Here is a 113105-nt window from a genome sequence, read left to right on the forward strand (position 1 = left end):
AGTAGTTGTAGAAGAGACCAAGATGGCTCAAAAGCCAAGAGATGAGGTGGCCAGGGAGAGAAGGAGACGATGAAAGCATGCAGGATGAAGGAATGTCAGAGAGCAGAGATGGGGAGAGGAGGAAGGACAGGCAAAGGAAATGGAGAGAGAAGCCAAAGTGGTGAGAGGCAAACAGAGAGAAGCTGGTGTTATAAATAAAGGAGGGGAAACATAAAAGAAGGAGGCAGTGAAGGTTTAGGTGAGATGATGCGGAGATGATGTAAGATAGGAACGGGTGTCTGCTGCATTGAGAAGCACAGCAAATCCTGGGGAAGGACTCAATGTCTACAACCAGTAATTTGACAGAGCCACGCTGAACCCCTTAATGAAATATAACCACTAAAATCAGTAATGAAAGGGAGCATAACTATCCCCCCTCCTTAACGGTGGACTATACATAGACTTCCCTCCAAGAGAAAGGGGAGAAGACTGACTTTACAGTGGCGATACCTGACCAACACTGCTGTAGCCAGCTAATCAAGGTCAACATCCACAGCCATAAATCATGTTGATTGCATGTACTTTTTTTTTTTTTGTCTTTTTGCCATTTTCTTGGACCGCTCCCGCGGCACACGGAGGTTCCCAGGCTAGGGGTCAAATCAGAGCTGTAGCCGCCAGCCTATGCCAGAGCCACAGCAACACGGGATCTGAGGTGCGTCTGCAACCTACACCACAGTTCACGGTAACGCCGGATCCTTAACCCACTGAGCAAGGCCAGGGATCGAACCCACAACCTCATGGTTCCTAGTCAGATTTGTTAACCACTGAGCCACGAAGAGAATTCCTGATTGTATGTACTTTAGTTATGATATAATGAAAATGGCACTTAACCTTTCTAATCTTCTGCCCCCAAACCCATAATCCCCTTCCAATCATGATAAAAACACTGGACAAATTCTAATGGTGACACATCCTACAAAGGACCTGAACAGTACTCTCGAAGACTGCCAAAGTCATTAAAAACAAGGCAAGTATGAGAAACTGTCACAGCCAAGAGGAGCCTAAGGAAGCAGGACAACGTGTATCCTGGATGGGATTCTGGAAGAGAAGAAGGAAATTAGGTAGAAACTAAGGAACTCTGAATAAATTCTGGACTTTAGTTAACAATAGAGCATCAATGTTGGTTCATTAAGTTTAGCAAACAGATATTAATAATAGAGAAAAATGTATGTAGTATTATAGGGAACTCTCTGTACTGTCTTCTCAATTTTTCCTTAAAGTCTAAAACAGCTGTGAAAAAATGAAGCCTAACTTTTCAAAATTAGTCATTCAGCAAATACTGAATTCAGAAGAGAGAAGGAGAAATGTTTTAGTGCCAGAAGCAAAGATAAAGCTTAGAGCTTGAAGGATAGACTCTTAGATGACATCATAGGGCTGGGAGGGGAAGGGATGGGGGAGTTACTGGACCACAAGTAGGTCCCAGCAGCTAAAGGCAAGAGTTTTAACATGCTGTGAAAGGAACCTTGGCCCTGGGCAGGTTCAAGGCAGGACCGTGGCATCCAACCAGGAAGGGCTGCAAGAAAGAAACCAGAAAAACTGCCCATGGGCCAAGCAAGCAATGTGGAAAATTTTTTCCCTAGAATTCAGGGTTGGGAAAACAATGGTCTCTGCAGAAAAATCAAAGCCCCAGGCCTGCACCTGCTTGAAGACCTGTCTCAATTTACATCAAACCTGTAGTATTGGGTTGGCCAACCTAAGAAATTAGTTGAGGGAGGAATCATATCTAGCACATAATTTCTACAAAAGGCAAATGAAACAGGATCTGGAATACGGTGCCTGGAATCTGGTAATCATGCAGAAGATGTTAACTATTTCTCTTTATATTACTCTGTCTAGAGTGATAGAGGCAGGAATACCAATAATAACCTATGATTTTGTATATTCTTGAGCCTAATGGATGTGGATAGGGTAGTTGCAGTGTTAGGGAACATAGCCTTAGGAGCAGAAATACTTGGTGCCAGCCATGAGTCCCATTTTCCCAGGTGAGAGGAAGAATTTTAAATCACATCACGAGAGTTCCTATTGTGGCTCAGCGACACATAGTTGCTAAGAACCCAACATAGTCTCTGTGAGGATAAGGGTTCGATCCCTGGCTTTGATCAGTCCATTAAGGTGAGGCATAGCTCACAGATTCAGCTTGGATCTGGCATTGCTGAGGCAGTGCTGTAGGCCTGCAGCTGCAGCTCTGATTCAGCCCCTAAATTCAATCCCTGGCCTGGGAATTTCCATGTGCCACAGGTGCAGCCATAGACATAAATAAATTGCATCAGGAGAGTTTCTTTCTTCCTTCTGGGAAAATAAATAAAATCATAGGTGTAATTCCAAAAAAAGAAATTTGGAGTTCCTGTTGTGGCTCAGCAGAAATGAATCTGACAAGTATCCCTGAGGACGGAGATTCGATCCCTGGCCTCACTCAATGTGCTGTGAGCCGTGGTGTAGGTCATAGATATGGCACGGATCTGGCATTGCTGTGTCTGTGGTGGAGGCCAGCAGGTACAGCTCCAATTCAATCCCTAGCCTAGGAACCTCTATATGCCACCAGCATGGCCCTACAAATTAAAAAAAAAAAAAAAAAAAAAAAGCCAAAAAAAGAAATGAATCCTCTCAACCCACACTGATCACTTTTAAAATCCTTTTTAACATAAAATTGGCAGGATGTGTCCCAATGTTCGAGATGGCGGTGCTCAGAATATAACTAATGAAAAATAGCACTGCTGCTCCAGTGCCCTAAGATTAAGGAAAGGTCATGTGCAGTATAAGGATGTGAAAGGCCTTTGAGGAGCAACAGTCATTGTCTTCTGCTTCCACAGTCATCTTCACAACTGTGCTGACTGAGGATGAGGGAAAGAAGGCGATCTAAACTAGACTGCAAGCTTCCTGAGAGCAGACTCTTATTTGAGCAAAGAAATATATTCCAGACACTGTTCTGAGCACTTTGCGTATGTTAACCCATTCAGCCTCACAAGCGTCCCTATGCTATAGGGAGGTTCCATGCCTACTTTACACACATGAAAACGGAGGCAAAAGGAAATACGGTAATGTGGCCCGAGGTCACACAATTAGGAAATAGGAGAACCAGGATTTGAGCCTAAACATTGGTTCCTCACCCCACAATCTTACACTATGCTCTGCAATACACACACACACACACACATTATGTGTGTGTGTGTGTATATATATATATATATATATTTTTTTTTTTTTTCTTTTTAGAGCTGCACCTGCAGCATATGGAGGTTCCCAGGCTAGGGGTTGAATCGCAGCTACATCTACCAGCCTACACCACAGCTCATGGCAACACCAAATCCTCTTGGATACTAGTCGCCTTCATTTCCACTGAGCCACAAAGGGAACTCCCTGCAATCTTAAACACTCGACAGAGATATATTCAGATTACTTATATCTTCCCAACACCTACAACAGAGCCTAGTACATAGTGCTTTAAAAATATTAAACCGGAGTTCCTGTTGTGGCTCAGTGGAAATGCATCTGACTAGTATCCATGAGGATTTGGGTTCTATCCCTGGCCTCGCTCAGTGGGTTAAGGATCCAGTGTTGCCATGAGTAGTGGTGTAGGTCACAGACACGGCTTGGATTCCAAGTTGCTGTGACTGTGGTGTAGGCCGGCAGCTGCAGCTCTGATTCAACCCCTAGCCTGGGAACCTCCATATGCCTCGGATGCAGCCCTAAAAACCAAAAAAAACAAAAATAAAAATAAAAAATAAACAATGACTACACATATGAAAACATTGTTTTCATTTCTCTTTTGATCATCTCACACTGTAAGTACATATTTAACTCAATGTTTATCTCCAAATATTTTATAATAAATCTGTAAAATCCATATGAATTCTCTTAGATTACCCTAGAATAATATCTACAGTTGCTTATCTGATTTAAACCAATGCTGTAAATACAACAAAAAGTTGTTTCTGTGTTTCCCTCACTGCCATCTGTTAAATTCGCAAATGTCTGGAGACTACCCCTAAAATCACAGGCCCATAAAACCAGAATGAAGCCCAGAAGGCATTTTGTCTACACTGGCCACCAAAGTCATGCTCCAATCTAAATCATGTGCTTCCTCCTTCTCTATGTGAACATTTTCAATAATTATATTAATTATCTGTAGCATACTGAGCATGTGGATGTTCCCAGGCTAGGGGTTGAATCGGAGCTATAGTTGCTGCCCTGCTCCACAGCCACAGCAACACCAGATCTGAGCCTCATCTATGATCTATACCATAGCTCATGGCAATGCCAGATCCTGAGTGAGGGCAGGGATTGAACCCATGTCCTCATGGATACTAGTCGGGTTTGTAACCCATTGAGCCACAACAGGAACTCCCTTCCCCAGTTCTTAATGGCTGAATTTTTTAAGTCTAGGACTGGAGCTATTTTTTTTTTATTCCAAGCCCTTTAATATTGCCAGGAATTCAAGAGTCATCGCTGTATCTTCCTCTGTTAATTCTCTCTGCAGTCTCTGGGGAGCCATACATTCAGTTTATGCTTTCTTCTATGTGACAGTCCTTCAAATAGGTAGATATCTCCACCCAAAATCTTTGTTCTTTGAGCTAAACATGCCCATTTACCTCATTGATTTTTCCTCCAAGAAGGTAGTTTCAAGTTCCTGACTCTTCAGAGATTGTATCTGATTTATCAACTTTGTCGGGTCAATAGCCATGTAATTATTTAGGGCTCAGAACCAGACACAGTGTGATTTGACCAGTGTGACAGCCAGCCTCTATCTAAGATGATCCTTAATGAGCCCCATCCTTGGGTGTCCATGCCCTTCTGAAGTCCCCTCCCACAGAACAGAGAGGACCTGTGTGACCAATAGGATTTGTGAAAGTGACAGTATGTGATCTCTGAGGCTGGGTTTTTTTTGTTGTTGTTGTTCGTTTGTCATTTTAGGGCCGCACCTGCAGCATATGGAAGTTCCCAGGTTAGGGGTTGAACTGGAGCTGCAGCTGCCTGTCTACACCACAGCCACAGCAACACAGGATCCAAGCCTTGGCAATGCCAGATCCTTAACCCACTGAATGAGGCCAGGGATCGAACCTGAGTCCTCATGGACACTAGTTGAGTTCATTGCTGCTGAGCCACTAAGGAAACTTCCTGAGGCTAGGTTATAAGAGGCAGGACAGCATCCATCTTATTCTCTTAAGTCACTTGCTCTGGGGGAAGCCAGCTGCCTTGTCATGAGGATGCCCACACAACTCTGCAGGGAGACCCACATAGAGAGAAAAGGAGGCCTCCCACCGCTCATGTGAGTGGGCATCCTAAAAGCAGCCCCAATCAGGCCTTCAGTTGACTGCAGCCCCAGATAACAGGTTGACTGAAACATTATGAGAGAGCCTAGTGCCAGACCACCGACTCCTAACCCACAGAAATGGTCAGAAGTAACAAATGTCTATTGCTGTTTTAAGCCACTAAGTTTTGGGTAATATGTTACGTTGCAATAGATGATTATTACAGCCAAGTCCAAAGATAAAGGGACTAACACTTCTTTCTTGACCCTAATAGGAACAGTAGAAAGACAAAAAAAAAAAAAAAATAGATTCAATAGTTTGTTTTTGTTTTGTTTTGTTTTTGTCTTTTTAGGTCCCCGCCCACAGCATATGGAGGTTCCCAGGCTAGAGGTCTAATCGGAGCTATAGCTGCCAGCCTACACCACAGCCACAGCAACACTGGATCCGAGCCACGTCTGAGACCTACACCACAGCTCACAGCAATGCCGAATCCTTAACACGCTGATCGAGGCCAGGGATCAAACTCACGTTCTCATGGATCCTTGTTGGGATCGTTAACCCCTGAGCCATGAAGGGAACATCTAGATTCAATAGCTTGGTTAAACTATTCGTTTTTAAAATTTAGGGGAGATTTGTTTGTGTGTGTATATGCGCCTGTGTGTTCACGTCCATGTGTAAAAGTTTGGTATTTTTTTTCTAGCGGTTTTATGCCTCTGTATATTGCCATAGTGCCATACTCAACTTGTAGAGACACTCAATATACAACTTTTGAACTATTGAGTTTCATCTTTAAGATGTGAGGGGCACAACCAGTCTTTGCTCCTGAATTAGATGTGGTGAAATCTATTCTTACCCTTCTGGAACTCTCGCTGGGAGCCAATGGCCTTCCTACTCACCAATGTTGAGATGTTTCTACACTTGTTTGAACATGGTACAGGGAAGAGTTGGATTTAATAGTTCTAGTCCTGCCAGACTTCTCAGTGATTGAGTTAAGCAGCACCCGGCTTCACATGGGAACTTAGGAGAGAACTTGCTTCTGTATGCTGTCTCTGTTTCTGTCTCTGTCTCTGTCTCTGTCTCTCTCTGTCTCTCTCTCTCACACACACACACACACACACATAGCTCACCCCAACCCCCAGCACATATACAATGGCCTCGCACTGCCAGTAGATAACTCATATCTACTTTTTTCTTATAGTATTTTCCCATATTATTTTCTTTTCAAATGTCTGCTTTTTACATTCATACATTTTTTCCCCTTTTTTGGCCACCCCCACGGTATATGGAATTCCCAGGCCAGGGATCAGATCCAGTGCCACAGTTGTGGCAACGGCAACACTGGATCCTTAACCTGCTGTGCTGGGCCAGGGTACCAACCTTCGCCCCAGCGCTTCAGAGACACCACTGATCCCGTTGTGCCATAGCGGGAACTCCTGATATTTCTTTCTTTTCCTACTTTTATTGGCTAGTGTGATTCAACCTCTTCTTAAAACCTGAGTTACGTTTATAAAGAACTAAAATGGGAAATCCCATTGTGGCTCAGCAGAAACAAATCTGACTAGGACCCATGAGGTTTTGGGTTCGATCCCTGGCCTCGCTCAGTGGGTTAAGGATCCGGTGTTGCTGTGAGCTCTGGTGGAGTTTGCAGACGCGGCTCGGATTTGGCATTGTCGTGGCTGTGGCATAGGCTGGTGGGCACAGCTCCGATTTGATCTCTAGCCCGGGAACCTCCATATGCTGTGGTTGTGGCCCTAAAAAGCATAAAGAAGAAAAGAACTAAAATGGTAAAGAACACATTCTCTCAAGTAAGTTATCTTTAGGACTTTAATACCCAAGACGTTATGTTGCTCCTGGTGATGTTAAACATTTAAGGGGGTTCATAAATAATTTTAGGCTTTGGGAAGTTATCTAGTAACTCTGCACTTGATATATTTAAAGATACCCATGTGTCCTTTGAAGATGTAATGCACTGTGAGGCAACCTGGAAGTTCTAAAAATTTAAAAGACACGTTATTTCCATTAGAATAACTTAGACGTGGGAGAACAAAATAGTTCTAAGTGCACGTCTTCAGAAGTCTTGCTATTGTCTTTTATGTTGTAGTTAACTGCACCATTTGGAAGTCATTTGGATATGAACATGTAAAAGAATGCAATGTCTTCAGAACAATAAGGGGAAAAACAAGGAAGAAAAAAGATCATCTGTAAGTAGAAACAATATTTATATCAGTGTTTACATGGTACTTATCACTTTATAAACATTTTCCTTTAGAATGTCTCATCTGACCCTAGGAACACTCCAATGAAATAAACAGAGGAATATTATTTCCATTCTATAAATTTCAGTGGAAACTGAGTGAGTTTCCTCTGAAATAAACCCAGTTAAATGAGTTACTCAAGTTCAACTGGCTCCAAAAGGCAGAGATAAATGAAGACCTAAGGCTCCTTTTGTTTCTGTGGGTAAGTTTCCACCACAAGGAAGGGAAGATAAATAAGAAGGAATCAAACAAAGACAATGAGAAGACAAGGCTCACCATTTTTACGCAACATAGGGAGGAATTGCTGAGTGGTTATTAAAAAGCTCTTTAGCTCTTCATACACTTAACAATTCCAGGACAATATTTAAGAACCAGGAAACTGGGTTGACTCAATACCTGTTAGCCTTATTTGTGCAGCAGAGCTAATTATAGTATTGACTGCACAGCATTGTTGGGAGGGTTAAATGAGATAATACATGTTAAGAATAGTAAGTACTCAGTAAGCATTAGTTGTTATGATTAATGATGATGTTATTGTAATCAGGGTGGAGGGAATACTAAAGAATAGTAGATATGCATTTACATGCTGCATTGCAATCAACCTACTCTAAATTACCTTCCTTCAATCCTCTTATCTAGAGAATGAAGACAACATTTCTTCCTAGCTGCCTCTACAGAAACAATTTACCATGCTGGATCATATTCTGGGCACCTGTAAAGCCTTGTAGAAATACAAGAAATACTGAAAACCATTTCTCTCTTCCAGTCTTTCCCTCTTTGCCATTCTGGGTAAAGCCACACTGTGGGACAGTGGAGGGTTTTCTGAGTACTTATCTGTTCAGACCTACATGGTTGCCTGGCAACTTAAGATTCAATGGCTGAACTGGAAAGAACAGTCACCTTGACTTTATTATTTTCTGAGGTTTAGAGAACAGCTCCCATTATCTGTAAGAGGCTCACCGAGGAGTTCCTGTTGTGGCTCAGTGGAAACGAATCTGACTAGTACCCATGAAGATGCAGGTTCAATTCCCTGGCCCTGCTCAATTGGTTAAGGATCCGGCATTGCCATGAGCTGGGATGTAGGTCACAGATGCGGCTCATATCTGGCATTGCTGTGATATGAGGCTCATTGAGGTGGCAATGCAAAGAGCACCTAAGGAATGGACAAATTATTTCACTGTGGATTAGCATAGTGATTAGCCTGTGAGAGGTTTGTCCACAAGGACATGCTTCCTCCAAATGTCCTTGCAGAGATGGGGTGACTGCTGCTCATCTTACAAGTAGTTTCACTCTGCCCTCCATCTGTCAGGTCCCATAAAGTTTGTTCTTGCAGCAGCCTTCCTGCCACCCACTGCCAACCATGAGGACCTTTTGTTTAAGAGCGTGTCACATGAGGAGATGATCATTCTTGTTAGTATCACAGAGCAGCTGATCACTCATGATTAGAGCATAACTGTTGACTAAATCAGACCCCTTCAGACTCATTTATACTCTATGGCATCAGCATGGGGTGTTATCCTGTCCTGCCTGATTTCAGATGCTTTATGAATGATGTAACTTGGCAAATGAATCCAAAATCAAAAGCTCTTGTAGTTCCCATCGTGGCGCATCGGAAACAAATCCGACTAGGAACCATGAGGTTGTGGGTTCGATCCCTGGCCTTGCTCAGTGGGTTAAGGATCCAGTATTGCCATGAGCGGTGGTGTAGGTCACAGATGCAGCTCGGATCTGGTGTTGCTGTGTGGCTCTGGCCTAGGCCGGCGGCAACAGCTCTGATTGGACCCCTAGCCTGGGAACCTCCATATGCCCCAGGTGCAGGCCGAAAAAGACAAAAGACAAAAAAAAAAAAGCTCTTTTTTTTTTTTTTGTCTGCCACAGCCACAGCAATGCCAGATCTGAGCCACTTCTGCGATCTACATCACAGCTCATGGCAACACTGGATCCTTAACCCACTGAGTGAGGCCAGGGATTGAACCTGAAACCTCATGGCTCCTAGTCAGATTCGTTTCTGCTGCGCCACAATGGGAACTCTCAAAAGCTCTTTAGATGATAATCTCAGATCAACAATGAATGACACCAGTCAACACAGTGGTCTCTAATACATGTTGATTGTATAATTAATACTAACTAATATAGGTTTTTTCAGGTTACTGACTGAGTTTGCAAACTTTAGGTAGCCTAGGACCTACCATCACATATGCATTGAATGCAATTTTGATAAATGTCATTGGCAATGGGTCAGATACTATTTTCGGTTCTCTCATTCCTTTCTTTCTTTCTTTTTTTTTTTTTTTTTGGCTTTTTAGGACTGCACCTGGGGCATATGGAGGTTCCCAGGCCAGCTCAAATCCGAGCTACACCACAGCCACAGCACAGCCACCCATGCCACATGGAAGTCCCCAGGCTAGGGGTCAAATTGGAACAGTAGCTGCCACAGCCACAGCAATGTCAGATCTGAGCCACATCTGCGACCTACACCACAGCTCATGGCAACACTGGATCCTTAACCCACTGAGTGAGGTCAGGGATGGAACCTGCAACCTCATGGTTCCTAGTCGGACTTGTTTCTGCTGCGTCACGACGGGAACTCCTATTCTCATTTCTATTTTTTTTTTTCTGTCTTTTTTTAGCTATTTCTTGGGCCGCTCCCGAGGCATATGGAGGTTCCAAGGCTAGGGGTCAAATCAGAGCTGCAGCCACCGGCCTACGCCAGAGTCACAGCAATGCGGGATCCGAGCTGCGTCTGCAACCTACACCACAGCTCACGGCAACGCCGGATCGTCAACCCACTGAGCAAGGGCAGGGACCGAACCCGCAACCTCATGGTTCTTAGTCGGATTCATTAACCACTGTGCCACGACAGGAACTCCTGTTCTCATTTCTAAAATGATCGAAAACAGCATTTTAAGGGTTATGTTGAAAAGAGCTGTTCAGTCTGATTTAATTGAGTCAGATTAGGTTCATACCATTAAGGAATAGTCCTACATGAGTTTCCGTTGTGGCTCAGTGGGTTAAGGACTCAACAGTTTTCTCTGTGAGGATACAAGTTCAATCCCTGGCCACACTCTGTGGATTAAGGATCTGGCATTGCCGCAAGCTTTGGCATAAGTCACAGATGTGGCTTGGATCTGGTGTTGCTGTGGCTGTGGCATAGACTGGCAGCTGTAGTTCCAACTGGACTCCTGGGAACTTCTATATGCCACAGGTGTGGCCATAAAAAGAAAAAAGAGAAAAAACTCCAGTAAGTGTTTTTTCTTTCTTTCCTTTCCTTTCCTTCTTTCCTTTTTGTCATCATTATTGTTTAGCTATGCTTTAGTTGCAATTAACAAAACTGAATTCAAAAGGTAGACATTTGTAGATGTCACTGATGATTAAAGTCTAGAGATGGGGCAGGCAAAGTACAATTTGATCAGGCCTCCAGCTCCATTTCTGGACTCTATTTATATCTGTATATTAGATTCTTCCTCTTCTCTGCAAAATGACTGCAGCAGATCCAGCCCTCATAGCCACTCCTCACACTCTCCAGAGCACAAGAGAGGATTAGTGTTCTTAAACTCCACCCCCACCAAAAGTTCTGAGATTTGCTTTTATTGGATCCTCTTGGGTCACAGGCTGTGTACCAACCAGTCATTATAGGAGGGATAACATATACTGAATAGCTTAACCTACATCACATTTTTCTATTTGGAGCCATAGCTGGTATCAGCTTCCCTGAAATTCCAAGGCTGAAACAAAACATCATGAGTGCTGTAGAAATAACTAACTGGTGTCCACTGTAGGTAAATTTGGGAAATATTGACTTATACCTATTTCTTTTTTTTTTTTTTTTTTTTTTTTTTGCTTTTTAGGGCTGCACCCGAAGCATATGGAGGTTCCCAGGCTAGGGGTTGAATCAGAGCTGTAACTGCCAGCCTACACCATAGCCACAGCAATGCCAGATCCTTAACCCACTGTGCGAGGCCAGGGATCGAACCCACAACCTCATGGTTCCTAGTCAGATGCGTTTCTGCTGTTCTACAATGGGAACTCCATACCTATTTCTTAATTCAAGTACAGTCTTGAAAATCAAGAAGACTTCAAACCTGGAGAATAAGCATTAAGAAACCAGCTTTGGAGTACCCGTTGTGGCGCATCAGAAACAAATCCAACTAGGAACCATGAGGTTTCAGGTTCGATCCCTGGCCTTGCTCAGCTGGTTAAGGATCTGGCATTTTCATGAGCTGTGGTGTAGGTCACAGATGCGGCCCTAAAAAGCAAAAAAATAAAAAATAAAAACAAAAAACAAAAAAGAGGAGACCAGCCCCATGAGATTTATTGCACATCCCTAAAACTTAATATAAGTAACAGTTAGACTATAAGCCCCATTAAGAGAAAACTTGACCTGTTCTTTTCCCTAGTGTCATGAAGACTGTTTTGACAGAAAAGCACCAATAACTATTTGTTGAATTAATGAAAGAACAAATTTCTAATGAAGGGCCTTTTATATGACCATGACCAAACTTGATTGTCAGAGGGAGGAAGATCCATAAATCTCTAAGTAAGCCCCTTCTGAGGAAGTGAGTATAAGGAAGAGAGATTTTTCCAATTCTCCAGGAGGTCTGGTTTGTGGTTGCTGAGACATATCTTACTTTCCTTTACTTCCAGGTCTATTTTTACCAAAAACACTCAACCTGTTGAGGGAGATCAAGCATCCAGGAGCTCCCTGGTAGCTCAGCGGGTTAAGGATCCAGCATTGTCACCACTGTGATTCAGGTTGTTGCTGTGGTGTGGCTTTGCTCCCTGGCCCAGGAATTTTCACATGCTATGGGCACAGCCAAAAAAACCTGAAAAACAAGAAAAAGAACCAAGCATCCATGTGTTCCTGCAACCTGAAAGAAGCCCATGTAATTACGGCATTCAGGACACAGCCCTGTATGAAGAGGAATGGAAAGTGATAAAGAAAATTATCGGAAACTATTTTTGTCCTTTAAAAAAACAAACACTTGGGAGTTCCCATCATGGCTCAATGGTTAACAAACCAGACTAGTATTCATGAGGACTTGGGTTCAATCCCTGGCCTCCCTCACTGGGATAAGGATTCGGCGTTGCCATGAGCTGTGGTGTAGGTCGCAGACAAGGCTCAGATCCAGCCGGTGGCTACAGCTCCAATTAGACCCCTAGCCTGGGAACCTCCGAATGCCTTGGGTGTGGCCCTAAAAAGAGTAAAAAAACAAAAACAAAAACAAAAAAAACCCGAATACTTGGAGTCCTCATTGTGACTCATCGGATAAAGACACCGACAAGTATCCAAGAGGATGTGGGTTTGATCCCTGGGCTCATTCAGTGGGTTAAGAATCCAGCATTGCCACAAGCTGCAGCACAGGTCTCAGATGTGGCTTGAATCTGGCCTTGCTGGGCCTGTGGGGTAGGCCAGCAGCCGTAGCTCTGATTCAGCCCTTAGCCTGGGAACTCCTATATGCTGCAGGAATAGCCATTAAAAAAAAAAAAAAAGCACTAAAATATGATGCTTTGGCAAGATTATGAACTCAAAGACATGAGTTTGAATCCAGGTTCTGCTTTTTACTAATCACGTGATCTCAGGCAAATAAACTTCTCTGAACTTCAGTTTCCTCATCTGTAAAATGAGGATGATATCCTCCTTACTCTTGACTTTGATGATCAAATGTAATAATGTAGAAAAATGCTTAATCTGGCATAGTAGACATTACTAATATAATTATTCTCATTGGCTACTTGACTTGAATAGTTAGTTCATTTAACTCAACCATCTCACTAGGTGTTGCTGAGGGCTAGTCTATAAGATATTGCTCTTTTGTGTGTATGTGTGTGTGTGTGTTTTCTAGGACCAAACCCTCGGCATGTGGAGGTTCCCAGGCTAGGGGTCTAATTGGAGCTGTAACCGCTGGCCTACACCACAGCCACAGCCACAGCAATGTGGGATCCAAACCTCGTCTGTGACCTACACCACAGCTCACAGCAACGCCAGATCCTTAACCCACTAATCAAGGCCAGGGATCGAACCCACAACCTCATGGTTCCTAGTCGGATTCGTTAACCACTGAGCCATGACAGGAACTCCCAAGATATTGCTCTTGAAAGACTGTGTCTGCATAAAAAGATCCTGAGAAACTATGCCCCATGATACACTATGTAGAGATAAACTTATAGTTACCATATATAAACTTATAGTTACCATATATGTAAACACTGAGGATTTTTAGATGGTTTGAGTTTTCACCATTAGGAAGGGAAAAAGCTCTATGAAAAAGCTACAGTTTTGGAGTTTCCTGGTGGCTCAGTAGGTTAAGGAGCTAGGGTTGTCACTACTGTGGCACAGTTTCGATTCCTGGCCTGGGAACTTCTGCATGCCATGAGTATGATGGAAAAAAAAAAAAGATGTCAGTAGGAAGGTTTGTGTGCTATAGACCACAAACAGGCCTACCCGGTTAAAGCAGAAAGGTTGGTCCAGGGAGTTCCCTTTGTGGCTCAGAAGTTAATGAACCCAACTAACATCCATGAGGATGCAGGTTCTTCGATCCCTGGCCTTATCAGTGGGTTAAGGATCTGGTGTTGCCATGAGCTGTGGTATAGACTCAGTCTCGAGTGGCTGTGGCTGTAGCGTGGCATAGGCTGGCAGCTGTAGCTCTGATTCCACCCCTAGCCTGGGAACTTCCATATGCCACAGGTTTGGCCCTAAAAATAAATGAATAAATAAATAAATAAATAAAGGTTGGTTCAGAAAGTATTAAGATGAGGGCAGTTAGATAGGAAACGAGGTGACTGATGGAAAATAAATAGAAAGTTACAGTAGCTGATGATAAATGATAATGTATATGATTTCATGCACTGATGTGCCATTTCTCCTTGTTTTTTCCATCTACCTAGGATCTCAACGATAAGCAGCCTTTTCTGGAAGTGGATATGACAGATCATTTTGCAATCACTGTAAGTCCTTTGAGAAACACAAATATCTTGTGACCTGGAGCAGTCACTTAGGATTCTGACTCACACTGGGAAACTGGGCAATGCTGTTGTTCAGGACGAGGCTATAAACATCTGGCTGCCCTACTTGATGGGTCCTTGGCACGCTAAATTGTCAATAGGTCCTATGGAGATTAAACATGTCAATCAGAAAACATCTAAGGTCTGCGTGGAAAAGGAAGTCTTTTGGAAAGAAAAAAAAAGGCGGGGTATTTGAATACTACCTTAGGATTTCCCTACTCCACTCTGTTTCCATTACATGGGTTGGGATGAGAAAAGAGCATGCAGGCCAAATTTCTAAGACCCCTAATAGGTTAAAGGAGGCTTTTTTTTTTTTTTTTAATGTCCAAGGAGTTTATAAAATATTTCACAGTAAATATAAGGGTGTCTGACATGGAAGCTGATTCTCCTCTGGACATTTTAATAAGCTATTCTCAGCCAAAGAACCTTATCTGAGTCTCTCCTGTATAGTTGGTTATCTCAGGATAAAGGAGGCTATTTTGAACTCCAATCCCGTATTCCCACCAGGCCACCATAAAACCTTGGTTGGTTTCCAAATCTACCATATTCTAGTCCCATTGTCAAGTGGCAAGGACTTGATTACCCTTAGACAGAATGTCCAAGAGATTAGACAGTTCCTGAAAGCAAGGAAGTGAAACTCTGGAACAAAGCCAACTTGCAACAATTATGTCAAATACTATGTGCCAATTAGTCTGATGGGTACTATGTCAAAACAATGACCTTGAAACCTTTCGTCACCACCATCCTAACCATCACCTCAACCCCCAGTAATTTCATCTTAATGCTGCAACTCTTATACAAATACAGTTTAGGAGTTCCTGTCGTGGCACAGCGGAAACGAATCCAGCTAGGAACCATGAGGTTGTGGGTTCGATCCCTGGCCTCACTCAGTGGCTTAAGGATCTGGCGTTGCCATGAGCTGTGATCACAGACATGGCTCGGATCTGGCCTTGCTGTGGCTGTGGTGTAGGTCGGCAGCAACAGCTCCGATTAGACCCCTAGCCTGGGAGCCTCCATATGCCGTGGGTGTGGCCCTAAAAAGACAAAAAAAAAAAAAAAATACAGTTTAAATGTTACAGAGTGATGCCCAGTTTCTCAGATCAGATCCATATTTCCAATAACTACGATACATATGATACATATGACATTTCTCCTTGGCTGTTCTGGCCATACTTACAACTTGAAATGTTTAAAACTGAATACTTTTTCTTCTTCCTCTTCCGCCCACTCTATCCACAAGCCCATCTGAAGTAATGGAAAACTGCTTATCTTCCATCTCTAACCACTCTGTTGGTTAACACCGTCATCACCAACACAGACACCTGAGCTCAAAATCCAAATTTCCCGCTGACTCATTTCTCTTGCTCTGCCCGCATCCCATCTAGTTAGTAGCCAAGGACTGCGGGTGCTCCCTTCCAAATGACTCTTGAATTTATCCACTCCTCTCTTTTCCTGCCACCACGGATTAACATGATCTTCATCATCTCAGGACTGCCCCTTGACTTTAACTGCCTTTGGTTTCTCTCTCTCCCAGCCCATCTTTTACAATGACCACCATATAATCATTTCAGTTTTCTGCTTAGCACCCTTCCAAGACTGCCCATCTGATATAAAGCCATCTCATAGTACTTCACCTGCCACCCAGACCCTTCCATTTCTTTCTTCTTCTTCTTTTTTTTTTTTTTTTTAACGCAGAAGTTCCCAGGCCAGGGATTGAACCCATGCCGCAGCAGTGACAAGGCTGGCTCCTTAACCTGCTGAGCCACCAGGGAATTCCCAGACCCTTCGCTTCCTGCTGGTAAGCAGCCCTGCTGTTTCTCCCTGCTGCATGCAGCTATTCCACTCCAGGTAATGCACAGCCATCTTCTAGGCAGACCTCCAGCCTAGAAGTCCTTTCTTTCACTGTTATGGTGATGTTGTTAGCGCTGTGTTGTTTTGGAGGTGAGCATATTCTAGAAACACTTCAAGGCCCAATCCCAGAGTATCTGATGCCAGCTAGAAGAAGGGATGACTCTCTTCTCCATGAGTTCATAGGTTACATTCTATTACAATTCATCCAGGGCTGTGGTTAGGTTCTAGCCATCTTTCTAACCCGAGCACCAAGCAAGCACGAGAAGGCATTCAGCAAATGATCGTGAATTAAACTGAAATGAATTTCAATAGCAACTATAGCTCTGTTTCCAGAAGTTCCTCTAGCAATATGGCCCAGACCTTTTTTTTTTTTTTTTTTACTTTTTAGTGCTGCACCTGAGGCATATGGAGGTCCCCAGGCTAGGGGTCCAAGTGGATCTACAGCTGCTGGCCTACACCACAGTCACAGCAATGCAGGATCGAGCTGTATCTGCGACCTACACCACAGCTCACGGCAACACCAGATCCTTAACCCACTGCGTGAGGCCAGGGATTGAACCGGAAACCTCATGGTTCCTAGTCAGATTCGTTTCTGCTGCACCACAATGAGAACTCCAAGACCTTATTTTATTTTATTTTGTTTTGTTTTGTTTTGTTTTATTTTTTGTCTTTTTGCCTTTTCTAGGGCCGCTCCCGTGGCATATGGAGGTTCCCAGGCTAGGGGTCCAAGGGGATCTACAGCTGCCAGCCTACACCAGAGCCACAGCAACTCGAGATCCGAGCCGTGTCTGCAACCCACACTACGGCTCACAGCAACGCCAGATCCTTAAACCACTGAGCAAGCCAAGGATTGAACCCTCAACCTCATGGTTCCTAGTCGGACTCGTTTCCGCTGCACCACAACAGGAACTCCAAGACCTCATATTTTAAATTGGCCATTATTCTGATAGGTTGTGTCTTGTGTTTCCAACTAAATACACCAAGAGTCCTGTCTGGACAGGGGTCATTCTCCGGCAACATAAATAGTATTGTGACCATTATTAGGTCCATTGTTTGGAACTCCATGAACTTGCCTGATCTCAGAAAAAAGCACAGGTGAAAAGCCCCCTTTAGAATGGCACCGATGCAGTTAACTTTGGCTGCCATTGTTCCTTTCTGAACTATGCCTTCTGCATTCATAATTAACATCTCTGTTGCTTTAGAGCACCTGGAACTGAAAAATAGTGTATAACTGAGACAGGGATTAACTTCTAAATGGAGATGGCATGGAGATAACTGTGAATAACCAAACATTGAATTAATATTTCAATAAACAATTAAATTGTTCTTTTCCTTTTCTTGTCTCGAAATGTTTAAATTTTCCCCATTCAGATAAAAAAGTAACAATTTATGCCATTCGAGGGATAACAAAGAAGCAACTGTCATTTATTTTATTACATGCGAACATCTTTGAGGAAAAAGTATTATCTTGAAAAATTTGTTCAGAATTGGTAATTTTATATTTACATCTATTTTCTGAATCACATTACATTTTTTTTACTACTTCTGTAGTTCAATACAAGACACTGTTGCTCTAACAACAGTTATTGATGAATGACCATTGAGAGATCCATGTTCTTGAAAGATGTCAATTATTACTAGTATCTGTGGAAGATAATGGTGCTGTGTATGCCCAGAGAATGAGGGACATTGTCTTGCTAAATCAGTTTGTAGTCAATGAGCTCATCAGCTAAATCTGATGGACTGACAGAAAACCCAAACATGAGGAAGGAACTGTAACTCACTAAGAGAGTATGGTGGTTTGCCCAGAGCAGTCAGACAAGGCAGGGCATCCAGCCAAGTCCAGAGATTCAGGGCAGACTCCAAATGAGCCTGAGCTAACAAGACAATATCTCTTGTTTTCAACCCTGTGCAAATTATAAACACAAGAGGATGTGGCCATTATGTTATGTTCCCCCAAACCCCGCTCATTTAGCTGGGGCTTGAGCTGCTACATAATACTAAGGGCAGACAGTGGAGGGAGAACCTCAGCCTTCATTCTGGGGCCAAGATTTAAAAGGATCCACAGTGAACCCAGTAACCTACTAGTTATCCTTATTGAGCCAAGTGTCTCTCACCCCAAAAGACACTGATTTAGATCCTAGTCCTAGATCTGATGTGGGCAAATCCTTTAACCTCTGAATACATCCTTGTGGAAATAACAGTTATGGGGCGGGGGGTGGGGGGAGTCCTATCTAGCTTCTAAAACTGTGCAGATCCAATATCACAACGTATTTAAGAGTCTTTGTAAACTCTAAAGTGCTGCGCAGAGGTAAGAAAGAGGTGCTGTTAGGCATCTACCTAGAACACTGGCATTCTTCTTTCAATTGTGTGTCTTGTATTGACTGAGCATCTACCATGCCAAGCACTGTTCTCAGTGATGCCAATGGACATAAATATCTTCTAGGAGCTTTCATTCTAGCAGGGAGATTCAGACAATAGACACGGTACAGTATACAGTATGTTGGAAAGTGATAAGTACCAATAGAGAACAAAATAGAGTGTGGCAAAGGGGGTGAAAGTATAGAGGACACAACAGGAGCTTTGGTATTTTTTTCTTTTTTTTTTTTTTAGGAGTGCACCTGCATCATATGGAGGTTCCCAGGCTAGAGGTGGAATCAGAGCTGTAGCTGCCAGCCTACACCACAGCCACGGCAACACCAGATCCGAGCTGTGTCTGGACCAACACCACTGCTCATGGCAACACTGGATCCTTAACCCACTGATCAAGGCTGGGGATCGAACCCTCAACCTCATGGTTCCTAGTTGGATTCATTTCCCTTGTGCCATTATGGGAACTCCCCTGGTATTTTTTAAATAGTGAGAAATGACATTAGAGGGAAGACTGGAAGGGGAGGAAGTGAGCTTGCGGGGAAGAACTCTCAGCAGAGGTGAAGGCCAGGGCAAGAAATGGCCAGACAAGCAAGGAAAGTGGAGGAAGCAAGGAGACCAATAGCAGATCAAAGAAAAAGACAGGGTTAGATGGGGGGCTCTTGGCCATTGTAACATCTTTGGTTCTTTCTCTGACCTGATTTGACTACTATTTTTAGAGGCTCATCTGGTTGCTGGGTTGAGAACAGACTGTAGAGGCAAACCCTGGTCAGGAGGCTAGAGTGTGATATAGACCAGTGGAGGGGAAGGTTGAGAGCGGTCAGGTCCTGGATACCTTGAAAGGTAGAGCCCTTGAAATTTCCCAACGGATTAGGTGTACAGAGAGAAAGAACGGAGTCAAGAAAGAGTCCAAGAGTTTGGATCTGACCCTCCAGAAAATAGAGGTGCAAGCAATAGAGACGTGCTTTTGTGGAAGGAAGCTGGAAGTCCTCCCCCTTTTTTTCCTCGGAGTTGCAGGGCGTCTTCCTGCAAATGTAAAACTGGAAAGAGGAACAAAAGTAAGATGGTCTACTTGGTGACTGCTAGAGGGGCTGACCATTCACACTACTTCATTTCTCTGGATGGCAGTTTCTCTTGTAAGGTGAGAAGGGTCAGCTCGGTAATGGCAAATTTCCCTTTCATCTGCTAAATGCAAGAACCTAGATGTGGGAGTTCCCTTGTGATGCAGCAGTTTGCAGCAGTTTAAGTATTTGGCATTGTCACTGCAGCGGCTCCAGTCACGGCTGTGGTGCAGGTTCGGTCCCTGGCCTGGAACTGTCCACGTGCCACAGGCACAGCCAGAAAGAGAGAAAAGCAAAACAAAACATAGATGCAGCAACCAGCTATCACACTTTTCAAGATTTATTTCGTCCTTGCTTCCTTCCTTTCCCTCCTTCCTTTCTTTTTTTGTCTTTTTAGGGCCACACCTTTGTTACATGGAAGTTCCCAGGCTAGGGGTCCAATCAGAGCTGCAGCTGGCCTGCACCACAGCCACACCTACGCCAGATACAAGCTGCATCTGCAACCTATGCCACAGCTCACGGCAATGCCAGATCCTTAACCCACTGACAGAGGCCAGGGATCGAACCCACATCCTCATGGATACTAGTCAGGTTTGTTACTGCTGAGACCCAACAGGAACTCCCAAGCTTTCTTTGATTTATTTGTTCTTAAAAAAAAAAGATCTCAATAAGGAAATTCAATCTTTGAACATGTCCTTTTCGGTTGAAAATAAAATTATTTTGTGATCCTAGTTAGAACTTCAAAAGAAGAAACTTAATGAAACAGCCTTCTTAAAAAAAAAAAAATTATGTCCTGCAGGTGTTTATACAGTATCTTGTTCCAGGGAGGTACATGGCTAATCAGGAAACATATTTCCTGTCTTATTAAGCCCTCCATACCCCTCTGCTTGAGGGCAGAAACCAAAATTTATATTTGTATCATCAGCATTTGGCAGAGCAGTTACACACAAACAGAAAGCCCTGTGGAAACTCCACTTTGAGTGAGACAGGCTATCTTGTTCTCCTGGTTTGCCCAGCACCTAAGGCAGAGCCTGTCACACTGCAGGCACTCCATAAAGGCTCATTGAGTAAATGGATGGAGAGATGATCCAGAAGGGAGTGAAGAAAAGAGGGGATCCCCAGGAGGCAGTGCTCCCAGAGACCCTCCCACTTAGCACGCCCGGGCTTCAAAATGAGGTTCCCGTCCCCGCCCCCCTCCTCCTCTGGCTGGGCAGTTTCCAAGAGGGCCTGGCAGTGAGAGATGATGCCCAGGCTGTGGAGCTGCCCAAAAGGTGGGAGGGAGTGAGCAGTCGAGAGGCGGGTAGAATGAGCCGCGCGTCCCGCCCCCCACCCTCCAAACATTCTCTTCCACATCCACAAACTCAAACACTCACCACTCCTACTCTTCACATATACTCTGGAGCGCTCACACACGTGCTTCCACGAACGCACACACCCTGGCACATACTCATGGGACCCTACACTTTTCTCACACTCACATGCCCACTCATACACCCTCGCCAGCACATACATTCTCACACCCTCAGTCTAACCCTCACATTCTTATAGCCACACACTCCTATATTCACAGGCACACTTAGGCTTACAACCTCTCCACCCAAGCTCCTAAAACACCTACACTCTTCACTTTTACACTTACACCCACGCTGCTCATATTCACACTCCACAGCTCTTCACACACTTGCTGACATGCACATTCACTTGACACACACCCTCCCGCACACACCCATTCTCACGCTCATGCACGCTCACCCCGTCACCTTCTCACCCACGCCTCACTCGCGCGTGCGCAAACACGGAATCGCACTCCGGGCTAGCTCAGCCGCTCGCGCATGCGCAATTGCACCAGCTAGGAGGCGAGGCTGTTGTGTGGAGCTTGGAAGCTAGTGTGCTTGGAGTTTGGGGGCTGTTGCTCACGGAAGTGTTTTCAGGCAGTGGGTTCAATGTAATCTCTTAGAATCGCTTCGTTTTTCACAGAGAAATAAGTTAGCCAGGGAGAGGGGGAGACAGACACCGGAGAGTAGGTTGTGGTTCTCCCGTGGTGGCAGCCGGAGAGCTGGGGAGGAGCGGACGCACCCGCACCGTCTCAGAGCCTATTTACCCCAAACTGGGGAGCTGCCTTGAGGGCCTTGTACACACTCTGCCTCCCTCGGCTTCGCCCAGACCTGGAGAGCGGAGGGACTGAGCTCGGACTTCGGACAGACCCTGGCCGCGCAGATTGGTTCCCAGGCTCCGCCGTCCCTGTCACCCCGAGGACACAGCGCGAGAAGTTGTGGGCTAAGGTGAAAAGGGGGAGGGTCTTAGAAAGTCCTCAGTTTAAATCCTTCTGCCATTTCTGAGCTGTGTGGTCTTGGACAAGTTGCATAGCCTCTCTGAACCTCATTTTTCATATCTGTAAAATGAGGGATTAATTGCTCAACAAATATTTATTCCACTTCTAATATATACTGAACGTTTTATATCACTAGCGAATGAACAGACCCTTCTTGCAGGGGAAGTAATCAACGAGGGGAGGTAATCAACCAGGACTGAAATAAGCCTGCAGACATTTGTATTGACTATGATGAAGGCCTTTGAAGTAAATGAGTAAGATGTTGCTTTTGCTTGTTCAAATGTCTTTCAGCACTTTCTATGTTCTGGGAGAAAGTGAATAAAAATAATCACATTCCCTCTCATCCCAATTCCAGACTGTGCCCCTTCTGTCACATAAGCCACATTAGACTAGCCATTGTAACATTAACCCAGGAGTGGACAATAAACAAATGAGAAATAATAAAAATGCCTACCTCACAGGGTCATGAAAAATGAAATAATGCATTAAAGGCTTAACTCATAGCTGGGCATATAGTAGGTGCTCAATAACTGCTAGATATTAGGAAATAGTATTGCCGAGTGCCTACAATTCCAGGCTTCTACATTCTGCAGACAGTCGGAATCCTGTCTGTGTCATCTTTAGCTGTATTATCTTGGATAAGCCTTTGAACTTTAATAAGACTCAGGATTCTCATTGGAGAAACAACCATAAAAATGGAGCTTTATCCAGCAGGGCAGTTTCACAAGTTAAATGAGGTCTTGTGGGCAAGGCTCTTGATTTAGGGCAAGGCACACAGTGAGAGCTGGAGATGTGATGGCTACAGAGATTGCCATACCCTCTAATGGCAGCTGTTTACTGTAAAATAAGTCAGCAGAGCTGGAAGTTTCTTCAGGCCAAAGGAGCCTTGAAATTTGGGTCGGTCGTGATCCAAAATAGGGGCTGCCAGGACAGGCCTTTGACTGGGGATGAGGAATGGGACGTGGCGTGGCAAGGTTCTCCTGGCAGGGCCAGGTTGACAGGATGGTTAAATGGTATCCCTGGAAACCGAGGGCTAGAGAAACTCCGGGCTGGACGCCTTTAGGGCGCAGACACTAGGCTGCAGAGGCACCTTAGCAGGCAAAGCACAGCCTGGAAAAGGCGTGCTGGGGCCGGGAGGCGATTGGGCGTAGGCTTCTGCTTCCTGGCTTCTCACTACCTCATTCCCAAGCCTTAGGACCCATGGAGCTGCAGGTTGCTGATAATAACAAAAACTAGTTACGCTGCAAGTTCTTACCTATCACCAGGGCCGGTGCTAGGCTGTCCTTAGTTCCTAACAAAGACTAGAAAGCGGCGTGCATTTTTCTTATTTCACAGAGGTCGAAACAGATTCTTCTATCAATCTCCCTGGCCTCCTTTCCGTTCCTGCAATTAGTCAAAAGAAACTCTTCCCGCCTTTTGTGTGCACCCTTCGGCAGCCCGACACCACCCACCCCTCCTCCCACCACCCCCTGGTCCCAGGCTGATACCCACTTGTCCAGTAGGTCACTTCAGACTTGGGGTTTATCCACTCCCCAAAGCTGTGAGGGCTTTACTTTCATATTCACGCGGCCTTTTGTAATTCACCAACTCTGAGATGATTTGTCGATTTGACATACTGGAAACTCCCGGGGACCCACCTTGTGCAAAGGAATCCCGGAGCACCAAGCCTGGTGGATAGTAGGCACTCAAGACACACTTTCAACAACTACTAATTGCTGAATGAGGCTCAAAGTGGTTGCTATTATCGCGGATAACTGAGGGTATGTTTTACTTGCTCATTATTTCTCAACCCTCACCTGCCTCAGAACCATGTAGAAAGTTGGCTATGGTTTGTTTGTTTTTAATTTCAGCCTTCTGGCCACATCTTTAAATCAAAATCTCTAGAGCATTTGTAGTCTCCGGTTGATTTTTGTAGATGACCAAGATGGAACACCAGATAGGCCAGATTGCTGAAAAGTTATAAAGGTTCATTCTATTTTTGGTAACATTAAAAAACAAAACAACTGTCTCAAATCCCATCACTAAGCAGCTATTTAGGCCTAGCGCTTTCAGCAGCTTTAGGCCAAGGGAAGTGGAGAACTGACGCTAACTCAGCCCTCCCCTTACGCTCCCATCTCCTAGCTTCCAACCAAAAGAAAAAAAAAAAAAAAGCCAACTTTGCAAAACGTAGTTTAAAAAAAAAAAAAAAAATGGCAAGCGCCAAGAGAACTGGAGAGGGAAGGAGGGAGGTGCAGCATTTGCTTCAATTATCCGGATAATTGTTCCCCACCTCAAACCATTGTTACTAAAATGAAACAATATTCTATTGGATGCAGTCTCGGCCTTTTCAGGCTTGCTCCCCGCGGCGTCTAGCACACGCTGGGCACGGAGTTGGCGCTCAATAAATTTTTTTCCGATGACAGAGGAGCGCTTTAAGGATGGGGGAGGGATGCCTCGTTGGGCTTCTGGATTTGGGGTGGACGAATATTAATTAAGGTGCAGCGGGAAGCAGAGAGGCTATGGAGCAGAGGGGATTGGGCACCGTCAAAACTCTGTTCTGTTCGGAAGGCTGTTCCTGAAATTCTCAGCCAAACTCCTCACTTCTTTCCCAGAACCTCCCCCACCCCCTTCTCCAAGGGCCGAATTGAACTCTTTCGCCTGCGGTGAGCACAAAGGCGAATTCAGGTTTCTCAAAGGCCCATCCGTTCTGAATAAACACTGGGGAAAGGCAAGATCATTTTTTGGTGCTGGGTGAGCAGCACAAGGCCCTCTCCAGGGACCGGCCTCTCCTGGCGGTGCATTCAAAGTAACAGTATTGGGGCAGCCCGAAGGGGCAGCTGAGCCCCTCGCCACTCAGCCAGCGCGGGAATGTGGGGGCTGACTCCCAAAAGCCCTTTTTCATCCGACTCTCGGCTTTTCAAGAGGAGCTTGGGTTCTCTGAGAGTGTGTATTTGCTAATTGCAGCCTCGACTTTAATGAGATTCTTTTAACTCCCCCAAGCCTGTATGCAGGTTACAGCCTTATCTGGGGACCTTCGTTTTCCACCCTGGCTACACATCCTGTGAACAATCGCCTCTCCGGCTCCTGAAAAGAGAGCGAGCGCCCCATTTCTGCTGAATGCACGTCTCGGTTCATCCAAAGCTGGCGGGCTTTTGATGGCCACAATGCAAGTTACGCCCAAAGAGTGTCTCTTTGGTCAGATCGACAACGCTTGGCTTCACGTTTGCAAGTTAAACGGGCAGAAACCCGGCTGAAACTCCCACGCCAGACGCCGCCGGGGACAGTTCCCTCCGCCCCGCTCGGGGCAGAACTGGCTAGTTGGTCCAGGCAGGGGGAGGAAAGAAGAAGGGGGAGTTGTTGGAAGGGGGAGCAGGGAAAGGGTCCTGATTCTCAGCCACCATCTAGAAGAATGAGGAGGGTCATTTTCTCTGGCATTTTCCTCATATATGTACATATTTTTCCCCATTTTGCTTTGTTGGCAGCTTTGCCCAAACAATAACAACAACAAAAAATCAAAAGAGAGCTTTTCCTCGTCTTCACCTAGGTAGCTGCTTTCCTCCAGCCCCTGAAAATGTGACTCTTTCAAAAAAAAAAAAATCAAAATTTATGATTATTCAAATGTTGGGGACTGTGAAAAGAGAGGAAGAAAGAGAGAAAATTAATATTGCAGCTGTTCTTCTGATTAATGAGAGATAATTGCTCATGAAAAGTCACCCCTGTGGCATTTTGTTGTCTCCTGGATCTTTGTTCTTTTCCACTATTATTGAGGACTTTCTTGAAGACTAAGCGGTTCTTTTCAATTTTTGGGTATTCAGAAAGGGTTGCCTGGTTACAGAGAATGGGGAAATCTCGGGCTATATCGGGTAAGATGTGCCACAGACAGCAATATCACAATGCCACTCGGAGAAAAGGATGGATACAAGTTAACGATGCGCTTTCAATAAAACATTCATAGACTTGTTCACGCTTTGATAATGACCTCATTAAAGGGAGCTGGGGGCAAGTAAGTCCTGTCTCCTGTTTGTGTTCGGCTAACAAAACCCAGCTTTGAGATCATTCATCGCTTTGGAAACTAATATGAAATCAATGTAAGAGGAGCAAATAAATCGAGGCAGCCCCGCTAACTCCTGGCTGTCCTGCCCTGCTCTCGGGCCGTTTGGTGCAGGAGAACCATGTAGCCAAATGCTGAGAGTGAGAGAAAAAAAGGACTGGGGTGAGGGCACAGGGCGGGTGTGTGTGTGGGGCACTTTGTCCAAAAAGTGGGAGTTACGGCAGGAAAAAAAAACACAAAACTGTAGGTCCATCAATGCATCAATGGGTCAGAACTCTAGGGCTAGTTGACTAAGTAATGCTAAGTCCATGCCCTTTACTTTCCCTGACTTTGCCTGGGAAAGGAAACTGGAAGGGAATGAAGGAAGAGGAACATGTGGGGTTCAGGTCTGATGTCCTCCCAGACAGGGGGGAAAGTAGTGGAAGACTTTCTAAAAGCTATATCCAAGAATTCAGATCTCAAGGTTGAGCTGCCAGGAAACTGCTCATCCAGACTCAAGTTGGAGAGTCCAGAGGCAAGAAGGTGGCACCTCTTAACTAGCTTTGACTTATTTTTTTTCTCAGTTGGGAGCAAGGGTGGGATGTCCTGACTGGGCAGGGATGGGGGATGGTGAGCGACAATTTTGTTACCTTCAAATCTGTGACGTCTTCTTGCACTTAAGGAAGACAAAGCCATCCTCTGTCATCTCCAACAAGGGGGGGGGGAATCAAAGGAGTTCCCCCCCCTTAAAAGAACTAATTTTCTCCTTGAATTATGAAAGTAATGGCTTAGGTAACAGCCTGTACTCTGTACCCGACTGCTTAATACCGAATAAATCCTTCCACGTGGCTCCCTGAGTCGTGGCAATTAGAGCTCATTATAGGCTCATAAGAGCTCTCATTTCAAGGATTACTTAATGGACGATGAAATTTTATCGGACAGGATCACTGAGAAATAAAATTGGGTGGCAGCAGGGGCACCATGAGGGCACGCCAACGGTCTGCCCAGGGTCCCTTTCTGTTCCGAATGTATCTGAGGTGCTGCTCTTCTGGGGAAGGGTAGGGCTGGGCAGGGGCAGCTGAAAAGCTGCCCAGTGCCATAGGAAGGGGGATGGTGGCAAGGCACAAGGCGGGAGGTGGGGGGCTGGCTTAAGAAGAAGGGGCTGGAGTGGAGGAAAGAGGGGTGAGAGAGGCAGAGGGAGGGAGGGGGAGAGAGAGAGAGGCTGAGAAAGCCAAGGAAAATGAAAGAGTGAGAAGAGAGACGCCAATGTGGAATATGACCCCAAAATATTTGCCCTTGGTGGGTCAAGCAATTAACTGAGTACCCTAATAGACAAATTTCTCAGACATGGTCTCCTTCCAGTCTCAGTATGACCCTAAGCCGCTGCTCCCCTTGCAGACCTAAGCAACCCCGTGGGCCTCTCACTTTTCTCAAAATTCCTCCGCACAGCAACGGGATGCTTCTGTAGTCAGACATAAATTGAGTTGAATGTTCAAGCATCATAATTAGGAGTCTCTAAAATAAAATGGTCCTCACATAAGCACAACTCCCAGAACACTAACACAGAAGTTTCCCCTGTGAGCAGAACTAGACCCACCACGGAGGAGATAGCATATTATAAAGTGAATTAGGAAATCAGGTCACCTTTCTGGACAATTTAGGCCCGTAAAAACATCCTGCCATTAAGCGCCTCCCAAGGGTTGAGCTGCTTCTTTGAGGCTGGTGTGATTCTGAGGAGACTGCTGGGATTCTCCTGTTGTGAGTGAGGGTGGGCTGGGCCAGGCCGGCTGGGTTGAGGCTGAGCCCCTGCGATGGCTGCAGCAAACCTTGTGGTGCAAAAGTAGTTACAGCTGAGCTGCCCTGAGTTAAGCCCTGAGACTCCTTAATTGTTGTCACAAGATGTTGGATTAGCACATTTCTGGAATAGCTGTCTGTTTACACTCTGGAGACCCACCGTCCACTAACCGCTTTCTAATTGAATTCTAATCACATTCAAATAGCTCAATAACCAGCCTCAGCTGCAATTCATAAAACTTTAATTGCCATCCATAAATCCTGGGCTCCCCAGAGCGGGCGTCCCTACAACTCAATTACACTTCTCTAGCAGGCAAGAGAGACGATGGTCACAGAGATGGAAAGGGGAAAGGAGAGGACAGAGTGAGAGCCGTGCCTCTGCGAAGCTGATGCTCCCCTAGGATTTGGGCCCTTGGTTCTCCCAGGTGGCGAGAGACCGTCCCCAAGTTTCTTAGCACCACTGTGATCTCAGGCCTGAAGGCAGCTATTTGGGGGAAAGGACTGAACTTGTATGTGCTGCTTTGCCCTCCCTACTCCAGCCAGATGTCACTAGGGCAGCCTTGCCATCCCTGAAAGATCAACAACGCCTATCTGGGCAGTCACCTTCTCCCATATAGCCACTGATACACCCATCCTCCACTGGACCCTATACCACTCAGAGGCTTCCTCTATCAAGCCATTGCTCCCATCCTGAGGTAGGATTCATTGACTGGCTCAATTCCCTTCAGCCGTTTTGGGCTTTAAAAGGGGTGCATAGGGGAGAGTGCTCCCTGGTTAGCCTGATAGCTACTTGAGATCTGTAAACTGCAAAAGGGCAGAAGTTGGGAAAACCCAAAGTGAAGGCTTCCCTCAGCCCATGCCCAGGCTCCAGAAGGGCTGGGGTTTGGTCCTCTCTCCAAAGTCCTTGTGATGGAGTTTGTTATGGTTGGCCTGGAAATGCAGCTGTGGACCCACTTGGAGAAAGAAAAGAGTGGCCTTTCAGTGTCTCTCTTGGTAAGTTTAAGGTTAGGAAGAGGCACAAAGAAGGGTCATTGATCTGAGTGGCCCCAGGAAAGCCTCAAGTGCAAAGGCAGTTTAGAGCTTCTCAAACATCAGAATGAAAATCTCGGTGGCTTCTTAGCTGGGAGGCCTTACTTTATAACCCAGGATCCCTCACCAGTTAACCACCTGAATGACCTTGGCCAAGTCCAAAAGCTGAGAGACTGTGTGTGTGTGTGTGTGTGTGTGTGTGTCTCTACCCCAAGCTGCACTCTGGGACTGGGCAGCTGCCAGTCCACCTCCTGCACAATCCGGCTCTAAACCTCAGGCCGTCACTCTATGGTGTCTTATCCACGACCGACACAGAGCAGGGAGTACGGGGCCTTCCTACTAGAAAGGCTTCAAGGTCCCCACCAGGTGCGCTTTGCGGCCGAGCTCTAGGAGGAGCTGGGCTGGGGCCCAGGCTAGGGAGAGGGCCAGGAGGGAGGATGCAGCTCTGTGATTTCTCTGGAAAGCGTGGAGAAGAGGGGGAGGAGGCCGGCCTCCCCGCGAAATTAACAAAACCTACACTTTGCAAAGTCTCCCCCATCCCCCTCCTCCAAGTCCTTCCCTGCCGCGCGCCCGCCCCTCCTCGCCGTTTCTGTTGTGACTCTGGCAGCCTATCCCGAGGGTGGGGAGCTGCCGAGGAGCCTGAGCCGAACCGTACTCGGCAGCATCACGTGTCGGGGTGGGGGCTATAAAATCCCGGAGCTGGGGCGTCGGGCGGGGGACGTGAGGACCAGACCTCTCCAGGGACCCCTTTGTTCACAGCCCAGACTCCGACACCTCCGCGTCCCCAAGGGCTTGACCGCCTGCGTCCGCGCCGCGCCCGGGGCAGAGGCTCAGGACAGGAGAGGGGAGGGGGCGCCACGGCCGACCAGGCCCTCCAGCCACGAACCCCTCCCGACATGTCGCGCTCCTTCTATGTCGACTCGCTCATCATCAAGGACTCCTCACGGCCCGCGCCCTCGCTTCCTGAGCCGCACCCCGGGCCAGATTTTTTCATCCCGCTGGGCATGCCATCCCCGTTGGTGATGTCCGTGTCTGGGCCCGGCTGCCAGTCCCGCAAGAGCGGCGCGTTCTGCGTTTGCCCGCTCTGCGTCACTTCGCACCTGCACTCCTCTCGGGGACCCGCGGGCTCCGGAGGCGGGGGCGCAGGGACCGGGAGTGCAGGGACCGGGGGTGGCGGGGCGGCGGGAGCCGCTGGGGCCCTGCCCCTGCTCAAGAGTCAGTTTTCTTCGAGTCCTGGGGACGCACAGTTTTGCCCGCGCGTGAGCCACGCGCACCATCACCACCATCCGCCGCAGCACCACCATCACCACCACCAGCCCCAGCAGCCCGGCTCGGCTGCCGCCGCGGCGGCAGCGGCGGCGGCGGCGGCGGCAGCGGCGGCCTTGGGGCACCCGCAGCACCACGCACCTGTCTGTACCGCCACTACCTACAACGTGGCGGACCCGCGGAGATTCCACTGCCTCACTATGGGTAGGGCGGGGTCTCTGGGCACCTGCGCCGGGAGCAAACTTTCCGCCTTCGGTGGAGGAAGTGGGCGCTGGCGGGGGTGGGGGGCGGGTGGAGGGAGGAGGGGCTTTTAGTGTAGCTGTTGAGTCGTCCCCAGAAGTTCCACGAAGGTGAAAGTTAGCCTTGCCAGCCTCTTCTTGCAGCCGGGTGCGCTTCACGCTCGGCACCTGGTGCTCAAGTCTTACATAATATCGGGGCCTTTGGGACTTCGAACTTGAGGGCTGAGAAACCGGATGGTTAACTGACTGAGATCCGGGGTGAGTGTATTTGAACTTAAGTGTGGCATTCCGGCGTCGGCGCTGGTTAAAAGCATTTCGATGCTTTTGGCTAAGCCTGTCCGTCTGCCTTTCCGGTGGGTTTGAGGGGAGCCGACCGGACAACGCAACCCCACCCCCACTAACTTCAATCCTCTGACTTTACCTCCCATCAAAGTCTTTCACTCGCTCTAGGAGTCACTATTCTTCCCGACTAAGTTCTCTCTAGGCGCCTCTGTCCTTCCCGGCTAAGTAACGATGTGTCTTGAAATGAGAAAGTTCGAGGGATGGATACAGGTGTTTGGTTGAGCTTCGCGGGTGGGTCCTTGAGAAGCATCCTTTCTAAGGGATGGCACGTGGGGTGGGCCGCCACACCCGAGAATTACCTCTTTGCCCTTTCTTGGCCCATTTTGCAGGGGGCTCGGACGCCAACCAGGTACCCAATGGCAAGAGGATGAGGACCGCATTCACTAGCACGCAGCTCCTGGAGCTCGAGCGGGAATTCTCTTCCAACATGTACCTGTCTAGACTCCGGAGGATCGAAATCGCCACGTACCTGAACCTGTCGGAGAAGCAGGTGAAAATCTGGTTTCAGAACCGCCGGGTGAAGCATAAGAAGGAAGGGAAGGGCACGCAGAGGAACAGTCACGCGGGCTGCAAGTGCGTCGGCAGCCAGGCGCACTACGCGCGCTCGGAGGATGAGGACTCCTTGTCGCCGGCCTCGGCCAACGATGACAAGGAGATTTCCCCGTTATAAGGGAGGGCGCTTTCGCCACACGCCCGCAGCAGCCCTCACAATGCCTACAAGGCAGGCACCCAGGAGCCCAAATCCTCGCCCTTCCGCTGGTCTCACCTGGGGAAGGTGGAGCCAAGCGTTCCCCGGGGGTGTAAGTGCCGGGACTGACCCTTCACGTTTTCTCCTTCGCCTGTTTGTTTGGGGCTCCACTCGCAGTTATAGGTCTTTTTTAAAAAAAATGTAAATAATCTAGATTCAACTCAGTCTTATGTAACAGAAAAAACCCGGACTGGTTTAAGTTTAAAACTATATGTGGGTTTTTGAAAACGCATATTATTTTCCTTTCCCTGTCTTTCAGAACGTGGTGAGAACACGAGGTTTCGTGATAATTTTTTGTTTTTGTTGTTTTCATGAAAGTATTGAACTGCAAATAACGTAGAAAATTAAACCCTGTAGGTCTTGCTTCCTGAAAACTTGCTTGGGGAGAGTTTAAAATCCAAGTTGCTGGAAGTCTCCTTGTGAATAGTTTTATATAAAATTTATATTTATATTTATTTAAATAAATGGCACAAAATCAAGGTTTTAAATCCATGATGTTTGCTCTCACCTTCTTCCCTTGTCTTCTCTCCCCCCCACATGGACAGGATTAAAAAGTGAGAATTTAAGTGTTCCTGTTGTGGCTCAGCGGTTAACGAATCTGACTAGCATCCATGAGATTTTGGGTTTGATCCCTGGCCTCGATCAGTGGGTTAAGGACCTGGTGTTACCATGAGCTGTGGTGTAGGTCGAAGATGCTGCTCCGATCCTGCATTGCTGTGGCTGTGGTATAGACCAGCAGCTGCAACTCTGATTTGACCCCTTGCCTGGGAACTTCCATATGCTGCAGGTGTAGCCTAAAAGGAAAAAAAAAAAAAAAAAGAATTTAGAGCAAACTGGTGGCTAGAACTTGGAAATGTGGGTCTCTTGGTTGAGAGAGTTTATGGTTCTATAGACTCTCTGTGTCACAGAAACTTCTGCCAAGAAGACACCTTGGTGATGCCACCTACCAGACAGTACTCCCCATTCTTTTTTTTTCTTTTTTTAAAGGTATAGTTAATTTACAATGTTATGTTAGTTTCAAGTGTAGAGCAAAGCAATATATATCAATAGGTAGATATATATATATAGAGAGAGATTCTTTTTTTCAGGTTCTTTCCCATTATAGGTTATTACAAGATATTGAGTATAAATACTTCCTGTTCTTAAAATAGCTCACTTCCTCACAATTGACAGGATAAATCACTCCATTTAGAGTGACACTGACAATTCATGACAGACTATCCTTTCGATTTATTTAGCAGGTAAAGGCAAAAATCCCTTACCTAGAATTTATTTTCTGTGTCAGTCCTACTCCCCTTTTTTCCCCTCTCCATCTCTCTCAGTCCTAAAACCTGAGTTGTGTGAAGGAATCTGGACGGTAAGAATTGTTTTAGGAAGAGCAACAATCCATCAAGCAGGTTGGAAACAAATACATGGAAACTTACAAATGATGCTACAAGTGACCAGAAACAATACCATTTTTGCCTGTTTGTCTGGCTGAGAAATTAACGCGCTCCCACCACTGCGGAGACAATTACAGTTCAGGGATAGCTCATTATTTTGTCCAAAGACTTACATTCTCACTTTTCCAAAATAGCTCAGAGATGCCTTTGAACTTTCAATTGGTTTAGTTTTTTTCTGGTCTCCCTGACTTTAACCTAGATTGGTTCCATTGTATTCCCTTTCTTCCCAACACTCTGTGGAGTTAATTCCTGCAAGCCTGGCCCTGGAGATTTACTCTGGCTCTCTCAGCCCAGCTAGGTTCTGTCCTTTAAGGGGAGTGTGAAACTGGAAACATGGAAACTAGGAGATCTCATTCCCTGCCAGCTGAGTCCCACAGACACCTACTGGTGTTATTTCTGATTATTTTCTGTAAAGCTGCCACCCAAGAGATCCAAGCCATAGAAACTGTTTACAACACACATACACACACTTCTTTAGGTCTGTAGGAACTGAAACCTCGCCAGGTGGGGTTGGGGCTCTTACAGGGTAGTGAGGAGGAGGGAGGACGTGACACATTTCCCTGCCCAGAGACTCTCTCTGACACTCTATTTCCCTCTCTCTCTAACACACACACACACACACACACACACCCCGCTCCAGAGGCTCAGGAGAAGGCAAGTCCCCTTCTAGAGAGCCTGTTGTCAACCCTCTTTCTGGTGCTGGCCAGGGCAGGGGCGGTGGCGGGAGAGGCTGGATGGTGTATTCTGAATGGGGAGCTGCCACTGCTTTGTACAGTGACCTGGGCCTAGTCCTGGTGCAGTGGTTGCTGCAGGAAGTGATCGCAGGAGCCTGGGAAGCTCAGGCTCTGGATTGATTTCTCTCTCCCCCAAGCAGAGCCCTGGGCCTGCCTGCCTCAGAGAAGGGGAAAAGGCACTTGCCCACTGCTTTTCCCTAAGATCCCACCTCTGTCCTTCCCAGAAGACAGGCCACTCCAGGCAGCAGTACAGGGGTGGGAGGAAGGGAGTTTAGAAGCACAAAGAACGAGCTTCTAAGGGAGAATTCCTTTGCAGGAAATAACAGGAAGGCCAAAGAGCCCTGGCTGCACCTCCCCAAGCTCCTGCTCAAAGCGAGCCTCATCTGGGCAGTGGACATACAACCCCCACCCCCTCCCATCACCAAACAACCTGGCCTCTCTGTGGCCCCCGCTCTCAGCCCTGGCCCTTCCCAAGTCCCTACCCAGTTGGGACCTGAGCCTCTACACCTTGCCCAACTGCACCCACCCCCACCTCAGGCCCTGCTCACCCAGAGCACAGAGCCACCCAGTTGCAACCCCTGATCCTGCACCACACCCAGATCCACTGCTGGCGCAGAAGACGCAATGCCAGCCCTCCTTGCCTGCTCTTGGTCTGCTTGGATGGTCTCAGTTCTTCTCCTTCCTGTCTTCGGGGAAACTCTTTAGGGTAGAGATAATAAATAGTGGATCCCGCACCAGAAGGCAAAAAGATTCAGGCAAAGATGTTGGACATTCTCCAAAGAAAGGTTCTCCAGTGATCTCAGGGACATCCTTGTTCTAGGACATTCAGAGCCTGGTGAATCTTCTTGCCACTTTCAGAATGGATCATGAGGTCTCCGTATCTACTATCTTACACCTCTCTACCCCCCATCCCCTAAATCAATGGGATGTTTTTTAAGTTTGACATAAGGCCTTGGGAATCTGATGTTAAGGCTTAGTTTCACCTTAGGTTCAGAACATCTAGGCCAACACTCAGATGCACAAATACTCTGCTAAGCAATCTTGATATCAAGCACTCTAAGAGTGTGTGGGGTCACCTATTTTTCTACCCGAGAAGCACTAGATGCTAGCTGTTCAATATACTCCACTCAAAACACAGAATTCTGTTCTTCCAAAACATAGCCTTTTAAGGAGCCTATAACTACATGATGGAAAGAGAGAAAGAGAATGAAAATGAGAGTTAGAAATTAGGACCTTTTCGCTAAGAGGAAAGAAGGGAGCAGCAGGGACTATTCATGTGGACGCGTCCGCTCCTTTAAATAGGAAAAGAGCTGGGGTTTGGGGAGGATGGACAGCAGGAAGAATGACCTCCTGCCATTGTGTCTTGACCCAGTCCAGACATTCCCAGCAAAGAGAGGAGCAGAAACCTTTCCCCCTCACACCCACCCACTCAGTGACTAACACCAGCCCAAGGCCAAGGGCCTAACAATGATAGTGACACTAGGCAAGCCTTCTTGATTATAAACTAGGCTCCAGGCAGAAGGGACCATTCCAGGTGTTCATGGGCCCAGGTAATAGAGACACTGGTGTTATTAGACCTCACCCCTCTTCTTATTTTGAAGTAGCCATTGTAGTTTACTCCCCCCTTCCTGTGTGCCCCTGCCCCCAGCATATTCTCCCAAGGATATCTGAAGATAATTTAGGAGAAACAAAAGCTTTGAGATGCAAAATCTTTGATTTCTGTCTTCCTCCTTCCCCCCATCACTCCTGCTCCTCATCAATGCTGCCCAGTTATATCCAATGGGGTCAGAAACGCAGTTTGCTTAGCCCACTCTGACTATAGTGAGAGAATTGCCAGAAAGGTGATTGTTCAAACTAAATGTAGTCACAGAGGGCAACAGGATCTGTGCGTGTATGTGTGTTTGTGCATGTATGCATATGTGTGTGTTGGGTGGGGGGACTCTATTGGTAGTGGTTGTATATGTGGAAAGAAAAGGGTTTTTTTTTTTTTTTTTTACCAAAATCGTTTTCTTTTCTTTCCTCTTCCTTCCTTCCTTCCTTTCCTCCCTTGCTCTTTTTTTCTTCCTAGTTCTATCTCTCCTGCAGTTTCCACTTTTTTTTTTTTTTTGGTCTCTCTTTTTTTAGGGCCACACCTGTGGTATATAGAGGTTCCCAGGCTAGGGGTCTAATCAGAATTGCAGCCACCAGCCTACGCCACAGCTCATGGCAACGCCAGATCCTTAACCTACTGAACGAGGCCAGGGATCGAACCCGCAACCTCATGGTTCCTAGTCAGATTTGTTTCCACTGCGTCACAACGGGAACTCCACTCATTTTTGATGTCACTACTTAAGAGATTTCTTTGAGGGAGGTGGGAAAATGCCTAGAGTTGGGCTAGCCAAGGGGGAAAAAGGCTGAACAACAAGGCAAGACAGAGAGCCCTGGGTAAGATCTCAAGGGTGTAAGGAGGCGGTAAGAATGACACTTCCAATAGAACCTATTTGCTAGAGGAAATTGGGTTTAAAGGAGCAATCACTGCTTTAAAAGGAGCTCCTCCCATCCTCTCCAAACACAGCCTAAAGCTGTCCTAGACATGAATGCAGCTCAGTGCATCAAAGCAATTGTTCCTATTTTCATTATTCACAGGGAATCTTTGAATGTACCTGTTAAGGTGACAGACCTCTTAAAAGGGAACATTTTTTCCTTGCAATTAAATGGTGCATTTACTAGGCTTCTATTAACATAATTTAATATAAATCTATTTTATAAATCTTTAGGCTCACATTACTGAAAATTGAGCTTCTCTGAAAAAAAGTGCCCACGTCTCTTCCCTAAATCAGATGGAATAGAATCCAAAAACTTGCTATTCTAAGCCAGCTGGAAATATGAAAAGTAGAGGAATCTTTTGTATTGTCTTTTGTTAACGGTGGAGGTAGGAAGAAAAGAGTCAGCTTGTCTCACAGAAGATAAGAGATTCCAGAGGAGCACAGGGCTCCTCACCCAAGGCCCTGGAACTTGAAGTGGGTAACACAAGCTAGAACTGGGAGGGAGCATCAAGAACAGGAACTTAAGAGATCCCAGAACAGAGGTGAATCAGAGCTCACACGGGAAAAATCACAACCAACCCTGACTCAGATTTGGAAGCAAGCTGCTTCTGTTCGGGGAGGGAAAAAATGCAAAGCCTGTGAGTCCTCACAGTCCCTACTCCACGTGGAAGTAGATGTCCTTGTCTGTTCCCATAGCTGGACCCCTTGTTCTCAAGTACACCCTCCAAAAGCTTGGGCACGCCATAGTCTCTGAAAATGGTGTTTTGTGTGCGCTTATAATGATGTCAATGCCTGCCCTTCTGCACTGGGCATTGCTTTTCTTCAAGCAGAGCCCTATGTTTTCCTGAACCCTTGTCCTACCTTTGTTGAGTCTTCCAAATCCCAAACCCAGGAAGGCCCCAGGGGCTCCTCTGAGTGAATCCCGACAGATCGGAAGTGTGTGCTGTGTGCTTAGGAAAGTAACTAGTTTCAGATTAATGAAGCAGTGACAATTTCAATCTGCTTAAAGGCGGAGGTTGGCACTGCCCAGGCCTGAGCGTGGGGAGCTCGCCAGGCTGGGCTTTATATTGTCCGCTTTTCTGAAGAGCAGACAAAGATGGATAGAGAGACATTGAAAAGCAGGGGGCGTATTTCAAACAGCCCCATAAAGAGGGCTGTCACTTTAAGACAAGAACCATAGTGCTTTGATGACTTTGTATTAGCTGCCCCATTTCAAATAAGGAACTCAAGTCTCTAGGGAGAGGGAGGAAAAAGGAGACGGAGGGAGAGGGAGAGGAAGAGGGAGAGAGAGGGAGAGAAACAGAGATGTAGCGATATTTAGCCTTTGTGAGCGTTGCAGCGGGACTAATTCTTAGGCAACTATTTGGTTTCTGAAGTTCAGGAAGAAACAGCCCACAGCAGGTGCAGAAAAAAAAGGCAGGTGGAAGCTGCTCCTTATGGGAAAGCTCCCTGCCCATGGGCGGCAGCGCGCTCGGAGGAGTCGAAGCCAGCTTGGCCTCGGTTTGCTGGGAAGGGGCTCGAGAGCGTCGCGCAGCTCTGCCGGCCCCAGGCCGCTGAGGATTATAATGGAAATTTTTGAGAGCGTGAAAGAGAAATAATAGGAAGGAGGGGGAGGGCAGGCTTTTGGAGTCCACCTTCACAAAGCCTAATTTAAATTGTTTGGGGTCAAGCAGCAGCAAGCCACCTCCCCCTTTTCCTCCTTAATTAATTAATGACCACGATTAATTATTAGGGCTTGCATCTCAAGACTTCAAAACACCTTCCCTCAGGGGCTGATGAGTTGCTTGAGCCAGGCACGTGGTTCTAACTTGGGAGAAGAAAGCTGAAAGTTGGCAGCGTTGTCTGTCCCTGTATCTGCTTCCCTCTCATTCTCTGCTTCTGCTGTTTTTTTTGGTTTTGTTTTGTTTTCTCTCTCTTGTTCTCGTTCTGCCTTGTGTGTCTCTGTCTCTTCAATATCTCTGCCTTTTGTTCACCAAGCCAATCTCCCCATCCTCCTCCAATCTCCTTTGCCCCTGGCTCAACTCTCCCAACTCCAGGGTTCCAGCGAGAGGGGAGGGTGCCCAAGCGGCCCTTACCTAGGGCACCTGCAGCTCTGAATCTCACTGGGTCCTAGTGGCAGGAAGTGAGCGGGTAGCACTAAGACTGGATCACAAGTTATTGACAGCCTTTTTTTTTTTTTTTTTTTTCTTCTCATACCAAAGAAACCCTTTTTTCTTTCTTTTTTTTTTTTTTTTAAGGACCCGAGAACCGGGAGTTGGAGATCACTCAGGCTTTGCAGGCCGACGAAAGGGCTCCCCCGATGGTGGTGCTGGAGGGAGAAGCGTTTAGTCACTGTTTCATTAGGCACTATTTGAACCTTGCAACATGTGGTAATTTCTGGGGCAAGCTGAAAAGGGGGGATTATGTAGGAGGGACACAAGGAAATTAGCCAACGGTTAATTTAACTCGTTTTCTGCTAGACTTTTCGATACATTCCTAATTGACTGAGGGGCAGGTGAAGCTCCTGCCCCATGCAGGCTCATTCACGGTGGGAATAAATGGTTCTTTTTCAACTCACACTGCTCACAATATATCATCAGGGAAAAGACATGCAATGAATATGTTGATTTTTTTTATTAATGGAATTACACCCTGCCACGCAGGTGTGAGGGTAAAAACCTATACTGCAATGAAATAAGATTAACAATGAAATTAGAATTTTATTAGCTTTATATGTCACATAGACCTGGATTTGAACTGTCAAAACAAGCAACACGAAAAGATATTCTCAAGGCAGCCCTGCCAATCAACTGGGAGAAATGGAACAACTTCTACCCACATCACAAGCAGCTTCAGTTCCTTCAGTACCTCCCTTGGGCCTTACGTGGGAGGCAAGTGGGCGGAGGGCCTCCCTTGGGTAACCGCCTGGTTTCTGGACTCGCAGGTAACCGCTGAAAACATTACTTGGGCTCAAGAGGCTCTGCCTAGAGCAGACCTCACTCAGCCTAGAGTAGAAGGGCGGGGCTCTCCCAGGGCCTCCCATAGGCCAGCTGGAGGAGCCAGACCACCTTGGCCTGCAAGACTCAGGCTTGGCATCCTCTGGTGCCTGGTCTGTGGTGACCCGAGGAAATGGAGAGAAAAGTCGGAATTTGGAGCTGGAGGCGGAGTGGGGGCCCCTTGGAAACCCCACTGAGTTTTGTTGCCCGGGGGGCCCCTGGAGCTACGGCACTGCTACCTGGGTCTGGCAGGCGCAGAGGTGCCCTATGCAAATGGTTCACTATTAGGCGGAGAAAGAAATACTTCAAATGGCCCTTTGTAACCTTCTATAGAAAATCGAGGTACTCTGCATGACAAAGCACAATTAAGCTTTCTATTCAGGAGTTTTGCAGCTGGTAGGCCATTGGGAAAGTGGGAGGAAACGCGAATATATTAATAGCGTGGCAAAAGTTTTTTGTGTGCGTGTCCTTTTCTGGTTGGGGAGTAGGGAGGGGCGGTAGGTGGACCCGGAGGGGAAGAAGGCTCTGCCTTGGATCCTTGCCACCTGAACAACCTCGCCTCTGCCCACGTGGAGAACCCTACTTGTCTAGCACCCTGGGCATTCTGAATGGCTGCGGTAACCCCCACGCGCAGAACAGGGCTGGGCGGACCCTGCGGACACCAGCGCTTGCGCAGAGCGGGACACCTGCCCCAGCCTAGCCTCCTCCGCCTGGGAAAGCTGAGCCGAGACCCCCGCGCCCGGCTCTTCTCGGTCTCCCGCGCAGGAGGGAGGCTCCCCAGCCCTGGTGCTTCGCCCAGGCTCCAGGGCAGGTGGTGCTCACTGGAGTGCAGGGGTTGGGGGGTGGAGGGGTGCTGCGGTGGGAAAGAGACTTGGGAAGAGCAGAACTGGATTTTCCGTTCAGCTCTAATTTTCTCCCATAGTTGAGGTTCACTTCCTGATCGTTCACTTTTACAGATCTCAGGGAGAATTTTTTGCTTCTTAGTAAAGAAGGGCCTTTAGCCAAGTGTGCTGATTGTTCTCCATTTGTTGGTCTAGATCCATGTCCACCCTCCTTCCCCTCTGGTGCTCTGGCCCGCTGGCCACTGTAGATTGTATTACATCCCTTAATGGCATCACCCTGCAGCCTAGCCTCTGGCTTCCATTTGGGTTTGGTGACTGAGTGACAGTGCAAATAACAGAACTACCTGACCTGAGAGAAACTGAGATATACTGATTGTTTCTGTGGGTGTTGTATTGTCTCAGTTCTGGCAGTTGCTATACTTTCCAGAAATTCCCTGTCTCTCTGAGAGGCTCTTTCCCAAGGCTCCATCTCTTAATCAGGCTCCTCTGGCATCTTCATGGAGAAGGGCGGAAACGCCTTCCAGCTTCTGCTAGTCCCTGGATGCATCAAAATTCTTGTCTGTTCCCTCGGTCCTGCACACTTTTCTGCAAGTAGTAGAAATTTTGTTGAAATTTTTCTTTAAAAATCCCAGCTCAGGAGTTCCCTTGTGGCACAGCAGTTTAAGGATCTGACATTGTTGCTATTGTGGCTCTGGTCACTGCTGTGACTTGAGTTCCATCTCTGACCCTGGAACTTCCACATGCTTTGGGCAAGGCAAAAAAACAAAAAACAAAAAACAAAACCCATATCAGAGCAATTGCCTGGTGGCTAACCAGCCATGTTATGCTTGACTCAGTGTCTTCTATAACAGTCAGGACAATTATCTCCTCACTTTTGCTGGGGAAACCTCCTATGAGAAAAGCTGTTTCAGCCCATTCCATTTTCAGACAGCTTCAACCATTAGGAACACTTGTGTTGTATCAGAATCTTTCTTTGTAATTTCTATGCACGAGTTCTACCCAGTTCTTTCCTCATGGGACTTCTAGGTATCTGCCTTCTGCCCTATTCCCAACTGTGATGTCCTCAATGACAGCAACTGCATCTTTCACCTCTACATCTTGAGCATTCATCACAATGCCTAGCACATAGCAGATGCTCAGTAAATACTAACTGGATCAATGCATCATTCTACTTCCAAGTCTCCACCAGTTGCTTAAAATATGGAGGTTAGAAAGTTTTATTTCATTGTAGCTTTATATGCATATATAATAAATGATAAATATATATACATATATAGGCTGAATATCCTATATATAGGTTAAAGATAGGATATAGAGGAGGTTCTGGAATCAGTCTTCGTGCTCTACAATTTACTAGCAGTGTGACCTTGAACAATTCACTTACCATCTCTAACTTCTATATTCCTTATTGTAAAATGGGGATAATTAATAGTACCTCCCTCATAGGGTGATGAGGACTAAATAAGAAAATACAGGAGTTCCCGTTGTGGCATAGCAGAAACAAATCCGACCAGTATCCATGACGATGAGGGTTCAATCCCTGACTTTGCTCAGTGGGCCAGGGATCTGGCATTGCCATAAGCTGTGGTGTAGGTCACAGATGCATCTCGGATCCGCGTTGTTTGGCTGTGGCTCTGATTTGACCCCTAGTCTGAGAACCTCTATATGCCGAAAGTGTAGCCCTAAAAAGAAAAAAAAAAAAAGAAAGAAAAGAAAATACAAGCAAAGATATACAGATATTTAGTTAAGTTAGAGAAGGTCTCAATGAAAAAGTAACTTTTAAATAAACATCTGAAGAGAATGTGGAACTGATCATGTGGTTTGTTGGGACAAGAGAATTCCAAACAGAGGTAAAGAATTCCCAGCAAAGGCCTAGGTGGGAAGATTCCTGAAATAGTTGAGAAACAGTGATGAGGCAGAGTGACTAGAGTGAGTGTGTGTGTGTGTATATGGAGGGGCAGTGGGCAGAGTGATGATGGAATGAGACTGGCAGGTTAGAGTAAGGACTTGGGCTTTTATTTTTATTTAATTGGGAAGATTTTGTCGAATTTTGAACAGAGGAACAATATGCTATAACTAATGAGTAATCTGGATGAAACTGGCTGCTACATTGAAAGAAGCAGGGAAGTTAAGATGCTGTTTAATAGAGCCAGGTAAGAGATGATGCTGGCATGGACCAGGGTGGACATAATGGGAGAGGAGAGGAACATTGAATTCTTGGGTTTGATCTGGTAAAGTGGCCAGGATGTAATAACAAGCTGAATCTGAGGAGTAAGAGAAAGAAAAGGGTCAAGGATGACACTAAGGTCTTTGCCCCAAACATTTAGAAGAAAAATGTTGCCATTAAGAAGACTATAGGAGGAGTTTCCATTGTGGCTCGGGGGAAATAAACCCAACTAGGATCCATGAGGATGCAGGTTCAATCCCTGGCCTCGATTCTCAGTGGGTTAAGGATCCGGTATTGCAGTGAGCTGTGTTGTAGGTTGCAGACACAGCTCAGATCCTGAGTTGCTGCGGTTGTGATGCAGGCCAGCAGCTGAAGCTCTGATTTGACTCCTAGCCTGGGAACTTTGATATGACTCAGGTGTGGCCCTAAAAACAAACAAAAGACTGTAAGAGAGAGAAAAAGAGAAGACCAATGAGAAGCAAATTTTAGGATACATTAAGTTGGAGAGGACAATTACATATCAAAGTTAGGATATCATGAAGACAACTGAGAAAATAATTCTGAAATTCTGAAGTGAGATCCAGCCTGGAGAAGTGAATAGAGGAGTCCCAAATGTAACGATGGTATTAAAGCCATGTGAGAAGGTGAGCTCCTAAGAGAGCGGTATAGAGTAAAAAGGGAAGGAACCCAAGGACTGAGCCCTGGAGAACTCTAAGATTTAAAAGCACTGGAAACATGTCATGCAAGAGTTCCCTTGTGGTATAGCTGGTTAAGGATCCTGTGTTGTCACTGCCACGGTTTGGTTCACTGCTGTTAACTGCAGGTTTGATCTCTAGCTCGGGAAGTTTAAAAAAAAAAAGAAAAAGAAAAAGAAAAGAAATAAAGAAAACAAGTCATAGAGATGAAAAAGAATGAACAGAGAGGGAAAAGATGAGGTGAATAGTATGAGGGACTCAGCCTACTGCATGGAGAGAATTTTCTGCACTCAGAGAGGGTAACCCAAACAAAGCACAGCAATGTCCCTTAAGAAGTAGAGGAAACTAAGGTGGTTACAATTCACAGGACACAGGATGTATGCAGTAGCAAAGCCTCTCAGAAAGAAAGCTCTAGAAATCTACAGAAGTTTCCCCACTATTTTTTTTTTTTTAATGGCCACACCCAGGTCAAATGAATCCAAGCTGCGGCCGTGACCTATGCCACAAGCTACAGCAATGCCAGATCCTTTAACCCACTGCACTGGGCTGGGGATTGAACTCACGCCTCCACAGCGACCCAAGCTGCTGCAGTCAGGTTCTTAACCCACTGTGCCATGGTGGGAACTCCTCCTCTCTACCTTTTAGCTGAGTATTCATCAGTACTTGCACATAAAGAACCTACCAGAGTCTAGAACATCTCAAAGAAGCAGGGTGAAAATTTACCACCTCACACATGCCTGTGTTCCCTCTGGCCAGAACCAAAAGCCCTCCTAATATACAAGGGCCTTGTCATTCAAGTAGAGTACTCAGAAAGGCGTTGCTTCAGTAGTAGGGCAAAATTAGCCCTTGACTAAAGGCTACTTAGGTTGCATCTAACAAAGTGTAAAAGCAAGCCTCAAAAGGATCAAACTGGGGAATCCCCATTGTGGCTCATTGGGATAAGAATCCAACTAATAAGAAGGTTTCTGGTTCAATCCCTGGCCTCGCTCAGTGGTTTAAGGATCCTCTGTTGCTGTGAGCTGTGGTGTAGGTCAAAGATGTGGCTCGGATCTCACATTGCTTTGGCTGTGGCGTAGGTCAGCAGCTACTTCAATTCGACCCCTAGCCTGGGAACTTCCATATGCCATGGGTGCAGCCTTAAAAAAAAAAAAAAAAAAAAAAAAAGGATCAAACTGGGAGTTCCCTGGTGGCCTAATGATTAAGGATTTGGCATTGTCACTGCTATGGTTCAGTTCAGTCCCTGGCCTGGGAACTTCTGCATACTGCAGCATGTCCGAAAAAGAAAAAGAAAGAAAGGAGTTCCCGTAGTGGCTCAGTGGTTAACGAATCTGACTAGGAACGATGAGGTTGTGGGTTTGATCCCTGGCCTTGCTCAGTGGGTTAGGGATCCAGTGTTGCCATGAGCTGTGCGGTGTAGGCTGCAGACACGGCTCAGATCCCTGCGTTGCTGTGGCTCTGGCATAGGCCGGTGGCTACAGCTCTGATTCGACCCCTAGCCTGGGAACCTCCATATGCCACGGGATTGGCCCAAGAAATGGCAAAAAGACAAAAAAAAAAAAAAAGAAAAAGAAAAAAGGATCAAATTGTTTCCAAGTAACCTCACTGCATCCAAAAAAGTAAAAAATATTTGAAGGAATTAAAAAAAAATCTAGCATTAGAAGGTATAATTCATAATAATAAATTATGAGATATGTAATCAAAACATACCAGGCATATAATTTAAAAGAATAAGGTAAAAAAAAAATACCAGGTATAAAAGGAAGCAGCAAATATAATGAGAAGAAAAACCAATCCATAGAAAGACACAGAAATGACAGGTATGGTAGAATTCTGACAAAGACATTCAAACAACTATAATTTTAAACCCCCTCCATCTATTCATGAAGGTAAAGTATGAGCATGATAAAGAGAGATCTGAAATTTATTTATTTATTTATTTATTTTGTCTTTTTGCCTTTTCTAGGGCTGCTCGCGAGGCATATGGAGGTTCCCAGGCTGGGGGTCGAATCAGAGCTGTAGCCGCCGGCCTACGCCAGAGCCACGGCAACTCGGGATCCGAGCTGCCTCTGCGACCTACACCACACAGCTCACGGCAACACCAGATTGGTTACCCACTGAGCAAGGTCAGGGATCGAACCTGCAACCTCATGGTTCCTAGTCGGATTCGTTAACCACTGCACCACGACAGGAACTCCTGAAAGTTATTTTTAAAAAAGATCTGAATCAAAATTAGGCAGTTAAGAAATATTATGTGTGAGATGAAATATACCAGTTGTACAGATTCGCAGACTTTGAAAAACTTAACGGTTTCCAAATGAGACAGGTTGGGGGTGGGGGGGCTGTGCTGGGGGCTTGGGATGGAAACGCAATAAAACTGGGTTGTGATGATTGTTGTACAAATATAAATGTAATAAAATTCACTGAGTAATTTTAAAAAAAGAAAAATACCAGATGTGATTAAGGATAGTTAGACACTGCAGATAAAAGATTAGTGACCTTAAAGACATAGCCATAGAAACTATCCAATACAAAATACAGGGAGACAGGAGACTGAAAAGAAAAGAATAGAACATCAGTATGCTGTGACATAACACCAAGTGGCCTTTACACACATGTTCCTGGAGTTCCAGAAGAAGAAAGAGAGAGGAAGGGACAGAGACATTGCTGCCAACATTTTTTCAAATTAAGTATAAACCTCAGATCCATGTTGTTTAACAAACTCCAAGCAGCAGAAACATGAAGAAAACTGCCCCAAGGCATGCTGTAATTCTAATTATAAGAAGAAAAATCTTAAAAAGAGCTAATGAAAGCTAAAGACGCTATGTACCAAGAAACAAAACCTGAAGATGATAGTAGATTTGTCATCAGAAAGAATGTAAGTCTTATAACAGTGGCTTGTCTTTAAACTACTGAAAGAATCAGTCAACCAGGATTCTAAACTCAGCAAAAATATTTTTCAAAAACAAATGGTAAATAATGTCCTCAACTCATAGATTTCGAAAACAAACTTACGGTTAGCTAAGGGGACCTGTGGCAGGGAGGGATAAATTAGGAGTTTGCAATTAACATATACATGCCACTTACTATATATAAGATAGATAATCCACAAGGACTTACTGTATAGCACAAGGAACTCTACTCAGTATTCTGTAATAACATAAATGAGAAATGAATATGAAAAAGAATGGATATGTGTATATGTATAACTGAATCCCTTTGTTATATACCCAAAACTAACCTAACAATGGACATCAACTATACTCCAATAAAATAAAATAAAAACCCCAAATCTTTCTTTAGACATAAGATGCCGAGAGAATTCATTGTCAGCACACCCTTACTTCAAAAAATAGGAACTCTTTGGGACAGCAGGAAAATGATATCAGATAGAAATCTGCATCTACCAGAAAGAAATGAAGAGGCCTAGAAGTGGTAAACATGTGACAAGTATAAAATGTCTTAAAAAAAACTCTTAAAAGATAATTGACCATTTAAAGCAAAAATATGTATTGTGGAGTTTATTTATATATTTTTTAAATTAAATTTTTTTGTGTGTGTCTTTTTAGGGCCACACCTGCAGCATATGGAGGTTCCCAGGCTAGGGGTCCAATGGGAGCTGTAGCTTCTGGCCACAGCCACAGCAATGCCAGATCCAAGCCACATCTTTGACCTACACCACAGCATACAATGCTCATACCACCTACACAACACCAGATCCTTAACCCACTGAGTGAGGCCAGGGATCGAACCTGTGTCCTCATGGATGTTAGTCAGATTCCTTTCTGCTGAGCCATGACAGAATTCCAATGAACTGTGGAGTTTAAAACATCCAGTTGATTCTCATTATTCACAGTAATTATTCTATTAAGTCATCACAAACAATGAATTTCTGAACACTAAGCAGTGCTCACAAGAGAAATACAAAGTTAGGATCCTATGAGCCTCTGATCACAATATTTTCATCAACCAATCAGTAAATAGCCATGTATGTTTCTGTTTAAAGACACTTCATGTAACGTATGTTGTTGATATACAGCACATTAAACTTGGCTCATAGCCAAAGTACTATATAAATTAAAAATGTCTTAGTCCCTTTAGGCTGCTGTAGCAAAACATCATACACTGGGTGGCTCTTATAAACAATAAAAATTTATTTCTCACAGTTTTGGAGGCTGGAAAGTCCAAGATCAAGGCTTTGGCAGATTTTGAGAGCCCAACTTTCTGGTTTGTAGATGACTGTGTTCTTGCTGTGGCTTATAATGGTAACAACATGAACCAAGGGAAGGGGAACCAAGGGTGCCTGTCTTTTTGGTTTGGTAGATTAGGTTTTTGTTTGTTTGTATGGGGGTTGTTTTTTGGCCATGCCTGCAGCATGTGGAAGTTCCCTAGGCCAGGGATCAAACACACACCAGAGCAGTGATCCCAGGCACTGCAGTGACAATGCTGGATCCTTAACCTGCTGTGCCACCAAGGAACTCCTGGAGTGTCTTTTTTTTTTTTTTTTTTTTGGTCTTTTTGTCTTTTTAGGGCTGCACCCACGGCACTTGGAGGTTACCAGGCTAGAGGTCTAATTGGAACTACAGCTGCCAGCCTACGCCAGAGCCACATCAACGCCATATCCGAGCCCCATCTTCGACCTTCGCCACAGCTCACGGCAACGTCAGATCCTTAACCCACTGAGCGAGGCTAGGGATCGAACCGGCAACCTCATGGTTCCTAGTCGGATTCGTCTCTGCTGTGCCACAATGGGAACTCCCTGAAGTGTCTTTTAGAAGGGTACTAAGCCATTCACGAGGGCTCTGCCATCATAACCTGATCATTTTCCAAAGACCTCCACCTCCTAATATCATCATATTGGGTATTAGGATTTTTTTTTCTTTTTCTTTTTCTTTTTTTTTTTTTTTTTTTAGGGTTGCACCCACGGCTGGCATATGGAGGTTCCCAGGCTAGGGGTCAAATCCCAGCTGTAACCTCTGACCTACATCACAGCCACAGCAATGCCAGATCTGAGCCGCGTCTGTGACACAACACCGGATCCTTAATCCACAGAGCAATGCCAGGGATCGAACCCATGTCCTCATGGATACTTGTTGGCTTCATTTCCTCTGAGCCATGATGGGAACTCCAGGTATTTGGATTTCAAAATATGAAGTAGGGGGGAATGCAAACATTCAGGATCATGCCTGAATGAAGTTCATCTCACACACACAAGGCACATCACAACCTTCTTACACAAGATAGCACTTTAGCACTATGGGATTATTTTTTAAATTGTGGTAAAATACACATGACATAGAATTTAGGATTTTAATTATTTTTAAGTGTACAGTTCAGGGGCATTAGGTACTTTTACATTCTTGTGCCACCATCACAACCAGCACTACAACCACCATATCTCTCCGGACAGAACTTTTTCATCCTCCCAAACTGAAACTCCATGCCCATTAAACAATAATTTCCCAATCTCCTGCCCCTTGGGCGTAGCAACTACCATTCTATTTTCTGTCTCAATGAATGTGACTACTCCTGTTATTTCATATAAGTAAAATCATACAATATGTGTTCTTTTGTTACTGACTTCTGTCAGTGTAATATTTCCACATTTCACCCAGGCTGTAGTTTATGTCAGAATTTCTTTCCTTTTTAGGCCTCATGATATTCCATAGTACATATACACCACATTTTGTTTATCCGTTCATTTCCCGATGAACATTTGCATTGCTTCCACTTCTTTTTTTGTCTTTTTAGGGCTGCAGCTGCGGCATATGGAAGTTCCTAGGCTAGGGGTCGAATCAGAGCTGTAGCCACCAGCCAACACCACAGCCACAGCAACGCCGGATCCGAGCCGAATCTGTGACCCACACCACAGCTCACAACAACGCCAGATCCTTAACCCACTGAGCGAGGCCAGGGATGGAGTCTGCATCCTCATGGATGCTAGTCAGATTCATTTCCGCTGTACCACGACGGGAACTCCTGCTTCCACTTCTGACTGTTGTGTATTGTGCTGCTATGAATGCAGCTGTACAAATATCTGAGTTCCTGCTTTTGGTATATACCCAGAAGTGGAATTGCTATATTATATGGTAGCTTTATGCCTAGTTGTTTTCAGAATTGCCATACTATTTTCAACAGCAGCTACACCATTTTACATTCCCACCAGCAATACACAAGGGTTTCAATTTCTCCAAACCCTTGACCATTCTTGGGCTTTGTTTTTGTTTTTTGGTAATAGCCATCCTAAAGGGTGTGAAGTGATATCTCACTGTGGTTTTGATTCACATTTTTCTGATGATTACTGATTTTGAGCATCAGTATATCATTTGTATATTGGCCACTTACATATTTTCTTTGGAGAAATGTCAAAATTTCATGCCTATTAGTTTTTATCTTTTTCTTTTTATGGCCACACCTGCAGCATATGGAAGTTCCCAGACCAGGAGCTGAATCAGAGTTACAGCTGCCAGCCTACACCACAATTATGGCAACAATGGATCTGAGCAGCACAGGAGATCTACACTGCCCCTTGCAGCAACTGCCAGATTCTTCACCCACTGATCCAGGCCAGGGATTGACCTGCACCCTCACAGAGAAAACATCAGGTCCTTAACTTGCTAAGGCATAATGGGAACTCCCACCTATTTATTAATCAGATTATTGTGTTGTGGAGTTTTAAGGTTTCTCTCTATATTTTGGATATTATTCTATCAGATATGATTTGCAAAGGTTTTCTCTCATCCCATGAGTTACATTTTCACTTTGTTGATAGTGTCCTTCTATGCACAAAAGTTTGTTTTTTTCTTTTTACTGCCGCACCTGTGGCATAGGGAAGTTCCTGGGCCAGGGGCTGAATTGGAGCTGCAGCTGAGGCCTATGCCACAGCCACGGCAGTGTGGGATCTGAGCCATACCTGTGACCTATGCCACAGCTTGCCTGGGATTGAACCCACATCCTCACGGACACTGGTGTCAGGTTCTTAACCCACTGAGTCACAATGGGAACTCCAAAAGACAAAATTTTTATATTATCCGTTTTATGTAATGAACAAGAAGATGGCCAGGATAGTGAAGGATATCAAGACCATTGTCATTAGAGGTGTGGTAGAAGGAACTAAAGCTGTTAATATACTCGGAGTGTAGGGAGGAGGTACCAGTATTTATGGTCTGACTCATGGAAGTCCTGCTGTAGTATTGGCCTTTCAATAGAATCAGTTTTTTTTTTTTTTTAATCTTTTTGTCTTTTTAGGGCTGCACCTGCAGCATATCGAGGTTCCCAGGCTGGGGGTCTAATCGGAGCTACAGCTGCAGGCCTACATCACAGCCATAGCAATGTGGAATCTGAGCCATGTCTGCGACCTATACCATAGCTCATGGCAACACCAGATCCTTAACCCACTGAACCTGCAACCACATGGTTCACAGTCGGATTTGTTTCCACTGCGCCACGACGGGAACGCCAAGAATTAGATTTTTAAAAATATTAGTTTGATCAAGACATGAGTTATCACCTCCCCTCACCCATTTTCCTCTCATCATAACATTCCTTTAATTTAAAAATCAAAAAGAGCAAAGGCTCATGTCTTCAGATGAGCTCTTATATGACTTTTTTGTGCTTACAGGATCCTTTTTCTCTTTTTTTTTTCTTTTTTAGGTCGGCACCTGCATCACATGGAAGTTCCCAGGATAGGGGCTGAATTGGAGCTGCAGCTGCTGACTTATACCACAGCCACCACAACACAGGATCCGAGCCACATCTGTGACCTACACCACAGCTTGCAGTGACAAAGGATCCTTAACCCATGGAGCGAGGCCAGGGATGGAACCCACATTCTCATGGATACTAATCTGGTTCTTAACCCAATGAGCCACAACAGAAACTCCCTTACAGCATCCTTTCAATCCAGAACAGGGGTAGGTAGCATTTGGAGGTAGCCTCAAAACAAAAGCCAACATGTATATCATGGGGAAATCTTAGGAAAATGGAACAGGAAGACGACAGATAGAAATGTAACCTTTGAGGCACATATGGGCTGGAAGGTACTGAGTGGCAGGTCTGGACACCCTTGGGAATTCTTGCCACAAGAGATATGGGAAGCTGATGTCTAGTTAAAAGTTTGCTCAGGGATGCACAAATTAAGATTGATGTTTGGAGCTCCTATTTCCACACTTTCTATTGTTTCTCTTTTTCTCATAATAACCAGTCTATCTTTCCACTTCTTTTATTCAATCAAGTAAGGCATAGTGAGTTTAATGAGTTTTGATTTTTCCCAGGCAGGAAGACCTGTCAATATTTTATAGGTAAGCAGAAAGAGGCAGTCAAAGAGCCCTATTAAAATATGCTCACTCTTGAAGATCCAAAGACAGGTTCTATTTTGCAAAGAATTATTCTCTTTTTATGAATTCCTCTCTTTGCTGATGTGTCTTTTGTGATTACTTAAAGATCAAGCAGCTTCTACAAGGTGTATGAGTCAGTTTTATGGAGCCAGCAGGGGTAGCCTGTTGGCTTGTCCTCATAGCTGTCAAGCTGTAATTAAATTGTCAACATTTTTCAGCTGACAACCTATTTACAGCATAGACAAGTGGTTGCTGGTATTGAACTATTTGTGAATATAGGATTTTTGCACATCCTTTGGCTAAAACAGCATCATTAGCAAAGGAAACCTATATGGAGTTTGTGCCGTGGCTCAGTGGGTTAAGTGACTGTAGTGGCTTGGGTTGCTAAGGAGTGCTGAGGAGGTGAAGGTTTCTTTTTTTCTGTTTCTTTTTAGGGCCATTCCCAGAGCATATGGAGTTTCTCAAGCTAGCAGTCTAACTGGAGCTGCAGCTGCTCACCTGCACCACAGCCACAGTAATGTGGGATCTGAGCAACATCTGAGATCTGCACCACAGCTCACAGCAGTGCTGGATCCCCAACCCACTGAGCAATGCCGGGGATTGAACATGCATCCTCATAGACACTAGTCAGATTCATTTCCACTATGCCACAACGGCAACTTCTGAGGTGCAGCTTTGATCCTCAGCCCTGTGCAATGGGTTAAAGGATCTCTGTTGCTGCAGCTGTGGCTCGCCTTCAGTCCCTGGCTTGGGAACTTCCATGTGCCATGGGTGTGGCCATAAAATGAAAACAAACAAACAAAACCAAGAAACCTACAAAATAGCTGAGATTTTATCAAAAACAGGAAGATCTCAGTTGTGATTTTTTTTTTTTGGCATAATAAAGAGAGAAACAAAGTTTTTGAGAGCTCTGAGCTAGTTCATTGTGATATGGTTATAGTAACGTTACCATGTGCATGAATGTGGCTTTACCAAACAGAAAATATTTTATTTATTTATTTATTTAAAAAAAATTTTTTTTTTTTTTTGTCTTTTTGTTGTTGTTGGCTATTTCTTGGGCCACTCCCGCGGCATATGGAGGTTCCCAGGCTAGGGGTCGAATCGGAGCTGTAGCCACCGGCCTACGCCAGAGCCACAGCAACACGGGATCCGAGCCGCGTCTGCAACCTACACCACAGCTCACAGCAACGCCGGATCGTTAACCCACTGAGCAAGGGCAGGGACCGAACCCGAAACCTCCTGGTTCCTAGTCGGATTCGTTAACCACTGCGCCACGACAGGAACTCCCAAACAGAAAATATTATATTTACTTTATATAATCAGGAGTTTGCTACTCTGAGTGCTCCTTTTTAAAAATAAATTAATTTTTTCAGAGAGAAGACTCAAATCAAAATTAGAAATGAGAAATAATAATGGACATCACAGAAATACAGAGGATCATAAGAGACTATTATATGCAACTATATGCCAATATAGCAGAAAACCTAGAAGAAATGGACAAATTCTTAGAAAGGTACAATCTTCCAAGACTAAACCAAGATGAAATAGGAAAGATGAACAGACCAATCACAAGAACTGAAATTGAAACTGTGATTAAAAAACTTCCAACAGTTCCCATTGTGGCACAGTGGTTAAGGAATCTGATTAGGAACCATGAGGTTGTGGGTTCGGTCCCTGGCCTTGCTCAGTGGGTTAAGGATCCGGCGTTACTGTGAACTGTGGTGTAGGTTGCAGACACGGCTCGGATCCCGCATTGCTGTGGCTCTGGCCTAGGCCGGGGGGGGAGGGGATACAGCTCCGATTGGACCCCTAGCCTGGGGACCTCCATATGCCGTGGGAGTGGCCCAAAGAAATAGCAAAAAGACAAAAAAAAAAACAAAAAAACAAAAAACAAAAAACTTCCAACAAACAAAAGTCCAGGACCAGATGGCTTCACAGGAGAATTCTACTGAACAAAAAAAAAAAGAAAAGAGCTAATACCTATCCTTCTGAAACTATTCCAAAAAATTGCAGAGGAAGGGATACTCATTCTATACTCCCTTCTATACTCCCTTCTATACTCATTCTATGAGGCCACCATCACCCTGATACCAAAACCAGACAAAGATACCACAAAAAAAGAAAACTACAGGCCAATTTCAATGACGAACATAGATGCAAAAATCCTCAACAAAATACTAGCAAACCGCATCCAACATTGCATTAAAAAGATTGTACATCATGATCAAGTGGGATTTATCCCAGGGATGCAAGGGTTCTGCAATATCCACAAATCAGTGTAATGCTCCACATTAACAAACTGAAGAATAAAAACCATATGATCCTCTCAATAGATGAAGAAAAAGCCTTTGACAAAATCCAACACCCATTTCTGATAAAAACCCTTCCGAAAGTGGGCACAGAGGGAAACTACCTCAACATAATAAAGGCCACAGATGACAAACCCACAGCTAGCATCATTCTCAATGGTGAAAAGCTGAAAGAATTCCCGCTGAGCTCAGGAACAAGACAAGGACGTCCGGGCTCTCGCCACTACTCTTGAACATAGTTTTGGAAGTCCTAGACACAGCAATCAGAGAAGTAAAAGACATAAAAGGAATCCAAACTGGAAAGGAAGAAGTAAAACTATCCCTATTTGCAGATGACAGGATACTATACCTAGAGAATCCTAAAGACGCTACCAGAAAACTGTTAGAGCTCATCCATGAATTTGGCAAAGTCGCAGGATACAAAACTAATACACAGAAATCAATGGCATTTCTATAGACTAACAATGAAAGAGCAGAAAGAGAAATTAGGGAAGCAATCCCGTTTACCATCGCATCCAAAAGAATAAAATACCTACGAGTAAACCTACCTAAAGAGGCAAAAGACCTGTACTCTGAAAACTATAAGCCACTGACAAAAGACGTCAAAGATGACACAAATAGGTGGAAAGATATGCCATGCTCTTGGATTGGAAGAGTCAAAGTATCAAAATGACTATGTTACCTAAGGCAATCTACAGATTCAATGCAATCCCTATCAAATGACCAAGGACATTTTTCACACAACTCGAACAAAATATTTTAAAGTTGGTTTGGAAGCACAAAAGACCCAGAAGAGCCAAAGACATCCTGAAAAAGAAAAATGGAGCTGGAGGAATCAGGCTCCTGGACTTCAGACTATACTACAAAGCAACAACCATCAAAACCATGTGGTACTGGCACAAAGACAGACATATATATATCAGTGGAACAGGAGAGAAAGCCCAGAATTAAACCCACGCACCTACAGCTAACTAATCTATGACAAAGGAGGCAAGAATACACAACGGAGAAAAGACAGCCTGTTCAATAAGTGGTGCTGGGAAAACTGGATGGCCACATGGAAAAGAATGAAATTAGAACACTCCCTAACACCTTACACAAAAATAAACTCCAAATGGATTAAAGACCTAGATATAAGACTAGATACTATAAAACTCTTAGAGGAAAACATAGGCCAAACACTTTCCAACATAAACCACAGCAACATCTTCTCAGATCTCCCTCTTAGAGTAATGACAGTAAAAACAGGGACATAATTAAACTTAAAAGTTTCTGCACAGCAAAGGAAACCCTAAACAAAACGAAAAGACAACCACAGAATGGGAGAAAAATCCCTGCAAACGAATTGACTGACAAGGGATTAATCTCCAAAATTTATAAGCACCTCCTACAGCTCAATACCGAAAAACAAACAACCCCATCAAAAAATGGGCAGAATATCTAAAAAGACAGTTCTCCAAAGAAGACATACAGATGGCCAAAAAACACATGAAAACATGTTCAACATCACTCATTATTAGAGAAATGCAAATCAAAACCACAATGTGGTAACACCTTACACCAGCCAGAAGGGCCATCATCAAAAAATCTACAAACAAGAAGTGCTGCAGAGGGTGTGGAACAAAAGGAACCCTAGTACACTGTTGGTGGGATTGTAAATTGGTGCAACCTCTGTGGAAAACACTATGGAGATTCCTCAGAAAACCAAAGATGGAACTACCATTTGATCCAGCAATCCCACTCCTGGGCATCTACCCAGAGAAAACTGTGACCCGAAAAGACACATGTATCCCAATGTTCATTGCAGCACTAGATACAACAGCCAAGACATGGAAACAACCTAAATGTCCATCGACAGGAGTGGATCAAGAAGATGTGGTACATACACACAATGGAATATTACTCAGCCATCAAAAGGAACAAAATACCAGCATTTTTAGCAACATGGATGGACCTAGAAATTATGCTAAGTGAAGTCAGTCAGACAATGAGACACCAACATCAAATGCTTTCACTGACATGTGGAATCTAAAAAAAGGACAGACTGAACTTCTTTACAAAACAGATACTGACTCACAGACTTTGAAAAACTAATAGTTTCCGAAGGAGACAGTTTGGGGGGTGGGGGGATGCACTGGGGTTGTGGGATTGAAATCCTATAATATTGGATTGTGATGATCATTGTACAATTATAAATGTAAAAAATTCATTGAGTAAAATAAATAAAAATTAATTTGTTCACCTTTATTAAGGTATAATTGACAGAAGTGTGTATATTTAAAGTGAACAACATGATGATTTTTCTCCCTTTTCATCTGTTTACATGACAGTTATATTAGGGAAAGGCTTTGCTCTGAATGCAGTGGGTAGACATGAACAAATGGATGTACGAATTGTTACCTTAACTGTTTGTTCAAAGTCGAATAACTATGGTTCCTAGTCCTCCCAGCCAGGTGGTGGGAAAGTCAGTCTCAGTTACATATTGGGGAGTTTCCCCCTCTTATTTGGGTCCTCTAAAAAGGCAGGTTGGGTGGGGTTTTGTGTTGTCGAGCAGATGGGGAGCAGCCAAAGCTTTAGTTGGAAGTGTTGGACTTCAAGGGTACAGCTGGTTTTTGTTGTTGTTGTTTGTTTGTTTGTTTTTGTCTTTTTAAGCCCGCACCCAAGGCATATGGAAGTTCCCAGGCCAGGGGTGAATTGTAGCTGCCGGCCTACACCATAGCCACAGAAACTCGGGATCTGAGCCGAGTGTGTGATCTACACCACAGCTAGGCAACGCCAGATCCTTAACCCACTGAGCAAGGCCAGGGATTGAATCTGCATCCTCATGGATATTAGTCAGGTTCGTCTCCCCCTGAGGCACAACAGGAAGTCCCAAGGCTACAGCTCTTCTCTTTCTCCATGTTTTTGCTAATCCAGACCAGTTTCTCCTGTCAGACACCTTGCTTTGGGTAGGCTCAGACTACATCCTTCCTGTGGGCCTCCGCCCTGAACACTGCCTCAGCCACAGTGACCCTCACTGCTGTTCCCAAGGTTGGGATATGGGCAGGGAACACTTTACTGAGATGTCACTGGAACATGGCCTGAGGGAGGTCTACGAGAAAAGCATTCTGGGCAGGGTAGAGCCAGGTGCTCTGAGGCAGAAGTGTTTGAGGAGCAGCAAGGAAGCCAGGGGTCATACAGTAGACAAGCCCTGGGGTGGGGGGAGTAATAAAGGTGAGATCAGAGCAGTGTAGGGGCCTGAATGACACTGTAAGGACTTCAGTGTTGATTCAGAGTAAAATGGGGGACCACAGAAGTGTTTTGAGGATCAGTCTGGCTATATGGAGAACAGCTTGTCCAGCTTCCTATGGTCCATTTCCAGTCTTGCCTCTGCATTCATTTGGCAACTACGTCACAAGTATTGTGCACAGGGGACTGTTTCAGTTGGATCCTGCTTCGGTTACAGTTCTTGTACTTCTAACTATGCCTCAAATAATGTATCATTTGGAAAGTGAATGAAGATGGCACTACTGATTCACCTAGCATCAGTCAAATAAATATAGAGTTATGGAGTTCCTGTCTCAGTGCTTAATGAACCCGACTAGCATCCATGAGGATGCAGGTTCGATCCCTGGCCTTGCTCATTGGGTTAAGGACCCGGTGTTGCCATGAGCTGTGGTGTGGATTACAGACTTGGCTCAGATCCCACATTGCTGTGGCTGTGATGTAGGCCAATGGCTATAGCTCCAATTAGGCCCCTAGCCTGGGAACTTCCACATGCCATGGGTGTGGCCCTAAAAAGACAAAAAAAAAAAAAAACACCTTTTTTTAAATTTTAAAAATACAAAAAATAGAGTTACAAATTTTGAAAAGTGCTATCAAGAAAAAGCACATGACCAAGAGCTCAGAATTGCCAGCAACCATCAGGCCATCAGGAGCTGGAAGGGGCAACAAGGATACCTCCCTTGAGACCTCAGGGGGCTCGAGGTTGTGCCAACACCTTGCTTTTATTTTAGACTTCTGGCCTCCAGAGTGTGGTTGTCTCACACATGCACACACACAAAGTACATGAAGCTTAGACAATATGTGATGGGAAAAGGGACTTTGGGTAAACCCTGTGAGGAGATGCCTTTGAACGAGATCTGAAAGATGTGTAGGGGTTAAAACATGTGTGAATGGGGGCAGGGGAGGATGTTTTTGCAGATAGAATGGTATACACAAAGGCTCTAGAGAGGGGGAAACATGCCGTAACCCATTAAATGAAGGAAGGTCAGTGTGAGGAGTGCCAGGGTGGGGCAGGACTGGAGCTGAGTATAGAGAAGTACCCCATGCAAGTTTTGGTTTTAGAATTTGGCCTCAACTCACAAAACTTAGTCCATCCAAATTTCTATAACACAAATATGACATACTGGCTTATAAACAACAGAAATTTATTTCTCACAGTTCTGGAGGCTAGAAGTCTGGGATCAGGGTGCTAACATGCTTGAGTGAGGGTCCCCTTCTGGGTTGTAGACTTCTTGTTTCCTCACAGGAAGCAGCCAGGGAGCTCTCTTGGGGCCTCTTTTATAAGAGCATCGATTCCATTTATAAGGGTTTCACTCTCATGACCTAACCACTTCCCAGAGGCCCTACCTCCTCCTTACCATCACCTTGGGAATTAGAATTTTAATACATGAATTTGGGGGCCAGGGGAGACACAAACATTCAGACCATAACAGTCATTAAATCTGTGAGCATGTTTCTGGATCAACTGACACAAGCAAAGAAAGAGATTCTCAATCAAACCATGTTGTTGGGGGCATCCCGTGTTTGGCTTCTTAGCATCTATTTGGCTTCTTTTCATTTTTGGACATGCCCACAGGAGGCGGAAGTTCCCGGGCCAGGGATCAAACCCACACCACAAGAGCAACCCAAGCCACAGCAGTGACAACGCCAGATCCTTAACCCACTGAGCCACCAGGGAAGTCCTGTGTTTTTTATCCTGGCAGCATCTAGGCTTTCCTTAGGAGAATCCACTCTTTCTCATAGGAGTATTCAGCACATTGGGAAGTGGGACCCTACTTCTAGCTCTAAGGATAGGCTTCAATTGCCATAAGTCAATCAGTGTTTTTTTTTTTTTTTTTTTTGAGACCTCAAGGAGGTCCCTGGTAAGTGTCATCTTTTTCCTGCTTTGGTTGTGAACAACTTGAAAAATAAAGCAAAGAGTAAATATGCTCCCAAATTTCACATTTATTGTTATAGAAGCACATGGCTCAGGTTTGCTAACCTAGTAGACTTACTACTAACCAAATAGTATTAGTAAGTCTACTTGGTTAGCAAACCTGAGCCATATGCCTCTATGACAATAGTGGCCTCTATAATAGCTGAGGCTATGATGGACTTTGACAGGTCCAGCTACAAATAATAATAAAAGAGAAGGGAGGAGCTGAGAGAGTGTTCTCAGTCCTTACAGAATTACCATATCAGATGAGTGGATCCATCTTCCCAGGAGAAGAAAGAGGCTGGAGTTACATTAATTTTGTTTTTCTTTTTAGGGCCACACCCATTATATAGGGAAATTCTCAGGCTAGGGGTTGAATCACAGCTACAGCTGCCGGCCTACACCACAGCCACAGCAACAAGGGATCTGAGCCATATCCTATACCACAGCTCACGGCAGTGACAGATCCTCTACCCACTAATTGAGGCTGAATCCTCATGGATACTAGTTGGATTTGTTTCTGCTATGCCACAACGGGAACTCCCTGGAGAAACAATATTGGGAGTGGAAAAGAAGCATTCTCCACAACCAGCACCATGTCATCCCTCATCCCACAATGATTATTTCGGGGAAGGGCAGTCACCCAGGCCAAAGCCAATTAGCACATAGAAGCATAGAAGTTCCACAGCTTCCAAGAGCATTTTTTACAGAAATAGGATGATGTTAACATTTGTATGGAACTACAAAGACACTGAATATTGAGAATGAACAAAGTCGGAGGCATCACTGATTTCAAACTACATTACAAAGCTATAGTAATCAAAACAGCATGGAATCAGTACAAAAACAGACACATAGATCAATGGAACAGAATAGGGAGCCTCAGAGTTTCCCTTGTGGCTCAGCCAGTTAAGAATCTGACTAGTATCCATGAGGATGCAGGTTCAATCCCTGACCTCACTCAGTGGGCTAAGGATCCAGCGCTGCTGCAGGCTGCAGTGTAAGTTGCAGATGTGGCTCTGATGCTGTACTGCTGTGGTGTGGTATATGCCAGCAGCTGTAACTCTGATTTGACCCCTCACCTGGAAACTTCCATATGTCACAGGTACCACTCTAAAAAGAAAAAAAAAAGGCAAAATATATAAAGAATCCATATAGCACAATAGCATAAAACCAAACAATCCAATTAAAAAATGGGTAGAGTATCTGAATAGACATTTTTCCAAAGACGACATACAGATGACCAACAACACACTGTAAAAGGTACACTGAAATTGTATCTTTAGAATTGCACCAACAGATACATTAAGGTACTCAATATCACTAGAGAAATGCAAATCAAAACTACAATGAGATATCACCTCACATCTTTAGAATGGTTATTATCAAAAACAGAAGAAATAACCAACATTGGACAGTATGTGGGAAAAGGAAATCTTTGTGCACTGTTGGTGGGAATGTAACTAACTGGTGCAGCCACTATGGAAAAAGTATGGGAATTCCTCAAAAAATTAAAAATAGGAGTTCCCGTCGTGGCGCAGTGGTTAACGAATCCGACTAGGAACCAGGAGGTTGCGGGTTCGGTCTCTGCCCTTGCTCAGTGGGTTAACGATCCGGCGTTGCCGTGAGCTGTGGTGTAGGTTGCAGACGCGGCTCGGATCCCACGTTGCAGTGGCTCTGGTGTAGGCCGGTGGCTACAGCTCCGATTCAACCCCTAGCCTGGGAACCTCCATATGCCGCGGGAGCGGCCCAAGAAGTAGCAACAACAACAACAAAAGACAAAAAAAAAAAAAGACAAAAAAAAAATTAAAAATAGAACCACCATACGATCTGGTGGTTCCACTCCTGGATATTTCTCTAAAGAAAAATGAAAACATTAACTTGAAAAGATACTTGCACCCCCATGTTCATTGTTGCGTTACTTACCTGAGCCAAGATATAGAAACAACACCTAAGTGTCTATCAATGGATAAGTTCTTACAGAAGATCTCTCTCACTCTCTCTCTCATACACATACACACACACACACACACACTGGAATATTATTCAGCCATGAATAAAGATGGAAATCTAGCCATTTAGGACAACATGGATGAACCTTGAAGGCTTTATGCTAAGTGAAGTAAGTCAGAGAAAGACAAATACCTAAGACCTCACTTACATGTAGAATCTAAAACAAAACAACCAAAACACAACAACAACAGCAACTAAACTCAAAGATAAAAAGAGTACATTGGTGGTTGCCAGAGGTGGGGAATGGGATGGTGAGTGAAATGAGTAAAGGGAGTCAAAATGTACAAACCTCCAATTATAAAATATGAACTTGGGGATGCAATGGCCAGCATGGTGACTATAGTTAATAATATTGCTAATAATATTTGAAAGTTTTAAGAGAGTAAATCTTTAAAAAGTTCTCATCACAAGAAAAACATATTTTGTAACCATATATGGTGACAGCTTTTAAACTAGACTTATTATGGTGATGATTTTGCAAAATATACAAATACCAAATCATGTTGTATACCTGTAACTAATATAATAAGTCAATTATACTACATGCCAATAAAGAACAAAGAAGTTCTTTAGCCTCAGAGATTGGTCAGGATTGCCCCAGAGTGAAGTGCAAGGGTTTGCTACTGAAAAGGAACCTTAGAGACAAGATTTCTTGTAATTACTTTGCTTCCATGAGGGAAGTCAACCTGAGAATGAAGCTAATGTGGAGACCCAAGTTGTGAAAATTAGGGAAATGCAGAGTTGGAACCGTGATCAAAATTAGCCTGAAAATGTTCCCTAAGCATTTTCAGTTAAATGAGTCAATAAAATATCATTTAAGCCAGTTTGAATTAGATTTTCTGTTACTATAACCCAAATTATCCTAATGAATACACATATATCTCATCTCTTTGAAAACTAGACTCAAATCTCATCACCTCAAAAAGGTTTTCTATCATTAACTCTCTGTATCTGTAGATTACACTTATTTTCTGGCAGTTGTACATTACCTAGTATATACTATAATTTTTGCACTTAATTAGCATTATTAGTGTTTCCATTCTTTTTCCTTCCAATCTACCTGTCTGTCTGTTTATCTTTAGTTTGGATAATTTCTTTTCATTTATTATTTATTATTTTTTTATTTTTTTGCTTTTTAGGGCTGCGCCCATGGCATATGGAAGTTCCCAGGCTAGAGGTTGAATCGGAGCTGTAGCCAATGGCCTATACCACAGCCACAGCAACGCTGAATCTGAGCCACGTCTGCGAGCTACACCACAGCTCATGGCAATGCTGGATCCTTAACCCACTGAGTGAGGCCAGGGATCAAACCCGCAACCTCAAGGTTCCTAGTCAGGTTCGTTGACTGCTGAGCCACAATGGGAACTTCGTATTTAAATTTTTTTTTTTAATTTTAAAATGGCTGCACCCTCGGCATATGGAAGTTCCCAGGCCAAGGACTGAATCTGAGCCACAGCTGTGACTTATGCCACAGCTGTGGCAATGCCAGATCCTTTAACGCAATGTGCCAGGCTGGGGATCAAACATGTACCTTCTCGGCGACCTGAGCTGCTGCAATCAGATTCTTAACCCACTGTGCTGCAAGTGGAACTCCAAGTTTGGATAATTTCTATTGACCTAACTTGGGATTTAATACTTCTTTTTCCTATAATATATGTCTGCTATTAAGCTCATCCAGTTGAATTCTTTTCTTCTTCTTCTTTTTTTTTTTTTTGGATGTGCCTGTGGCATGTGGAAGTTCCTGGGCCCAGGATCAAACCTGTGCCACAGTAGTGACCTGAGCCACAGCAGTGACATGGCTGGATCCTTACCCCACTGAAGCAGCAGGGAACTTCTCAAATGGACTTTTAAAAAACTCTCTTGCTAGCAAAGACTTACTTGCTGTTTGGAGACCTATTTGTTTCAGATGCTTGCCTGAAAAGAAAGGACAATCAGTATTTCTCCCTCCAAACCATATTCCTGTTTCTCCAGACAAAGTTTCCCTAAGTAAACATGATTATGGGTGCTGGGGTGCTATATTTTGTAATTAAAACCTAAAAATCACTCCTTATTACTATATTCCTCTCCACACCCAAGCACAGGCACACACATACACATTCATCTCATCCCACATCCTACATGCACAGAACCACAATTCTGCAACTGACCAAAATGAATATATCTTATGATGGATGTATTTACTTCTCTCTCCAAGCTCTGAGAAAAAACTTGGCTAGAAGCCAATGACCATTAAGAACTCACTTTTTTTGCCAAGCAGCTACTGGTATTTTTCAAAACATATTCACAAAGTTGCCAGTGAAACAACTTGGAAAGTGAATCAAAATCACTACCATCCTTTTCCACCCCCAGCAATGTCACGTTTCATGGTCTTCACCGAACACTTCAGGAATAATCCACAGGACTCAGACTTTTCAAATTTGACTTGCAGGCTAGAAGGCTCTTGAAGGTATGACTAAACGCCTTTTCCTTCTGCCCTTAAGTGTAGGCATTCCTTAAGATTCTGTCCTTTTCTTTTTTTTTTTTTTCGTGTCTTTTTTGCCATTTCTTGGGCCGCTCCTGTGACATATGGAGGTTCCCAGACTAGGGGTCGAATCAGAGGCATAGCCGATTGCCTATGCCACAGCCACAGCAATGCAGGATCTGAGCCACGTCTGCAACCTACACCACAGGTCACGGCAACACCAGACCCTTAACCCACTGAGCAAGGCCAGGGATCGAACCTGCAACCTAATGGTTCCTAGTCGGATTCATTAACAACTGTGCCACGACGGGAAGTCCAAGATTCTGTCCTTTTCTTGTTCTTCACTCTTCCTCAGAGCTCACACTTCTCCCATAGGATCAATGACCTCTTCTAATAGGACAATTTGCAGATCAAGCATCTTTTTTTTTTTTTTTTTTGGTGTGGTAAAATATACACAACATAAAATATACTATCTTAACCATTTTTTCAATGTTTTGTTCAGTAGTATTACATACATCTAAATTGTTGTGCAACCATCACCACCATCAGTCTCTAGAATTTTTTTTTTTTTTGGTCTGTTTTAGGGCCACACCCACAATATATATAAAGGTTTCTAGAAGAAATGTTAGAATAGATAGTTATACACCCATGTTCACAATAGACAAAAGGTGGAAACAACCCAAATGTACAGCCCTAAAAAGACAAAAAAAAATATAAAAAGATATGGGATGGATGATCAATGAGGGCCTACTGTATAGCACAAGGAACTCTACCCAATATTCTAAGTAATCTATTTGGGAAAAGAATATGAAAAAGAACGGAGAAGTTCCCATTGCGGCTCAGTGGTAACGAACCTGACAGTATCCATGAGAATGAGAATGAGAGTTTGATCTCTGGCCTCGCTCAGTAGACTAAGAATCCAACATTGCTGTGAGCTGTGGTGTAGGTCACAGATGTGGCTCAGATCTGACATTGCTGAGCACAATGTCTTCAAGGTGTATTCATGTTTTAGCATGTGTCAAAATTTTATTCCTTTTTTTTTTTTGGCTGTGCTGGTGCATACCAAAACCCCTCAGCCAGAGATTGAACCCACATCACAGTAGTGACCCAAGCTGCTGCAGTGACAATGTTGGATCCTTAACCTGCTGCACCACAAGGGAACTCTCAAATTTTATTCCTTTTTAAGGCTAAATGATATTTTATTGTATGTATATACTACCTTTTGTTTACCCAAATGTACATCAACAGATGGGTAAAAAAAAATGTAGTGTCTACGAGGATATGGTTTCAATCCCTGCCCTTGCTCAGTGGGTTAAGGATCTGGTGTTGCCGTGAGCTGTGATGTAGGTCACATGGCTCAGATCCCACATTGCTGTGGTTGTGGTGTAGGCCAGCAGCTGCAGCTCTGATTCAACCCCTAGCCTGGGAACTTCCATATGCCCTCCATGTGGCCCTAAAAAGACAAAAACAAACAAACAACCCCCCCCCCCCAAAAAAAAAGACTACAGTTTTTTAGACCAGGCTTAGGTTCATTGCAAAAGTGAATCTAAAGCATGGAGATTTCCCATATGCTCCCTTTCCAATACATGCATAGCCTTCCTCATTATCAACATCTCCTACCAGAGCAGTGCATTTGCTAAAACTGATGACCTTACGCTGACACACCATCACCCCAAATCTTTAGTTTACATTAGGGCTCACTCTTGGTATTGTACATTCTATGGGTTTGGGTAATTGTATAATGCCACCGTCATAGTATCATCCACTCTCCATGTGATTTCACACATGGCGAAACCTTTTTTTCTAAGTTTCATTAAATGTATGGTGGACTAGGAATTTTCCGACAATCACTAGGGCTTATCAGGAAAGTCTTACAAATGATAAAGTCTAACCTAAAACTAATTTTCAAATGTGGTGAAATACTTGTGAATACTAATCAATAGTAAGTGACGGTGGCAAAAAGCAATGTTTTATAACATATAATTGCCATTCACCAATTTTCATTTTGTTAATTAAAAAAAAATTCTGGTCTGAAATTTCTTCCATGTACTCTTGAACCCCTAATAACCCAAGGCCCTGAGCCCAGTGACCTGAGAGATGGCTAGCCCCAGATTCCCCAGTCCCAGTTCTCCCAGACTGCTTGTCCTTACCTCTGCCTCTGGCCCTGGTCCGGGTCTAGAATTCCCAGTCCCTCCAGGCTGAAACCATGTTCTAAACCTCTGCCCAGAGCTGGGCATCTGCAGCTTTGCTTTCCCCTGGCCAGCTATAGGAGGCTGGAGCTTTGCCCTATAGTTCAAGGCATAGAATCCAAGAAAGCCATTCCAGATGACCTGACCTGCTCACATGCCTTCTGAGCGTCGTCTGCCACTCAGTCCCCCTCCACTCAGCCTATTTGGATTGGAAACCCAGGAGCTGACCACCTCTGAAATAAAGGCCCAAGGGCTCAATCTATTATGCTTCCTGTACTCTGTGCCTGCCCAGGCAGGATCATCTCAGGCACCTCTATCATCCCAGCCTCCTATCAGCCCTGGAATTCAGCATTTGTGATGGTTCCACTCTAATGCTTTCTCCTCCCTTTTCCTACTGTCTTTCCAATAGACTATCTGGGTACTGAATTCCTTTATATTTGCTTATAGATTATTTGAATTGAAGTTTATACCATAAACTCCACAAGATCAGGGTCCAAACCTGGCCCTCAGTAGGTACTCAACATACATTTATTGGATACATGGATGATACTGAGATGCCTTTTCTTTTTGTTTTGGCTCCATCTGCAGCATGCAGAAGTTCCTAGGCTGGGGATAGAACCTGCAACCCTAGCCACAGCAGTGGCAATGCCAGATCCTTAACCCAATGAGCCCCAAGAAACTCCCCTGAGATGCTTTTTCTATTCTGTCTTCTTCTGTCTCTTCTCCTTTCCATTTTTTCCCAATTCCTCTCCTTTCTTGTCTTCCTCAAATTCGTAATCTAATCTCTTTAGCTGACAAGAGATATTTTCCCTTCCCTTGTTAATGTGTTTTGAAGCAAAGGATTGCTATTTTTTTCCCTCCAAATTTTCATCTTTATTTTCAAATGTGTGGTCATATAATGCTGTTCCCCAAAAATAGCAGCTTCCGGCAAATGGAGTCATGAGACACATGTATTTGAAACACAGTAGCACTGGAAAAAAAAATCAGATAAGAAAGAGAAGAGCTCTACTTTGATATGGAAAAAAGACAGTGTGAAATATTTTTCACATGTCTTTATATTCTAAGTCTCTCAAGAGTTGATAAACATATATATTTTTTCCTTTGGAAACTGCCTGCGAAATATTTTCATGTTTCAGATTTGCTTTGGTTTTTCAGCTTATGTAACCTAATGAAGCAGAAATTAAGTTAGAAAATTCTTATCCATGTTAGCTATGGCAATAACCCACTAATCTAGGCCTCTTTAAAATGAGACTATTGCTTGAAATAAATGCTTTTGTTAAAATGCTTGTCATCTGAGGCCCTTCAATTACCAGAAAATACAAACAATTTTACTTTCCTGTGGATAAATGTAATGGTAATAATTTGTATTGTAGGTAATGTTTCTTCCAGAAGCTCTGGCCAAGTTCACTGTCAGCCCTATGGAATAGGGAGGGAAGTATGCACATAGACCAAGAAACTTTCTATTTTGCAAGGGAAGAAATGGTTACCAAGAAGTAAAATGACCTGACAAACATTTTTAGAGGAACAAAAGAAACAATGGAGAACATTAGCAAAGCCCAGACTTCCCTTCTAGGGATCATTAACCTGAAGAATTAATGGAAAAGGGAAAGCTTGGTTTGTCCCACACTGCCAAGTTTTTTAGCCCTTTATCTCACTTATTTTACAGGACTCCTCCCCGGTCTTTTTATACTACTAGGGCATACATTTAGAACAGCTTTCCTGGCATTTTCTTTCTGTCAAAATATGGAGAAAGCAGGGGGTAGCAGAAGTCCCTTGAGTTCTGGCCCCACCAGCAATCAGCTGCATACCCTTGGGCATAATGTCACTGCTCCATCCTCAGCTCCTCAACCACAAGAAGAGGTGGAACAAATGATCATAAAGTCATGCTTTAGATGTGATAGTCAACACCCTGATTCTTTCCCTTTATTTCCTTTTCAGCTCTATTCCTCACGATGCATTTACAAGAGACACCTCAAAAGAGATGATGTAAAGTCATGCTTGATACACATGACTTTCTCCCTTCTGGGTTTGTTGGACATTTAATGATTCTTTGGTTCTAAAAAATCCTGTTTTTTGTGTTTCCTCACACAAAAAGAGCGGTTAACAATCAGGCTGCTAGTTCTTTTATGACGCAGTGGGTTAAGGTCCGGTGTGATCACTGCAGCAAAATGAGGAGCTGCCATGGTGTGAGTTTAGTCCCTGGCCCAGGAACTTCCATATGTTGTGGGCCCGACCAAAAAAAAGGAAAAAAAGAAAAAAACCCAACAGCCCAAACCAATCAACCAAACAACCAAAAGCAACTGTGTTGGGTCATAAAAGAGTGCCTCTAATGGTGTATAATGTGAAAAAAGGATTGTGTGGGGGTGGGGTGGGGGGGGAAACTGGGTCACTTTGCTATATAGCAGAAATTGACAGAACACTGTAAATCAACTATAATAGAAAAAATAAAATTCTTAAAAAAATAAATAAAAGAGTGCCCATCCTGCTTAGTAGAGGGAAATCCTTTTGTGCAGCAGGGGCAGTATTTCAGGCTGGCAGAAAAAGGCACTGCAGGGGATGCCTGGACATTTCTGCCCATCTTAACTCACTGTCCAGACCTCTACTGCATACCACATGGACAGCAAGTGGCTGCCTTTCCTCCTGCTTTGCTGTTAAATCATATCAGTGCACGTGTATGTGTACCGAAGTTCTAGAAAATAATGTGGATAGTATGTGGAATATAGTGCCACCAAGTGCACTGTCCCTATCCCAGTGAGATTTGGGTGGGCATAGAGAAACATGCTCTTTCTCTTTGTGGTATGCAGCTTATCCTTTTTTTTTTTTTTTCGTTTCTTCTTTCTTCTTTTCTATTTTGCTTGGAAACGAAACAAAACAAAAACTCTAACTAAAATTGACCTTGGCAAATTGGGGAACTCCAGCAATTTTTTTTTTTTTTTTTTTGGTCTTTTTAGGGCTTTACCCATGGCACACAGAGGTTCCCAGGCTAGGGGCTGAATCAGAGCTATAGCTGCCAGCCTATGAAAAAGCCACAGAAACACGGGATATGAGCTACGTCTGTGATCTACACCACAGGTCACAGCAACACTGGATCCATAACCCGCTGAGTGAGGCCAGGGATCAAACCTGTGTCCTCACGGATAATTGCTGGGTTCATTAACAGCTGAGCCATGACAGGAACTCCTCCACTGATTTTTAACACTGAAGAGTTAGGACATAGCTGGATTTCAGCTCCTAAATGATATCACCAGAGTCCAGTTCTCTTGGCTAGACTTTTCCCTGTGTTGACTTTGCTATCAACAAGCCCTTGTTGGAAAGGGGAAGACCAGCAGAATGGCCAGCCTAATCTTCATAGCTTGAGTTTAGCAGCACAGAGAGTACTCATCGCCTGGTCCCTTTAGCAAAAGTTGTGGGATTGGCTCAGAGTCAGACTAACTGGGTGGAGTGCTATCCCTGAACCAGTCATCATGGCTGGAGAGCTAGGCGAGGTGTGGGGTTGCTTTGGTTGGTTGGGTCTTAAAGGTCAACTCCACTCATCTCTATTGCAAGATTGAAGAGGGAAGGGTAATATATCCAGAGAAAAAGGAGGGACACTGTCACTGCAAGAAGAGTGAATTAACATTGGATAGGCTAAGAGAACCCATATTCACACCAGCCCACAATATGAACCTCTTCATTCAGAATAATAAGTGAAGGCGGACTAGACAAGCAGAGGGGACCAGGAGATCAACCAGGTGTAGGCTGAATACCTGACTAATCCAGGACTGTCTTGTTCTAAAGACTGACCGGACCAAATAATAAATCTACTGTCCACTCCTCTCTTTATCGTGGTCATATCACATGTTAGAATTCTTACAAATCCTTAGGAAAACTGCTCCTTACAATGAGTCCTCAGAGTTTTAGTACACTATTGTTTAAATGTTGAAAAGGATTTCTTTTTTTCTTCTTTCATTGCATTTTGGCTTTTCATAGTGTGCAATTTTGCTGCATTTATAATCATTATGTATTTTGTTTTGGGAGAATGCATTTTGTCATAAAAGCTTTTCATACAACTAGAGGAATGATCAGCTTCACTATCAATATTCCAGCATGACCTGTTTTTTTCCTCCTGAGAATATTTAAAATAAGTTGCAAAATTCAGATGTATAGCAATTGAAAGAGAAAACTGAAACCAATTTAATTCTCTTAATTGAGAAATAATTTGTGCATGACAATATTAGATACCATAAAAAAGACTCCCTGTATTCCTCTCCCTTTTTCTTTCACAAAGTTATCATTTAAATCTAGCTTTGTTTGTGATATAATAATGTAGAGCTTGTGCACAAAGTGAGACTAAACTAATGCAAAGGCTCCTCTTATGAATAGGAAAAAATGAATGTTTTTTTTAATTTAAAGGAAACTGTATTTAAAATGCAATTTTTGGAAAATATAATAAAGTCAAATATAAATATTGTGAACAGATGTTTCTTGAGACGCTTCTGAAATGAATAGTCACCATCTGGAACCATTTACAATGAGAAGAAGGTAAGCATGCACCTGTTCCTTTCTTTGAAAAAGATATAATTTCTCTACCAAATTATAAACAAGTATGGAAGTTTCCATAAAAATGCAATATTCAATTTGACAAACTGTTTAGAAAAATATTGATAATAATGTAGATGGTTTAGAAAAGCATGCTTCTAGAAGGCTTAGTCTGTTTTCAGATTTCTTGGCTTACTTGTTATTTTTATTATTTATTTATTTTATTATTATTACTTTTTTTTATGGCCGCACCCACGGCATATGGAGGTTCCTAGGCCAGGGGTCTAATCGGAACTGTAGCTGCCGGCCTATACCACAGCAACGGCAACATCAGATCCAAGCCACAACTGCAACCTACACCACAGCTCATGGCAATGCCAGATCCTTAACCCACTGAGCGAGGTCAGGGATTGAACCTGCAACCTCATAGTTCCTAGTCAGATTCGTTTCCTCTGCGCCATGATGGGAACTCCTTATGTGTTATTTTTAAAAGAGAACTCTTCAAAGTAGGAGCATGTTCTACATTTTTAAAGATATGCCCAACACCTGAATGGACACGACTATTGCTGCTGCCACCACCATCACTCAAAAAGTCTATTTGCCCTGGAACACAATTTAGATGCTCCACAATAGGAATTGAACATAAAATTCTTACAGCCTTGACAAACTGATTGCAATGAGTGTCCTTAGTGATTTCCTGTATACATAGCCTTTGCAGTATGTTATTGCAACAACTGCACCAAGAAGTGGAGTCTTCTGTCCTTTGTAGCAGGGCTGAATTTGTGACTTGATTTAGCAACAGAACATAGAAGAGCCAGCGTACTAGTTCCAAGCCTAGACCTCCAGAGCTTTGTATACTAGGTCTTGTGAATAAGCCTGGGCTAGCCTGCTGGAGGCTGAGAGACCATGTGGAGGAGAGTCCTGTTAGCTTTGTGAACAAAGGCTATCCCAGAATAGTTTTGCAGTCAACCAACTCCCCAACATGTGAGAAAGTCAGCCAAGATCAGCAGAGTTGCCTGTATCACAAGACTTTAGCCTTTTGCCTACACAAGGGTTTTGAGTTCTCCATGACTAATGAATGACAGGGGGTGGTGCAAGTTGCTGAAGGATTTTGAGGGCTTCTGGTTGCTGTCCTTTTATGTCCTTTAACTACAGGGAGGTAGGTGCAGTTGCAGGGAGAGAGTTCAAAAGAGAAGATGATGGAATTTATAGACAGATTTTGACATGCAGGTTGGAGGCTCTAAATAAATGAAACAGAAAACACACACTGAATGGATATAGGAATACGGTTAACGTACTGAAGAGGAAAACATACTTCTAATAATTTTAGCATATTTTTGAATATGATTATAAACAAGGCTAATCTCTGCTGAAATCATCCTTCCTACAGTGAATTCTTATTTCAGCTGTTGGTTCTACATGCTATATGTTTTTTTAAAAATATTCAATTAATTCATATATAAATTAATTCTACTTTTTCCTAGCTAATTAATCTTAGAGTAGTTCTACTGTAATTAATTGGGTTGTATTAACTCAGTTATTGGACTGACCTGATAGCCACTGAAGCCGAATTTCAAATAAAGCAATCAAAGGTAATTTCTTGTATTTATCATGATCATTTATTGATCACTTCCCTGGCATTCATCTTTACTCCAAAATTTCTTTCCCCCAGTCATGTGATTTGGGTGGGAATAACTTTACTACAAATTCCACGCATAGGCTGACTGGCTTATGTCCATGGTTACTTGCATTGGCTCTGGGGTGAAGCACCACACAGTCAAAGCCAATAAGTTTCAGGGAGATGCCAGTTGGACTTCTTATGAGGAGAAACTTACCTGTTTTTCTGAATGGTATAAGATCTGGAATTATGGAAGCTAGTAAGTTTGCCAGAGGGCCAAAACAGAGCCCAAAGATGAAGCCACACCATAGAAAGCAGATTGGGGGGGGGGGTCTTTAGAAACATTGTTTGAGTGGCTGGATACAGCTTTTATTTTCTTTTCGTCTTTTTGCCATTTCTTGGGCCGCTCCCTCGGCATATGGAGGTTCCCAAGCTAGGGGTCTAATCGGAGCTGTAGCCGCTGGCCTACACCAGAGCCACAGCAATGCGGGATCTGAGCAGCACCTGCGACCTACACCACAGCTCACGGCAACGCCGGATCGTTAACCCACTGAGCAAGGGCAGGGATCGAACCCTCAACCTCATGGTTCCTAGTCGGATTCGTTAACCACTGAGCCACGACGGGAACTCCTGGATACAGCTTTTTAAAAAATTCCTTATAAAAGTACAGTTGATTCATAGAGTTCCCCTTGTGGCTCAGTGACAGTGAACCTGACTAGTATCCATGGGGATGTGGGTTTGATTCCTGGCCGGGATCAGTGGGTTGGGGATCTGACATTGCTGTGAGAATGGGTATGTGTATATGTATGTGTATGACTGGGTCACTTTGTTGTACAGCAGAAACTATCACAGCCTTGTAAATTAACTTTACTTCCATAAAACTTAAAAAAAAAAAAAGAAAAAACCACTAGGAAAAGTACTCTTTTTGAGGTAGGACCCCGATGAAGGAGGGCTCATCCAAGTATACTCAGGGTGGGCAGAAGCATTCCCCATTGGAAATGAAATGGCAGCCAAAATGGCTAAAGTATTCATAAAAAGACATTCCCCAGGTTTAGGCTCCCAGGATCCCTACAAAGTGACAATGGCCTAGTATTCGTGCCTCAAGTGACAAAAAGGATAAAAAGGGCCCTGGGCATAAAATGGACCTTGCAGTCGGCCTGGAGACCCCATTGTGGGGGGAAAGTAGAGAGACCCGATTAGACCTTAAAACCAACCTTCGCCAAGCTCTGTCAGAGAAACACAAGAAAATTGGATCAAGGGACTCCCAGTTGTCCTGCTCCGCAGGCAGTTACCCCAAGGGATAAGTCAAAGTGACGTGCATTTGAACTCCTGGGTGGTAGATCCAGCTCCCACATCAGAGAAAGGAGACCCTGGCCCCCCTGAAATGGAAACTCTAGTGTGCCCTCCAGAGTGGAGAAATCACAAAAAAATCACAAAAGCGCTCATGACCAGGTGCTGCCCATACCCACCCACCTGGCCCTCCACCCCTCTGGCCCAGGAGACTGGGTGAACCTAAAAACCTGGCAAGACAGCGGCCAGCAAGATCAGTCCACTGCCAAGTGGAACGGACCCCACCTAGTGGTCCTAACGACCCACTCTGCCCCAACGTGACGAGGATTGCTCCATGGGCACATCACACGCTAGTGAGGAGGCCTCCAAGCTCCAACTTTCGGAAAGACAACCTGGGATAAATGGGCCCCCTTGACTCCTTGTATGAACCTGAAACTTCTCTTCCAAAAAGTAATAAAATTACATCCCACAAGAGAAGACTACAAATTGCAGGAGTTATTACACCCATAAGGGTGCTAATGACCTTGGCCACAGGAACCATATATAACACTGCCATCATCAAAAAAGGTAACAGCCAGGGAGTTTCCTGGTGGTCTAGGGGTTAGGATTTGGTGTTTTCATCACTGTGGCCTGGTTCGATCCCTGGTCTGGGAACTGACATCCCACATCAAGTTGCTGGGCACCACAAGCCAAAAAAAGGCAAAGCCACCAAGATGATGGCAGCCAATGTGACCCGTCTCGACTTCAAGCTATTATAAGTGTCCATTGACTTACCGCCCAGTAAGGTCCTGGATAAATGTCTGCCCTAGATTATCTGTTAGTTGACAGGGGGGGCAACTGTGCACTGCTTTTATATTGATGCAAATGACTTATCTGAAGAAAGTGCAGACAGTATGCTGGAAAAAGCAACTTGGCTTGCAGAAACCAGGCAGCCTCATCTGGCCAAACACAGGTGGAGGGGGTAAAACAGGTCCTCCTGGGCCCTTTAATCACCACTCTTCTCTTGCTAATATGTGGGCCAAGCATCCTAATTGCCTGGTGTCCTTTGTCTCCAAAAGTTACACAAATGGTCGCTGGTCAAGGAGAGGAACAGTCAGGGCTGAGTTCTGGGAGACAAACACTTTTTTTTAAGGCTGCACCTGTGCCATATGTAAGTTCCCAGGCTAGGGGTCGAATTGCAGCAGGACACCACAGCCACAGCAACACCAGATTCGAGCTGCATCTGCGACCTACTCCACAGCTCACGGAAACGCTGGATCCTTAACTCACTGAGTGGGGCCAGGGATTGAACCTGTGTCCTCATGGATAGTAGCTGGGCTTACTACTACTGAGCCACAACGGGAACTCCAAGAAACGCTTCTAAAGGCAGCTGGGGAGAAGCTGTGCTCCTCCACCAGGGCTTATGACAATGCCCCAAATCAGGAAGAAGCCGATTCAGACAACAGACTTATGCCCCTCAAGAACGGAGGAGCAGGACAAAAGACAGGAGGGACTGGTCACCGGCAAAGCCTGCTAACAATTCCCCGGAAATAAAAACAGAACCTGGGTAGCAAAATAAAGTCTAACCTTTTTCTTTCTCTCTGGGCTTAATCTAATTTCACTTGCTCACACGGTGTTCCGCATGCAGAGGCCTCACACCTATTACTTCAAACTGGAATTCCGGGTGCCAACACCTCCATTCAAGATGGCGGAGGCGGGCCATGCGCAGAAGCTGCGCAGGACCCCGTGATCTGGAGCGGAAGCCCCGCGAGAACTCCACCCCCACCCCCACCCCCACCCGAGATCCTTATAAAGCCGCCCCGCCCACAGCGTGTGGGGCGGAGCTTGCAGAGACGGATCCCAAAGCTCTTCTCGCTTTCATCCAAGAATAAACCTTCCTGGAGCTCCCTTTGTGGTGCAGCACAAATGAATCCAATTAGTAACCATGAAGATGCAGGTTCCATCCCTGGCCTCAATCAGTGGGTCAGGGATCCCGCGTTGCTGTGAGCTGTGGTGTAGGTTGCAGATGCGGCTGGGATCCGGTATTGCTGTGGCTGTGGTGTAGGCCGGCAGCCACTTCGGCCCTAGCCTGGGAACCTCCATATGCCGCAGGTGTGGCCCTAAAAAGCAAAGCAAAGCAAAACAAAAGCAAAAAACTTCCTTTGCTTCTGAACTGAATTCGGTCTCATGTTATTGGTACAAGTGACACTGGGCAGGAGGACCTTGCTGGGGACCAACTTGGAAGGGTCAGTAAAATTTTTGCCTATATGGCTCCTAAATCCCTGTTATTATTTCAGCCTCAATGAGTTGTTTTCTTCACTTGCAACTGAAAGGTCACTGACTGATACAACCTCTCATTTATTATCTAATTTTGCTTCAATCTCCCTCTAATTCAGGAGCTTGTTGTCATCTTGCTTGCTGTAGCCTTTTAACTACCCTCCCTACTCCCAGTCTGTGTCTTTGTGATCTAGACTTTGTTACTGGGTTAATACATTTTAGGCACAGCAGTAATCATACCCCTTGCCCTGAAATGGCAATGGTTCCCTGTGTCCACTGTGTGAAAAACCAACATCTTTTAACATTCTGTGCCTACTCAGTGCATGCCATCTATACTCCTTAAGGCTTCCTGTGGCCTCTGTTCCATGTTGGCAGGTACAGAAGATATTTGCTATTCTTTTTCTTATTTGATAGCTCAGAAGTGTTTAACGTTGTCCATTGCCCTCCCCTAAGACATGTCTCTTCCCTTGTTTCTGTGATACCACACTCTCCTCTTCCCAGCATCTCCATCTCCTCAGTCATTATGTGCTGAAGTTTTTCCAGATTGTGTTCAAGGACTGTTGATCTTCTCGTCCATATATATTTGCTGGGCATCTCATCAACTCCCAGCACTTAAAATTTCTTTTAAATGCCAAGGACTCCTAAATCTCAGCCTTCAACCAGACTTCACCTAGTTTCAGACCATCTCTCTCTGTTTCCTACCGTCAAAACTATAGTTTTTGGGACAAGCCAAAACGATCTGTCTGCTGGTCTGCTAAACTAATCACTTCATTTCCCTGCTTCTGCTCTGGCTCCTTTATTCCCCTTCTCCACCTGAGTTACCTTTTAAAAATACAAAACATGGGGAGTTCTTGCATGGTGCATCGGGTTAAGGATTAGGCATTGCCCCTGCTGTGCTGCAGGTCACAACTGCTGCATGGGTTTGATCCCTGGCCAGGAAACTTGCCCAGGCCAGGGGCGAGGCAAAAGAAAGAAAGAAAGGAAGGAAGGAAGGAAGGAAGGAAGGAAGACAAGGAAGGAAGGAGGGAGGAAGGAAGAAAGAAAAATACAAAATATGGTCATGCCCCTCTCTTGTATACAACTTCTCAATGACTTTCCAATGCTCTTAGAAACAAGTCCAAATCCATACCATGTCCATAAGGCTCTGATGAGCCAGCCCCTGTCTCCCAGCCTATCCCTCTAAACCTCATTTTGGGACCATACTGTATTTTTTTTTTTTAATTTTTATTTAAACCCCACTCAGCACACTCTTGTCTTTAGGCTGTACAGAGGCTGTTTTCTGTATCAGTGATCTCCTCTTCCTACTTTTCACTGCTTTAACCCAAGGGGCCCAGCACAGGCTTCCTTCCCCAATGCCCCCAAATTGTTGACTGACCTCTTCCTACCCCAGTCTCTTTGCACGTCACTTTTTCTAAAGATCATCACAGTTGTGATGACCTCTTCAATGTCTGTCTACTCTCCTGAACCTTAGTTTCATGAGGGTGGGGACCGTGTCTGTTTTATAACCTTTGCTTTTCTAAAACTTTCTTTCCTATTGAAAATAAAATGAAAAACTTAAAAACAGGGAGTTCCCATTGTGGTTCACTGCATTACCAACCTGACTAGTATCCATGATGCAGTTTCGATCCCTGGTCTTGCTCAGTGGGTTAAGGATCTGGCATTGCCATAAACTGTGGTGTAGGTCACAGACAAGGTTCAGATCCTGTGTTGCCGTAGCTGGGTGTAGGCCGGCAGCTGCAGCTCCAATTCAACCCCTAGCCTGGGAACTTCCATATGCCACACCTGAGGCCCTAAAAAGAAAAACAAAACCCAAAAACAAAAACATAAATAATTAAAAGTTTATGTTTATGCAAACATAAAGAACTAGAAATAAGCTTAAAAGCAAGGTAAATATTTTTCATAAAATGAATTTCTTAAAATACATATCTACCTTATAAAATAAAGAAGAGCATACAGATGCCCTCTTTAAAAGACTATTTAAAACCCATTATTTAAATAAGTTTCTTACAAGGCAATAAATTTGGAAAAGCAAAGAAGTAAAAACTCTCAAACCTCTCAAACATGTTTCTATTTTTGTGCCTATTTGTTACAGCGGAGGGAATTGCTGACAAGAGAAGTTAGATCCGTGGTGTAAATAAAGAGGCAAATGCTAACTACAATGTTATAAGTTAAAAATTTGAATTATAAACGTTTACTAATTGTCATTACATGTGGTTTCTTTTGATAAGATCCTTTCAAATGTAGTCTAAATTTTAGTTTAATGCACTTAAAAATAAAATTTATGCCACTTATCAAAAGAAAATGTGGGCTGATTGTTAGTTCAGCCTTTGTATTTGGGGTAAATGAATCAGATTCTTCCAGAACTTAAGCTTTTCTTAGGTAGTAAAGGAAGATTCTTGGAAATCTTTATTAACTCTTTTTAGCCACATGAGCGTTGTTCAAAAAGCTATGGGTTTTTCTGTTTGTCTTTCGGGGGCCGCACCTGCTGGCAACTTCCCCAGGCTAGGGGTCGAATCAGAGCTGTAGTTACCGTCCTACACCACAGCCACAGCGATGAGGGATCTGAGCCTCATCTTTGACCTACAATCCAGCTCACTGCAACGCCGGATCCTTTTAACTCACTGAGCGAGGCCAGAGATCGAACCTGAGTCCCAGTGGAGACTAATTGGATTGGTTACCCCTGAGCCACGATGGGAGCTTCCTAAGGTTTGAAAGCTGTGCTGTAGAGAAGATGGGAGAGACCAGAATCCGAGCTGATTTCATTCTCTTGATTCACTCGGTAAACCTGTGTCAAATACAGATAATCAGGTTTTTTAAATTAGCACATCATCATTGTATTTAAATAGCCTCAAAATATACTAAACATAATTTTAGATATTTTTGTCTTCTTAATGATAATGATTGATTCTGTTCATATTACTATGGCACCCTGCCCACATTATATTGTTTAAGCCTCACAACAATCCTAGGCATTGGTACTTAACCGTTATTCACTATTCCTTTTATACAGTGGAGACGGGAGTCTCAGAGAGGTTAAGTAACTTGCCCACAGTCACACAGCTAGGGGGAGCTAGAATTACAAGCCTGGATTTCTGAATCCAAAGCCAGTAGATTTAGCTACAGTGGTGTACTGACACTTGTCAGATTATGAATTTGAATCTTACCATTCTGGTTAAGGCATGGCAAGGATGATACCAATGTCTGATTATGCAGTAATGAGAAGCTTAATTTGATACCATATTTAATTTTTCTAATTTCCCACAGCCTATATTTTTTCCTCATAAAGAGTTTTAGCAATCGAAAAACATTTCTTGGAGTTCCCACTGGTTAACGAACCTGGTTAGTATCCATGAGGACTCGGGTTCCATCCCTGGCCTTATTCAGTGGGTTAAGGATCTGGCATTGCTGTGATCTGTGGTGTAGGTGTCAGATGTGGCTTGGATCTGGTGTTGCTGTGGCTGTGGCATAGGCTGGCAGCTGTAGCTCCAATTGGACCCTTAGCCTGGGGACCTCCATATGCTGTGGGTGTGGCCCTAAAAGACAAAAGACCAAAAAAAAAAAAAAAAAAACTTTCTTCCAGGAAAGGAGAGGACTTCTTTTATCTTCTCTTGCTGGCTATCAGTTTGATTTCCAAACACTTCTGTTTTCGAAGAATTCGAATTCTGTTTATTGAGATAAGCCCTGCCCGTCTAACTCCCTATCAGTTTTCTCCCTATCAGATATTCCTCCCAGAGCTCCTGGAAGTCAGACTGTCAGTCTGACGGGAATTCTCCTTGGAGCACAGCGGGGATCTGCCCTGAGGAGGATGAACTAGACACACACTTCAAATACAGAAAAATTTTCTGAAAAAATAAATGCAATTTAAGCATAGAATGGGGAAGCCAAGAGCCCAGCTTAAGGAAATAATGGTTGAGCTGTTGCTGTGATCCCTATTTTATTCTGGCTTTCCATCTTCTTTTTTTTTTTTTTTTTTTTTTTTTTTCCAGGGCCTCACCTGCAGCATATGGAGGTTCCCAGGCTGGGGCTCAAATTGGAGCTGCAGCTGCTGGCCTACACCACAGCCACAGCAATCCCGGATACTTAACCCATGGAGCAAGGCCACGGATCAAACCTGCATCCTCATGGATACTATTTGGGTTCTTAACCACTGAGCCACAATGGGAACTCTTGGTTTTCCATCTTCTTGCTGTACCCCCACTCCCACCCCAAACCTCCTGTGCTAGAGTCTGGAATCCTACAGAAACATATGTAAACCTCACTTTTTCCCTGCCTGTACCCAAAGGCACATCATTAGGCCCCTCCCTGTGGAAAGGGAGGCAGATGCCCAGATGCCAGTTTTAAGCCCAGCTCTCAGTAGCAGGGCCATTAAATGGACTTCCATGATCCCATCCCACCTCTATGCCTGGCCACAGGTCTGGGGTCACCCTGGATTACACCTCAGGACAGAAGCAGATGGAGCGAGTGAGGGAAGAGATATTCCTAGGCTACAGCGATCCAGTGGAAAATTCCTAAGCAGGAGATGGAAGAAATGCTAAAAGCAGTGCATGCTTGCGGATTTGTGACCCGCCGTACTGTACCTGTGCTACCACCAGCCCAAGCAAGGGAATGGTGTTATTGCATTTCACAGAAAGGGACACAGAGCCTCAGACAGGTTGTCACATCCATGGTCTCACAAGAACTGCAGAACTGTGCTTTATGACCTAAAGTGTCTGACTTGAATCCCATACTCCACTGCAGATTCGCAGAGGAGCTGGGAGGTTGGCATCCAGGAACACTTCACCTGTTAGAAACCCAGGGTTAGGAGGCTCCAAGCTCAAACCCTGACGTCCAAGACAAGCCTGTCATATCGCCCTCTGCCTTTCAGAACAACGTAGTTTAACCTCCTCTGGGAAGTCCAACAATTTTTCCTGATCTTGGTTACATTTTTATTATTATTATTATTATTATTTTTTCATTGCTGTGGCTCTGGCGTAGGCTGGCAGCAACAGGTCCGATTAGACCTGGGAACCTGCATATGCCACGAGTGCGGCCCTAAAAAGACAAATAATAATAATAATAAAATTATTTTAAAAATATTATTTTAAAATTATTATTATTTATGTGTGTGGCTGCGCCTGCAGCACAGGAATCCAACCAGAACCACAGCAGCGACCTAAGCCACAAGGGAACTTCCCTGAATCTTAGCTTTCTGGTCTGTAATACAGACCAAACCTGCCTACTAATGACTTACAATGCAGTGTTAGGACGGGAAAAGGAATATTTACAACATTCAAGGTAGTTCTTGGCTGAGAGTAAGCTCCCAATAAAAGGAAGGATTTTTATTATCTCATCATGTTTTAGGGCTTCGACTTTGCATTTCTACACAGCTCTCTAAACTGCAGCTTCAATTACTCTTTCTAGTGCCATGGCCATTTTCCAGTTGCCACCTTTTCCAGACTGTCGTCCAGCTCTATCAATTCAAAATATTGGAGACCAGGAGTTTCAGTTGTGGCGCAGTGGTTAAGGAATCTGACTAGGAACCATGAGGCTGCGGGTTCGATCCCTGGCCTTGCTCAGTGGGTTAAGGATCTGGTGTTGCTGTGAGCCGTGGTGTGGTTTGCAGATCCCGAGTTGCTGTGGCTCTGGTGTAGGCCGGTGGCTACAGATCCGATTCGACTCCTAGTCTGGGAACCTCCATATGCCACGGGAGTGGCCCTAGAAATGGTAGAAAGACAAAAACAAAACAAAACAAAACAACAACAAAATATTGGAGACCAAAGCCATCATCTCCCCCTTAAACTAGTTCTGAGGAACAGTGTCTCTTCCCACTTTGAGGATTCCCAGGGAGCCAGGGCCAAACAGCCCTGGCTGTCTTTTATTTTATTTATTTATTTTTTGGCTGTATCTGGACATATGAAAGTTCCCAGGCCAGGGATCGAACCTGTGCCACAGCAGTGACTTGAGCCGCTGCAGTGACAATGCCTGATCCTTAACCCACTGTGCCACATGGGAACTCCACCCCTGGCTGTCTTTGGCTTGCTCTTCTCTCTTCTCACCCACATGTAGTCAGTCCCAAATCTGATTAATTCTGAGGCACATTTCACAAGGGTCTCTCCTTTTGATTCCCAGTGTCATTTCTGGGCCCCCACCTCCCATTTTTGTACCTCATTAGCTTATAGCTGGACGATTTCAGTAGCCTCTTAACTGACCCATCAAGATACAGAGTGCCAGTTTCTGCCTGAATAAGTTTCCGAATGCAAAACTCTAAAAGACCTTCAGCGTCCAAGAGACTATCAACTCATGGGTCCCACTTTCAAGGCGAAAGCTCCAAGCGTTTCCAAAATGGCTCCAGGAGCAGATTAGCCCAATCATTTGGTTAATGAATGTCTTCTGAATATTCACATTCCAGTAAACTGCTGGGGAAATACTGCATTGTTTCCTTACAGTGCTTTAATCAGGATTTGTTTCCCACCCTCCCCAAACTTTGCTCTTAGCAAGCTCACTGATGAGCCTATACTGGAAAATCCTATAATTGCTTTTCCCTGAATTCATATCACCCCACCTCTTGGCTATCGGGCTTTGTTCTTCTTTACAATTTCCTCTCCTTTGCCACAAGGAATGGTGGCAAGGATGATTCCAAGGTATTTGGCCTGAGGATCCAGAACAATGGAGGTCTGAAAGAGGGAAGGCATGAACTGAAACTGTAGAATGGTGGCTGGAGACCGAGATGCTTGACTGAGACTATGGAAGGATGCATAACAAAAAGAGTACAAGGGAGTTCCCATCATGGTGCAGTGGAAATGAATCCGATGAGTATCCATGATGATGTGGGTTTGAACCCTGGCCTCCCAGTGCGTCAGGGATCCAGCATTGCCATGAGCTGTGGTGTAGTCTGCAAACGTGGCTTGGATCCTGCATTGTTGTGGCATGCGCTGGCAGCTATAGCTCCAATTCAACCCCTAGCCTGGGAACTTCCACGTGCCTCAGGTGCAGCCCTAAAAAGCAAAAAAAAAGAAAAAGTATGACATGACAGAATCTACAGATGGCCCTGGCAGTGAGTGACTGAAGTAAGACGGAGACACAGTCATTACAGGTGAAGAGATCAAGAAAATGAGAGGTCTGGATATTGACAGGAATATTGTAAATACTGAAATCAGCAAATATCGGAGTTCCCGTTGTGGCTCAGCAGTAACAAACCCAACTCAGATCCATGAGGATGTGGGTTTGATCCCTGGCCTCACTCAGTGGGCTAAGGATCCAGCATTACCGTGAGCTGTGGCGTAGGTCGCAGACGAGGCTTGGATCTGGTATTGCTCCGGCTGTGGCATAGGCGGGCAGCTGTAGCTCCAATTCGACCCTTAGCCTGGGAACTTCCATAAGCCGCGAGTTCGGCCCTAAAAAAGACAAAAAAGAAAAGAAATCAGCAAGTCTCATGACAGAACTACATAAAACATTCAATACATGTATAGACAATTAAATTGGGAAGGAAGTATTTTGCAGAGATACTCTGAGAGGTATGTTTAGACTAGAGCATTGCTCTAGTAATACTATACCATGAGGTATCAGCCTTAACGCAAGGGTATCAGCCCTTGCTTTAAAGGACTATGTAGTAAATACCTTAGCCTTTGGTTCATGCAGTCTGTTATACCTGCTCAGCTCTGCCACTACAGCAAGAAATAGCCACAGGCGATACAAGAATGAGCGTGGTTTTGTTCCAATAAAAATTTATTTCTAAAAAAAAAAAAAAGAAACAACAACAACAAAAAACTGCTCAAGCTGAATGAAACCTGGGGAGAACTTTTTGGTGGTAAGATATTATTTGTTTTTAGCAATGTTGAGTTGGTTTTAGTGGAGTATCAGTTAAGGTAGACTGTGTCATGCTGTGGGAATAAGCAGCCCCAGTGGCTTAAAATAAGCAAGCACAACGTATTATAACATAGCTTAACATCACCAAGCATTTAAGCCAAATGTCTAATGTGGGTCAGTCATCCCACAAGTCAGGATCATGGAGGCATCACCCTGACACATAATTGAAGGTCTCAGGGGAAGGAAAGGAGAGCTGACTTTAAAATTTATCTTTTTGGAAGTGTAACTTCTTTTTGTCTTTTTAGGTCTGCACCCAAGGCATGTGGACGTTTCCAGGCTAGGGGTCCAATTGGAGCTACAGTGGCCAGCCTACACCACAGCCACAGCAACATGGGATCTGAGCTGTGTCTGAGACCTACACCACAGCTCACAGCAACACAGGATCCTTAACCCACTGAGCGAGGCCAGGGATCCAACTTGTGTCCTCATGGATCCTAGTCAGGTTTGTTACTGCTGAGCCACGACAGGACTCTCAGAAGTGTAACATATTACCCTTGTTTACGTTTCATTGGCCAAGGTAAGTCATATGGCCGTTTCTAATTTCAGGGATGAAGGATGCCTGGAAAGGGAAACCCTTTTTTTTTTTTTTTTTTTTTTTTTTTGCTTTTTATGGCCGCACCCGAGGCATATGGAAGTTCCCAGGCTAGGGGTCCAATGGGAACTTCAGCTGCCTGCCTATACCATAGCCACAGCAACGTGGGATCTGAGCCAAGTCTGAGACCTACACCACAGCTCACAGTAACACTGGTTCCTTAACCCACTGAGCAAGGCCAGGGATCAAACCCGCATCCTCATGGATCCTAGTTGGGTTCGTTAACCGCTGAACCACGAAGGGAACTCCAAAAGGGAAATCTTGCCTTGTGCTTAAAGACTGGGAACTTGTGTGATTAGCTCTGTCTCTGTCATAGGTTGGCAACCTGCAGACGCTCCCAAATACTAGTTATTGAGAAATAATCATCGTGTAATAGGTGACTACTCTATGCCAGGCATAGATGTTTCTGTCTTTATGACTTTGGAAGCAGAGCAGGAGATTATTGGACTCAACAACCCACCATCGGTCTGATGAAAATATGGAAAGTTTGTGCCATGTTGCTGGAGAACTCAGTTGTGTTCCACTAGGAGGGAGCCTTCTGTGTCTTTTTGCCATTTCTTGGGCCACTCCTGCAGCATATGGCAGTTCCCAGGCTAGGGGTCTAATCGGAGCCGTAGCCACCGGCCTACGCCAGAGCCACAGCAACGCGGGATCCAAGCCGCGTCTGCAACCTATGCCACAGCTCACGGCAACGCTGGATCCTTATCCCACTGAGCAAGGCTAGGGATCGAACCTGCAACCTCATGGTTCCTAGTCGGATTCGTTAACCACTGCACTACGTCGGGAACTCCCGGAGGGAGCCTTCTGAAACAGACTTCCTTTAAAGTTGTAGTGCTGGGAACCAGTAATGGAATCTGAAACAGAAGGCAATTTAACTCTCTTTTCCACATATGATGTGTAAAACTCACACAGTGGAAAACAAGGGTCAGGAACTTTTCAATCACTGAGGTGAGAGAGGGGAAGTAGATTCCTATTTCACCCCATATTCAATGTCAGTTCTCGGTAGGTTAAAGACAAAAACAGAAGTTCCCAATATGGCTCAGTGGTAAAGAACCCGACGAGGATCCATGAGGATGCTGGTTCCATCCCTGGCCTTGCTCAGTGGGTTAAGGATCTGGCATTGCTGTGACCTGCAGTGTAGGTCACAGACGTGGCTTGGATATGGAGTTGCTGTGGCTGTGGTGTAGGCTGGCAGCTGCACCTCAAATTTGACCCCCTAGTCTGAGAACTTCCATATGCTGAGGGTGCCGCCGTAAAAAAAGAACAACAACAACAAAGACAAAAACTGTTTTGGGGAAAATATTAAAAAATATCTTTGTATGGAGTTCCCGTTGTGGTGCAGTGGAAATGAATTTGACTGGGAACCATGAGGTTGCAGGTTTGATCCCTGGCCTTGCTCAGTGGGTTAAGGATCCAGCGTTGCCGTGAGCTGTGGTGCAGGTTGCAGACATGGCTCGGATCTGGTGCTACTGTGGCTGTAGCTCCAATTCAAACCCGAGCCTGGGAACCTCTGGGTGTGGTTTGAAAAGACAAATGACAAAAAAAATTTAAAAAAAAAATATATATATATTTGTAAGTACAGGTTTGGGAAGGATGTATTAAGATATGAAATGCACAAGCCATTTATCCATGAATTTATTTCTTCATTCATTTACCAAATATTTACTGAAAATCTGCTAGATGCCAGTCCCTGGTCTAGGCACTGGGTAGAAGAAGAGGACAAGATAGTCCTCTGGATGGGGTGCCTCATCCTAGAGAACTTGGAGCCTATGGACCCACAGAGGCAAAGAATAATAAAAGAACAAAAGATGTCACCAAACAATGACAATGCCTACCATAGGCTGGGAGAAGGTACTTGCAATGCACATAACCCAAAAAGATCAGTATCTGGAATATGCAGGAAACTTCCTAATCAACAAGAAAAAGACAGAGTTCCCATTGTGGCCCAGTGGGTTAAAAACTTAGCTAGTATCCATGAGGATGCAGGTTCAATCCCTGGCCTCAGTCAGTGAGTTAGGGATCTGGCATTGCTGTGGCTGTGGTATAGGCTGGAGGGTGTGGCTCCGATTAGACCCCTGGCCTGGGAACTTCCATATGCCACAGATGCAGCCCTGAAAAAAAGAAAAAAGAAAAGAAAAGAAAAAGACAGAGAACCCAATAGAAAAAGGAGCAAAAGAGAGAAAAAGAAAGCTGAATAGTCAATAAACACGAAGAGATTTTCTTTCTTTCTTTTTTTTTTTTTCTGTCTTTTTGTCTTTTTAGGGCCACACCTGAGGCACATGGAGCTTCCCAGGCTAGGGGTCGAATCAGAGCTGTAGCTGCTGGCCTGTGCCAGAGCCACAGCAACATGGGATCCCAGCTGCATCTTCGACCTACACTGCAGCTTGCAGCAACGCCAGATCCTTAACCCACTGAGCAAGGCCAAGGAATGAACCTGCAACCTCATGGTTCCTACTTGATTTGTTTCCCCAGCGCCAAGACAGAAACGCCAAGATTTTCAATATCATTTATTTTATTTTATTTTTTTTGTCCTTTCTTGCCATTTTGGGGGCCACTCCCGCGGCATATGGAGGTTCCCAGGCTAGGGGTTGAATCAGAGCTATAGCCACCGGCCTACGCCAGAGCCACAGCAACATGGGATCCAAGGTGCATCTGCGACCTACACCACAGCTCAGGGCAACTCCGGATCCTTAACCCACTGAGCGAGGCCAGGGATCAAACCCACAACCTCATGGTTCCTAGTCGGATTTGTTAACCACTGAGCCACGATGGGAATTCCTCAATGTCATTTATAACAAGGGAGATGCAAACAACACAGTCATAAGATATCGTTTAATGCATGGAAGATTAGCAAAACTGTCCATTGCAAAGAGCTTGGCATTGTGGGGACTCCTACCTTTCTGGCTCCCTGGCCATCTTGACGTCTGCTTTTGGTTGGGGGTGTCCCGCACCTAAAGCAGGAAGATGGTGGCCGAAAAGAAGACAAAAAATTTGCTGGAGGCAATCAATTGTTGGCTCCAGCTCATTATGAAAAATGGAAAGTAGGTGCTGGGGTACAAGCAGACTCTGAAAATGATCCGACAAGGCAAAGCGAAACTGATCATCCTTGCCAACAACTGCCCAGCCCTGAGGAAATCTGAAATAGAATTACAGAAATAGAATTATGGCGAGTTGGCCAAAACTGGTGTCCATCACTGCGATGCCAATAATATTGAATTGGGCACAGCATGTGGAAAATACTACACAGCATGCACAGTGGCTACCATTGATCCAGGTGATTCTGATATCAGAAGCATGCCAGGACAGACTGGTCAAGAGGAAATCATGCACAATTTGTCTTTAATAAAACCAGCCAGGGCTTGTTATTTTATTTTATTTTATCTTATTTTATTTTATTTTTAAAGATTAGCAAAACTGGGAGTTCCCATTATGGCGCAGTGGTTAAGGAATCCGACTAGGAACCATGAGGTTGCGGGTTCGGTCCCTGCCCTTGCTCAGTGGGTTAATGATCCTGTGTTGCTGTGAGCTGGGGGTATAGGTTGCAGACGTGGCTGGGATCCCGCGTTGCTGTGGCTCTGGCGTAGGCCAGTGGCTGCAGCTCCGATTCAACCCCTAGCCTGGGAACCTCCATATGCCGCGGGAGCGACCCAAGAAAATGGCAAAAAGACAAAAAAAAAAAAAAAGAGTAGCAAAACTGAGATATCTGGGAATAACACATATTAGCTGGGCTGTGGACTAGTGGAACTGCTTATGAAAGGCTGGGGAGTGTGCAAATAAATATGACTGGTTTAGAGAGCAATTTGGCAGTTTATATCAAGGCTAAAAATATTCCTACCCTCACACGCAGTAATTCTTCTGGGTACACACCCCAGTGAAATTTTTGCACATGGGTTCCAGGGGACAAACAATGTTTATTCCAGTACTGTCTGTGACTGTGAAGAAACAAAAACAATTGACATATCCACCAATAAGGAAGTTTTATTTTTATTTATTTTTATTTTTTGGTCTTTTTAGAGCTGCACCCCCTGGCATATGGAGGTTCCCAGGCTAGGGGTCTAATCGGAGCTGTAGCTGCCGGCCTATGTCACAGCCACAGGAACACCAGATCAGAGCCGTGTCTGTGACCTACACCACAGCTTATGGCAACGCCAGATCCTTAACCCACTGAGTGGGGCCAGGGATGGAACCTGCGTCCTCATGGGTACTAGTCAGGCTCGTTAACCACTGAGCCACAACGGGAACTCCCATCAATAGGAAATTAAATACGGGCACTGTGAGATGTTCACAATGTGGAGCAGCTTTCAGCAGTTAAAATGACTGACCTTGAGCTGCCTGCATCAAAATGGATAATTTTCAAAAACACAATTTTGAGTAAAAAAACCAAAACTGGAAATAAAAACAAACACCATGATACTGTGATTTAAGATAATACTATGTTATAAACTTCTAAAATTTGTAGAACTGTACTATATTTTGTTTATGAATATAAATCATGATTATAAAAGGACAAAAATGTACACGAGCATGAGAATATTAAATCGCAGGGTGGGGGGGAGGGGAGACAAGGGAAATAGAAGAGAAGCAGAATTTGCAATTAATTATAGTTGTTTTAAAAAATAATCAGAATATTGGAATTCCCTTGGGGTGCAACAGGCTAAGGATCCAGCGTTGTCTGTAGCAGCTTGGGTCATTGCTACAGCACGGGTTCGATCCCTGTTCCGGGAATTTCCACATGTTGGCAAGGCAAAAACAAACAAACAAATAAAACCCAACAAAACTGAGATTATAACACAAATGTTTTAAAATAAGTGGTTGACTTTTTTTTTTTTTTTTTTTTTTTGCTTTTTAGGGCCACCACTGTGGCATGTGGGAGTTCCCAGGCCAGGAGTCCAGTTGGCGCTGCAACTGCTGGCCTACGCCACAGCCACAGCCACAGCAATGGGGGATCCAAGCTGAGTTTGCCGTCTACACCACAGCTCACAGCAATGACAGATCCTTAACCCACTGATCGAGGCCAGGGATGGAACTAGAATCCTCATGGATACCTGTCGGGTTCGTTATCACTGAGATACTACAGGAACTCCCTGGCTCCTCTATTTTTTTTTTTTTTTCCTTCTCTTTATGACCACACCAGTGGCACATGGAGGTTCCCAGGCTAGGGGTTGAATCAGAGCTACAGCTGCTGTCCTACACCACAGCCACAGCAATGCAGGATCCCAGCCACATCTGCGACCTACACCACAGCTCACAGCAACGCTGGATCCTTGACCCACTGAGCAAGGCCAGGGATTGAACCCTCAACCTCATGGTTCCTAGTCAGATTTGTTTCCGCTGTGCCACAATGGGAACTCCCCTGGCTTCTATTTTGGAAAGTCATAGGTGTGCTCTCAAATGTGTGGGTGTCTAGGTAAGGGCTCCAGATTGCCTTTGGCAGGCATTCGTTCCACTATCAAAGCATCTTGCCAAAAAATAATGGTTTGGGGGGACTGGTAAGGCTGCTCTGACCTTGACTTTCTGCAGCCTAGGGAGGAAAGGAGAAGATCAGAATGAACCGGCAGAATGGTGGCTGATGGAGCCACTGGAGAGCCTCCTGCAAAACAGAGACCTTCTGTGTGATGAGGGAGAATGTGCATGTGGAAATGCTGCATGTGTGTTTCTGCAGCTTCTTAGACAAGGCCGGATCCTTTCCAGTCTGAGCGGCAGTTCCTGAGCCTGAGTCACTGGTGAGGACGGGCGGCTGTTCTGAACACCCCGCCTTTGGCCCCTTAGGGTGCAGACCCTGCCAAGAAGGAGATCCACGGTCCCTGTGGTTTCTGGGACCCTTGTAAACAAAATCCCGGTAGAATAGGAAAAAGAAGGAACAGATGAGACCATCACAATCTGAAAAACAAAACAAAGCAAAACAGTTTTCTCCTCTGGCCAATAGGAATAGGGCTCGAGCCAGCTGGCATCTGACGTCTAGGCAAGGGACTGTGAGTGTGCAGTAAATGTCCCCAGCACAGGAAGGAGGGCTCCCTTCTGTTTCCTTGGAAGGTATATGTTTTTAGAGCAGCCGTTTTGATTTGAAAATGTCAGGTGAATGCCCTCTATCCCCAGGAGTCTCAAAGATCGTTTCTTTAAAGTGTGAATTTCCCAGCAAAATATTTACCAGATTTTAAGTACATTTACCTTGGAATTTCCCATAACAGTTGTAAGTTTTTTTTTTTTTAAATGAGCTTTTTTTTAATACAGCCATGTGGAAAATATTATTCTTTATATAGTTCCTCTGCTAGAAGCCTTCGCGTTGCATTTCCCTTCAAGCTAACGGTGTTGCTTGCTCTTGGTGGCTGACAAGCCACCCTGAGTGGTGGCCCTGAGATTTTTCTAGAGGTGAGGGTGAGGCCTGGACATCACACCCAGGTGGTCTGAGAACAGGGTGTTTAGAAGCCAGCTCTTAGCATCTGGGTCTGGTAACATTTCTTAGAGCCATGCAGCCTGTTTGCGGGACTGTTTTCCTTCCAGCGTATGAACTGGGATTTTTGGCTGCATGTGCTCATTAAGAAAAGCCATGTCACTTGTCACAAGTGTAAAAAGAATGTTTCAAATGTTCCTGGAAAACTTTCAGCTGGTTCATGTCCACGCCTGGGTCCTCCTGTAATTTTCCTGATTCCTTCCCTCTCAAGATGTGGCTCAGACATAGTTCTGATGCAGAATGATCGCGAAGTTTCGGCCAGGTACTGGATGAAGTCATTGATGTGGATGACTAACTGACATTGTGAAGTTCTTCAGGAATTGGGTTGAGGGGGGTTCCTGGGCTGGGTTTCTGTCAGTGTGGCCAAGAAATATAAGATTTATAATAAACCCTCAAGGACTTAATACCCTTTGGCAGATGTATTCCTAATGGAGCTTATTAAATACAGAGGCTTATTCTAAAGCAAATAACTCGATGGGTAGAAAAGTAGAAGGGGGGAAAAAAAAACCCTACCATTTATTTCCAAACATGTATGCAGGACAGGATTTTTCCTAATAAAACTTCATTCGAATGTAGCCTGTTTATTTTAATTTCTTATCACAACAGAAAATGTCTAGTGAGATCCTTCTGCGTTTGTAGCTAACATGGCTAAGAACACCTTCAAATGAAGACCTTGTGACTGTTTCACGTTCCTTAGGATATTTTCGTCTGTTTTTGTCTCTCCTATATTTATTCTGTGAAGCTAACACTAAAACCCAAACAAAGGCACAATGGAATACTAACCCATGGGGATCAAGGAGCATTAACTTGCATTCAAAATAATATGACTCCTGGAGTTTCCAATGTGGCTCAGTGGAAACGAGCCCAAGTAGTATCCATGAGAATGCAGGTTCGATCCTTGGCCTCGCTCCGTGGGTTAAGGATCCAGTGTTGCTGTGGCTGTGGTGTAGGCTGGCAGCTGCAGCTCTGATTGGACGCCTCTCGTGGGACCTTCCATATGCCCCAGGTGCAGCCCTAAAAACCATAAAAAAAGGAATAATAATCATTTCTACCTAATAAGCTGTTGGGGGAGGTAAAATAAAATAATGTCTAAAGCATCTAGCACATTGCTGCCAAGATAAAATAAATGACCTCACATTAATACTAAAAAATAAATAAATAAAAAATTAAAGCATCTAGCACAGAGTAAGAGTTCTGTAATTGCCAAGGAGTAAGTTCCGTAACTGCCAGGTTTTTATTGTTCCATATGATACTTCTATTAGAGTATTCTATATATACACACAAGTCACTCCCATGAGATTCTAAGTCCCTTGGAGGCGGACTCTGAGTGTAATCATCTTTGTCTTTTTTAAATAACTAAGAACGCTTTCAGAAAGGGAACTTTTCTCATTCCTGTAGATATTTGTTCCTTAGCAAAGGGCCTGGCACGTGGTAAACAATGTAGAAAAGAAGTTTGTTGAATGAATGAGTGAATGAATGAATGAGTGAGTGAATGAATGAATGAAAACCACAGTACAGGGAAGAGAATGGGAATCTGAGACTGGGGTGTGATTCCTTGTGCCTGTTATTTTTGCTTGAAATTCATTCTCAGACCTTCTCTGTTGGGATCCTGGCTGACATACATTTCTGGGGTTGACTGGATTATATAATTGCTGTTTTCTGTCTCTAACTACAGTGATTATGACTCAAGTAGTGGATACATTTACGGTGCTATGTAAATAATAATTATTTTAATTACGGTTTGACCTGTACAATATATTCTAACAACGTAGCTGACTGTGCATTTGTGTATGTGCACTCTTGAGAGTGGTGGAAAAAATCTCCTATTATCAAAGTACAAAGGAATCTCCCCTGTATGCACATGGTAATTTTAGAATTATAACATGGAGAAGTACAATATCACTATAATTACAGCAAGTTTGAAGAAAGAAATGGCTTTGAAATAGTATATAATCTAAGTATGTTGCATTTGGATAATATAAAATCATTTTTTGGCCATGTCCATGGCATGCAGAAGTTCTCAGGCAAGGGTTCAAACTCACGCCACAGCAGTGACCTGAACCACAGCAGTTACAAAGCTGGATCCTTAACCCTCTATGCCACTGGGAAATTCCTAGATAATATAAAATTTATTTCATTTTATTTTTATTTTTTTAGGGCCATACCCGGGGCACATGGAAGTTCCCAGGCTAGGGGTCAAATCAGAGCTGCAGCTGCTGACCTACACCACAGCCACAGCAAGGCGGGATCCAAGCCGCGTCTTTGACCTACACCACAGCTCTTGGCAACGCCAGATCCTTAACCCACTGAGTGAGGCCAGGGATGGAACCTGCTTCCTCACGGATGCTAGTAAGGTTTGTTAACTGCTGAGCCATGACAGAAACTACAGAACCCAAATTTGATCCACCTGACACCTGGGAGAACTTTAGCCATTACAGCAATATTATGTTTTGCACTTGAAATGTACAAGGGATCATTTCAGACACTGGAGCTGGTGGAGAGTGGTTGGGGCTCATGGGTAGGACACAAAGATGAACCACAGAGTATCTGCGTCTGAGAAATGTACGATGAGGTGAAAGAGACAAGACATTCATGGAGCAGTAACAGAACTCTTCCTGAGCACTTACCCCATGCCCGCACTGTTCTAAGTGCTCTGCTCATCCCGCCCCACTTAATCCTCACACAGATGAGGAAGCCAAGGCACAGGAGGGATCGGTAAGGTGTCACAGAGAGCAAGCGGACCATGATTCCAGTCCAGGCTGTCTGAACCCAGAGTCCAATCCCCTGATTTGACATTAAATTGCCCCTTCTCAGGGGAGATCCTATTGTGGCTCAGCAGTAACGAACCTGACTAGTACCCATGAGGATGTGGGTTCCATCCCTGGCCTCACTCAGTGGGTTGGGGTTCCGACATTGCCGTGACCTGTGGTGTAGGTTGCAGACGTGACTCAGATCCCGCGTTACTGTGGCTGTGGTGTAGGCCGGCAGCTGCAGCTCTGTTTTGACCCCTAGCCTGGGACCTCCATATGCTGCAAGTGCAGCCCTAAAAAGCAAAAAAAAAAAAAAAAAAAAAAAAAAAATTGCATCCATATGCAAATATACTTAGAGGAGGCCACACAAGTATAGCCTTCAGGGGGGAGTAAGAAAACCCACTCTGGGAACATTCCAACCTAGGGATCCAGAAGGCTTCTCTGAGCACTGGCATTTGAGCTGAATTTCAGAAGATGCAGGGAAAGGAATGTCAAATAAGAGAGAACAGCTTTCTAGAGATTGTGACAGTGACCCCTACCCGCCCATTCTGGGGTAAACGCCTTCTTCGCACTCCTACATCAACTCCAGTTCCCTGGGGTAACACTTAGTACTTTTACTTCAATTGCCTCTTTAACCATCTTTTTCTTTGTTAAGTATAAGCTGTTTGAGGCCAGAGACCTGCCTGGACATCTTTTTTTTTTTTTTTTTTTCCTCTTTTTACGGCCGCACCTGCAGCATATGGAAGTTCCCAGGCCAGGGGTTGAATCAGAGCTGCAGCTGAAACCTACACCACAGCCATGCAATGCCAGATCCGAGCCATTATCAGCTAGTGGCAACCCCAGATCCTTAACCTACTGATCTGGGTCAGGATCCAACCCGCATCCTTATAGATACTAGTTGGGTTCTTAACTCACTGTGCCACAATGGGAACTCCTCTGGACGTCTTTTTACCCTGAGCACCTAGAAGACCATCAAGGGCTTACTAAGATGATCTCCCACCAAGGTTTTTTTCCCCCTGAAATTGGACATTTTGCATAACAAAATGACTACATTTAATTTAAAATACCATATGTAAAAGAAAAAAAATACCATATGCCCTACAGAAACGCATGTGTATGTAATGCTAAGATACATTGAACATGCAGCTCGTTATTTGAAACATACTTTTGTGGCTAAATCACTAGGATTATTGGAGCCAAAGTCAACCCTTTATTTTTTTTTAATTTTTTTTATGTTTTTGCTTTTTAGGGCCGCACTCTCGTCATATGGAGGTTCCCAGGCTAGGAGTTCATTCGGAGCTATAGCTGCCAGCCTACACCACAGCCACAGCACAGTAACGCAGGATCTGAGCCGCCTCTGCAATCTACACCACAGCTCATGGCAATGCTGACTCCTTCACACACTGAGTGAGGCCAGGGATCTAACTCAGATCCTCATGGATACTAGTCGGGTTCGTTTCTGCTGCACCGCAATGGGAACTCCAAGTCAGCCTTTTAAATGAGTGTGTTATGGAGGATGAATGCCTTCCAATAATCTGAAAAGTTAATTTTAAATGAAAATCACAAGAAATCCTGCTCTTGTTCTCATTTAAATCCTCTGTACTTTCTATTGTACTCACATCCAGAGGATGCTTAGCCTCTCCAGTCCAGTAGGAAATCTACAGTGGTTGTCACATGGGTGCTATCTGATGGAATAGACAATAGAGGGAAGTCAGGTTCCACAACAGAGACTGAGCTTATTTAGGAAACACACAAAATTAGCAACTTATAATAATTAATGTATTCTCAAAATTCTTGCCAGGAACACTATTTTTCACATTATCAACTTCTGTCCCTGTTCTTATTGAAATGTTAGAAGATTTTATTTTTTTGTCTTTTGTCTTTTTAGGGCCACACTCGCAGCATATGGGGGTTCCCAGGCTAGAGGTCTAATTGGAGCTTTTGCTGCCAGCCTACAGCAGAGCCACAGCAACGCCAGATCTGAGCCTCATCTTCGACCTACACCATAGCTCATGGCAACGCTGGATCCTTAACACACTGAACAAGGCCAGGGATCAAACCGGCAACCTCATAGTCCCTTGTCGGATTCGTTTCTACTGTGCCAAGATGGGAACTCCTGCAATTTTAGAAGATTTGAAGCACATTCTTTCTTGCATTAAAGTTACTGGGTTTAGGATCTGAGCCAGCTAATGTCTATACCACTCCCTAGGAATTGTTTAAGCCCTTAAAAAAAGGGTCTTCCGGAGTTCCCATCATGGATCGGTGGTTAACGAAACTGACTAGTACCCTTGAGGATGCAGGTTCAATCCCTGGCCTTGCTCAGTGGATTAAGGATCTGGTGTTGCCATGAGCTGTGGTGCAGGCTGCAGACACAGCTTGGATCCTGCGTAGCTGTGACTGTGGTGTATGCCAGCAGCTTCAGCTCTGATTGGACCCCTAGCCTGGGAACCTCCATATGCAGCAGGTGCGGCCCTAAAAAGACAAAAGACAAAAAGAAAAAAAGAAAAGAGCCTTCTATCTTGAAAGACATTGGGGTGCTTCCTAGGGATATGGGGGGCTCTTTGATTCTTTTAAAAATTTCATTTATTGGAGTCCTCATTGTGGTGCAGTGGAAATGAATCCAACTAGTATCCATGAGGATGCAGGTTTGATCCCTGGCCTTACTCAGTGGGTTAAGTATCGGGTGTTGCTGTGAGCTGTGCCATGGGTGGCAGATGGCTTGGATCCTGCATTGATGTGTCTATGGAGCAACTGCAGCTTGGATTCAGCCCCTGGCCTGGGAACTTCTATATAATGCACGTGCAATCCTAAAAAGCAAAAATAAATAAGCAAAAATTTCATTTACTGGAATACCCACACCTATCCTCAGGGACTAAATCATTGTACCCTTCTTTAGGTAAACTCTCTTTTTCTGGAGACTCCTCACTCATGGACAAGCTCTTGGCTGCTTGAATAAGTGTCGTTGTTGGTTTATCTCTTAAACCCTTCCCCTGTTCACTTCCGGCCATGTTTTTTCCATGTACCCAGGAAAATACTCCTTCTTTTAGTGGATGTCAAAACTCCACATTTTGGAGTTCCTTGGTCACACAGCAGCATCCAGTGTTTCCACTGCTGTGGCTTGGGTCACTGCAGAGGCACAAGTTTGATTCCTGGCCTGGAAACTTCCGCATGCCTCGGGTGAGGCCAAAAATAAATAAATAAACATTTTTAAAAAATTCAATGAGAAGCCATTGAAGGCCATTAAGTCGGAGGCGATACTGGCCAGATTTATTAAAGAGCACGCTGCCCATGGAAACAGCTAAAATTAAAAAGACAGATATGGAGTTCTCGTCATGGCTCAGCAGAAAGGAATCTGACTGGTAATCATGGGGACACAGGTTCGATTCCTGGCCTCGATCAGTGGTTAAGGACCCAGCGTTGCCATGAGCTGTGGTGTAGGTTGCAGATCTGGCATTGCTGTTGCTGAGGCCAGTGGCTACAGCTCCGATTCGACCCCTAGCCTGGGAACCTCCATATACCACAGGTGCATCCCTAAAAAGACAAATAAAATAAAATAAACATCAAGAGATGGCAAAGGTGCACAGCAAATGGTGTGCAAGTGAGAGACTAAATCCATCAAACTACATGGAAAATTGGCAATATCTACCAAAGTGTGCACTTCTACCACCCAGGAATTCCACTCCTGGGTATATTCCCGATGGAAATACATACATAGACTCACCAAGAGTCAGGCATGAAAATGTTTGTAGCAGTATTACTCTTGATGGCTAAAAACTGGAAACTACTCAAGTATCCATCAGCAGTCGAAAGGGCAAATGGATTGTGGTGAATTCATGAAATGGAATACTTCCCAGAAATGAGAATAAACAAACCACCACTACAAGCAACAACATGGATGACTTTCATTAACAAAATGTTGAGTGAAAGGAGCCAGAACACACTGTATGATTCTATTTATATAAGATTGTAAAGCAGCCAAAGCCAATCTATGATTTTGGAAGTTACGATACAGGTATTTTTTTTTTTTTTTTTTTTTTTTTTTTGGCTTTTCTAGGGCCATACCCATGGCATATGGAGTTTCCCAGGCTAGGGGTCCAATCGGAGCTGTAGCTGCCAGCCTACGCCGGAGCCACAGAAACGTGGGATCCGATTGGAATCTGTGACCTACACCACAGCTCACGGCAAGGCCAGATCTGTAACCCACGGAGCAAGGCCAGGGATCGAACCCGCAACCTCATGGTTCCAATGGGATTCGTTAACCACTGAGCCACGATGGGAACTCCCAGGATACAGGTACATTTGGAAGGGGGGTAGTGTGGAAAGGGTATGAGGGAATTTCTGAGATGCTGATCGTGTGTTCATTTTATGTAAAGTCACTGAGTTATACACCAGGGTTTGTGTTCTTTTTGTATACACATTGTATTTCAACAACATATACTTCATTTGCATAAATAATAAGAACTTACATTTTCCCCTAACCTGGGAACTTCCATGTGCCACAAATGTGGCCCTAAAAAAACAAAAACCGAAAGAGGCACAATCGAAAAGAATTTGCACTTTAAGAGGAGCACCCTGATTGCTATGTGGGGAGTGAAATGACAGGAGGCAAGAGTAGATATACAGAGAAGCAAGTGGAAGGTGATTCCTGGTGAGAGGAATCCCTTGGGACTCAGTGGATACAGTTGAGAGAGATGAATGCACAGATTTGAGATAGTCTTGGAAGGTAAAAACCAATAAAACCTGCCAATGGCTGAATGTGGGGGGTTAAGAGAGGAGCAAGAACAAAGCAAACTCCTAGCCTTGGGACTTGGGCGGCTGGTGGTCCCTGAGGTGGGAAAGACTAAGGGAGAATTAGGTTTGGGTGAAAATCTATGGTTTGTGAATCAAGACTTCTTAGGGAGTTCTCATTGTGGTGCAGCAGAAACAAATCCAACTAAGAACCATGAGCTTGCGGGTTCGATCCCTGGCCTTGCTCAGTGGGTTAATGATCCAGAGCTGTGGTGAAGGTTGCAGACATGGCTTGGATCTGGCGTTGCTGTGGCTGTGGTGTAGGCGGGCAGCTACAGCTCCAATTAGAATCCCTAGCTTGGGAACCTCCATATGCTGTGGGTTCAGCCCTAAAAGCCAAAAAAAAAAAAAAAAGACTTCTCACCACCTCTATCAAGGGCAAGGCTGAACCCCAGGGACATGGAGAAGGTCAAAATGACTCTGAACACTTCTAACCAGAGTTCTCTTGTGGTGCATCATGTTAAAAACCCAGCATTGTCATGGCAGTGGCTCAGGTCGCTGCTATCATGAGTTCGATCCCTAGGAACTTCATATGCTGTGAGTGCAGCAAAAAATAAAAATAAAAAAATAAAAAATAAATAAAAAAAAATTAACGCCTATGACCTTGCCAGTCCTGGATTCTCCAGATAAAAAGAAGGAACATTACCTTTCAGGATGGATACTGTCCGTCCTAGGAGCCCACAGTCACTCCAATTTCTTCCCATCCTTGTAGCTCTAGAGCAACAAGAAAACTCCCACCACTAGGAAGGCAGCAAGGATAGCTTAACTGCCTTAACATTATTCTCTCTTGGCCAGAAAGTAGAAAATTCTCATCTTTTTCCCTTAGTTCAAAGAGAGATGCAGTGAAAGAAAAGCCTTCTCCTGAGGGGGTGAGGGGGGCAGGGAAAGGAACCCAAATACCAACCAGAGAACATAAGAGGGAAGAAAAAGTAAGAGTGTTTACTGAGTTGTCCAGGTTGGACCCAAATAACAGGATGCTGAGGGCAGCAGGGCACAGGCAGGCATGTCCAGAGCAAGGCTGGGAAGGCAATCAGGGTCTAGGTGGGCACTGTAGGTGGTGCCAAGGATTCGGGGACTTGATCTTACAATACTGGAGGACAATTGAAGAGCTTGAGTGGCAGCTGGATCTGCATGTTAGATGGCTGTGAAGGGTCAGCTAAGCTAGCATATTCAGAAACACTTTGGGAAGGTATAAAAGGGCATGGAGTATGGAGTCATTTAAAATGGAATAGAACAGGTGTTCCTGGAGTTCCCGTTGTGGTGCAGCAGAAACGAATCCAACTAGGAACCATGAGATTGTGGGTTTGATCCCTGGCCTCACTCAGGGGGTTAAGGATCCAGTGTTGCCATGAGCTGTGGTGTAGGTCACAGATGTGGCTTGGATCTGGCGTTGCTGTGGCTGTGGCGTAGGCTGGTGGCTACAGCTCCAATTAGACCACTAGCCTAGGAACCTCCATATGCCGTGGGTGCGGCCCTAAAAAGGACAAAGACAAAAAAGAAAAAAAAAAAAAAAAAAAGAACAGGAGTTCCTGTTGTGGCTCAGTGGAAACGAACCCAATGAATATCCATGAGGATGTGGGTTGCATCCCTGGTCTCACTCAGTGGGTTAATGATCCAGAGATGCTGTGGCTGTGGCATAGGCCAGCAAGTGCAGCTCCAATTCACCCCCTAGCCTGGTAACTTCCAATGCCGTATTTGTGGCCCTAAAAAGCCAAAAAGCCAAATAAATAAACAAATAAAATGGAATAGAACAACTGAAATTAAAAAAAAAAGAAAGATAAGTGAAATCCAGTGGTTCATCAGGATTTTGAAAGCTCAAGATAAGTGAAACATTTTTTTTTCATCCCTCTTTCAGGTAACATGTAGACTCAGGGATTCTATCCTCTGAAGCCTATGTGTGATTGGGATATAAGGATGAGCTACTTGTTTCACAGCATTAGAATGAAACTTGCAATAGTCACCAGAGTGCTGAGCATTTTTTATTTTTTATTTTTTTGTCTTTTTGCCATTTCTTGGGCAGCTCCCTCGGCATATGAAGGTTCCCAGGCTAGGGGTCTAATCGGAGCTGCAGCCACCGGCCTACGCCAGGAGCCACAGCAACGCAGGATCCGAGCCATGTCTGCGACCTACACCACAGCTCACGGCAATGCCGGATCATCAACCCACTGAGCAAGGGCAGGGACCGAACCCACAACCTCATGGTTCCTAGTTGGATTCGTTAACCACTGCGTCACGATGGGAACTCCGGGCTGAGCATTTTAACCAGTCGTCTGGGCAAGTCATTGTGCTCAAATACCAAGGATTAAGCAGCACCCATCAGACACGCTCTTTCTCTGTCTTCCAGGTAGGGTGGAGGCAGGGAATCTTGAGTGGCCAATTCTACTTTCTCAGGTTTTATTGACGGCTTAAGAGAAAGCAAACAGCACTCAGGTAGATAAGATAACCACTCTTTGAAGTCTGAGCCCGTAGTTTTAAGTTGTCTTTAATTTGAAAATACATTTCATCTCATTTAAAGGCTGGAGTAAAACTTAAATATTCAAGCACCTGACTATAGACAATTCATTTACTGGTGTGCAGAATAAATGTATGATGTGAATTTCTATCTGTAACGATAGACTAAGGTATTAGGTTTAACCATACTAATTGCTGATGTCCAACTGATTTTGGATTTACAGAAGCAGGACTTACAAATGCCAGAGTTGAAGTTCCCTGGTGGCCTAGCACTTAAGGATCTGTGTTGTCATTGCTGTGGCTCAGGTAGCTGCTGTGGCTCAGGTTTGATCCCTGATCGAGGGTGGGTGACATCAAAAAACAAAACAAAACCAACCAAAACCAAACCAAACCAAACAAAACCCGAATGCCAGAGCTGTTCAATCTAATCCAGATTCTGTCTTGGCAAATTCAGGTGAGCCACTGCTGGGAATCTTTGATATCTTTGATGGAATTTACATTAACCATTCTTTACTTTTTACCTGTGCAATAGTCTGGTGTGTCTTTAATTATCTCAAAGAGTGTTGAGAGGAGTGTTGTTGTTATATCTTAAAACAAATTTTACTTTCATGTATTCTAACAAATAAAATCATACCATTGCACCCTGACTTAGCAGAAGATGGGTTAGTAGTTGAGAATTAAATTCAAATATTGGGAAGTCATCACAATCATGCCTAAATTTGACCAGAATAGAAAGAAGTATTGGATCTGAATTATCAAGATTCTTCTTAAAGATGTGTGCATGTGTCAGTCAAGTGTTACTTGTGTCTATGGTAACATGACTTAACCCATAAAAACACGAGTCTTTTAGTGGATCTATCACTTTGGTTCAATTGACCTTGACGTTCCCAAGTTACTAACGGGGCTAACCCAACAGTTATCATATCAGGTATTTCACAGGGCTGCCATGGAGAACTTCTTTTTTCTTTTTTTTTTTTTTCTTTTTTTTTTTTTTTTTTTTGGTCTTTTGTCTTTTTGTCTGTTGTTGTTGTTGTTGCTGTTGTTGCTATTTCTTGGGCCGCTCCTGCGGCATATGGAGGTTCCCAGGCTAGGAGTTGAATCGGAGCTGTAGCCACCGGCCTACGCCAGAGCCACAGCAACGCGGGATCCGAGCCGCGTCTGCAACCTACACCACAGCTCACGGCAACGCCAGATCCTTAACCCACTGAGCAAGGCCAGGGATCCAACCCGAAACCTCATGGTTCCTAGTTGGATTCGTTAACCACTGCGCCATAATGGGAACTCCCAGTTTTGCTAATCTTTAAAAATAACTCCCTCTTTTTTCTTTTTTCTTTTTTTTTTTGTCTTTTTGCTATTTCTTGGGCCCCTCTCGTGGCATATGGAGGTTCCCAGACTAGGGGTCCAATCGGAGCTGTAGCCGCCGGCCTACGCCAGAGCCACAGAAACGCCAGATCTGAGCTGCGTCTTCGACATACACCACAGCTCATGGCAACGCCGGATCCTTAACCCACTGAGCAAGGCCAGGGATCGAACCCGCAACCTCATTGTTCCTAGTCAGATTCGTTAACCACTGCACCACGATGGGAACTCCAGAACTTCTTGATAAGAAGTATTTCCCCAGAGTTCCCATTGTGGCTCAGAAGAAAAGAACTCAACTAGCATCCATGAGGATGCAGGTTCCACGCCTGGCCTCTCTCAGTGGGTTAAGGATCCGGCATTGCCATGAGCTGTGATGTAGGTCGCAGACATGGCTTGGATCTCATGTTGCTGTGGCTGTGGCTGTGGCTGGCACCTGCAGCTCCAATTCAACCCCTAGCCTGGGAACTTCCATCTGCCGCTTTTATGGCCCTAGAAAGACCAAAAGAAGATTAAAAAAAGAAAGAAAGAAAAACAAAAGAAAAAAAGAAGTCTTTCCCATGATGCTTGCCGATGTTAGAGTACTATTTCCATGGGAGAGCCTCAGAAAGTTACATCTTTTAGCTCCATGATGCAGGATGGTCTTTGAAGTATTGTGTCTGTGCTGATAAATGCAGAACTTACCATGGCATTCCTTGCCGGCAGCTAAGGTTTTTGTTTTAGAGTTTGAGAATCCCAGCAATCGATGCAGACTGAACATAATGAGGCGCTGATATTTGTTACAGGAGTCCATTTGGGATATTCTAATTTGAGTTGAACTTAAGTTCAGGTCCTGAGTTGTCTCTTTGAGTTCCCTAGGGGGCTGTTGGATTTTGCATCTGCTAGAGCTGACCACAAAACCAAAGGCTGCCAGACCCTGCCTCTGATGGGGTGCATGGCCTCCCCCCCTACAGACTCTATGCCTCTGCTTAAGCTACGCCCTCTGCAAGGAACACGTCTCCCATGTTTCTTCGAGGTTATTTCTACTCACTCTTCAGGTTTTAGCACACAATCCCAGGAAGCTTTTCCTAACCTTTGAGGTTCAGTGAAGCCCCCTATGTCTGTGCTTTCATGGTCTTAATATTTGCACCTCTATGATGTCACTGATCTTTTTAGAGAAGTTACCTGTCTGCCTAACATAGAGCCTGACACTTGTTTGGGGTGGAAACTGTCTGTAGTTTTCTTTGTCTCATCCTTCCCCTCCCCCTTGTACTGACCCATAAACCTTAGTGTTCCAAGGAAGACTCCAGACAGGGGCAGATCTTCCAGGGGAACCTCAGCTGGTTAAAGGCTGGACTGAAACTGAGCGGGTTTCCAGTGGGTGACTGGGGAGTCTTCGGGGAAGGGAGAGGCCCTGACCCAGTTTCTCTTCAGAACATTTGGGGACACTTGGCTTGGATTCAGGTACTAACTGTGGGTGGACTTAGATTCTGAGCTGGCCTCTTGCGCCCTCTGGTGGTTTCATATCACAGTGGGCAGAGCTAGAGCTCAACCAACTGGCTGGATTTTCTCCAAGGAGGAATCCGCATTAACCATTTAGACGTCCGCCAGGCAGGGAAATCATTTCAGAAACACGTTCAGGGAGCAATAAAATAATTAGCCAAATGCACACATAATCAGGAACTTGGAACCTCCTGCGGGATCCTTGAAGGGCCGTGGCGTGGCTTTTTTTTTGGTAGGACAGATTCTTACAATCTGTATGTACTCAATGGATAATGGAAAATGTGCCTTAATCAAAGGCAATCGCTCTGTCATTGTCAGCCTGTGAAACATTAGCTCAGGGAGCTGGATGACAGAATACACTTCTATATCTCCTCAAGACAACTCCACCCCAGGATGACCGAAGAACCAGTTTGGGGATCGTCATGAGAGTCTGGATTACATTCAAATTTCATGATAATCAATCCCGGGGCCCAGATTATCTCTTGAACAAGGACAATTCCTTAGTTGAGCGTGTTCAATCATTTTGTGATTGAATAGCAGAAAATCATAGTTCCTTTGGCGGCGCTAAAAACTGTCATTTCCAGAAACAAGAGAGTGTCCTTTGCTGTTTTTTTTTTTTTTTTTTTTTTTTTTAACTGCCCAAACATACACTTCTTGTGGGACCTAAATTTCTGAATGATTTAAAAATCATACCAGGGAGTTTCCACTGTGGCATAGCTGGTTACGGATCCAGTATTGTCTCTGAAGCAGCATGGTTCAATCCCCGGCCTGAGGCACTGTGTTAAGGATCCAGCATTACTGCAGCTGTGGTGTAGGTTTTGGATGTGGCTCAGATCTGGCATTGCTGTGGCTGTGATGTAGGCTGGTAGCTACAGCTCCTCTAGCCTGGGAACCTCCATATCCTCGAGTGCAGCCATAAAAAAATGACCCAAAAAAAAAAGGTTCAGCTGACTGATACAATCCAGTGGGGTAAAGCCCGAGCAGACAGGGCCCAGAGGAAAGCTGATTTTGATTCTTATTTTAAGACCCCTTCACTCAAATTATGAGCAGAAAAAATATATGATTAAAAAGTTGGGGGGAGGAGTTCCTGCCGTGGCTCAGTGGTTAATGAATCTGACTAGGAACCATGAGGTTTTGGGTTCGATCCCTGGCCTTGTTCAGTGGGTTAAGGATTCGACCCCTAGCCTGGGAACCTCCGTATGCTTCAGGTGTGGCCCTAGAAAAGACAAAAAGACAAAGAAAAAATTAAAAAAAAAAAGGTGGGGGGATAAATTAGGAGTTTGGAATTAACATACATGCACTATTATATGTAAAATATATAACATATATACACTACTATATGTAAAACAGATAACAATAAAGACTTACTGTTGTTACAGTATAGGCAACAAATAATAATCACCTACATGGGAAAAGAATCTGAAAAAGAGTGGATATATGTATATGTATAAGTGAATCACTTTGCTGTACACCTGAAACTGACACAACAATGTAAACCAATTATAATTCAATTAAAAATAAAAAATTTGGGAATGTGGAGTTCCCATCGTGGAGCAGTGGTTAGCGAATCCGACTAGGAACCATGAGGTTGCGGGTTCGGTCCCTGCCCTTGCTCAGTGGGTTAACGATCCGGCGTTGCCGTGAGCTGTGATGTAGGTTGCAGACGCGGCTCGGATCCCTCGTTGCTGTGGCCCTGGCGTAGGTCAGTGGCTACAGCTCCAATTCGACCCCTAGCCTGGGAACCTCCATATGCCGCAGGAGCGGCCCAAGAAATAGCAAAAAGACAAAAAAAAAAAAAAAAAAAAAAAAAAAAAAAAAAAATTTGGGAATGTGAATTGCTGTAACCACTGCAGAAAACAGTATGGAGATTCCTCAGAAAACTAAAAGTAGAACTACCGCTTGATCTAGCAGTCCCACTCCTGGGCATCTATCCAGACAAAACCATGACTCAAAAAGACACATGTACCCCAGTGTTCACTGCAGCACTAGATACAATAGCCAAGACATGGAAACAACCTAAATGTCCATCGACAGAGGAGTGCATCAAGAAGATGTGGTACATATATACAATGGAATATTACTCAGCCATTAAATGGAAAGAAATCATGGCATCTGCAGCAACATGGATGGACCTAGAAATTATCGTGCTAAGTGAAATTTTGTCAGACAGGGAGACACCAACATCATATGCTATCATTTACACGTGGAATCCAAAAAAAGGACGCAATGAACTTCTTTGCAGAGGAGATACTGACTCACAGACTTTGAAAAACTGAAACACTTATGGTTTACAGGAGTTCCCATCATGGCGCAGTGGAAACGAATCCGACCAGGAACCATGAACTTTTGGGTTCGATCCCTGGCCTCGTTCATCGTTGCCACGAGCTGTGGTGTAGGTCGCAGACACGGCTCCGATCTGGTGTTGCTGTGGCTGTGACATAGGCCATCAGGAACAGCTCTGATTAGACCCCTAGCCTGGGAACCTCCATATGCTACAGGAGTGGCCCTAAAAGACGAAAAACCAAACTTATGGTTTCCAAAGGAGACAGGTTGGGGGTGGGGGTTGGGCTGGGGATTTGGCATGGAAATGCTGTAAAATCGGGTTGTGATGATCGTGGTACCATGATGAATGTAATAAAATTCATTGAGTTAAAAAAGGGAAACAATAAAATGAAATAATTTTTCTTTGGTAAAAAAAGTATATGATGAAAGACTCAGTGATAGCTGGGTGGGAGGAGACTTGAGGTAATTCCCAGATGCTGATGTACATCTGTAGCTACGTTCGAGCAGAGAGAGGAGAAATTCAGAGCTCTCGCATTCCATTCTTGAATCAACAGGAATCATCATCTCCTTGCATTGCAGGGCTGCATGCCTCTGCCAAGAGCCTGGTGAGAGCTGGCCTCACCTCTGTGGATGGTTTACCTGCAGGATCCTTTTATGACCTCAAAAGGTGGGTATGAAGTTTACCTTTCTGATGGCATATTTTTAAAGCACTAAAAATCAAAGGAGGATATAAATATGTCGAGGACCAGGAAGCAGTCAGAAGTGCGAAGACTGAAGAATATGATGCAGGGTAAGAACCAGGATATGGGGAGTTCTCTGCTGGCCTAGCAGCTAAGGATCCGGCATTGTCACTGCAGTGTCCCGTGTTTGATTCCTGGCCCAGGACCTTCTGCACGCCATAGGCATGGGCAAGGAAGAAAAAAAAAAAAAAAAAAAAAAAAGAAAAGAAAAAGAACCAGAATATAGAAACACCAGGAAAAAAGAGCTAAATGTGTCTACCCTTTGTTTCCTTCCCCTTTCCTTGTGTGTCACTGATTATCCAAAGACAAATTAAGTTGAATAAGCAGCATGTCTAAATGAGTGTCATAAAACACACACACAGGCGCTCCCTTCCTGGCTCAGCAGTTAACGAACCCCGACTAGGATCCATGAGGATGCAGGTTGGATCCCTGGCCTTGCTTAGTGGAATAAGGACCCAACGTTGCTGTGAGCTGTGGTGTAGTTTGCAGACTCAGCTTGGATCCCGCATTGCTGTGGCTGTGGCATAGGCAAGTGGCTCTAGCTCCAATTCGACCCCTAGCCCTAGGAACTTCCAAGAACTTCCATATGCCTGTGGGTACGGCCCTAAAAAGCAAAAATAAATACATAAATAAATAAAATAAAAATAAGTAAAACACACACACACTGAGAATCCGGCAGGAACTTTGTAAATGTGAGCACATCGGCAGGGAGACGTTCCGTCTGGGTATGCTTCATGGGGATGTCACACAGCTGTGTACGTGTTTTCAGCTCTTCTCTCCGCAGACAACTTTCATGTTGTATTTGCAGTTAGAGCGAGAACAACCTTTCTGACTCCATTAGTTAGGATCAAGCTTGGGCTGCAAGTCACAGAAAAAATTCAAAAGAGACTTAACAAGATAGAATTTTAGGAGTTCCCGTTGTGGCGCAGTGGTTAACGAATCCGACTAGGAACCATGAGGTTGCGGGTTCTATCCCTGGCTTTGCTCAGTGGGTTAAGGATCCGGCGTTGCCGTGAGCTGTGGTGTAGGTTGCAGACGCGGCTTGGATCCCACGTTGCTGTGGCTCTGGTGTAGGCCGGTGGCTATGGCTCCGATTAGACCCCTAGCCTGGGAATCTCCATATGCCGAGGAAGCAGCCCTAGAAAAGGCAAAAAGACAAAAAAAAAAAAAAAAAAAAGAATTTTATGTCTCCTATATTTTCAGGGAGACAGTAAGGAGTTTGGTTGTTTAGAGCTTCACTGGTCAGAGGCCTTCTGTTTCACTGCATCGCAGTGTACAGTTTCCATTTTCAAGGTTGCCTCACAGTCTAAGATGGATGCCGAAGCTCCAGTCACACACCTGCCCTCCATTCCAGCAAAAAGACCAGATTGAGAAGGATAGGCCATTTAGCATGAAGGACACTTCCTGGCAGTTGCATCCACACCTTCTGCTTACAGTCCATTGGCCAGAACTTATCTTCATGACCACATCTAGCTGCAAGAAAGACAGTGGAAGGAAGATTTTTTTTTTTCCCCAGGGAAAAAAAAAAACCAAGAATCAAACAGAGGCTCAGTTACTGAGTAGGAAGGGAGAATGATTACTGGAGGACAATGTGCAATCTTTGTCACTGAAATCATAACATTTTTTTCCCCTAAAAGTGAGCCCTGTCTTAATTTCTCCAATGCATGCCAAAGACTGGAGGTGGGGATACACAGCTAGTACAAAGTATCCTTAGGACAAGGATCAGGCTTCAGCCTTGCTTGAGTCTTTGGGTGATCCAAAATCCAAATGTGGACACAAATTTATATTTAAGAGTATGAATGAGGAAAAAATAATTGGATACTGCCAGTGATATAATAATTAAGGCTCTCATGTTTTCATAGAATGTTTATATGACTCGTAAATAGAAAATCAGCAGATGTCTGGCCATAAATTTTAATGTTGAACTTAGATGGTAAGTGCTCTTTAAATTCAACCAGAGCCCACTGTATGGATTCAGAGACAGTAACAGAATATTCAGGGAGTGCCCATCGTGGCATAGTGGAATCGAATCTGACTAGGAACCATGAGGTTGTGGGTTCGATCCATGGCCTCGCCCATTGGGTTAAGGATCCGGTGTTGCCATGAGCTGTGGTGTAGATCGCAGACACGGCGGCTCAGATCTGGCATTGCTGTGTCTGTGGTGTAGGCTGGCAGCAACAGCTCTGATTAGACCTCTAGCCTGGGAACCTCCATATGCCATGGGTGAGGCTCTAAAAAGACAAAATAAATAAATAAATAAAAATTTTTAAAAAGACAATAAATAACAGAATATTCAGGAGATAAGTATTCTTATCTGTTTCTCAAGGGTCTTCTCTGCCCACTGGAAAATGCTGGAGTTACTCAAGGTTCTGTTCTGGATTTTCTTCTCGTTTTTTTCCTGAGTTTATCATGGTTAAGTTCATTTTCCTTCTCAAATTTGTGTTCCTTTTGTCCCCAAACTTAGTCAAGAGCACCAGCCAGGGCCTAAGCCCAGGACTCCACTCTTCCTTATAGCTCTCATTCAACTTCTCTCTCTCTCTCTCTCTCTCTGGTTCACTTTCTCCAAACTGTCTGCCCTCAGCCCCTGGGGCCAGGGATGTACCCGCTCTTGCAGATCCAAGAGGCAGCCTCCCTGCCTCCCGGCATCATCCAGGCTAATCTTGCCTAAAATTCAACTCTGCTCCAGCCCTGCTTCTCCTTGCTTTGATTCTAGCACCTCCAGAGAACTAAGTCCAGACTTTTTTTTTTTTTTTTTGGTCTTTTTAGGGAATATGGAAGTTCTCAAGCTAGGGGTCGAATCAAAGCGGCAGCTGCCAGCCTACGCCACAGCCATATAAATGCCAGATCCAAGCCGCATCTGTGACCTACACCTATCCAACTCTTGGCAATGCCGGATCCTTAACCCACTGAGTGAGGTCACAGATGGAACCCTCATCCTCATGGATACTAGTTGGAATACTAGTTATTGCTGAGCCACAGTGGGAATTCCCTAAATCCAGACTCTTAGCATGGCCAGGCAGGGCAGCAGATCTGGCCTCCTTCTTGCTTCTCCCTGTCTGGAACTTTCCTCGTTTCAGTCCCTGCAAACTCCTTTCACTGCTGAAGACTCGTTTTCTCTCATAGCCAAACCTGTGCACAGGAGATTCTTCCTGAACTAGATCTTTATTCCCCTCAGGTTCACAGAGAAGGCGTCCGCCTTAAGAAGGCCTTAAGGGGAGTTCCCGTTGTGGCTCAGTGAAGATGCAGGTTCGATCCCTGGCCTCGCTCAGTGGGTTAAGGATCTGGCGTTGCCCTGAGCTGTGGTGTAGGTCACAGACATGGCTCAGATCCTGTGTTGCTGTGACTGTGGTGTAGGCTGGCAGCTATAGCTCCGATTGGACCCCTAGCCTGGGAATCTCCATTTGCCACGGGTGCAGCTCTAAAAAAGCAAAACAACACCAAAACTAAACCAAGTACATCCTCTTAAAGTCCTGCAATCCAGTGTACAACCCCACAAGGGTTCTCTGAGGCCGAGGCCTCAGCTTCTCTTCTTCCTGGCATCCTTACAAACTCTCTGGTTCATCTGTAAGGTGTGTCTTCTTATTTCAGTCACTTTGTCTCGTCCTTCCTGGCTCGCCCCATCTTCCTGCCTATGGCCCATTTTTTTGAGAGGGTCTGAGACATTGGGGGGAATAACTAGGAACCAAGATGCCCCTGCCTCACCCTGAATTGAGAAAATGAGCTAGAAAACTGGACTGGCTCTTCCCTAGTCATTGGGGCCAAACCAAGGGAAGCAAGGAAATGGGAATGTGTGTGACCGTGACTATGCCTCTGGAAAAGCCTGAAGAAAGAAGAGAAAGATGAAATTTTTCTAGTCCTTCTTGGGCTTCTTATACCTCACCACATTTAAGCTTCACAACAGTCTGGGGATGCAATGCAGACATTATGCCCATTCATACAGATGAGAAGACTGAGGCTCAAAGACATGTCATGTCTTGACTGGGCCACACTGTAACTGGAACCAGGACATGGTTAGGCAGATTCTGGCACTGCTGTAGGCAAATTGCTTAACCCTTCGGACTTTATTTGGTCCTCCGTTAAATGGGGGTAATTACGCACAACCCACAGGGTTGTCTTGGGGATTAAATAAAATAATACTGTGATTAATTAATGTGGCTCACATGCAAACTGATGTACTATAATTAATGTAGTTGTGGAACCGTGGTTCCACTGGTTTTCCATTTCACAACTTTTCTGCCGACTTTTTTTTTTTTTTAAATCACTGGGCCTTGCTGTACTCCTGAGACTTCCCGAGGACAAGGTCCTTTCTTCAGTCAAGCTGACCTAAACAGAGCCAGCCCTCCCGCCCCTCCCAAGCCACAGCTGTGTGTTGGAAAGCTGGATGCTGAGGCCCCTAATAAAGAGCAGACCTCCCAACCTCCTCCTTCCCTCCCCCTCCCCTTGCTCCCCTCATGTGGTTTTCAAATTAAAAGTAACTAAAAGCTAAGACCTAAGAGAGAGAGAGAGAGAGAGAGAGAGAGAGAGGGGTGGGAGACACAAAAGCATCCCTAGATTGAGGAAGTGGGGCCCTCTCCTAGGAAAGAGTATCCAAAAAAATCCAGATCCAGCGGGGGTCCAGTGCGACCTCATCTTTCCCAGCTCTGAGCAGGAGGCCCCCTGTGGGCTGGGCTGGGCTGGGCTGGAAACACAGCTCACTGTCTGTGGTCCCCAGGCCGGTAAGCAGGCTGAGATGTGAAGGACCCTAGGAGAGGGCGCCTCTGGTCTCCAGCCAAGGGGGAACTGCTTCCTCTTCTCTCTGGAGCCAACTCTCTGGAGAAAGAGCCTGGAGGAGCCCGACTGCACCCTGAGCTGGCCAGCAACCTGTGGAAGAGGAGGGGTGCCCCGGGTCCTGGAGAGAACCGTCACCCCAAGGTACACAGGCTAGTTTGGGACCCTTTCGGAGAACTGTTTCCTCTCCTTTTTCTTTCTTTCTTTCTTTCTTTCTTTTTTTTTTCTTTTTAGGGCCGCACCCTTCAGCATATGAAGGTTCCTGGGCTAGGGGTCAAACTAGAGCTACAGCTGCCGGCCTACACCACAGCAGGGATCGAACCCACAACCTCATGGTTCCTAGTCCAATGTGTCTCCACTGAGCCAGGACGGGAACTCCCTCCCTCCTTTTTCTAAGACTGGGGCCCCTCTGCTTTCTGAGTGTGCTGGAGGCTCGGAGCAAGCTTCCAAACCTCAGCTGGGACAGACCCAAGGCAAGGGCGGGGTCCACGCCGGCCTCCCCGCAGGGACCCCACATCTGTGCGCCACATCCACAAGCCTCCTCCGAGCCTTCCCTATGAAAGGCCCTTTGCTGGGCCCAGGGAGGCGTCCCTTTCAGGCTCAGTCGAGAATTGAAGGGGAGTGGGAAAGGGGACACTTAGCGCTCTCTTCCCCCCCCCCCCCGGCCCCCCAACCACCAAATGGCCCTTCATTTTCAGTTTAGGGAGCTAGAAACGTAGCCCCACCCCATCAACTTCATTTGAAAAAAAACCATCGCAAGTTGGTTTAAATGTGACTTTGGCAACTAACGGCTTTGGCAACGGCTGCAATCCTAGGTCTTCTCAAGCCCAAGGACCTTCTGAATTCTCCAAGGAAAGAAGAATTGGGGGGTGGAGCTGGAGCGCAGGGGAGGAGTAGGGGAGAAACAAAAAGCCAACTCCGCTGGAAACGCCCCCGGAGGCCGAAGGTGTGGTGCCGCCAGGAGCTGCAGCTACGATCACCCAGGAGTGGGGTGGGGGCCGAAAACGGGGGCCCCGGGAGGCAGGGGAGGGGGGTATTTTGTTGTTGTTGTTGTTTTTAGTGACCGTTTTGATTTGGTTGTAAAAAAACTTTGCGGGGCTCTCTGGCTCTACTACATCTCTTTACACCCTTGTCCCCAATTTCCTTGTCGCCCGTGGGCCTAGATGCGCAAGACAACGCCAGAGCCACTGCGCTCCCCAAAGGTGCGCGCCGGACTCAGCTCTCCAGTTGGGCCTCCGTCCCAGAGGATCGAAGCCGCCTCGACTCCCGGTTTGGGGAGAAAACCCTCATTCTTAACCCCGTGATGATCCCTTCACGGAAAAACACAACAATTTGAAAATCAAAATCAGGGTACAGGCTGACACCTAGGTCCAGCTGCCCAGGCCGGCGAAGGTTACTCTTCGGGGCGCACAGGGTGGCCTGGTCCCCAGAGATGCACCGGGCAGAAGCCAACGAGACCCCTCAGTCCGCCTCGGCCAGGAGGCGCTTCTTGCGGCTCCAGGACCACCCAGGATCCCGGGCGTCGGGGGAGCAATCTGGAAGGATCTTAGAACAACACCAGGAGATCGAAACTCTGCTCGCCCCACCTCCCCGCGACGCCCAGGGCGGACTGTTGCGAGCAGACCAAACCTCTCCAAGCTTCGGCCGGGCGGCGGAGGGCGGACAGCAGGATTCAAACCCGCCTATGAGTAGTGGGAGTGGCGGGTGGGCAGGACTCGTTTTAAGGAACAGACCGCCTCTTTTCCAGGGCCTGCGGCCCCGAGGTTGCTTCTGACCACTGGGTTTATTTTGCTTTTGCAGGCGAGGCAGCTGTTGACCTCTCTCCATCTTTGCTCGGGCCAGACTCTGCGAAATCTTCCCCCAACCATTTGCTTCCCTGCGCCACCCCCCACCGGTGCTCAGTTCCCGGGAGTCTACTCCCCAGGCCTTTAAACCTTCTGGAATGTCACACATGGAAACCTTTAGCAAATGTTTGTTAATGATCATAACAAAGGCATCATTCAAATTAGGCAGGTAATTACTACCAGAAGGACAACTGGGTGCTCACTTGCTCATCCATTCTCTCTGCTTTTAAACTCGGAGGAATTACGGCCGAACCCCCCCCCCCCCCGCTTTCCCCCAGCGCCCAGTCCGCTATCCGAGCCCCTTTAAGCGACTCTGAAATGAACTGTGAAGTTACCATTTGCGGGCGCGGAGCGCTGGGGCCCTGCGTTCAGGAGACCCCGGCGTGACCGGGCTGGCAGTTTAGCAGCGGCAAAGCAGGCCTTCCTGGGTAGGCTCGCCTCGCCTTCTACCCTTTTGGGCACTTGGTATAAAAACTTAGATCTCAGCCTGACTTTATTAATAGCTTAAAGTCGGCAGCCGCTTTTCCCATATTATTCCGCACTCGGATTTGGGGGGGGGGGCTTTAGTCCCCCGTTCGTTATCTACAAACATTACGGTATCCTGTTAGCATTCCGAACAAGGGG

At 44.8% G+C, this 113105-nt stretch overlaps 1 protein-coding gene, 1 long non-coding RNA gene and 1 pseudogene across 5 annotated transcripts; 2 read left to right on the forward strand and 1 right to left on the reverse strand.

Moving 5' to 3' along the window:
• Positions 1-20450: 20450 nt before the first annotated feature.
• On the reverse strand, positions 20451-74557 carry LOC110262089 (uncharacterized). Of its 2 annotated transcripts, XR_014812459.1 has the most exons (5): positions 74443-74557; positions 27813-31313; positions 23651-23826; positions 23415-23542; positions 20451-22219 (listed from the first exon to the last, which is right to left on the reverse strand). It is a non-coding gene; the product is annotated as an uncharacterized LOC110262089 (long non-coding RNA). The 2 variants fall into 2 exon arrangements; XR_014812460.1 differs by lacking the exons at positions 20451-22219; positions 23415-23542; positions 23651-23826; positions 27813-31313 and adding an exon at positions 38877-40689.
• Positions 28248-32074, forward strand: GSX2 (GS homeobox 2). 3 transcript variants are annotated; one of them, XM_003128986.5, is made up of 3 exons: positions 28248-28955; positions 29751-30461; positions 31168-32074. In XM_003128986.5, exons 2-3 carry the CDS (start codon positions 29888-29890, stop codon positions 31506-31508), a joined length of 915 nt encoding a protein of 304 aa, XP_003129034.1. In that variant the 5' UTR covers positions 28248-28955; positions 29751-29887; the 3' UTR covers positions 31509-32074. The 3 variants fall into 3 exon arrangements, with proteins under 3 accessions (XP_003129034.1, XP_020956922.1, XP_084828202.1); XM_021101263.2 differs by having other exon boundaries at positions 28248-28657; XM_084972076.1 differs by lacking the exon at positions 28248-28955 and having other exon boundaries at positions 29705-30461.
• An 11976-nt stretch (positions 74558-86533) lies between the features above and the next one.
• LOC100739256 (large ribosomal subunit protein eL30 pseudogene) lies at positions 86534-90319 on the forward strand (annotated as a pseudogene).
• Positions 90320-113105: the final 22786 nt, after the last annotated feature.

The sequence above is a fragment of the Sus scrofa genome, chromosome 8 (genome assembly GCF_054392235.1).
Source record: "Sus scrofa isolate SSC_HxYL_T2T_F1_AM1 chromosome 8, Sscrofa_HxYL_maternal_Yorkshire_Landrace_v2.0, whole genome shotgun sequence".
Taxonomy (NCBI): domain Eukaryota; kingdom Metazoa; phylum Chordata; class Mammalia; order Artiodactyla; family Suidae; genus Sus; species Sus scrofa.

Coding starts and splice junctions, on each gene's coding strand:
- GSX2 (XM_003128986.5), top strand. CDS start 29,888: ATGTCGCGCTCCTTCTATGTCGACTCGCTCATCATCAAGGACTCCTCA. Junction 30,462..31,167: donor ATTCCACTGCCTCACTATGG/GTAGGGCGGGGT, acceptor CCCATTTTGCAG/GGGGCTCGGACGCCAACCAG.